This window comes from Theropithecus gelada, chromosome 1 (genome assembly GCF_003255815.1).
Source record: "Theropithecus gelada isolate Dixy chromosome 1, Tgel_1.0, whole genome shotgun sequence".
Classification (NCBI taxonomy): Eukaryota; Metazoa; Chordata; class Mammalia; order Primates; family Cercopithecidae; genus Theropithecus; species Theropithecus gelada.
Window position 1 is genome coordinate 160169632 of NC_037668.1, and position 141971 is coordinate 160311602.

At 48.0% G+C, this 141971-nt stretch overlaps 3 protein-coding genes across 9 annotated transcripts in view; all 3 read left to right on the forward strand.

The window, feature by feature from the left end:
- Nucleotides 1–9084: 9084 nt before the first annotated feature.
- LEMD1 (LEM domain containing 1) lies at nt 9085–73536 on the forward strand. 5 transcript variants are annotated; one of them, XM_025396801.1, is made up of 6 exons: nt 36882–36978; nt 38390–38509; nt 39617–39739; nt 42970–43034; nt 70258–70334; nt 73059–73536. In XM_025396801.1, the coding sequence occupies exons 2-6, from the start codon at nt 38428–38430 to the stop codon at nt 73255–73257; spliced, it is 546 nt and encodes a 181-aa protein (XP_025252586.1). In that variant the 5' UTR covers nt 36882–36978; nt 38390–38427; the 3' UTR covers nt 73258–73536. The 5 variants fall into 5 exon arrangements, with proteins under 5 accessions (XP_025252612.1, XP_025252586.1, XP_025252595.1 ...); XM_025396810.1 differs by lacking the exon at nt 39617–39739; XM_025396827.1 differs by lacking the exons at nt 36882–36978; nt 42970–43034; nt 70258–70334 and adding an exon at nt 9085–9142.
- Nucleotides 73537–98456: 24920 nt separating this feature from the next.
- Nucleotides 98457–119175, forward strand: KLHDC8A (kelch domain containing 8A). 3 transcript variants are annotated; one of them, XM_025390527.1, is made up of 9 exons: nt 98457–98559; nt 98963–98998; nt 106513–106727; nt 111027–111363; nt 111704–112268; nt 115462–115626; nt 115856–116071; nt 116670–116771; nt 117675–119175. In XM_025390527.1, exons 5-9 carry the CDS (start codon nt 111893–111895, stop codon nt 117866–117868), a joined length of 1053 nt encoding a protein of 350 aa, XP_025246312.1. In that variant the 5' UTR covers nt 98457–98559; nt 98963–98998; nt 106513–106727; nt 111027–111363; nt 111704–111892; the 3' UTR covers nt 117869–119175. The 3 variants fall into 3 exon arrangements, with proteins under 3 accessions (XP_025246312.1, XP_025246328.1, XP_025246319.1); XM_025390543.1 differs by lacking the exon at nt 111027–111363; XM_025390534.1 differs by lacking the exons at nt 106513–106727; nt 111027–111363.
- Nucleotides 119176–133089: 13914 nt separating this feature from the next.
- Nucleotides 133090–141971, forward strand: part of NUAK2 (NUAK family kinase 2) — a 20274-nt gene continuing 11392 nt past the window's right edge. The window contains exon 1 of the mRNA XM_025369801.1: nt 133090–133483. Coding sequence (XP_025225586.1) covers nt 133121–133483 — 363 coding nt within the window. The 5' untranslated portion in view covers nt 133090–133120. The remainder of the gene's footprint in view (nt 133484–141971) is intronic.

A 141971-nucleotide genomic window follows, 5' to 3' on the forward strand; every position in this document is an offset into this window, starting at 1 on the left:
TGGGAGGCTAGCAAATAACTGAAGTCTAGTAGAGAAAAGGCAGGGAGCCAAACAATTCTGCTGGCCAATGAATTTGTTCATGGTACTAAGCAAGCCACTGCCTCTTTCTGACTCTGTTTCCCTATCTGTCCGATGGAGATAAACTTAACCCTCAGGGCTCTTGTGAGACTCTAGGGATAGTAAATGTATAGGAAAGCATACAATCCCAGAACATGTAAAGGAGTCTAGCCAGTGCTATTGATAGCTTCCCCCAGTTGAAGGCCAATGGTCACTAAATGAGGAGGTAAACAGAGTGGTGCAGGCCACTGGGGAGTGACAGGTTGAAACAGGGATGTCGTCATCTATGTTCTTTATTTTGGAAGGTTGTCTTCAGCAGGAACAAAGTTGGCCCAGTTGCAACCATCAGACACTAGAAGTTAAAGGGGGCTGCAGTGTGGGGTTGGGCTCAGAAAGAGCAACACACAGCTGAGCCTCTTTCAAAACATTAGTCTTTGGAACCTGCACCTGCAAATACTACTCTGGGCAGCTCTCTAGTTCCCGCGGGTCCTTCCCAGGCCCACCTGTGTTCCTTCTCTGCAAGTGGGACGATTCGCTGCCTTCTCATGAGCCAGTTACTAGCAGCTCAAGGGCCTCTCTACAGGTTCCTTCGGACCAGAACTCTTTCCTTGCCCCTCACCATCCCATCTTCACCCAGCTTTCATCCTTTAGATCTCATTCCTCAGAGAAGTCTTTCTGGGCTCCCCAGCGAAGAGTAAGAGTCCGCATTATTCACACTGCCCAAATGTCTCCTGATTAGCTCATATTGCACTAGTCAGTGTCCATCTTGTCCACCAGACTGTGCACTCCAGAGGACTGGGTACCACACGTATGTATACGCCCCTGTGTATACGCCCAATGCCTAGCACAGAGCCTGGCATGGAAGAAATGCTACATTATTATTGAATGAACGGCTGAAGTTACTCAATCCTGCCTCTTGGGTTCAAACCTGGCCTGTACCTTAGTTTAGCACCTCTCACACTGGGATAGCACCTCTGACTCCAGTATCTGTTGCTTTTTTAAAACATGATTGTCTCATCTGGATCTTCCTCTTTTGCATTCCTGGCACCCAGCCCGTATCATGGCAGGGGTGGTGGTCGTGGGGGGTGGAGGGGGATCCTGCATATTTCTTGCTAAATGAATGAATTCTTGGCAGGAAGCTGCTTTGAACCAGAAGGCATTTCCTTCCAGGCAGTTAATGAGCTGTCTGCCAAGGCGGGCCAAAGGAAGGTCCAGGAAATTAGTAACAAGATTGGACTGGAGTTGAGGGGGCTGGAGAGAGGAGAAAAGCAAAGATCCTTAGTGCCATCTCTTCTTTGTCATTGTGTGTGGGGCAGGACATGGGCCGTGGTCACTCAAGGGATCCTCTCGAGGGCTCTAAAAGCCCTCTCTGACTGAAGCGGGTTGGGCGCAGGTGACTGACCCCTGCTGCCCTCCCTCCCACTTCCGCCTCCTTGGGAAGGGGGTGTGGCGGGAGAAGAGGAAGGATACTGGGATCTTCGGCCTCTGGGCCTCTTTTTCCCTAGTATCTTCGTCCCCAAGACCCAAGCCAGAATTGGGAGGGGAAGGGGCTGAGGACGAGCCGGGTGGCGGGGGAGGGGCGGCGCGGCCAGCTGGCTGGTGTCCCCTGGTGTCTGGAGCCGAGGCCCCGGGCTCTCGGCCTCCACGAAGCGAGGCGAGCTGGAGCTGTGCGGTGAATGCAAAGAGCCGGGAGAGCTCCCAGCCCGGCGCCGCCGACGGCGTCCTCAGCCACAGCCCAATGAGAAGAGAGCAGATAATTTATTCTCTAATCCCGGTTCGGGTACCCGGCGCTGGCAAGTGGCGGGGGTAGGAGGGGTGGGTCTCCTCTTCCTCCGTCCCCCTCCCCCGCCCCTGCGGGCTCCCGGCCGCACACACACACATTTCCTGACAATTAGCGAACACACCTTGGCCGCGCGGCCTCAGGCGGCGGCGCCGCAGCTTTTGTCTCCCGCCCGCCAGGCTGCGAGGTGCGGGCGCCTAGGCGCGAAGTTGCAGCTCCGACGCGCTGCTCCGGAATGCCGGCCGCCCGCGGCCGTCGGGGGGGCGCGGAGGGCGGGGTGGGCCGGGCACGCCGGCCCTGGGGCTGGGGGGCTGCAAAAGAGAGAAGAGAGACAAAAGTAAGGCAGCGCTGGCCCCTCTTCCTTTGTTATAACCCTGAGTGTGTGCGGGCGTGAGCGCGCGCGGGAGTGTCTGTGTGCGCGAGGGTGTGCATATGTGTGTGTGCATGTGCGCGCATGTGTGTGCGCGCGTGTGTGCAAATGCCTGCATGTGTGTGCGGGTCGGGACCGACCGGGGGCGGCGGGACCCGAAGGCGCGAGGCTGCTTCACCCGATTGGGAGTTGAATCGCGTCCCGGTCTTTCTAGCTGTGCCCGGAACTCGGGCGTGCGGGCAGGTAGCCGTCCCGCTCTCGCCAGTTCCTCCGAGTACTGAGCTCGGAGTTTGTTCACAGGCTGAGCCCGTGCTGGGGGTGTCGCAGACTGGGCCCCGCCTGCAGGGGTTGGGGAGGAAGAAGCTCCGGCTGAGGGTCTGCCCCGACCGCAGAGGGCGCACGAGGGGGTCTCCCGGCACCGGCGCAGCGCCCATGCCGCCACGGGGGCCCCCTGAAGCCCGGGTGGAAGCTTGTGATAGGCGTTGCGAGCCCGGGAAGGCGCGAGGCTGTGGAGGTGGCTCATGGGGCCACGGAGGGAGTGGGGGGCGGCGAGACGGAGTCCGTCTAAATGCCAATTCCCTGAAGTTCAGCGCATCGGTTGTCATTTCCTATCTTAATGCATATTTATGCCGCGCCGAAATAGGCTTCATAATTAACTCCCGGAGTCATCCGCAGAGGTTAAAGGGACCCCGAAGATTTGTGCATTGATTGGGTACCTCGGCGGGGTGTGTGTGCGCGCGCGTGTGTGCGTGCGCCCTGTGTGAACCCATTGAGAAGAATAATTATTTTTCTCCACTGGAAGCTACAGCAGAGAATCGGACAAGGAGGGAAGAGAGAGATTGGTGAGGGGGAGAGAGAAAGAGAGAGAGAGAGAGACAAAGGAAGTGAGGGCGAGAGGAGCCGGCTTAGCATCTAAACTGTGAGTACTGAGCGAAAACAAATAGGCAGAAAGTGCTGCGAGTAGGCGACCCCTTGGCCGGGTTGGGGACCCGAGAACGGCTGAGGGGGACTTGCCTCCCTGCCCCGGGCTTGGCTGGGAGAAGAGGGGACCTTGAGGCATGGGCGGGATGCGGGTTCAGGCACTCACCTGAAAGCTGACCGGCGGCAGGCTGCGTCAACCGCCGCCCTAGGTCGACCAAAGAGGGAGCCCCCTCCCCGCCCCCATTGCCTTTGTTCCTTTTAAAGGATTTTGCCGATGGTGGGATTGGGGGGAGTGTGAGAGGGGCCTTGGCTCCGGAGGTAGCCGATCTTCCTGTCCCCGCTGAGTGAAACCCACTTGCAGTGCCTCCACTGTTTCCTTTATACCCCATGGTATGGAGTGGTATGAGGAAGGGGCTGTAAAGGGGATAGGGATCAGGGCTTTGTGACACCTGTGCATATGTTTGTCCGGTACCCTTGGAACAGAGGGCCCCAGGAGACCCCAGTTTGGGGCCTGGGAGAAGCCATGTCTGTGGGCAAAACCACCAACTCCAGTGTATGTGGAGGCAAACGGTCCCAGGCTTAGAGGGGACACCAGCTACTCCCCACAGACATCAGAGTCCTTCCTAGCCTTTGTGTCTGTGGGGTCTAGGTCTGGCGGGACCTGTTGGCCATAAGCCTGCCTCCCACCACCTCCCCATCCCTGGGACCCTTGCATACCTCAGAAGGGCTGGAGCTGGGAGCCCACCTGGAGGAGGAGCTCTGGCCGGGTGGGGGCCCAGGAAGGCAGCTAAATGAGGATAGCTGCCCTCTTTTCTGAGAAAGGGTCCATAACAGGGTGCCCCCCAGGGAACAAGAGCTGGCCAGCCCTGCCAGTACTGAGCTGGTCGGGAGAGGGCGTCTGGGGGCCCAAGGGAGAGCCCTCCCTTCCGACCAGCATTCCACAGCCTCTGTTTGGAAGTACTTGTATACTGCCTTCCTTTCCTTAACCCTCATTAACAAATTCTTCTTTTGGTCTGATTTAATCTTTCCTGGTTTTTTTTTTTTTTTTTTTTTTTTTTTTTTTTTTACATACCTTCATCTGCCAGTGAACAACTTTTCTCAACTTGAGCCTTAAAAGGGGCTAACTTTGGAGGAAAGTCAGCTCTTTTGAGGCTGGAATGGGAACCCCTGTTCAAAGAGCTCTGAATTGAGGGGAAACGGATTGTCCTCTAAGAAACCCCCTTCAGAGGTAATTTTGGTGGCTTTTGCCCTCCAGGAGGCCTGGGGCTGCAAACAACTTCTGTCTCTCAGTCACTCAATTCCAGCTTTCCATTGCCCCACTGGGGCTGCCACAGAGGCAGAAAAGAGGATCTCTCTCACACACACACACAAACACACACTCACACCAGGTAACACTTCCTCCAAGTGGCATTGGGCACTCTGTGAGACTCAGGGCCCCTCCCATTGCCCATACACCACCCCCACCCCACACACACACCCCCCACACAAAGAGAACACCCAGGAGTCTCAGAGCTGGGGACTACTGTCCTAAAGGCATGAAGAGGAAGGAGAGACCCTCAACTAGGGAGGATCCAGTTCAGTGTAACCCTGGAAGAGGTGACAAGAAGACTGGGTGGCGGGGGAAACCACAGTCCTGCTGACATGACTGCTCTGAATTGCAGTCATATGCAGGTGGGCCTGTCTTCCCACTGGACTGCCTGCCAGGCCTCAGTGAGTACTGTCTCCCGGTGCCTAGCACACTGCCCATCCCACTGTGTGTGCTCAGTGCATGTTTGATACATGAGTGGCTGTCCCTGAAGCCATTCTCCCCACCCTTCTTCTGTCTGCCTCCTCCTTCAAGAGGTACTCCACAGGGGCTTGGGAGAGCCCAGCTCCATAGTTCTTTAGGCTGGGGCACCATCACCCCATGGGGGTTGAGGAGGGGCACGGAAGAAAACGGGTGGGGACAGGAATAGTGCTTGGGCAGACACTGAGACATTTCGATATTCATAAATTGCTTAGGTTGAAATGCATGTGAGTTTGCCAGTGACCCATTCTTATATTTTTCTTTTAACAGCTTTATTGGCTGAGAGGCAAAACCGTGGCCTGGGTCCTGGACTTGGGGAGGCTACATTCTCGTAACACAAGAACCTCCCTGTGTCCTCCCTCCCACAGCCCAACCTTGGAGCTTAGTGGAGATCAGATGCAGAGGCTGGGGGTACCCAGGCTGCAGAGACTCCCCCAGCTTCTGCCTGTGTTTGCTCTCCTGCCCCTGGGTCTCTTGCTATCTTCATTGCCTGGGACTACTGCCAGGTCTCCCGTCTCTCCCTTCCCTAAGAGCCCAGGGCTGCCAGGCTAGGACCTCCCTCTGTTTGCCTGGGAAGGCTCAGAACTGAGGCTCCTGGAACAACTAGAGAAAGCCCTTGGGGGAAAAAATTGTGCTTTCCTGCTCAGTGGAGCAGTGCCCACCCCACTTTACCTCAGGGAGTTGGGGGCTCCCAAGCTGTTAAATGAGAGGGAACCTGAGCTGTCTGTCCATGGTTTGGAGTAGAGATGGAACCTGGGAGCAGAGGGGACCGGAGTCATGGGGAAAGGCTACCTAGTGGCCTAAAAATAAGAAGGTCATCTTGTTCTCCGTAGCAAGCACACTGCTGGTCTAGTGCAGGTCTGGAGGACAATGTATGTGGCAGCCTGCTGGGTCCATCTTCATGAAACTAGCCTTCTCTTGTGTTGGTTCTGGGCCAGGGACTGAATGCACAGATCTGTCTGAACCACAACTCCAAATCTGCAGGCTTGTTTGGGGCAGATAGCAGAATCAGATCCCCTGAGTCTCTCTGAAGTTTCAGCAGTGCCTTCCCACCCCCATGTGAGTGGAATTCGATTTCCAGGCTTTCTCCCCACTCACACCCCACAACCTGTTCCAGCCCAGGGACTCTCTTCCCTGAGGGGACAGGCATGAAGGAGCTCCAAGCACACACCAGGCCTGAAATACAGGAGAGCTTAGATCTCTTGCTCTTGTTTCCAAGCTTCATCAGCCATCCATTCATTCATTCATTGAATGTATACCTATACCATTCAGCCAACATCTATCAAATAATCTGAAATGCTTCTGATTTAGTCTTTTTGGGTTGGAGTATATGTGGGGTGGTAAAGGCAAGTGGCTTAATACCCTGGTTCCCTTCCACCATGGGCAAAGGCAGGTCTGCTGAGCTCTAAGTCCCTGCAAAGGGTACGTAAGTCTATGAAAGGCTCTGAGAGGACGAGTCAGCTCCAATGTAGACTCATGAAATTTTGGAGTTGTTGGGACCTTAGGTTTTATCTATCTAACTTACTTCCAGGTGCAAGGATCCCTTCTACATTAGCTTACCATTTATTAAGCAGCTTCTGTGTGCCAGGCAGTGGGTCTGAGAAGTGGCTGTGTTCCCTGTGTTTGATGATCTCCAGTGACAGGAAGCCCACTGGCTCCTGTTGGAACAGTCCTACTTCTTTCCTTTCTTGGACTGATCCCAGTTTGCTTCCCTGGCCCTTCCCTCTGTGTCTTTCTCTGCTGTGGAGGGGTAATGGTTCACTCTTCTTGCAAAGGAGTTCTCCTCCTGGCTTAGCCTCAACCAGAGCCATCTCCAACCAGTGCCCTGATGTGGGCTGAGGTCCAGGGTGACTGTGTGCCCTTGAAGGAAATGGTGGGACTGGGGGCTCCCTAAAAAGGGAGTTGCTGCACCCTGCTCCCTAGTGAAATAGGCTTTAGTTTTCATGCTGGACCTGGCTTCTGCAGCTTGTGCTAAGATTAAGGGACTCCTAGAGAGGAGGGGAGGGCACACCCACCAGCCAATCAGACCAGGGACACCTGAGGTCTTCTTCCCAGCCCTCCCTCCACCTCTTCCCCCAGGCCCCCTCATCTCTCCCTGCTGCCTCCGGTTCTGCCTGCATTCCACCTCTGCCTGCACTTTCTCTTTGTCAGCATTCTTCTTTTCTGGCTCTCTGCTTTTCTCTTTCTCTCAGGCTTCTCCTCCCCTCTCCTGTAAGAGCAAAAAATGTCTATCCAGGCAAGTTGTAGCCTCCATCAACCTCAGTTTTCTCATCTACCAAATGGGAATAATAATAAATATTTGTGTTACTGAAAGATGATCATTAAGGGGGACCTAGATGCATGACACAGTTTTCACTTAAAAAAAAAAAAGTTTCTTTTCCCCTTCTCTCCTTTTTTCTCCTGTTGAGTTTCTTCTACATTTCCATCTACTATCACCTCTGTCCTCTTATTCACAATTTATCTCAGTGTCTATCTCTGTGTCTCTCAGTTCCATCTCCCCCTCGATCCTGTTTTGTCTCCCACCTCTTTTTATTCCCTCCTGGTTACCCCCCTGCCCACTCCCCCCAACTCCTGCCACAGGCAGCAGGGCCCAGGCTGTGCTGACAGCAAGGGCAGGCTGGCAGGGCGGGTGGCTGTCTCCACTTCTCTTTAGAGGCCCAAGAATGTGTGGAGTCATGAGGGACAATGGGAGCCTGCGGCAGGAAGAATGGGGCCTCTGTTGGGGCAGAAGTTTCCCAAATCCAGCTGAATGGGAGTACCTGAGGGCCAGGGAGGGGTGGAAACTCCTGAAGTGGAGAGGAGGCCACAGGTGGTAGGTGTGGGGGATGGGCAGGGCTCTAGAGTTGGCCACCATGGGAATTGTTAGCATCTGTTGGCATTTCTGGGGAGAACTCAGACCTCAAAGGTGACTGCCTCTCTCCCTGGAGTGGCCAAGGAGGAAAGGGATCCTGGGGGATAGAACCAGGGGAAGCAAAAGAGAAAATGTTCCAGTGGCCGTGTAAGGTGGCCCTTATACACAGGGGATGTCCCTTGGGCCCCTTGGGCTGCTGGGCCCCAGTTCTCACCACCAGCAAGCTGCAGAAAGGTTGTGGTGGGCACAGAGGAGACAGGAATCGTGGGCATGGCCCCAGCTTGAGGAGGGGGAGTCCTTGGGGTTCTTGCCCAGCAGCGGCCTTTCACTGCCCAGGTTCTTGGATTGGAGGAAGGAGGGTTTCCTCGGGAAAGGAGGTGAGGCTTGACCTGCTTCTTCTTCCTCCATATTCCAAGTGAGGTTCAGTCCGGCCTGAGACATGATGGCTGTCCCCACCTCCATCCCCAGCCCAGTCCCTCTGGCCCAGACACCTTAGAGAGAGATGCCCCGCTTCCAGAACTTACTTGGAGCTTGTCAGATGGGCTGGGATTGGTAGGCAGGCCAGGGGCTGAGCCCTTCATGTGCCTAGGGATAGGCAGCTGGGATTGGCAGGCTATCGCTAGGAATCCGAGCAAAGGACTGGGTGAGGGTGGGTGGAGGGGGCCAGGCTCGGGCAGGTCTGAGAAAGGAAATGGAAGGACAGACAAGTGCTGACCTTGTCCTCCCAGGGCAGGGGAGTGGTAGGAGCAGAATAGGGGTATGGGTGAGAAGAGGAACCAGGGCTGCGGAGAAGGGGAGGGGGCCAGGCAGGAGAGGGGGCCTGCAGGGAGCCATCTCAGGTCTCCTGCCAAAAATTAAACTATAAAAAGGCCGGAGGGGAGTGGCAGGGGAAGGAAGGAGAGAAAGGAGATGGGGAGGGAGGGAGGGACCAAACAGCCCCTCCGCACCAATGGCCCGGCAGGGGGACGTGAGTAATACATGGCTGGTTCAGAGGGAGTGAGATCAAAAGCCAGAGATACAAGAGGTTTGTGCTTCACCGACCAGACAGCCAGAGGCTCAATGAGACCTTTGTTACTCAGGCCCAAGTCAGGGTTGAAGGAATACCTGACCGCCCCGCCTGCCCAGCCCGCCCCCACCCCCACCGTCCTCAGGGCTGGGGAAGGGGCGGGTCACAAGTGAGTCAAGTTGAGTTGGGTACAGCTCAGCCCAGGCCGGTGGTGGGCGGGCAGGGGGAGGGAGGAGGCCTGCCCTCACTGGGGCGTGGAGCTTCTCGGGGGTGAGTGGAGGAGTGAGTGGCTGCCTGGAAGGCAGGAAGTGGCTCTGCGGGGAATTGTGAGGCGGACTGCGAGGGAAAGGGGGCCTTGTTGAGTCCGCCAGGTGAGCAGCCCCTGGGACCCCCAGCCCCTGGCCCAGCATCCCCTGGGAGGGAGCTGAGGGCATTCTGCCTAGAGTCCATGGCTTTATGCAGGGCCTGGGTCTGGGGTTCTGGGGTCCCATGAGAAAGGATGGAAAGGAGAACCAGAGGGGGTTGGGGCTGGAGTGGATGACCCAAAGTTCAGGTGGGAGGCTGCAGGATGCCTAGTTATTTGGCCCTTAAGGTTGGGCATGGCTGGAGTGTGTGGAGGGGCGTGCTGTGCCGTGCTGTGCTGTGCTGTTGTTGGGGAATGCAGGATTCCTGTCCAGTGAAAGCAGGTTGCTTCAACCAGGGTCGTGCAGAGAGCCAGCAAGTGTGGCCCTGGGGCTGAGGGTACAGTTGGGGTGGGAGTGGCAGCTACTGCCTGGCAGAGGTAGGGCCTGATCTGGGCCTGAGGCCTCTTACCATCTTCTTGGGGACCCCTGGGAGAGGTCTGAGGCCCCTGGGGCTTTCCTGAGCCTGGGCTAGCAGGAGCCCTAGAGGCCCACTTCTCTGAGGCTGATGCCTGCAGCTGACCCGTCACAGGGGAGGGGCTGGGAAAATGGTACTTGTGATTAGAACACATCTTTTCCAGGGCCCTGAAACCTTGGTTCCCCTCAACTCAGCTCTTCAGTCCATTCCTGGAGATGTCTGTGCTAACCCCCATGTCCTGCCAATGAGAGCGGCAGGGCACTGCGCACCCCTCCCGCAGCCTTGTCAGGGATGGCTCCAGAGTGAGCTGCCCTCAGCGTGGGGAGGTTTCAGCTGCAGCCCTCTTTCTGCCTCCAACCGGGTCTGGAGACGGAGATCTCACTGTCCTCTGAACTATGCAAGAATGGGTGTTGTCGGTAACCACCCAGACTGGTCTGGGTAGGGTGGCCCAGCCGCCACCCCTGGGGGCACTCAAGAAACCTATTTACCCCTCTAAACAAAGGGCAGGTCCTCATCACTGCCCTCCTTTACCCAGACCCTCCTTTGCCCACTGTGCTTCCAGTGGTTGGACTAGAAAGAGTTAAGCTTTGCAAGGAGGGAGGCTAACTTGGGGCCCCCCTGTCCTGGGTACTGGCAGCAGCACAGCCTTGAAAAGATCCGGCCTTATTCTCTAGGGGAGGGGTAGTTAAGGACCCTGGGCAGGGGGCTGAAAGCTAATTAAGGGAATTTGAGGAGGTCCTTTATGGCCAGGAAGCCACCCCTCCTCATACCCTGGAGTGAGGACCATTGTGTGAGTCCTTTGTAGGGCAAGAACTGGAAACTCATTACTGGGATGGCTTTAGTGCAGGTGGTAGAGGATGGTGAGAGAATTTAACCTGGGGGGCCTCATCCTGGAGGGAGGCAGTGTGGGTGGGTCTGGTGTGGGGGGTGCTGAGAAGAGGAGTGAGGGCTTCTCAGGTGCCTCAGCTTCTCACCTCCCTGTGAGATTCCTGCCGCTGGACCCCTCCACTCTGCTGTGGCCTATGGCTTTTCATTCCTATGTGATTGCTGTCCCAAACTCATGTAGGGCTAAAAGCCATGGGCTACAGTGAGGGGCGAGCTCCTTCTCCTGCAGCAACTGCACCTCCCACGGGACCAGGTTCGGAGCCAGCCACCAAGGGGCACCAGAAGGAGGCTCTGCTTGGGGGTGGGGCATCACGGGATCTGGTAACCTGGGATCGGGGCTAGGCCGTGTGACCTTGGCCCAGTCACTTCCCTTCTGGCCCTGTTTCCTCACTCTGGAATGAAGAGACTGGGCCAGTGATTCCAGAGGGAGATTCCCTCTGAGGAAGGAAGGAGACCTTCAGGGTGTGCTGAGCTTTCTGAGTCGGTTCCTTCCCCCTTGCCAAGTTACTGAGGCCTGGCTCATGGCCAGAGATTTGGGGGCTGGAATCAAGGGCCTCAGGCCATGAAGACTTGGGCCTGTGCTTGTGCCTCACTCCTTCACGCCTTTCTCCGAGGTCAGCTTGGAATCTGCAGCCTTTTTTCTGTGTAAGGAGACCTCTGGGCTCTTTCTGAGGCTGAAATGGGAACACTCCATGCTGGCCACGAGGGAAGAGGAGGTTTCTGCAGAGTGAAACTAGGAAGGCAGGCGCTCCCCCCTGGGCGGCAGGCTGGATTCCAGGGCCCCTCGCTCCTGGTGTGCTACTGTCTCCAGGAGCTGCCCCCTCCTGCAGTGTGTGAAGGGCACCAGCCCTCCCTGCCCCGGTCCTGCTTGTCACTCTGCTTGCCTGGCTCCTCCCTATGCCTGTCTCCACTCCCACATTCCTTCCCCTGCCCCCTTTTAAATCGGCCTGACTTTATCCCTACCATCCTGGAAGATTCCAACAGGTGGCTGTGGTAGAAGAGGAAGCATCCTTGTGTCCCGCCTTCTACCCCCTGTTCCAGTCCCCAGTCTGTCTAAGACAGACCACTGAAGAATTACAGAAAGCACTAGATTTGGTATTGACAATCAGAAGGCAAGTTTCTTATAATATCTCAGAGCCCTTAATTTCACCAACCAACATTTACTGGGTACCTACTATGTACCCCATGATTCTAACCACCTTATCTGCACTAACCCATTTCATCCTCCAGACAGTCCTGTCTACTATTAGCCTATTTTACTTATAGGAAGTCTGAGGCACAGGGAGCTAAGAAATTGGCCCAAGTTCATATGGATAGGAAGGAGCAGAACTGGGACTTGAACCCACATGGTCTGGTGCCAAAACCCATGCTCTTAGCACATCATGCTGCATATTGGGAGAGCCAACACCAGTGCATGGGAAAGTACTCTGAAAACCGGGGAGTGCTGTACCCACACGGGAGGTTGTTCTCACGAGGTCTCTATTGGAGGTCTCTATTGGATGCACGTCCACAAATTGGCCCCATGGCCCAACACCAATCACCCTTTGTCCATCACTGGTTTTCCTTTTCCCACAGGAGGTTGCGGGGCGGTGGGGGGGGAGGGGGGGCGGGGATCAGAACAATAGGAGAAGCAAAGAGAAATCCCAAGCCAGCTGGGTTTTTGCTGGGGCTGATCCAGGCTACTTCCCCTCCTGCCCCAGCTTAGATGGTGAAAGGAACAAGGCATGAGAATTGGCCAGGGTTTCTTACTTGCCCTCTGGGTTCTCTCACCCAGAGTTCAGAGATGGCTGGCACCTTCCTCCACCTCCCTCATTGTCCAGCTGCCCTGGGCCCACAGTGAGCCTATCCTATTCCCTACCCTGCTCTGAGGCTGTCCAGGCACCTGATTTGCTTTCCCTTAACTCCTGATCTCCTAACTGGAAAGCCAGGTTAGAGCCACGCTCGCTTCCTGCCCCCTGCAACTGGGTCCCTCCCAGGAATCCTGTTGTTCAGTTTGCTGGGGTAGTCCCCAGCACTGGGCTGGGCTTGGGAGGAAGGGTACAGATGAGCCATTCCAGAGATTAAACCTCTGTGAAGCTCTAGCAAGGCAAGGCACTTTGTAGGGATGGCTGAGTAAATGTTTGTTGAATGAAGTGTGAACTGGGAGAAAAGAGGTAAGTTGCCACCAGCAGGGGCATAGAGCAAGCTCACAGCTCAGCAACTCACCCAAGACAGTCCTTGCTTTGCTGGGGCTGGGCCTGGATTGCTTCTGGGGTTACAAAGGTGGATCTCCATTCTATTCTTTGTCTTCTGTGGCTACTGCCCATGGGACAGGCCCGGAGAAGATATGCAATTGTATATTTCACATAATTGTTCAACTGCATTGAATAAGCAAGTTGCCCTCATGCCCCTTCTCCGTGGAGGATTCACAGATCAGAGGGCTGTGTATGTCCTGTCCCCTACCTGCAGATGGCTGAAACTTTATTCCTAGCAATCTTTTTTACAGTCCTCAGATATACCCAGCATAAGGCCTCCCTTGCGAGAGTGGGCCCGTGTTTAACAACACTGAATTCAGATGACTCTCTCTTATTGTATTTGTTCCATTTTTAGTGGAAATAGAGTTTGACTGCTAAGCCCTACTCCTTCCTAAATATAAAGACTATTGGGGGGAAAAAAGTCTCTGTCCCCAGCTTTCAAAAGTTTGACACTAAAGTCAGACCTTTCGGGTTCATTCTGGCGCTGACAGTCTGGTCCACCGGTTCCCAGCTGCTGTTGTCTGTCATGTTGCCCACTCTTAGGGTGGGCCAGCCTCTGCCCAGTCAGGCTGGAAAACCCTGGGTGCAGGCCACAAAGACATTTCAGGACTATTGCTGTTCTGACCTCTCCAGCTCCCGAGAATCTCAGAACCACTGAGAATGCCTGGCTGCCCTTGCAGTCTGGAAAAGTGGAGGGAGCTTTCTCCATAGGTGGGCAAGCAAGATACAAGGAGGGCTGGCCCGGCAAGCTAGGGTCTGTGGCCTCTGAAGGCCATTGGAGGCAGAGGTCTTGGCCTGTGATTCCAGAGAGCTTGGTGAACCAGAGGCTGGAGCTCAGGCTCAAGCAGGCCAAGAAGGAGTTAACCTCCAAGGAGAATGCGGGTTTCTCCCAGACTGGAGGCCTGTGCCCAGTTTTGCTGCTGCCAACTCCAGGAAGAAGTCCTGGGATCTGTAGTTTGTGCCACTACCCACCCCTGGCCTGCCTGTTTATCAACACGGTCTTGTAGACTACAGTTCCCAGAAACCTGCAGAGGCTAGGCTTTGGGGGAAGGGGTGGGATAGGAGGCTCCGTGGCGGCCAGAGGGAGAGGGAGAGGGAGGAGGTGGGGAGAGAAAACCCAATTCACCCCCTTCCTTTTTAATTCTTTCTCCTGGTGTGTCTGCTCCACCACCCGAGCTAATCCCCCAAATCCGGTCTCCTAAGCCGCAGCTGCTTCCCTTCGCAGTGATGAATGGCTCAGGGAGGGAAGGTGAATTCATATTTTAATTACTGAGGCGCGGTGCTAAGGGAGCCGGGGAGGGGGCGGAGGGCTCAGCTTTGTTCTAGAGGCGCCGAGGGCACACCCTCCTTACTGGGTCACTTCTCTTTTGCCCTTTACCTGGGGTGGGGGGTGGCGGGGAGTGAGGGTGGCAGTTGCCTTGCTGAGAGTGCCTCTGCTCTCTGCCTTGGGAGATGAAGGGATGGGTCGTGGGGGGCGCAATATCCCTCTTCTTGTTTATCAGAGAATTCCTGGCATGTCCCAACACTTTTAAATAGCTTCCTAGCCTTCCACCCCCGCTGCCGCCCACTTTGATGAAGGACATTGCCAAAATTCGAGACACCTAGGAGTTTGTGGTCTGCAAGCCTGGGGCCCTGGATTTCTTTTTATCTTACTTTCTGGCCTGCTCTGAGTCTCCTCTTTCTCTTGGTTCTTCCACATGTTCATACTGCCTCTGACTCACTGCCCCATTTTTGCCAGAGGTGCAAGGGTTGGAGGACCCTGGGAGAGTATCTGGCACAGAGAGATGTGGGGGTCAGGCCAAGGGAAGGGATCAGCAGGGAGGCCGAGGAACCTCCTAGTGGTGGGGGACGATGGATTGGCATCTCTTCTGCTTGGCTCCCACAAAGCTGGCTGGGCAGAGCATCGTCTATGCCCCCAGACCGTAAACCATCTTGGACCTGAGCTGGGAAAAAGCCAGAGAGGAGGATGGGGAAGAAGCCAGGGCCAACAGCTTGCAGTCAGATGCAGCCAACTGTGTGATAGCAGGAGGTTTGTCCAGTGTCCACCCCGCCTCTCTGTCCTATTCTGGGCTTCTGGGGGCTGTTTTTCCATTCCTTAGTCCCTCCTGGACTATGGGCATGGAAAAGGAGCGGGAGGGTGGGAGGGGAGTTCCCATGATGAGCTCTGATGAGTGGGGAATGGACCCAGGCACTAGTCCAGACTCCTCCCCCTCAAATAGATGCAGCAAAGGGACCTGACTTCAGGGAGCCTCTAGCTGGTACTGGAGCCCTCTGCCAAGGGTGAAGGGGTAAAGACAGGGAAGAGAGTCGACAGGACCCCTGCCCGGGGAGAGCAGAGAGGAGCAGAGACCACAGCCTGGCAGAGGGACTCCCCAGGTACCTGCTGCTGGGGATTCTGAGGGAGGAGTGGGGTTCACAGCGGGCAGGGACACTGAAGTGGGTTGGAATTCTCTGCCCCATGTCCCCCCACTTCAGGGGCCAGCCCAGCAATCTGCCTGCTGCAGACAGAGCCCAGACAGCCTCCCGGGCTTGGAGTTGTGCACCTTACAGTGAGGACCCTTTTAGAGACCCTGTTAGAGAAAAGGAAGGATAACCAGAGCACTTTAGAGCAAAGACCTAAGCAGAATAACCAGGCCCCGTTTATTATACTTTCTGCTCTTAGATACAAGGACCCAGGAATCCCACTGAGGCAGGCAGCCAGCCCTCGAACACCTCTCGGGAGCCAAGCTGCAGCCCCTAGCCCAGCTCCTGGCCAGCTTCGTTAGCTCTCCTTTCCTCTGATGTGTAGGTTCTGGTTCCTGTGACTTCACACCCTATCCTTCCCTACAGTGACAAGCAGAGCAAAAAAGCCAGGATTTTCTTAAATTCCCCAAAGGACCCAGGGGAGGAACGGGTCACTTAAGGGGGTATATTTTGCTGTTTTTAAGAAAGAACAGTCATTGAAAAGGAAGTGAGGTGAAAAGGGAAGGGGATCGATGCACCCTGAGGCCAGAGACCCTAAGCTGCACCTTGACCTGTTTGTGGGGCTGCTACATGCCTGGCTTGTTTTAGTTGTGAGTTCCTTCCCAGATCAGCCTTGTTGTGCCTGTCAGTTTCTCCCCATGTATTTTTCAATAATCATGGGAATGCTTTGTTGATCGTACCCTTGACTTACACCCCCAGCAAGAGAAGTGCACACATGACAATAACTGATTACAAGGGAATCCACCTGCCCACCCTCCCTTCTTCCTGATCAAATTAGGATTCCACCCCCTTAGGTTTGGGGTCTTAGTGTTAAACCTTGCCTGATCTCCTGGTACACACTGAAATGAGGTAATGAAGGCCCAGAGAGATGTAGTCACTTGCTTAGGATGACACAGCATGTTAGCATCAGAGCCAGGAATAGAACCCAGGCCACCTAAGTCCCAGATTGGATCCCTGTCTCTCTCTAGGTTTGTCACAGGAGGGATCCAGAGATAGCTGCAGTGGATAGATCTAGAAATATAGTAGTTGTGTCTCGGCTCTATATATATCCTGGAGGTTGCTCTCTGCTAACTATATATACTCTGCCAGAGTGGGTGTGTAAATGATGCTGGAAGTCGGGTTATTAAATAACCAGCCTACCTACCCATGCTGACTCAAGCTGGGCCTCCTGCCCATCCAGCTGGCCAGTGGAAATGCATTGCACCTATTAATTACAGCTAATAGCTGTATTACTGGGATGCTGAGAGACTGAGGCAGGGGAGAATCTTGACAGGACTTGGCTCCACCGGGCACCGTGCTTGGTGTGGGCCTCAGCTTTGTCTGGAGAAACACGAAGGAAGTTTTTCCAAAAGGGCAAGGTTGGCCAGACCGGTGGAACTGTCCAGAGAGCCACCACCTGGGCCATGCCACATTCCTCAAAGGCAGTGAAACCACTTTGCACATGTGCCTTGCTAGGGTAGCCCAGGACATCCTATGCAATCTCTATTGCTTGAGGGGCTGGAGAAGGGAGGCGCCTCATGCTTCTCTATTCCTAACCCCTCCAGCATAGCCCTGTGCCTCCCTCCTTCCCCGCAGCACTTGGGCTTCACTCACCTGCTTGTCCTCATGTTCTTCCTGGAGAGAGGAGTGATTCAGACCAGGCCCGGGCCTGACCTCCATGCAGGGCGCTTTCCTTCCTTTGTTCTCAGCTTCTCCGCTTGAGTGGCTTGAATGCACTTCTGCTCCCTTTCCATAGGCCCAGGGGCAGAGGAAGGGCAGAGGGGTGAACTGGAAAAATCTGCAGGTGGCTAAGGCTAGGGAAACCTAAATGAGCCTTTGTAGAAAGGGATACTCTTGCAGACTGAAGCTGAGCTCCCGAAGCTCCCTCTCTTCCCCAGCCAGACTGCCACAGATACCAGAGCGGCCCCTGGCTCCTGCTGAGGGCCTGGTTAGCCAGAGGTGGGGGACGACATGTCCAGCTGGGGCAGATCCAGCCTCAGCCTCTACCTCAGACTTATGTGCCAGGGAAGAACCATGTCTTTACCCTTTTGCATCTACTTCTCAACCCCTTTGCCCAGCATAGGTGCTAAATAAAAGAGCCTGTTGGCTAAAAGAACCCTCTTTGCTGTCTGTTCTCTGCATGGTGAGGATGGGATTTGCATTGCTCTGAGCAGTCAAAGGAAGGGCATGATCGCTCCCTATAGGCTTTCCTAGGGTGTCAGACAACTTGGGGTTGTTAAGCAAGGGAGGAATCTGACTCGGTCCCAGGTGTCAAAGTAAAGCTACACTGGATGAAGGGGTCTGCATTTGGATGGAGGAGGGCCTGTCGTGTGCGACCTGCAGAAGCGAGTGAAAGCCCCCAGCTGGAACCTGTGTAAGGTGGCACAAGCCAGAGTCTATTTTAAGCCAGCTTGCTTCCTGTTCCCCAACCAGGTGTATGGTGATGAGGTGAGGCAGAGCGGGTGGGAGGGGAAAAAAGGAGGCAGCAGCTGGGCTTTCTCTTTCCTACCTTGGACTCACCCAGTCTCCAATGTGAGGAATGACATCAGCTCCACACAGATCAGGAAACACTGAGGTTTCAAAGAGCTGTTGTTTGGAGGCCTGACTCCTCCCCCAGCCGGTGTGAGAGACCTAGCGGGCCGCCTCAGGGAGTGGCAATGACTGGGCCAGACCCAGAGGGTTCTGGGAGCATTAACCCCAGCTTGCTTCTCTCTTCCTGCCTTTCTCCTGCCCCATCTCCCTCCCCTCCCTTTCCCTGCAGATCTCTGGTGAGTGTTCTCCCAGCCTGGTGTAGGGCATGCCCCAGTTCACTTTCGCCTGCTTCTGTGGTCTCCATGGCTTCTGCAAAATGAAGAGGAAGAAGGAGGAAGTTCACAGAGAGCGGGAGACGGCGGTGTGAGCAGAACCAGGGCCCCTCCATCAAGCCCCCAGCAGGTCCCCGGCCTGATGGTGCCCGCTTCTGGCTGGGGCTTGGAGCAGGAAACCGTGTGTGTATCTTAAGTCTTGATTTAGCCAGTGCTCTTCTCAGCCTGACTCTCACCAGAGGGCATCAGCCTCCTCTGTGCTTCTCATCCTTCTCATGCCCACCACACCCATTAGCTTCCAATTCTCAGACCTCCTTGGAGAGAGGCCCCAGCCACACAAGGGGGAACCCCAGGACCTGCCGCATGCCTTCCAGAGACTAAGCAGCCCCAGGGAGGCCGAGGGGCGAAACTTCTTTCCTGCCCTGAGAGCTTCGGGGGACTCTTCTCAGGGTAACCGCATGAGGGATGTGCTGCCTTGGGCTAGGAGAGCTGTTGCTAAATAGGAAACTGGCTGCTTTAGCAGAGAACCTCCAGCAGCCCTGACCCTGGAGAAGGCCTCTGGGGCGGAAGTGTGAGACTCTCCTGCGGTTGCAGGAAGCGGGGCATGAGTCCTTTTCCAGCCCCCTCCCAGCATCCTTCTGGGCCAGGTGGGGCCAAGCCTGAGGTGGTCATCCCAGTGAGGAGGAGGGCAGAGGTGGCCGGCGGCCCCGCGGTTCCCTCTGTTCTTGCTCTCTGGAAAGCAGTGTTTCCTCCAGCCCTGGCCATGACGCACCCATGTTCATGATGCCGGCGCCTCCTTGCCAGTGGCACAGATGTGGGGAGGCCTGTTCCCCAGGTCCTGACTCCCCTCCTCAGGGACTGTCTTGCGGTGGCCAGACCGAGGGACCCCTTTCCTGCACTGAGCCGTGCCCTCGCTCGATTCTCCTGTCTCCCCTGCCTTTTTCTTCTCTCCTCAGAAGCCATAGAGGGGACCGCGTTTGTATGTGGTGCCTTCAGGGGAAACTCTTGGGGTGGGGGACCTCTAGGACTTTCCTTGACTTTTTCCCTTATCTCCCACGCCCATCAACCTTCCAGCTTCAGTCTCTGCCCTTACCCCCAGCCCATTTCCAGGAGGTAGGAAGCAAAAGAAAAAAACATTTCCTTCCCTCTTTCCTTCTTCCTTCCTTCCTCTCTCCCCCCATTTTGGTATAACTTAGCCTTTTGTCTTTAATCCTGGAGTTCTCCAGGGCTAGAAGACATGCAGACAGGAATGCCAGCGGCAGAGACGCTTCAGGCAGATTCTGTAAGCCTGTTCTCCCGCATCAGGGAACAGCTCAGCCAAGGAGCAAAGTCAGATCCCCTCTAGCTCCCCAGGGACAGAATAACCCTTCTGACAGGTAAACAGGTGACCTGGGTAGACAAGTCAAGGCCTCAAGATAGGAGAGTCTGGGCTCCCCTTTCCTTAGAACGTGGGCCTCTCTGGGCAACCAGGGAGGGCAAAAGGCTTCCTCGGCTGGTTCGCCCAGAACCTGGGAGAAGCAAGGGCACATTCTATGCTGGCAGCCTCTGCCTGCCCAGCTCATACCCACACTCAGGGCCCTTTCCTGGGCTTTGGGCAGATTTGGTGGGATCCAGGTTCTCTTTATGAGGCTTGAGCACAGCTTGAGCTCCTCCTCCCATCCTCCATCCCCTTCCTTTGCCCCTACCTCCCAGCCCCCGCCTTCTACAATCTGTTATTTCCTTTTATATCCAAAGAATTATAAACAGAAGTCCTTCCCTCAAGGGAACAACAAGATTCAGCAATAAAAGCCAGTGGGTCACAAAGGACAGGAGAAAAGCTCCCTGGTTATTTGTCCTCTTGGATAGTAGAGGCCTTGGGTGAGAAAAAGAGATGGGCAGAAAAGTTAGCTTGATACAGAGGCCGGAGAGCCGCCTGGAGGGCATGTGTGTCCCTAGCGGTCACCTGCGAGGCTGCAGTCCTAGAGAAGTCACTTCTGTGGCAGAGGATGAAACTGTATCCCCGGAGACTCAGAGGTATTGGGTGTTATGTCCCGACCACACGGGCTCATCAGGAGGAAAGGTCAGGAAAGCGGAGACAGTGCGTCCTGGGGAGTGGGTGGCTGAGGAGAGCTTTCCCCAGGTGTGCCTCTCAGACCTTGGCAGGGATTGCAGCTGCAGGGGCCTGGCAGGGAGCCCATCCAGAGAACCTCTTCCCCCGGGAGAACTCCCTTGGCTCCAGAGGGATACTAGATATCTTGAACCCTGGCTTTGGGAACACGGGTGGGGTCCCAAGGTCAAAATGTTCTGGGTGGAGGTCCAGTTGTCCTCTGCCACCAAGCTGGCAGTCCCTTCTTCACCCAGATCTGAGGTGGGGGCCAGCACTGCAGCTGGAATGGGTCTGAGTAGGAGGTAGCAGCTTCTAGCCAGGCACACCCCAACCCCACATTCTGTTGTCCCTCGGTTTCCTTCTCAGGGAAATGGGGACTTTGCTCCTTTTAGCATCTCCGGAAGCAGTCTGGAGACCTGTGCCCTCCTCTAGGCCCTTGAATGAGCCCAGGGAATAGGGAAAGACCAAAGCAGCTCCAGCATTCACAGACCCTGCACCCTGGGCCTCTGACTTCAGGCCAGGCTTCTGCTCCTTCTGGGGTGGGCCTGGCTGCCCTGCCTTCCCATCCTCTCTCCATGGTTCTGTCCCAGAGACTTCACCTTGAGGTGGGGGCCCTGAGCCCTTGGGGTGAGGGAGGGGCACATGGGTTGATGATTCTGTGGAGGAGATCGGGCCTCTTGTTCTTGCTGTGTGGCACTTATTCCTCCTTGCAGACAGGTGGGGGCGTCAGTTTTCCCCATCTGTAAAGCGAGGACTTCCCATGGCCATTTTCCCTCTTGGGCTTCAGGCTGTTGAATGGAAGATCAAGAAGTGTGAAGGGTGCTTGGGGTCCCTGTGACTTGAGTGTTGCCTAGGACCCTGGCCCCCAGGACCCAAGGGGCTTCTTGTCTCAGGTTGAAACCTTTTTATTAGAATGTCATTTCCTTCTCTGCTCCCAGGGAAGGGCTTCTTGAATGTAGCATATCGGTTCATAGAAATATATAGGGAGATTGTTACTTTTAGAAAAAAAGAGCAATAATTAACTAACTGAAATACACATGAAGTGTTAGAGTGAGGCGCAAGGAGCACTGAGCTGGGAGCCAGGTCTCCTGGCTTCTAGCCCTGCTTGGAAACTAATGACCATGTGACCTTAGACTAGTCATGTCTTATTTCTGAGACTCAGGTTCCTCAACTGTAAATAGGGGATTACATGAATTTCCTCTTAAGTCTCCTTTGGAGTCCAGGGCTCTGTGAGTCTGGGAGGTTGAGCCTCAGTGGGGCATAGGGTTGTGGAACCAGAGGGTCGCAGGTTTCCTCTGCCCTCACAGATGCACTCTGTGCAGACAACAGACATGTGGGGAGAGTGGGTGGAAGTGGTACGGTGGCTCTGAGAAGTGAGAGGGGGAGCGAGAGGGAAAGGCAAGTCACCCAGAGCTTCTGCTAGTATCTTCCTCTAGCCAGGGCCCAGGGCTCCCTGCAGTTCTGCCTCTCTTCCCTCCTACAGCCAGGCCCAAAGGGAGTAAGTCAGTTGGCCTGGACTCTGACTCCAGGTCCTGTCTAGGCCATCACAGGCGCCACTCTTAGGTACACTCTCACTTTCTCTCTGTCACATACACACACCATCACCACCACCACCACAACCACCTGCAGATAGATGCTCAAGTGATTCTAGAAGAGATCTCAAGGACTGGCGCCCTGCTCCAGTTTTGTAACCCATGGGCTTCCCTTTGCACAGCTCCTCATGTGCCCATCTCCATGCTGATCAAACTACCCCACCTCATTCCTTGCCTTCTGCAAAGGGAAGAGCCTCAGGCTAGAGTTTGTCCTGTCTACAGACTGAATGTGCATTTTGCCCAGTGGCTGGGGATGTGCTGGTGGAATGTGCTGGTGATCATTTCTGGATGGAGAGCCACAGCCCCACAGTGTTCTGCCATGACTGACTCCTGACCTTGGCAAATTGCCTCCTCTCTCCCAGCCTCCTCCATAACAGGTGGCAATGAGTCCCATTTCCTCCCTACCTCACAGGAAGGCACGCATGATAAAGGGCACACTTATCAGATGTGCCCAGATGTGGCTGGAACTTTTGGAGACAGATACTTGGTTCACAATTGCAAAGGTGGACTTTTGCCAGAGAAGAAACTCTCTGGGCTGCTGAGTTCAGTGGGCTCCTTGCAGACTGGTCCAGGAGGTCTGGTGTTCCTCCTGAAGGTGGCTGCTGTGCCCAGCAGGCGATCAAGCTGACAATACCACAAGAACCAAGAAACAGAATCTGTTCCCAAGGAATGAACGTTCTATCTCTCTGACCCAAAAGCAAGAGCAAGAGAGAGCCGTCACCATCATCACCCTGCTCCCAACACAAACACAGCCCCTCAAGTCCATATTGCTGACAAGAGTGTCTGGCTCGTCAGGGTGAATCCTCTGGACCCCCAGGCCATCCCTGGAGTGGTCAGTGCACACTGTGTCGGGGTTGTTGTGGCCAGTCCGCCTGGGTTCCCTTCTCTGAATTTCCACGGGATAGGAACTATAGGATCATGAAGAAGAAATAGGAACCTTGACTCTTCACAGAGGAGCCCAGGAGGTCAGGACCATCCACCAGGAGGGTGAGTGGTAGCTGCCCAGGGCATCCCTGGAGGAAGTCGTCATACTGAGGAAGAAACTGCAAAAGCCAAGAGCTCCTAGACCTGGGCAGCTCAGGAGCTGGCAGAAACCCCTCAAGTCTGGAGTTCAAGGGTTTTCCTCGTGGGCTGCCGGTCTGTCTCTTTCCCTTCTGGGGCAGCCGTCTCTCCTCCTTCAGCTTATTCCCGTGTTCCATCCGAGGGGCGGGAGGAAGGCAGGAGGGGGAGATGGCAGGACCCAGACAGATCCTCAGGACTCTCCCTGCCTCTGTTGCCATGGCAACACTGCTATTTTTATCCCGTTGTTCATGATGCTCAAAGCTCTAACTTTCTCTGTTCCAGAGAGGCCAGGCTGGCTTCTGCCCTCATCCTTCAATACAGCATCTTCTCCCAGAGGCCTGAGGATGGGAAAGAGTGATGGAGAAAAGGGGAGCCCCTTAGGTCACCCCTCAGCCAGAGGGAACTGTTTAACAGGGGTTTGTCTCTGCCCTTTTGAGCCTTTGGTTTTCTACCTGGCTTAGGCACCCAGGTTTATGTTTTCTAGATCAAAACTCCCCATGGTCTCCCTGAGAGACTGCTCCAGAGAAAAAAGAGCTGCCAATCAGGATGGATTTTTCCTACACACGTATGACGCTGCGGACACTTCCCTTCTTGGGAAAATCAAACTTCATTCTGAAGAATGTCCTGTTGGTCGTATAAGCCAACCCCTGCCCTCCTAAAAGGGGATAGAGAATTAAATTTGGTTAATTAGCTATCAGATTCACTGGGGAATTGCAACTAGTACTTCCCTTTCTTCTGTCCCTCCACCAAAAAACTGGAACAAACGGCTTCATGTCTTTGTCCAGTCTTTCTGCCTAAAGCAAAATAGCATACATTCTCCAGGCTGAAAAGTAGGTTCCTCTCCACACCTACTCAAGATGGCCACATTTCAATCCAGGCTCTTGAAGACAGAGTCTAATGAAAGGATTTCTCTTCCTTCTCTGTTTGTTCCCTCTGGCCCAGCTTCTAGTCCTCTCCTTATGTCCCCACCTCCATGGCAGTGGCAGGAGACCCCTGAGAGGCAATGGTGCTAACGTTCCCCATCTATATACCCCTATGTCGTTTATCAAGATTTGAACCCAGCACCTGGGTGGCTGTGTTGGGCGGATACATTTCACATCCTCAAGACCACAACCCTGGTGACAGGTCTGGATTAATTCTGTAAACTGGGAATCTATATCATGCTGAACTCCCGCACTGAGGTTCTATCTTGGCTGAACTGACTCATGGATGGTTAAGTTTCCTGGGGTGGCTGGGACCCATTTACTAAGCCTCTAATTGGTTTCATTTTGGCTCAAGTTGCATGGTTTCCCGAATCTATGCACCTGGAGTAAGCACTTTTCTGGTTGCCACTGAAAAGCATGCCGGCAAACGCTGCTCTGTTAATTGCTGTAATAAACAGACTTTATTATATCCCTTTGCAGTAAATGTATTATGTTGTCAGGGTAGAAGGGGCATCCATGTTTATTTCACACTGTAATACACTGCAGCAGCAGAAGCTAAACATTTGTTTCCATCAAATCTGCTGAGAGGAGGGATAATGGAGACTTGGGGGAAGAGTCAGGAGTATGGACATAAAGTGAGGTGTTGGGGCCAAGAAGGAGGCTTTGGGAGACACCCCAGGTCCCCTGGAACTCCGTGAGCCTCACTTGTGCTATCTCTAACTGAGGGAAGCCAGGCCTCGTGCCTCTTACCATCTCAGAAATAATAGTGCCAGCTAGAGTGGGTGGGTGTGGGGAACAGGGAAGGTGGTTTAGGACTACAATGTGATCACATAGTCTTAAGGTGCTTTTAAGAAAGAGAAAGGGCCAGGCGCAGTGGCTTATGCCTGTGAAGCCAAGGTAGGAGGATCACTTGAGCTCAGGAGTTAAGACCAGCCTGGGCAACATAGCCAGACTTCGTCTCTACTAAATATATATATATATAATTAGCCAGGCATGGTAGCATTCACCTGTAGTCCCAGCTACTTGGGAGGCTGAGGTGGGAGGATCCCTTGAGCCTGGGAAGAGATCTTGCCAGCATTCCAGCCTGGGCAACAGAGCAAGACCCTGTCTCAAAAGAAAAGAAAAGAAAAAAAGACAGACAGAAAGAGAAAGAAAGAAAAAAAGAAAGAGAGAAAGAAAGGAAAGGAAGGAAGGAAGGAAAGGAGGGAGGGAGGGAAGGAGGGAGGGAGGGAGGGAGGAAGGAAGGAAAGAATCCTTAGTTGGGCTTCTCAGAACTGAAGACTGTGTTAACAGAATTTTCAGACTTACAAAAGAGAGAAAGATGCTGTAAGATGGCATAACATTAAGAACAAGAATTATATCATGTATGTGATTATATATCCATAAAGCTGTTTGAAAAAGAATTATTGTGTCATAACTCCACTTGGATTGGGGGAACAGATATTCCAACGATCTCTGAAGCAGGAAGCCCTGAGAGAGGGCAGAGAGATCAGGCCATCAAGTCTAACCCCAAAGCCAGTCTCCTGTAAGGCAAGAAGTGATTTGGGGCAGGACAAGATTCAAGTATCACATACGCAGCTGTTGTTTAGAGCTGTGGAATGACTGCTCCTGAGAGGGCTGGCTGCCTCTTCTGCAGGCTCAGCCACCATTATGCATAGCACAAAGCGCTCACTAAGTGTTTGTTAAGCAGTCTGGGGCAGATATGACCCCAAGCCTTTCCATCTTCAGGAATTCGCCGAGGTACCTGCCACAGCCCCTCTGCTGTCTGCACCCCAGCCTTCACCCTCTTGCGTGGGGAAATGTATGCCATGCACTGCTGTTGACTGAATCTGTTCTATCAATATTGAGTCCTGGCTCTATGCAAAGCTCTGCAGGAGGGGCTGAAGGAGAAATGTAGGAAAGTCAGACATTGCTCCAACCCTGGAGAAACTCACAATTTCTTTTTCCACCCCCCCGAGACAGAGTCTCGCTCTGTTGCCCAGGCTGGAGTGCAGTGGTGCGACCTCAGCTCACTGCAACCTCTGCCTATTGGGTTCAAGTCATTCTCCTGCCTCAGCCCCCTGAGTGGCTGGGATTACAGGTGTGTGCCACCATGCCTGGCTAATTTTTGTATTTTTAGTAGAGACGGGGTTTCACCATGTTGGTCAGGCTGGTCTCGAACACCTGACCTTGTGATCTCAAAGTGCCTCCCAAAGTGCTGAGATTACAGGTGTGAGTCACCACGCCCAGCCAATTTAATAATAATTTAGAAAACAATGTGGCAAGTCTCAAAAATGTCTCAGTTAAAGTACAAGCAAAGTGCTCCAGGGCTTCAGAGGCCTGAGAGAACACAACTGTAGAGTAGGGAAGAATCAGAGAAGGCATCACAGAAGAGGTGGAATTTTTTTATTTTTTGAGGCAGGGTCTTGCTGTGTTGCCCAGGCTGGAGTGCAGTGGCACAATCATGGCTCACTGCAGCCTCAACCTCCCAGGCTCAAGCGATCTTCTCACCTCAGCTTCCTGAGCAGCTGGGACTACAAGCACGCACCACTATGCCCAGCTAGTTATTTGTAGTTTTTGGTAGAGGCAGGGTCTCACTATGTTGCCCAGGCTGGTCTCGAACTTCTAAGTTGAAGCTCTCGTCCTTCCTTGGCTTTCCAAAGTGCTCGGATAACAGGCAAGAGCCACTGTGCCTGGCCGAGGTGGAATTTCCCAGGGACCCTTCTCTCTTCTTTGCTGGCATCTACAGACTTCTGCCCATGGCTATACGTACGCACGGACACAGTTAGCAATGACTCTGACGGCAGGTATGATAGGAAGCCTCTTCTGTCACAGGTGAGACATATTGTTCCCAAATTCCTCTCCTCTCCAAAGTCTGACATCTGAAATTTCATGAGTGCTTCCTCTCTTTGACTTCAGGTTTTGATCCCTTGGGGTTTGTAATCCAGAAGGGAAGCAAACACTGGTCAGTTTTCAGGCACTTGTCCCACAGCATCAGTGATTACCTCAGATTTCCTCTTGGAGCAGGTTTTGTTAGGATGAGGGGAAAGAGCGTGAGAGCAGTGCACACCTGGCCAAGGAGGGCGAGGCCCCACCCGGTGGGAGACCAGGAGCACAGAAAGGAGGAGTGGCTGGGGGCTCTCTGAACTTCCCCATCTCATTGCACTACCTGGCCAGGCCATGCATGTCTACACACACTTATGCTTGTCCACTCTTCAGCCTTCCTCCCTCCTTTTCTCTTCCTCTTCCTTTCTCTAACTCTTCTCCTGCTACCTTTTCCCTACCCTTCTTCCAAAGAGGCAGTGAGAACCTCAAAGACATCACATGGGGTCTGTCACGCCCCACCACATTGCCTGGGGCCAGAAGATTGGGAAGGCTGGCAATCCTAAAGCTTCTGTGTTGGCCAGGCATGGTGGCTTACACCTGTAATCCCAGCACTTTGGGAGGCTGAGGTGGGTGGACCATGAGGTCAAGAGATCAAGACCATCCTGACCAACATGGTGAAACCCCGTCTCTACCAAAAATACAAAAATTAGCTGGGCTTGATGACGCGCAGTTGTAGTCCCAGCTACTCTGGAGGCTAAGGCAGGAGAATCGCTTGAACCCGGGAGGCGGAGGTTACAGTGAGCCAAGATCACACCACTGCACTCCAGCCTGGCAATAGAGCGAGACTCAGTCTCAAAAAAAAAAAAAAAAAAGCTTCTGTGTTGTTGTCCCGGCTTTGCTCCAGCTAAAATGTGTTTTGGTGACCAGACAGATATGCAGCTTTTTCTGTCTGGACCTCAGTTTCCCCTACTTGTAGAGTGGGTGGAACTCTGCCTCCACCACCCTTCCACTCAATTGGCTATGGAGGGAAGAGCACAAGACTTGTCTTTACTATCTGTGGCAGCCTACAGAAGTCACTCAGTCTCCCTAGACTTCTGTTTTTCATATGGAAAATGTAGATAATAATAGCCACAAGTTTTTGCAGGGGTCAAGTCAGACAGCCTGTGCTCAGGTGCTCACCTAGCTCCCAGCCTGGCACAAAGCAGGTGTTCAATATGAGTTAACTGAAAGGTTCGTTGAAAAAATTAGGAATCGCAAGTGTGCGTGTTGCACGTGTCACATGTTCCACTGCATCTAGCACGGTGTTGGGTACGAAGTAGCCATTCGGTCAATATCCACAGGTCAAACTGAACTGAAAACAGGGTGTGGAGAGGTCAGGAATGATTAAATTAGCTCACTTGTGTGTTGGCTAACGTCTCCTTTTTCAAGTAATAAACAATAAATAGTGTGTAAATCTGCTTATCCCCAAAAGGCGTGTGACGTGTGCGGTGAAAGTGAGCTGGGGTCCTCTTTCCCACCCCCAAGCTCGCTGGGCGCTCTAGGACGAGTCTCTTCCTCCTGCTGCATTTTGGGGAGCATCCTGCAGACGGCGCTCTCCCATCATCTCAGCCTCAGCCGAACTGGGCTGGGGTAGGGAGCGAGGGGTGAGGGGAAGTGTGAAGGAAAAACAGCCCCACGCGTCACTCACATATTTACATCTGAACTGTCAAAATAGTTATTTTTAAGTCGAGTTCCGTCTGCTGCGGGTTTAAAACTGAGCGGTGCGGAGGCGGGGACGCCCTGCTGCGGAGGGAAGGCGGCGGGCACGGCGGCCTGAGTGCGCGTGCGCAGTGCGCCTCGCCGGCTGCCTCGGGGGTCCCTCGGCCGAGTGGGAAGCTCCTGGGCCAATGTGGGCGCGGAGGTGTGCATGTGGAAGACCGGCTCTTCCTTTGGCCACTTTGCACCTAGCTGAGGAGCTGCGTAAACTGTTGGCGTCCGCATGGTCTGCCATTCCTGGTTCTCCACGGTGATGAGCGGCTTTCTCCTGAATCATAGGAAGCACGCATCCCATTCCAGGAGGGAGATCTGCCCTGTTTTTACCTCCTCTGACTTTGGTTGTCTACTCCTACCCCACTCTCCCACCCCGTCCCTGACAACCCTCCGTCTGAAAGTTCTCCATAGCCTCCCTCTATACTTCCTGGTTACAACTGGGGCCCATGCCCATCTCTAAAACAAGACTTCATGGGCTCCATTCAGATCCGGGTCTGATTTGAGGATGCTCCTCCCGCCCAGCACAGCCCTTCCTAAGAGGGAAGGAGCTGGGGGCTTCTACGGGAGCTGGTCCACACTTGGGCGGGCCTGAAGCTGAGGGCCCTCGGGTGTGCAAGCAGCAGAGAGAATGACTTGGCCTTCTATGTGGCAAGAATTCATTTTTCTCTGCAAAGTGAGGAGCCTGCTGGTTTGACACTCAGGATGGTTCTTTCTCGCTCTCTCGATTGCTCTCTCAGGGGCAGTGAGATTTGAGACAGACGCTGGCTGGCCCTGTTGCCATTAATATGTGTCCCAGCCCTGTCCAATGTCTGCTCTGTAATGAGTAGTGTTTCGGAATGTCACCTCTGTTAATGGGGAAGCGGCACCTGTGCACAGCCGGAACCACCTCTCTGTCTTCATTAGGCAGTCCTCGGCCTGGCTGCCGGCTGCCCTCGCTGGGTGACAGATGATGGGGATGAGGAGTGAAAGCAGCAGCCTCCTGCTGTCCAGGATTCATTCCCAGACAATGACCCCAAATGCCTGTCCCTGCTTCCCCCACCCCCCAACATCAAAATAGGCAGCCAAGAAAAATGCCCTTCTCGGGCAAGATGTGGCAAGGACAGATAATAGCTAAAAAGCATGCTAAGGAGAGTAGAGGAGTCATTTCCAGAAACAGAGACCTGCGCTAGCCATTGTGATCTCTGGTTTAGATTGCATTTGGGGGTCTCTTCCTCCCCCCACCCCAGCTATCTCCACAGGCCTCTTCTTTTTTGCCTCTTCTAATAAATCTGTCCACCATGCAAAAGTCACAGTGTGAGGGCATAATGGTTGTTCTAATTCCAGATTTCCCTCTAGCCCAGACCTGCATATTGCCTCCCAGCAAAATCCTGATCCTTTTAAATCTCAGCCCTCATATCTGCCTGACACAATGCAGCATCGAAATGAGCCAAGCCACAAAAGGTCCTGAGACATTGACAGGGCTTCAGAGGACCCCTACCATCATGATAAGGTCAGTCTTTGAAACACCACCAGCATGGATATCATATTCCTCTGGTTCAGTTCAACGTACCCACCCTCCCCACAAGGCTGTGTTAAAATAGTTGCAGCATCTCCTTCATCTCCTCCGCTGCCCAAGCAAATTAAACTGGACCAGAAGTGTCCTTCCATACTCTCTAGGTCACTGGAGGTTGAGGTGGGTTGGGGCCACCTGTGGAGGGTAGGGGATGGTGGTGATGATCACTTGGAATTGCCTGAGGCAACTGTCTGATCCAGAAGCTGCATGGATAGCTGGTTACTTGACTGGGGCTGGTGGTGGAAGTGGCTTCCTGTTGCCAGGCCCTCACTTTGAAAGGCTCTGAGGGAGCCATGTGGAGATCTGGACTTTTCCCATGACCTCTCTTCCCTGTCTCAGGGAAGGGCACCTCTGTCTACTGAGATATTCAAGCCAGAAATCTGACTCATTCCTGACACTCTCCACTCTCCACCCCATTCTCAATCGGTCACCAAATTCTCAAATCCTGTTGGCTCTCCCTCCTAAATCTCCCTCAAATCTATTTCTCTTCATCCCCACCTAGTTACTTAGTCCAAGCCAGCATCTTTTCTCACCTTGCTCTCCAGTCTACCACCCTCTCTCTCATGCTATGCCAGCCTCCCTGACTTTCTTGCCATTCCAGGAACACACACATGGTCCTCCCTGACTATCTAGTCTAAATCAAAGTGCTTTCCTCCCAAGCCCTTCCCTGTCACATCAGTCTGTCTCGTTATCACATTCTGAAAGGTTCTTGTTCACTCCATTTGCTTGTTTGTCTGCTTTTCCCTCCTAGGACATAAGCTCCAGGAGGGCAGGAACCTCATTTGCTTTATTTAACCTTGTATTCACAGCACTAAGAATAGTGCAAGGCATGTGGTAGGGTTCAGGAAATATTTGTTGAATGAATGAAGGAATGGTTTGCTGCAACCTAACGATACTCCTGTACCCAGTCCTGCACCCTTCCTCTCATCCCCTCCATAGCACCTCGAGGGCTCTTTCTCAAAGATAACTGTCATGGCATCACTCCCCAGCTCCAAGCTTTTGGTAACAGGATTGGCAAAATGTTGACAACAGTTGAAGCAGGGTGAGGAATATATGTGGGTTTCATTATGCTTTGACTTTACTTGCTTGTAATTGACTTATGTTTGTTTTAAATGTTTTAAAACTATGGAAACAAAAAACCACCATAAAACCTTCAATGGCTCCCACTGTCCTTAAGATAAAGCCTAAGAGCTCCTTATCCTGCTTCCTAGGCCCTTGGCTGTCTGGCCCTCTGCCAGTCTTCCAGCCTCACCCATTGCCAGTCACCCAATTGCCTTCCACACTCGGGATCCTCAGGAAACATCCACACTTCTCGTTAGTACCAGGAACTGTTACAATGCTCTGGGACAGTTGTTTGTTTCCATTTCATGAGTATGGAATTGACTAGACAACTGTATGGCTGCTAGAAGGCCTTGTCAATTTGGAGAGCCTCCTGTAGGTACAGTCTATGTATCGGCCATGAGGGTTTCCATCTCAGCCTCATTCCTTCTCCATTTTATGCTGCTACTTTTTCTGTCTTCTTTTGCTTCCACTTTTATTATCTTTCTGTGACTGTCTTCAGATCCCTGCTGGTACAGAGTCTCCTTTAAGCCATGGGAATTATACGCTCCTGGATTTTAAGGACAGGAATGGATGTCCCACAATGTCCTTGCCATCTTGGTTTGTGTGGTCTCCTCTTTCATGACATTGCTTCTTACCATGTGTACTGCAGTGGAAGCCCATTCCCTTGAGTGGGCACTCTGTCTCTCTCTCTCTGTCTCTGTCTCTCTCAAATGTTCTTTTGAGAAAAAGCAGATCCCGACTGGCCTTTATTATGAGAAGCTGCTTTCAGTTTCCCTGAGTTTCCAGGTAAAGGGGTGAGCTATGGTATCAAATCATGAGTGATGTCCCCTTGTTAGCAAGAATCCCAGTGCAGGACCCCAGAGCCATTTTGTCATACTGGAACCTTACTCACAGTTCACACTTGTGAGCACTTACTGTGAGCACTTACAGAAAACAGTGTTTTTAGCTCCTGAGATGTGTTAACTCAGTCCTTAAAAATTCTGGAAGGAATGTAGTGTTATGACTACATTTCCATTTCACAGATGTGAAAGCCAGGGTCCAGCTAGTAAGTGACACAAATAGAGGCAGTGATACAAAAATCCAGAATACAACCAGAGGCAGTATGACCCTGGAGTCTGTTCTCCTAACCACTCTGAAATTGCCTCTCAAGGTCCCCTGGGGCTTCCTGAGCTCCTGGTTAGTGACTCCCGTAATCGAAAGCCTCCCAGCATCTCCTCCACTACTGTTCATTATTCACAGACACTGGGGTGAGGGACCCACTTGGTCTCCCTCCCTGGCTTCTTTCTCCCATCCTGCCCTGCCTTGCTAGATTATTCTTCTTGACAGCCCTGAACACCCTCCTTCAGAGGCCTCCAGGGTGGCAACCCATCGTCAGCTGCAGAGGGCCCCAGACCTGAAGGATCCTGGAACCTGAAGGGATCTGTGGGCCTAAACACCCTCAGGGAAATCCTGGAGCTGTCTGCAAGCTAGTTCCACCATATCCATCCACTTAGCTAAAACACATCCTTTGCTGAAGCCAGCCTGGTCTCATCCCCGCTTCTACCCCCAAGCCTTGTTCATGATATGCCTTTGCCTACAATGCCCATCCTTCTGCTTCCTGCCAATCCAGACCTTACCTGTTCTTTAGGTCCCACTCTGAGTTCTACCTCCTCCAGGAAGCTTTCCCTGAACAACACCACCCCCAACCAGGGGAGATTTTTCCCTATTTCTGACCTTCTTCGGCATTTATGGCCACCACTGTATTGGTATTTGATTATGAACTTTCACTTCTTACCTTTGCTCATGTGTGTTTCTGGTTGGTTTCTCCATCTAGAATGTAATCCATTTGAAGAACTGCATCTTATATGTTTATCTATCCCTGTGGGTTGTCCAAAATTTCTTGCATGTGGTTTATGTATCATAAATCTCTGTATGCAGGACTCACAGGATACCAGGAAAGGGGCCCCCAAGCTCTTGATTTACCGGCATCAAAGGTCTGATTTGCCTTCATGACAGGACAGGAGGCTAGGACCATTTAGGTTTTAAGCAGCAGCTCAGAAAATAGGGCAGATGGATACCTTCCTAACTTTGTATAGCAGGGGAAGTGTTCCTTTAAGTGTACTCTTCATGGGAGTCCAGTGTGTAAAGCAGGTGAGGGTGGAGTCATTCTGGCTCCCCTGGAGTGGAGCTGCTCTGTGTCCCCCACCCCTCCATGGCAGCTCCAGGCACTGCGGAGGAGACCTTGGGACTGGAGTATCATAGTTCCAAAAATTGCTAGGAAAAATCACGTCTTGCTCCAGATTAAAAGAATTTATTAATTTGGATTATGGAAAGGAGAAATTATATGCACTCATTTTATTAAAAGCATTTTTGCTATTATGTTTATAGAATGGCAATTAGGCAGCATTTTCCCCTTTGTTATACACACTTGTTGGTTTTTTTCCCTCCATCAACCTTGTTCATGCCTCATGCTTTTGAAGGGAAGATGCTTCTGCCAGAACCTTCAGTGCATTTGAGTAAAGGTTCTGTTTACTCTTTAATTTACCCCATTACACCAGCATCTCCTTGAGAGTGGAGTCTACTGGGCTTTATTCGTTTCCTCATCTGCAGCCTTGCAGGGTGCCTGGTATGTAGTAGGTGCTCAGTAACTGAACTCCCAAGGGGTTTGAATCTTTAATTATACAGCCACCTCTCAACAAGCTAGACCCGGCTCATGAGCTCTGCGGATGATCCATGGTGAATTTTAATGTGGCGTTGGCATCCTCCTGCTGCTCAGCTTAAGCCTGAGCCACTTCCCCGTCCTCCCCCTCCCCACCTCCCCGCTTCCCCTGCCCAGCTGGCATGGGCTCAGAGAATATTAGTTAATTTTAATATTAGCCTAGGAAAGATTAATTAGGAAAGCAAATTTGCTCTAAAAGGTGTAATTAATTCCGAAGCCAAACAGAAGAGAGTTACGGATTATCTGCATTGCTGCTGCCTTCAAGTAGTGTGGATAATCAAGGGTTGACTAGACAAGTGCAGAATAATTTTTAAAGTGTCAGTGCTGTGTAGACCAAACTCCATATGGTTCCTTATGTAAGCAGGCTCATGCCTGAGACAAAAGATTTGTACTGAGATGGTGCCTATGCAAGTGAAGTGAAGAGGAAACACATAATCAGCCATCCTGTTGTGGCTATTCTGCCTTCTAAATCATTCATGAATCGTGTATCTTCCTCTCTAGTCCTCCCCCAAATGGCATCATCTCTTTTCTAGACTGTTGTAGTAACCTCCAAGGAGTCCTGTAGCCTCCAGACTGTTCCTTACCAATTCATCCTCCACTCAATATCAAACTAGGTGTAATTATACCATGAGCTACTTATAAACCTCTACATGTGCCCAGAGGTGAAGGCAGAGCCCTTAGCATGGCACACCAGATCCTTCACAAATTGGAAGGATCCACCTATTCAACCTGGCTCATTTCTCATCTCGCCTACCACGTCCTAGAATGTCTGTCCCCAGCCCCTTGTTTATAGGGAAAACTGTTGCTCGTCCTGGAAGTCTCAGCTTCAACGTACCTTTGGACCCTTACGGTTCAGATTCTGGGCTCCTGCAGCATTCCTTTAACACTTTATCTTATTTTTTGTAGCTATTTGTTTCCTTTTCTCTTTAAGGAAACTGTGAGCTCCTTGAAAGAGGGGCTATAGCTTTTGCATCTTTGTATTCTCCTCTACCTCTCCTTGATTTAGGCCAAGCATAACCCCTATCCCACAGGAGATGATCAATAAATAATTTTTGAAAGAAATTGATCAGCTAATGATTTCAACAATGATGCCAACCAGATCAGCTCAGTGAAACCCAAACTTCTCCCTTTTCCCTGCAGTCAGTAGTAAATTCGGCCTGAAATGTCTGGGGAAATGCCTCCGCTTTCCACTTCCTTTTGCCTGCATAGTGGAGGCTCAGAGGCAGGTGGCTTCAGGAGGAAAGTTATCTGAGAATGGTGAGTGATGCGGGCTTTAGACTGACAGCTGCTGATCTTTGCTTTAGTTGATTTCTCCTTTTGCAAATGGTATTGGCAATTGAAACTGCAAATCTACTATCTTCTCCCCTATGTAAATTGCATTTACATTTAAATTGTGCATTCTTCCAAAGAATGGGGTTAGTAAATAACTCGAAGATTAAATTTGAGGAGAGGAAATTGTGCCCCACGTCAAACCTGAGACTGAAGTGACATCTGGCTTTTACTATTTCCGTTATTTCAGTTTAATAACAGCATGTGGCATTAAGGGAAGAGAAATTGGATCTACATTTTAATGAAAGGAGGAAGCTCTCAGGGTTTAGATACCTTATCATGTTGAATACGTAGTCAATTGGCAATTAAAACTTGCTTCCCTCAAGAAATGGAATAAAATATCTTTGCAGCCATGGGGAGAGTGAAAAACAAAAAACAAGCTAATGCTCAGGACTGCACAGATAAAACTGAGGGAGATGGTGTGCTGCAAACAATTAAACCAAATATTTCAGGATAGCACAGAGTACAGGAATTCATAAATGGAATAATGCTGACAATAGAATCATAACTATGCTGGTGGATTTTCAAGAGAATAATTTCAAGCAGAATAGTTTGCACATGATATAGGGTTCAACCCATAGATGTTGATTGAAGTCATCTGATTTAATCCTTTTCAACTTAGCTTGTTTTAAACCCCAGAGATTTAACCAAGAAAATATTCTAGAAATGTCTGTTTCATCCCAATAGTCAAACTGTTTAAATGGAAGCAGTTCCACCTGCTGGCTGCTTTTTTGTTGAAAGCAATTCTGGGAAATGTAAACAAAATGCTTGTGCATCCTAATAACCCAAGCCTATCATTTATTTGCTTTGATGGAAACAAATGTGTCAATTTTCAAAGTCTTTGTTTGGTGAATGCAATGTTTGGATGTTGGTAAATGTTTGCATTACATGTTTGTTTGAAAACTGATGCTCTATTCAGAAACTGTGGAGCCATAGCCCTCGGAGCCACAGCCTGGGAGACTCAATAGCTTTCATAACCATCCACCCAAAGACGTTCAGCTCTTTCCCAGAATCTGGAAAGGACTGCAACTATAGACTCCCATGGGCAAGTGTAAATGAGATGAAGCCTCCTGAGGAAGATACTGGATGTGGGAACTTTCTGGGGCTAGGGCTCATGAGTAGAATAATGGAAAACATTTATATAATGCTTTCTATGTGCCAAGTACTTTATATGTATTATAACTCATTGAATAACATAGCCCTTTGAAACAGGTACCATTTTTATTATCCCCCGTTATGGACAAAGAAGAGGAGACACAGTGAAATTAGTAACTTACCTGATGTGAGGTCACCCAGTTGGGAAATGACAGAACTGGGATTTGACTCTAAGCAGCCTGGCTCCCCTGTCCTCTTCACCCCTTTCAGATCATTCCCTCTATCCCTGCAATTTAATGAAGGCATTGCTTTTTCTCACAGTTACATTTTGTCTTGCACACGTCTTTAAAATCTAAGCAGTCTTTCTTGAAAGATGCAGATTAATAGTCTCACAGATCTTTCCTTAAACAAAATAAGGCAACACCAAGTAGGTTTTTGCAATGTAGATGATAATATCTGTCTCAGCTGTCTTATAAAAGTGTCCAGAGGATGAAATGAGATGATATGAAAATGCTTTGAAAAGGGCAAATCCATCAAACTTCTGCAATGTATTATTATTTATCTGCCCTCCATCCTGATTTCTTGTTTTCTTAAATGAATAATCCTTAACAAATTAATATAGGTTTCTTCCACTTTCCTATTTTCCCTGGAGTATATGGTCAAATTGCCCAACTACTAATATGGGCCTTTTAATGGGTGGTCTAGACACTTGAGTTTGTTTGATTTCTCCTTTCTCTTCCTGGTTTCTTGATACCATTTGGTTTGGTAGCAGCTCCTTACTTACTGTGCATAATGATAACTTCTCCGCATCTCTTGACATTTTATCATGGCAGTGTGCCTATGAAGTCGACCAGTACCTCCTTCTGTTTGAACTTAGGTTCAATTAATCATCTGATTTGCACATCAATCTGTTGCTATGGGGGTTACTGATGTCACACTGTCAGTATTATGATTACCGTAATATCTAACAGGCAAAAAGGGACTGGTTGCTAGTGGAAACCTCAGGGTGAAACTCATCCAGCTTTAGTAACCAACTCGATTGCATAGACTTTAGATAACCATGTGAAGGGGTAAGTGAATTAATCATCCAGTTGGATTCCATTTGAATATTTTTCTTCCATATGTGTGTTCCCTCTAGGCAATTGTCTAGCGTCACTTGAAATTGATGAGGGCTCTATTGGAGGTTATTTTTGGGAAGCTGGTGAAACAACAGACAGCTGTTCTCAGGAACAAATGTCACAGGATCTGCCGAAGCTAGCTTCCAGTAAAAAGGAAAGAAAAAAAAATCTGAGGTGCTGAGGTGCATTGTCCTTTTTCTTCCTAGCATTAGTTTGTTTCCCACTGGACTAAAAGTGTTAAGTCAGTTTCCCAAACACACAGAAAAGGAGGAAACTAACATTTACTAGGTACCTACTATGTGTGCTAGAATGTGACTCTCTTTAAAGCATTGCTTTAAAGTAGAGAACTGTCAAACTAGGTATTCCAGAACAACCTATTTTATATCAATTCATGACTTTTTCTAGCTTGTATACGGTGTTCTTCCTAATTGGACATTGACTGATCACCAACAAAAGCAAAGTCATTATTTAAAATTGGTCTAGATCCTCCTACGCTGAATAATTATCTTGCTGTTGTTTTCACTGCAGTATTAAGCCTTGAAACATGATAGAAATGTGGTACAATAAACTCCAAAATTAAAAAATCTCTGTTAAAAGGTTTGACAAATGGGTCTGTCTTTTTGCGGATTTTGTTACGTAGGTAGAAGGGTCAACTCTGGGAGATCAAGGAATCAACTGGATAAAACTGATTGAACTTGAGGTTGTGCAGATTTGGAAAGCCGTATCAAGATTTGCATAAATCTATATGAATCAATTTGTGTGCCAGAGAGTGAATAGCTGACTTTTTTTTCAAATGCCAATTCAGCAATTACTAAGTCTGCTGGCGGTTAATTAAAAACTACCATCTTGTTATGTTCAGAGTTAAATTACAAGTGTGAAAGCTGCTACTGTTTGCAATAACTGAATGCTCTGTACTCTCTGTCCTGTCATCAAAAGGAGGGCAGGGATAAATAACTTTTATTTAACTCAAAAAAAAAAAAAAAAAAAACCTCTCAGCTCTTTCATATTTAATTAAGTTCTTATCTTCTCAGAGCTTAAGTTTTACTCAGAGTTCCTGAGCAGTAATGGAAATATCTGTTTATTTTGTCCAGAAGATTTTTCTCATATTCATTGAACAGAACAGTTATAAATAATTGAGCCCTAAAGACACTGGGGAAAATGACACCCATCCAAAGTTTTACAATGGAGGCAACTAATCCCAGCAAGGATTTATGGCAGAAGTAGAAAGTGCTGATTTTTGCTTTATTGCCTGTGCACCTAGGAGGTTGGGGAGATAGGGTTATAAACACTTACGTGGATTGGTAACATTTTAGTACTTATTTGTAAGGTTGTCTTAATGCATTTAGTGTTTTGCTATTTCAAGGATTCTACCATCAGAAAAGAGGCCAAACTTCTGTCACCATGGTGGATGTGAAGTGTCTGAGTGACTGTAAATTGCAGAACCAACTTGAGAAACTTGGATTTTCACCTGGCCCAATACTACGTACGTACAGTATGCAGCAAATATTAGAGACTTGTCATTTATGGTTTATAAACAACTTACAATAGAAGGAACATACGCAATAAAACCATTAAAATAGAAATAGGAACATAGAGAAAACAGAAAACCACAAGAGGGAAGAGGCAATAAATATACCCAAATCCTATTTACAGATTAGGATTGGGTGTTTGTCTTACTGCAACCTCTGCCTCCCAGATTCAAGGGATTCTCCTGCCTTAGCCTCCCAAGCAGCTGGGATTACAGGCATACACCACCACATCGAGCTAATGATTTTGTATTTTGCAGAGACAGGATTTCACCATGTTGGTCAGGCTTGTCTTGAACTTCTGACCTCAAGTAATCCACCTGCCTTGGCCTCCCAAAGTGCTGGAATTACAGGTGTGAGCCACCACACCCAGCCCATAGATTGGATGTTTTTCATCAGTGAAAAACCAGTTACTCTTTATTATGTGGTTCAATTTTTTTGTTTTGTTTTTAGTATGTAGACCTTGTTAACTATTTATTTATTATCTATATTCCCCATAGATAGGATGCACAGCCTTGTCTGTCTTCTCAGATGTGTCCAATGCCTGACTCTGTGGTTAATCCATACAGGTATCACCTAAGTGTTTGTGGAAACGAAGGAAGGAGTTGAACAGCTGTGAGTCTACCTCGTTTAAAAAGCCATAATTGGGCAGGGCGCAGTGGCTCATACCTACAATCTCAGCACTGGGAGGCCGAGGCGGGTGGATCACTTGAGGTCAGGAGTTCAAGACCAGCCTGGCCAACATAGCAAAACCTGTCTCTACTAAAAATACAAAAATTAGCCGAGTGTAGTGGCGCACAACTGTGGTCCCAGCTGCTGGAGGGGCTGAGGCAGGAGAATCGCTTGAATCTGGGAGGCAGAGGCTTCAGTGAGCTGAGATCATGCTACTGCACTCCAGCTTGGGAGGCAGAGTGAGACCTTGTCTCAAAAAAAAAAAAAGCCATAATTAACCAATAATGTAAGGGATAAGAATAAAAATCTGAATTATGAAATACCTTGAACCCAGTAGGCTCGTATAAAAAAAAACCAGAACAATTTAATTTGTTCTCCAAATTCTTCCTCAGCTTCCACCAGAAAGTTGTATGAAAAAAAGTTAGTACAATTGTTGGTCTCACCTCCCTGTGCACCACCTGTGATGAATGGACCCAGAGAGCTGGACGGAGCTCAGGACAGTGATGACAGCGAAGGTACTGTCATAAGCTGTACTGCTAGATAGCAACTTTGCACTTGTTAATACCTTGTCCAGCATGATTTATGCAGGTTTAAACGGTGTGCAGCCTGACCCGTAAAATAGCCACGTGGCCTCTTTGCACAGAGAGTCTGGAAAATAGGCCCCTGGGCTGTAAAAGGAATCTGTAACTTCATATCTGTATTCACGCCAGTGACTTGACTGGGTGGCAAGTTGGGGGAATGACTGCTCAACGTGCATGTCCTTTTACTAACTAGAGCCAAATGTGTGGTGATGCCTTAAAATCAGAAATTCCTACAGGTAAATTTTGGGCCTCCTTTGAGGTCTCAACCTCTGCTTTCCTTCAGTTGATAAATCTGACCATTATTTTGGGGGGATTAAATGATTTTATGCCTATTAAGAAGGATGAACCACAGTGATGGCTCCCACCTACATGTAATCCTAGCACTTTGGGAAGCCAAGGCGGGTGGAGCACCTGAGGTCAGGAGTTCGAGACCAGCCTGGCCAACATGGTGAAACCTCATCTCTACTAAAAATACAAAAATTAGCTGGTCGTGGTGGCACACACCTTTAATCCCAGCTACCTGGGAGGCTGAGGCAGGAGAATCACTTGAACCAGGGAGGCGGAGGTTGCAGTGAGCCAAGAACATACCACTGTACTCCAGCCCAGTGGACATAGCAAGACTCCGTCAAAAAAAAAAAGATGAATCAGATTGTACCTCCCTGAAACCCCTCCTATGCTGACTGCCCTCCTGATTTATATGACAACTGACAGCAGCTGGTCTCTTTCAGGTCACAGAATGTGTAGGGAACAGGGGTCTCCAGGATCTCTGGGCTTTGCTGACAGTGGCCTCTGCTCTGGGTACACCATTCTCCTGCAGTGGTTTCTAGCTTCAGGCATCTCAGGGGAAGGGCTTGGAGATTCCCACAGTACATTCCAAGGCGTTTCCATTCAACAAATATTTATCAGGAGTTCTCTATAAGCCACAGTAAAATAACAGGAACTACCATTTATTGAAGGCCACCAGTGCAACCTGGGCCAAATGCCCATCGTCCCATTTAACTCTCACAGCACTTGGCAGAAGCTCAGAGAGGCCAAGTGACTGGCCCAGCATCACTGAGCTCAGAAGCAGCCCCAGAAGATAAGCATGCATTAGCATGGGCCATGCAGAGCAGGACCAATCTGTCTTCATCACCATTCTGTGTCCAGCTCCTGGAACAGTTCCAGGCACATACCGGAACTCAGTGTATGTTTGTTGGATGAAAGAAAGTGAGAGAACTGAGATTTGTACCCAGTCTGGCTCTCCAAATGTTGCTCTTTCCACTCCATACCCTACATTTTTCTCATAATTTCTATTGTAAGGATGAACACATTACATTTTTTTTTATCGTGTCTGATCTACAAAAAAAGGACAGTATCATATAGTTCAAATTAAAAACTGGATAAACCATGCAAGTGCCTGGGGCCCTCTGAAAAATCCCCTTATCCCGACATTGGAGGTGGCACAGATACTGAAAGCTTTCCCCAGGGGTTAACACTGCTGGCCTCACTTGAAAAGGATGGCAAGGTTTAGGGATAAACTTCACTGGCCCTTGAGCAGGCAGTTAGCATGGGGGTACCTCAGGGAAAGTGGCTACCCGAGGCCTCTCCTGGTTGTAGATTGTGTTCAGAGTCCTGTCCCAGATCCAAGCCTGCTTCTGTTTCCTGCCCTGGGGAGGGGCTCAAGAGACCAAACCAGCACTCTGGTGAAAAGCAGTGCCAGGTTTAAGATCTCAAAACAGCTCACGACTGCCCAGGACTTCAGGTTAAAGCTATAAAACCAAGCTGTTGTGGTCTCAGTCCCCGCTATCCTGGGTCCCAGCATGTAGCCCTCCACAGAATTGCGTTGATGCTAGGGCTAGGAGAGAATTGGTCCTTCCGTTTGTAAGGTTTGCCACTGCTTTAGATTGTGCCTCCCTGATCTAAGCCAGCTACGGGCCATCAGGTCGAGGTGGAAGTGCTGATTCAGTCCTACCTTTGTAATGCAATTCTGTGGTTGCCACACGTAGCAAACCCAGTTCGCCAAATTAGGTTTGAACCAGATATTTGAATTTGTTCGTTGGAAAAGTCTCATAGCCACTGGTACCATTAGAGTGGAGGAGTTGTAATGAACTGGAGTGGGGCATCCTATGGACTCAGCCTTCTCCTTTCATGGAAACACCTAGTCCTGGAATGGGCTTGTAGTGGGGGTGGAGATGCAGGGAGCCCTAGACCTGAGGCTGAGCATGAGGTCATCCAAACAATCAGTGGGTTTGATTTTTCTCATTTTCACTCATTGACTGTCTTGTCGGTGGGCAGACATAACTTTAATTATCTAACTGCTTTCAAACTTTCCAATTTTTTTTTTTTTTTTTTTTTTGAGACAGAGTCTGTCTTCCAGGCTGGAGTGCAGTGGCATGATCTTGGCTCACTGCAAGCTCCGCCTCCAGGGTTCACGCCATTCTCCTGCCTCAGCCTCCTGAGTACCTGGGACTACAGGCGCCCACCACGCCCGGCTAATTTTTTGTGTTTTTAGTATAGATGGGGTTTCACTGTGTTAGCCAGGATGGTCTTGATCTCCTGACCTCGTGATCCGCCCGCCTTGGCCTCCCAAAGTGCTGGGATTACAGGCGTGAGCCACTGCGCCCAGCCCAAACTTTCCAAATATTTTTGACTTGGAGAGCTCATTTAAAATGGATGTGTAACTCCACTATTCCTTCAGGTTTATCAAAATGCTTCTTTGCAGGCTAATTAACAACATCCTTTTCTGTCCCCAGCAGTTCCCCCGATTTTAAAGGCTTTTAGCACAAGTCTGGCCTTGCCTTCCCTGGGTGCCTTTTTGGATCCAGAAGGAGAAAATCCTCCCTTCCTATCTTGGCATTCCGGAATGCATGGGGCTTACAGCTGGTTCAAAGGGACAATGACTAGACTGCAAACAGCCACCCAGATGAGCAGCCAGCTTGTATATTTCTCTCGGAGGCATGCAAATATGACAGGCCTTATTCCCAGAGGAAGGCCTAAGTCTGTTTCACGAAGGCTGCTGTAGCTCAGAAGAAATGTTCTTTTCCATCAAAAGGGCCACGTGAATTTTCGTCCCCTTGCAAAAATGTCCTCTGATTGAGAGAATTCACCCTGATGATTGACGTTTATTCTGTTTGCTAGCTCAAATGTTCTCATGGCCTATTTTCCTTTTGTTTCCCATAATGCAGAGCTTAATATCATTTTGCAAGGAAATATCATACTCTCAACAGAAAAAAGCAAGAAACTCAAAAAAGTATGTACCATTCTAATGCCTGAATACTTAATACCCATATATCAAAAACAGGAAGTAGCTCTGTTCATCTGTATTAAGAAAGGGGATAGCAAGTTACTACATTCTGTTATAGTGGTAAAATCCTAGTTTAAAGAGGATCATTTTAATGCAGGTTTCTGTATGATGAAATGATTTCCATGATCTAGCAGAGGACCCAGAATGACAGGGTCCCTCCTGCCCCTTCTTGAAAAAGCCACCATTCTGCTTCCCCCAGCTGTCACCCCCCCACTCCCCATTTTCACTATCTGTTGTCTACGTTCACATATAGCACTGAGCTCGGTTCTGGGCCCACAGCAAACATAGATTAAATGTGAGTTTCCATCCCGTTCGCTTTTCTAGCCCCTGAGATCTGGCTTCTACCCCCAGCACCATATTGAAGCACACAGCCAAGTGTGTGAGGGTTACAGGTTTTGGGGTGACACCTAACTGGCTTAGGATTTCTGCCCTCCGCTTCCTGGAAGCGTGACTTTGGGGAAGTCAGTGAACAGATCTAAGCCTCCTAGCACAGTTTAACAGCAGTGCCTACCTCACAGGGTGGATGTGAAGTGAAAGGCAGGTAAAGCTCTGAGCATCAAACACAGCCCATCATTAGTGCTCAGTAATGAACTCCAAGGTGCCAACTCTAGTGACTTTTTCTGTGTTTTGACCTCTGACCCTTTTTATTTGGAGATGGCTGCCTTCTTAGATTTCAGAATTCTGCCACTCCTTGGTTCTTGGTTCTGTATCCCTGTTTCTGTTCTGACTTTTTGTCTTCCTCTTGGCCCCTGATGTGCCTGTGCCTGACACCTCCTCCTTCAGCCTCTGCTCTGTGTCATTCACTCACCCACTCACCCCCTCTTTGTGGCCCCAACACACGCTTCTCTCCTGAGGCACAGGTCTGCATATCCAACTGCCTACTGGGAAGCGCCTCCCTTTTCCTTCTCTTTCCCTTCCTTCCTCACTTCTTCCTGTGTTCATTTGACAAATGGTTACCTAACATCATGAACATTTTGTGGGTTACACAGACGTGTTCACACTTCTCCCCATGGTTATCCCCCTGTACCTCAGGCTCAGGATGTCCAGGACTGACCAAGCACATTTCAGGCCACCCTGAACCTGCATCTATGGCCTGGGTTTATCCTGATGGTTCCAGCATCTCCCCACTGTCCAGGCTCAAAGCCTTGGAGTCATTGGACCGCCCCCTCCCTGCAGCTCTTCACATACAAAGAGCTGCCAAGTCTTAGGGATTTGAATGATTTTAAAAAATTCATCCCTTCTCTGTCTTCTTCCTACTGCTATCCTAGCTTGCAACCACATTATTTATTTATTTACTTTAGAGACAGGGTCTCATTCTGTCACCCAGGCTGGAGTGCAGTGGCACCATGATAGCTCACTGTAATCTCGCACTCCTGGGCTCAAGCAATACTCCTCCCTCAGCCTCCCAAGTAGCTAGAACTACAGGTACACTCCACCACACCTGGGTAACTAAAAAACAATTCTGGCCGGGCATGGTGGCTTACCCCTGTAATCCCAGCACTTTAGGAGGCCAAGGTGGGAGGATTGCCTGAGCTCAAGAGTTCAAGACTCAGCCTGGGCAACCTAGGGAGACCATGTCTCTACAAAATTTTTAAAAACCCCAAAAAACTGGCTGGGTGTGGTGGTACGTGCCTGTGGTGCCAGCTACTTGGGGGACTGAAGTGGGAGGACTGCTTGAGCCTGGGAGGTTGAGGCTGCAGTGAGCCATGCATGATCACACCACTGCACTCCAGCCTGGGCAACAGCATGAGACCCCATCTCAAAAAAACTTCTTCTCTTTTTTGTGTGTGTGTGTAGAAACTCACACTGTGTAGGATCTCACACTGTCGCCCAGACTGGTCTCGAACTCCTGGCCTCTAGTGATCCTCTTGCCTTGGCCTCTCAAAGCACTGGAATTACAGGCATGAACCACCTTGCCCAGCCTCCGTATTATTACTTTATTTGAACAATTGCAAAATCCTCCTATGTTTGCCTCTAACTTTTCCCAATTCCAGTTCAGATCTACAAGCAGAGATTTAATCATGCCACTGGCTTGCCCAGAGACTTTCAAAACAAGATGCAAACTTGCTATACACCATGAATCAACTCTAGTATCTCCTGTAACCTAATCTCGCTCATCATCCAACCCAACAAATGCTCACCTTGTTTCTGCACCTCTCACACTGTCTTCCCATGAACCGTTACTTCAACTGTTCTTTATGCCTGAAATTCTTTTCACTCTTCTCACCCCCTACCGCATTTTTCTTCCTGTTAAAACCCTGTGATCTTTTAAGGACTATCTCAATGGCCACTTCTGTGAGTCCTTTTAAAATGGCATTAAAGTGGGCGGATCACTTGAGGCCAGGAGTTCGAGACCTGTCTGGCCAACATGGCGAAACTCTGTCTCTACTAAAAATACAAAAAAAGTATCTGGGCATGGTGGCATGTGCCTGTAGTCCCAGCTACTCAGGAGGCTAAGGCACAAGAATCACTTGAACTCGGGAAGCAGAGGTTGCAGCGAGCCAAGATTGTGCCACTGCACTTCAGCCTGGGTGACAGAGTGAGAGGAGACTCTCAAAAAAAGAAAAAAAAAAACAAAAAAACAAAAGGCATCTTATCCCGGGCAACGTAGTAACACCTCATATCTACAAAAAAAAAAAAAAAAATTAGCTGGGCATGGTGACACACACATGTGATCCCAGCTATTCAGGAAGCTGAGATAGGAGGCTGGCTTGAGCCCCAGAGTCTGAGACCAGCCTGGGAAAGATGGTGAGACCTCATCTCTACAAACATTGTAAAAATTAACTGGACATAGTGATGCACACCTGTGGTCCCAGCTACTCGGGAGGCTGAGGTAGGAGAATCTCTTGAGGCTTAGGATGTCAAGGCTGCAGTAAGCCGTGATGACGCCACTGCACTCTAGCCTGAGTGACAGAGCGAGACCCTGTCTCAAAAAAGTAATACAAATAAAAATAAAAAAATAAAATGGTATTTTATCCTCATTTAGTGGCTATCACAGGGTCTTGCACATAGTAGGAACTCAAAGCTCACCTCACCAAATCTACCAAACAGTTCCAACTACAAAAAGGTTAGTTTGCAAATATGGTCTAGTATTTAAACTAGTTACTAAGTTTAAATAAATGAAAAGAAACCTTCAAGTAAACATTGCCACATATGCTATAGCTTCAGCTTCCCATTTAAACATAATTCAAATGTGATTAAGTAATTCTGATATCATACCAAATTTTCTGAAAGTATTTTTTAACTTCCAAATACCTCATTAAAGGAATCCTTTCCATTCGGTAAACCTCGGTTCTGCAGAAAACCCTTTAATATAGTTCCTGCAAAGTTGCTACAGCAGTAAAAGCAACCTGAGTATTGAAAATGCATCAGGTAGGACCAGTGGCCTTCAGTCTCCGCTTTACATAAACCTGAAGTAAAACCACATCGATATTTTGAATTGGCAATAGAATTAAATAGGAAGTTTGTGATGGCCTAAAATGTTTTGATTTGAAGGATTTATATAAGCCATTTTCATTCTCAAAAGGGCCTCAAGACATCTGTTCATCCTTAAATTTGAAAGTAAATGTAAATAAGCATTCGCATTTCCATGTAAAAGGTGGTAGAAGGTGTGTTTATTGAGGCACTTGTCTAATACTGTAGACTTTAATTACTTAAGAGCATTTGTTTGTACCTAACAGACTTCTGAGTGCCTAGCTAGGTAGTATTTGCATTTCTTTGAAATACCACATTTTCCTCTCATTTTTAGTTGGTTTCTAGTGGAATACAAGCCACTTAGAGATTTGGAATATGCAATTTCTGGACTCTGTTTAACACTGTATGTGTCTGCTTTATCATGTCACATATGCAGCCCATTGGATTTGGTCGTTAAAGCCACTCATTAAGCCAGGTCAAAATTTTTTTTAATTGGGGATTTTTTCATCAGAAAGACACTAGACGCAGCTTATGCTACCAATAACGGAGTTGGACATTAAGTCAGTATGTGTAACTCAGTCTCTAAGTGCCCTTCTACCAAAGAGAGGAAAATGGGATTTGGAGTTGGTTGGTAGGGAGGCAGAGTAATCTACAATGTCAGGCTACATAAGGTAGGCTTTGAGTAAGGTGGCCGTATAATTGATCATCTCTACCAGTATACTTTTGAAAAGGGACACTAACCTGAAGGGATGCTGGAACATCAGGAGTAAACTGGGACTATCTGGGGCAAATGGAGGCAAATGGGGACATACGGTCCTGGGTTTGGGAGCAGTTCCAAGGGTGGAAGTGTTTATATCTGTGCCCCATCTTCAGAGGGCTGCTGCATCCAACAACCAGAGGGCAGCTGGCCCTGGGAGGTGGGTACTCCTGAGCCCTCCTGGGCCACCTGGGTGTTTCTTTACCCTCTCCCATGCTCATCCCTGCCGGAATCTCGGTTTACTCTGTTCTGCCAGCCTGCATGCCCTCTTCTCATCTTCCCACCCATCCTGCACATTCTGCAGGTCTGGGCCCAAGAATCAATCTTTCTTTTCCTTCCTTCCTTCCTTCCTTCCTTCCTTCCTTCCTTCCTTCCTTCCTTCCTTCCTTCCTTCCTTCCCTCCCTCCCTCCCTCCCTTTTCTTTCTTTCTTTCTTTCTTTCTTTCTTTCTTTCTTTCTTTCTTTCTTTCTTTCTTTCTTTCTTTCTTCCTTCCTTCCTTTCTTTCCCTCCCTCCCTTCTTTGTCTTTCTTTTCTTTTTTTCTTTCTTTCTCTTTCTTCTTTCTTTTTCCTTCTTTCCTTTCTTTCCCTCCCTGCCTCCCTCCTTCCTTTCTTTTTTCTCTTTCATTTTCCTTCTTTCCTTTCTTTCCCTCCCTGCCTTCCTGCCTTCCTTCTTTCCTTCCTTCTTTCCTTTCCTTCCTCTCTCCCTCCCTCCTTCTTTTCTTCTTTCTTTCTCTCTCTTTCTTCCTTTCTTTTCCTTCCTTTCTCTTTTCCTTCCTTCCTTCCTTCCTTCTTTCCTTCCTTCTTTCGTTCCTTCCCTCCTTCCTTCCTTCCTTCCTTTCTTTTCTTTCTTTTCTTTCTTTCTTTCTTTCCTTTCTCACAGAGTCTCATTCAGTTGCCCAGGCTGGAGTACAGCGGCATCATAACTCAGTGCAGCCTTGACTTCCTGAGCTCAAGTTAACCTCTGGCCTCAGCCTCCCAAGTAACTGGGACTACAGGCACGGGGCACCATGCCCCACTACTTTTTCATTCAGCCTCCACCCCACCCTCTGCCCAGGAGCTTTTGCTGCAGGCTGTAAAATGTTGAAGATGAAAACCCACGCTTTGACTCCTCTGCATCGAATTCTATGCCAGGCATCTGGGGGCAGGGTGGGGCAGGGGAGTTACTCAGTCCCTGTTGGCTGAACTGAAAGGAGCTTTCCTTTACTGATGTTGATGATCTCTCTCTTTCTGACTTCCTATTATGTACCATATACTTTGTCGCTTAGATGTACCTTGATGTAGTCTCTTGAGAGATGATGCTTAGGTCATTGTGAATGGATGACCATTCAGGGAATGGTTGCAACAGTTTCCACCCCTGGGTCTCAGCCTATGAGTCAACAACTATTGAGTACAGGATATTGTGCTAGATTTTCTTGAGGAAGAAAATAAGTAGGGAAAAGGCATAGATCCGATCATGAAGAAACTTGAAAATGAGCTCTGGACACAAAGAATATGTGTATCAAAAATAACAAAGAATATGTGTAACACAAATATGGACTCTGCTGGGTATAGTGGCTCATGCTTGTAATCTCAGCGCTTTGGGAGGCTGAGGCAGGAGGATCACTTGAGCCCAGGAGTGCAAGACCAGTTTGGGCAACATGACAAGAACCCATCTCTACAAGAAAAATAAAAATAAATGAACTGGGGGCCGGGTGCAGTGGCTCACGCCTGTAATCCCAGCACCTTGGGAGGCCGAGGCAGGCAGATCACCTGAAGTCAGGAGTTTGAGACCAACCATGGCCAACATGGAGAAACCCCATCTCTACTAAAAACACAAAAAATTAGCTGGGCGTGGTGGTGCATGCCTGTAATCCTAGCTACTCCGGAGGCTGAGGCAGGAGAATCACTTGAACCTGGGAGGCAGAGGTTGCAGTCAGCCGAGATCGTGCCATTGCACTCCAGCCTGGGCAACAAAAGTGAAACTCTGTCTCAAAAATAAATAAATAAATAAATTTAATTAATTAATTAACTGGTCATAGTGGCATGCAAGCCAAGCTACTCAGGAGGCTGAGGCAGGAGGATTACTTGAGCTTAGGAGGTTGAGGCTGCAGTGATCCAAGTTCATGCCACTGTACTCCAGTCTGGACAGCAGAGTGAGGCCTTCTCTTAAAAAAAAAAAAAAAAATTAAAAAGACTATAGAGCCAGACTGCCTGGGTTCAAATTTCAGCTCTACTACTAACTTGGACAAGACACTCAACCTCTCTATGTCTTAGTTTCCTCATCTATAAATAAGCTTAAGAACAGTCTCAACCTCACAGTGTTGTGAAGATTGAAATATGCAAAACAGAGTAGTATATGTATATGTGATATGAAATATGCAAAGCGGAATAGTATATGTATATGTAATAAGAGGCAAGTGGCCGGGCGCGGTGGCTCACGCCTGTAATCCCAGCACTTTGGGAGGCCGAGAAGGGTGGATCACCTGAGGTCGGCAGTTCAAGACCAGCCTGACCAACATGGAGAAACCCCGTCTCTACTAAAAATACAAAATTAGCCAGGCATGGTGGCACATGCCTGTAATCCCAGCTACTCGGGAGGCTGAGGCACGAGAATCACTTGAACCCGGGAGGCGGAGGTTGCGGTGAGCTGAGATCGCGCCACTGCACTCCAGCCTGGGCAAAAAAGAGCGAAACTCTCTCTCAAAAAAAAAAAAAAAAAAAAGAGGCAAGTACAAATAAGAGCTATTATTATCATTAACATTATTGTTACATAAAAAGCATGTTATTTAATTACCTGTAGTACAAAAAAATATACTTAGTGAAAAATAACACCGGAAAATGAATCTTCAGTATTGAACTTCTAAGTGCCACAGAATGTGATTTATCGAGTGCCTACAGATATATTTATAGAAGTAAATATACAGATATAAAATTAAAGATTACTTTCTGTAAGCCCTGCGTGTTGAATGAAGCAGACTGAACTTTAAAAAAACAATCATATGCTGGCCAGGCTTGGTGGCTTATGCCTGTAATCCCAGCACTTTGAGAGGCTGAGATGGGTGAACTACTTGAGCCCAGAAGTTGGAGACCATCCCGGGCAACATGGTGAAACTCTGTCTCTACTAAAAATACAAAAAATTGGCCCGGCATGGTGGCACACACCTGTGGTCCCAGTTACTTGGGAGGCTGAGGAAGGAGAATCACCTGAACCCAGGATCTCAGATCATACCACTTGCACTCCTGCCTGGGTGACAGAGGCCTTGGTTTTTGTTGTTGTTGTCTGTTTGTTTAAGTCATTATGCCCTCCCAGTATTTGAGACTCCTCTTTCTTAATCTTATACTTAAATTTAGCTGAGCTTGATGGCTCGCACCTTTAATCTCAGCACTTTGGGAGGCCAAGGAGGGAGGATCACTTGAGCCCAGGAGTTCGAGACTAGCCTGGGCAACATGGTAAAACCCCATCTCTACAATAATTACAAAAAAATTAGCTGGGCATAGTGGTGTGCACCTGTGGTCCTAGCTACTCGGGAGGCCGAGGTGAAAGGATGGCTTGAGCCCAGCTCGAGGCTGCAGTGAGCAGTGATGGCACCAATGCACTCCAGCTTGGGTGACAGAGTGAGATCCTGTCTCCAAAAAAAAAAAAAAGAAAGAAAGAGAAAGAAAGAAAGAAAGAAAGAAAGAGAGAGAGAGAGAGAGAGAGAGAAAGAAAGAAAGAAAGAAAGAAAGAAAGAAAGAAAGAAAGAAAGAAAGAAAGAAAGAAAGAAAGAAAGAAAGAAAGAAAGAAAGAGAAAGGCCGGGCGCGGTGGCTCAAGCCTGTAATCCCAGCACTTTGGGAGGCCGAGACGGGCGGATCACGAGGTCAGGAGATCAAGACCATCCTGGGTAACACGGTGAAACCCCGTCTCTACTAAAAAAAAAACTAGCCGGGCGACGTGGCGGGCGCCTGTAGTCCCAGCTACTCGGGAGGCTGAGGCAGGAGAATGGCGTAAACCCGGGAGGCGGAGCTTTCAGTGAGCTGAGATCCGGCCACTGCACTCCAGCCTGGGTGGCAGAGGCAGACTCTGTCTCAAAAAAAAAAAAAAAAAAAAAAATTTTTTTAATTAGCTGGGCTGGTGGCCTGTGTCTGTTGACTCAGCTACTCTGGAGGTTGAGGCTTGAGCCCAGGAGGAGGTCCAGGCTGCAGTGAGCAGTNAAAGAAAGAAAGAAAGAAAGAAAAAGAAAAAGTTATTAAATCTTTCTCCACACCTCTCGAAATATTTTCAAACTTACAGAAAGTTGCAGGAATAGTACAAAGAGCACCCACATTCCTTCCGCTCAGGTTCCTCAGTTGGTACCTCGTATCACGTTTGAGGAGTGTGTGTGTGTGTGTGTGTGTACCCTACCATTTTCTCTTTCTGAATGATTTGAGAGCAAATTGCAGATATGAAGCCCCTGGGCTCCCCAGTAAGTATTCTGCCCACCAAAGGACACTCTACTACATAACCACCATATGACCCTCCAGATAAGGAAATCCACACTGATTCAATGCTTCCAGCCAGTACTGAGACCCCATGCAAGTTTCACCAACTGTCCCAATGATGTCTTTTCGCTTTTTCATCCACAACCACTCCAGGAACACATGCTCCCTTTAGTTGTCGTCTATTCCTTCTCCTTCGATCTGGAGCCATGGTGCCTCAATCTTTCCCTGTCATTTCTGCCCTTGACAGTTTTCAAGAGTACAGGCCTTTCATTCTGTAGGGTTACTAGGAAATCTCTCTACCCACAGAACACTTCTGATGCAAATGTGTGGGTTTTTTTTCTCATGACAACCAGTTCTCCAACTCTCCAGACACTAGTCAGGTGTCCAACAATTCAGTAGAATTCTGACACTATAGACCTGGAGTTAGTGTCAGATCCCACAGGTTAAGGGCCTCAGTCTCACAAGACGGCCCCCACTTAAAATGCCAATCTCAAGTCCTGGGTCTCCCATACTTCTAATTGACTCGCTAAAAATCAAAGGTTCCCACAACACCTTGGATTTGCTAATTTGCTAGAACAGCTTACAGAACTCAGGAGTGCTCTTTCCTTACTAGTGTATTTTAAAGGATATAGCTCAGAAACAGCCAATGGGAGAGATGCAGGGGGCAAGGTCTAGGTCAAGAGACGCAGAGCTTCCATGCTTTCTCTGGGCGCACTGCCCTCTAAGTACCTTAATGCGTTCACCAACTCAGAAACTCTCTAAACTCTGTCTTTTAGGAGTTTTATGGAGGTCCTGTTACTTAGGTATGATTGACTAAATCATTGGCTATCGGTGATTAATTCAACCTTCAGCTCCCCTCCTCTACCTGGAGGTCAAGGGGTGGGGCTCCAAGTTCAAATTTTTTTTTTTTTTTTTTTTTTTTGGGGGTTTTTCTTTCTCCCCCGCACAAGCACAAAGGTGTGATGTCAGCTCACTACAACCTCCCCATCCCAGGTTCAACCAGTTCTCCTGCCTCAGCCTCCCAAGTAGCTGGGATTACAGGCACATGCCACCACACCCAGCTAATTTTTGTATTTTTAGTAGAAACAGGGTTTCATCATGTTGGCCAGGCTGGTCTTGAACTGCTGACCTCGTGATCCACCTGCCTCAGCCTCCCAAAGTGCTGGGATTACAGGTCTAAGCCACCGTGCCCAGCCCCAAGTTCAAATCTTCTAATCACATGGTTGGCCTTTCTGATGACCAGACCCCATTCTGAAGCTATCTAAGGGTCTTTGGGCACCAGTCAACTCATCAGCATATAAAATAGATAACTCCTGTAGCTCCAGAGATTCCAAGGGTCCTTAGAAGTTCTTGTGTCAGGAACCTGGGACTGAGACAAAAATAGTATAATAAAAGGTGCTTCTATCACACCTATCACTGAGGAAATTACAAGGATTTCAGGAGCTCTGTGCCAGGAGAGGGGACAGAAGACCAGGTGTATGTTTCTTATTGTATCACAACATCACAAGGGTGAACCTCAAATTGGATTTGTCTGATTTTTCCTTTTGACTAGTATTAGAAGCCATGCGTTCTTGGCCGGAATTCTTTAGAAATGGCGCTGTGCTCTTCTCATTACATCGCCACGGGACAAACAATGTCACTGTGTCCCACTGATAATAATGTTAATCTTAATTACCTGGAAAAGTTGATGTTTGTCAGGTTTCTTGGCCACGCACAGTGGCTCATGCCTGTAATCCCAACACTTTGGGAGGCCAAGGCAGGTGGATTGCTTGAGCTCAGGAATTCAATAGTGGACAACATAGTGAAACCTCTTCTCTACAAAAAAACACAAAAAATTAGCTGGGCATGGTGGCACGTGCCTGTAGTCCCAGCTACCTGGGAGACTGAGGTGGAAGGATGGCTTGAGCCTGGGAGATTGAGCCTGCAGTGAACCAAGATTGCGCCCCTGCACTCCAGTGTGGGTTGACAAAGCGACCCTGTGTCAAAATGAAACAAAATAAAAACGCTCAAACATTATTTTTGCCTTTGTAATTGAACAGCATTCTGTGGGGAGATATTTTGAAATGGCACCAACATACTGTTCCTCATGGACCCTCACTCGTTAGCCTTAGCATCTGTAGAACCCTCTGCCTGAATCAGCTTCCACTGTGGTGATGGCCTATTGAGATTTTCTATTTCTATCAGTCCTTCTGCATTTGTTAGTTGGCATTCTACTGTAAGAAGCGTTTTCCTTTCTCCCTATTCATTCAATAACTCACTCACTCACTCACTCATTCATTCATGTAAGTATGAATTCATTGATTTCTTTTTGTCCAATGCGTTGTATCCATTGACATCACTATTTTCATACTCAAAATTTCCCAGCTTTGGCTAGTAGGATCCCCTTCAAGATAGATACTGGGTCCTTTTGACATGTCCTCATCATTATTTGAGCGCTTCCTTGGTTTCTGGCACAAAAAGATGCTTCAGACTCATCTAGTACTTTTCCTGCCCCAGGAGCCTTGATTCCTTTCACAAGATGGTGTTTGGAAGCCGAGATCTAGGCCTTCAGTGAGCACCTTCCTACTGGGTATCATTGCTTCTAGGCCCTTTTCAGTGGACAGAGCTAGAAAATAAATGTATGTCTCTGTGTACATACACATACATACATCTCTATTTTTATGTAAGTATACATAAAATCAAAAACTATGAGTTTCTATTTATCTCCAATTGCAATCTAACAATCCAATGTTCTTTCTAATCATTTACTTTTATAAAATCACTTCTCTGACAGTGATTCCATTATCCTCTGATTATAGATTCCATTAGCCTCACTGTATTTACATTTTCACTCAGTTTTCTAATTTTTTTTTTTAGATGGAGTCTCGCTCCGTTGCCCAGGCTGGAGTGCAGTGGTGTAATCTCAGCTCACTGCAATCTCCGCCTCCTGGATTCAAGCAATTCTCCTGCCTCTGTCTCCTGAGTAGCTGGAACTACAGGTGCACACCACCACACTTAGCTAATTTTTATATTTTTAGTAGAGATGGGGTTTCACCATGTTGGCCAGACTGGTCTTGAACTCCTGACCTCAGGTGATCCACCTGCCTCGGCCTCCCAAAGTGTTGGGATTACAGGTGTGAGTCACCACACTCAGCCTCAATTTTCTAATTTTCTCAGTGTAACTAATCACCCAGTTACAATAACCACTTCCTTCTCTTTATCACCGGTAACTGCCTCCTTGACCATGGAACATACCAACACCTCCTTGCAGCCCCCACTACAAGAGGGCCCTCTTCCTTCCCCTCACTGTCCCTCTTCCTTGCGCCAGGGCACACTAACGTGTCCATGCTGGTCCCCCTACCCCTCCCAGTGCTCTAATTCTTCTACTACCAGGCAGGCAGAAACCCTCCACAACCTCGCTACTCCATTTCTTGGCCTCCAACACCTCTGCATCCATGTCCCTTCTGCCTCCTTTCTCCATGTGCAGAGCATACTGACACCCCAGGGGATGATAAAGAAGGGAAGGAAAACTGCATGTCTCATTTTTACTTCCAAATTTTAAGTTTATTTCAATGTGTTTCTGCCAAAACTTTAATGGGATTTTAACTCTCTGTGCCTCAATTTCTATTGTTGCTCATGAGATACCTTGTAAGCCTACATTAGCCTGTGCAGGGCCCACCCCAAAGGCTGCCACAAGCAGGCTTAGTGTATCATGGGAATATGTATTAAAGAACTACAATTAAGTAGTGTGTGATTCAAGTAGTATATACAGGTTTTAGAAGACCTGATGTTAAACAGCTCTCTAATAGTTTCTTAATTAATTGAAAAACATCCTTATTCCCAATAGTAGTTGTATATTAAAATTGGGTCAAAGTGAAAAGAAAATTACATAGTTTCTTAACTACTTAATAAGCCCTTTCTTCTTACCTCTGATGTGTGCTAAGGGGGCTGGTAAATGCCATCTTTACAAGGAATTTAATTTAACATTCTTTCTGTAAAAATATTGACCTCCTGGTAGATATGATCAATATATCTTGATCTTATTGATTAAATGTTGATTTCTTTTCTGTGTAATAGAACCCAGTTTTTGAAATTCAAGAGCGGCAAGAGGAAATAGTGGAAATAAACCCTGAATATAATGATTTCAAGATGATAATAAAGGTAAACTTATTTATTTCATAAACCTGAATTATGAGCAGTGTTGTTCTCCTGTAGAAAAAAATATGGATTTGTTTAGAAAACTCAACTTTCTTTTCTTTTTCATCTAAGAATATACCCATATTTAGCTAAATTATACTTTGCTTTGTGAGTATGGATCTATGTCTTCATTTTAGGAAGAGGAGTTTCCTGTTGTACCTCCCATATGAGCACCCCTGAGTTATTTTTAATCTCTTGAGACTTGTCAAGGCTTCATAAGCACTAGGCGTTATTCATTACAATTCTTGAGTCCAGGAATGATTTATTATAATTTTTTTTCTTGAGATAGGGTCTCACTTTGTCACCCAGATTGAAGTGCATTGGTGTGATCACAGCTCACTGTAGCATCGACCTCCTGGGCTCAGACTTCTGAGCAGCTAAGACTACAGGTGTGTGCCATCACACCCTGCTAATTTTAAAAATTTTTTTGGAGATCTTGCTGTGTTGCCCAGGCTAGTCTTGAACTCCTGGGCTCAAGGGACCCTCCTGCCTTGGCCTCCCAAAGCACTGAGATTACAGGTGTGAGCCATTGTGCCCAGCCTGTAGATAATTATGCATCATGGAATTTCGTATTTGAAAGGCATCTTGGAGGAGGCTATGTGATTTATCTTACAGATGAGGAAACAGGCAGAAAGGGAATATGACTTGCCCAAGACCACATAGAGGATTAGAGGAAAATTGGAAATAGAAACTAGTGTCCTAATTTCCATTCTGTTGCCCTCTCCGTTATATCAAAAGGCCACAGGGGAGGAAAAACGACCAGGCACCTGAGTGATGAAATAGCTCCCCTCAGTGTCCTTTCCGTGGTATTACAGAAGGACTCGGGACATCTGTTTTCCCATGGAAGCAAAGGCTGGTCTTTTTGATGATTGCTGCGTAGCGAGAGTCTATGGGAGGCACTTCTTGGTGACCTTTCCAATCGCAAACTAAAACCGTGACACAGAAATCAGCACAGTTAGAAATGGGCTGACGAGGCCGGGCGCGGTGGCTCAAGCCTGTAATCCCAGCACTTTGGGAGGCCGAGACAGGCGGATCACTAGGTCAGGAGATCGAGACCATCCTGGCTAACACGGTGAAACCCCGTCTCTACTAAAAAATACAAAAAACTAGCCGGGCGAGGTGGCGGACGCCTGTAGTCCCAGCTACTCGTGAGGCTGAGGCAGGAGAATGGCGTAAACCCGGGAGGGGGAGCTTGCAGTGAGCTGAGATCCGGCCACTGCACTCCAGCCTGGGCGACAGAGCGAGACTCCGTCTCAAAAAAAAAAAAAAAGAAATGGGCTGACATATGCAGATTGGTAGCTGGAATTAGCCCAAGTGGGAAGGAAAAAACTGTGTCTGAAAATCTTTTAAAATAAAATACATTATGCATATGAAAAAGAATAAAGAATTACGTAATGAGAAGTTGGATTCCCATCCCAAAGATTAAAAAAATAAATCATTGCTGAATCAGTTGAAGCCCCCAGTGTATCCCTCTTGGGACATCTTCCTGTTCCCTCATGGCAACCACTAACCTGAATTTTCTACTTATTCTTCTTTCTCTTTTCTTCATAGTATTCACAAACTTTAGTTTAGTTTTTCATGATTTTGTATTTTATTTAAACGATATTATAGTGCAAGTTTTCTTCTGCAGCTTCCCTTACCATTTAGCATCATGCTGTGAGCTTACATGGTCATTACTGGTAGCTTCAGTTCATTTATTTTCACTGCTATATAGAATTATTGGAGAAGTATTTTTATTCATTCCCTATTTGTTGGACATTTTGATTGTTTTCAGATTTTCGTAACACAAACAATGCTGTTACAAACTTTGTGGTACAGGACCCAGTGTGTATATGTGTAAGAATTTTTTTTCTGATTGCGTAAATGTACCTACAAGTAGGACTGCTGAATGGAAGGGGTCTACACATGTTCAACTTAAGAGATTATATTAAATTGCTCTACAACATGGTTGCACCATTTTTTGCTTCCCCCAGCAATATTTAAGAACTCCAGGAGCTGGGCATGGTGGCTAATGCCTATTATCCCAGCACTTTGAGAGTCCAAGGTGGGAGAAGTTCAAGTAAGGAGTTCAAGACCAGCCTGGGCAACATAACAAGACCCTGTCTCTAAAAATAAAATTTAAGAAAAAAATTAGCTGAGCAGTCCTCGCTTCTCAGGAGACCGAAGCAGAAGGATGGCTTGAGCCTGGGAGTTCAAGGCTACAATGAGCTTTGATCCTGCCACTACATTCCAGCCTGGGTGACAGAGCAAGATCCTGTCTTAAAAAAGAAAAAAAATGCTTCATCGTTCTAAATCTTCTTCAGAATTGAGCGTTGCCAGATTTATTTTTCTCAATGTGGTGGGTGTAAGATGGTATTTTATTATTGTAATTTGTATGTATTTTATTATTAATAAGTTTGGGCATCTTTTCACAATTATTGGTCATTTGTGTTTTCTCATCTGTGAAATGCCTATTCATGTCTTTTGCCCATTTTTTATTAGGTTGTTTATCTTTTTCTTGTTAATTTATAGGAGCTCCTTATATATTGTGGTTACCAATCTTTTGTTAGCTATATGTGTAGCATGTATCTTCTAGTAGTTTTGACTTGTCTTTTTACTCTGTCTTGGTGCCTTTTAAAAATTAAATGTGCTTATATTTGTAGTTTTTATTTTGAAGTAATTTCTTTTTTTTTCTTTTTTTTTCTTTTTTGAGACAGAATTTCCCTCTTGTTGCCCAGGCTGGATTGCAATGGCATGAACTCGGCTCACTGCAACCTCCGTCTCCCGGGTTCAAGCAATTCTCCTGCCTCAGCCTCCTGAGAGCTGGGATTATAGGCGTGCGCCCCCAAACCTAGCTAATTTTGTATTTTTAGTAGAGATGGGGTTTCTCCATGTTGGTTAGGCTAGTCTTGAACTCCCGACCTCAGTTTATCTGCCCGCCTCGGCCTCCCAAAGTGCTGGGATTATAGGCGTGAGCCACCATGCCCAGCCTATTTTGAAATAATTTCAAACCATGTAAGAAGAATTGTTACATGGCCATATTGAATCTAACCATACCCAAATTCACCAATTATTAAGATTTTTCCATCTGTGTTTTACAATTTTATCTATCTTTTTTCCTTGACCTATTTGAGATCAAACTGCAGACATCATGTTTTTTTTTACCTCTGCCAAAATTTCAGTATGTATTTCCTAGAATAAAGACATTATATCACTTCTATAATCACGGTACAATGACAAGAATCAAAATTTTTAAAAATTGAGATGAAATTTACACAACATAAAATTAGCTATTTTAAAGTGCACAATTTAAGGCTGGGCATAATGGCTCATACCTGTAATCCCAGCACTTTGGGAGGCCAAGGCAGGCAGATCATCTGAGGCCAGGAGTTCGAGACCAGCTTGGCCAACATGGTGAAACCCTGTCTCTACTAAAAATATAAAAATTATCTGGGCATGGTGGTGCATGCCTGTAATCCCAGCTACTTGGGAGGCTGAGGCATGAGAATCACTTGAACCCAGGAGGTGGAGGTTGCGGTGAGCCAAGATTGCGCCAATTCACTCCAGCTTTGGCAACAAGAGGGAACCTCTGTCTCAAAAAAAAAAATTAAATAAATAAATAAATAATATAGTTCACAATCCAGTGGCATTTAGTACATTCAAACTGCTGTGAAACCACCACCTCTATTTTAGTTCCAAAACATTTTTGTCACCCTAAAATAAAACCAATACCCATTAAGCAGTTACTCCCCAGTCACTCCACCCCACCCCACCCCACCCCTGCAGCAGCTATCAATCTGCTGCTTTAATGGATTTACTTCTTCTGGAGATTTCACATAAATGGAATTGTTCAATGTGTGATGTTTTGTGTTTCGCTTCTTTTGCTTAGTAAAAGGTTTTTGAGGTTCATCCATGTGTCCATGTATTTGCATCAGCACTTCATTCCTTTTTATGGCTGAATTATATTACATTATATGTAAAAACCACAATTTGTTTATTCATTTATCCACTGATGGACATTTGGGTTGTTTCTACCCTTTGGCTATTGCGAACAGTGCCACTATGAACATTCATGTTCAAGTATTTGAGTACCTGATTTCCATTTTTTTTGGCTAGGTACCTAGGAGTGGAATTGCTGGGTCATATAATAATTCTATGTCTGACTTTCGGAGAAAGTGCCAAACTGTGTTCTGCAGCGACTGGGCCATTTTACGTTACCACTAGCAATGTATGAGGGTTGCAATTTCTACATCCTTGCCAACACTTGCTATTTTCCTTTTTTTTTTTTTTAAGACAGAGTCTTGCTCTGTCACCCAGGCTGGAGTGCAGTGGCACGATCTCGGCTTGCTGCAACCTCTGCCTCTTGGGTTCAAGCGATTCTCCTGCCTCAGCTGGGATTACAGGTGCCTGTCACCATGCCCGGCTAATTTTTGTATTTTTAGTACAGATGGTGTTTCACCATGTTGGCCAGGCTGGTCTCGAACTCCTAACCTGAAGTGATCCACCCACCTCGGCCTCCCAAAGTGCTGGGATTACAGGTGTGAGCCACTGTTCCCAGCCTTTTTTTTTTTAATAGCCATTCTACTGGGTATCAAGTGGTATCTCATTGTAGTTTTGATTTGCATTTCCCTAATGACTAATGATGTCATTATCTTATTATATCATTATATCAAGATATGTCATTATCTTATTATAAGGAAGTTTATGTGCTTATTGGCCACTTCTATATCTTCTTTGGAGAAATGTCTGTTTAAGTCGTTTGCCCATCTTTAGACTGGGTTTTCTTTTTCTTTTTGAGTTGTAAGAATTCTTTATATATTCTAAATAATAGACTCCAGATATATGATGTGCAAGTTTTTTTTCTATACATTGAAGTCTATACATTGTCTTTTTAACTATGCTCGCGGTGGCGGGTGCCTGTAGTCTCAGTTACTCCGGAGGCTGAAGCAGGAGAATGGAGTGAACCCGGGAGGCGGAGCTTGCAGTGAGCGGAGATCGCGCCACTGCACTCCAGCCTGGGGACACAGCCAGACTCAGTCTCAAAAAACAAACAAACAAACAAAAAAACTATGTTGCCCAGGCTAGTTTCAAACTCCTGGGCTCAAGGGGTCCACCTGCCTGAGCCTCCTCAATAGCTGGGACTATTGGCATGCACCACCATGCCTGGCTACTTTCTTGATAATGTCCTTTATTACACAAAAGTTTTCTGAAGTTTGATTATGACGTGTCCTGGCATGGATTTCTTTAGGTTTATCTGATTTGGGTTCATGCAGCTTCTTGATCTGTGGATTTATGTCTTTTGCCAAATTTGGGACATTTTCAGTCATTATTTCTTCAAAAAAAATTTTAGCCCCACCTCATTCTTCTCTCTTTTAGGGACTCTGATGACACAAATGTTAGGTCTTTCATTACAGTCTCATAAGACCCTGAGACACTGTTTATTGTTTTCTGTTTTCTGTCTGTCATTCAGTTTGGGTGATTTATATTGTTCTATCTTCAAATTCATTGCTTCTTTTCTCTGTCTTCTCTATTCTGCTGTTGAGCCCATATTTTGGTTGTATTTTTTTCAGTTATATATATATTTTTAAGGCAGAATTTCACTCTGTCACCCAGGCTGGAGTACAGTGGCACGATCATAGTTCACTGTAACCTCAAACTCCTGGGCTCAAATGATCCTCCTGCTTCAGCCTCCCGAGTAGCTGGGACTACAGACACATACCATCATGCCTGGCAATTTTTTTTTATCTTTTATTTTTAGAGATGGGATCTTGCTTTGCTGTGCAGGCTGTCAGTTCTAAAATTTGCACTTGGTTCTTCTTTATATATTCTACTTCTCTGCAAAGAGTTTATATTTTTTCATTTATTTCAAACATGTTCATATTGTTCATTGAAACATTTTATGATGGCTGCTTTAAAATCTTGGTGAGATGGCCGGGCGCGGTGGCTCAAGCCTGTAATCCCAGCACTTTGGGAGGCCGAGACGGGCGGATCACTAGGTTAGGAGATCGAGACCATCCTGGCTAACACGGTGAAACCCCGTCTCTACTAAAAAATACAAAAAACTAGCCGGGCGAGGTGGTGGGCGCCTGTAGTCCCAGCTACTCCGGAGGCTGAGGCAGGAGAATGGCCGTAAACCCGGGAGGCGGAGCTTGCAGTGAGCTGAGATCCAGCCACTGCACCCCAGCCTGGGCGACAGAGCCAGACTCCGTCTCAAAAAAAAAAAAAAAAAAATCTTGGTGAGATAATTCCAACGTTTGTGTCACCTTGGTGTCAGTGTCTATCATTGTCTCCCCTCACAAGACTCTGGCTGGTTTTTGTTTTTGTTTTTTGTGTTTTTTGAGACGGAGTCTCGCTCTGTCACCCAGGCTGGAGTGCAGTGGTGTGATCTTGGCTCACTTCAACCTCCACCTCCCAGGTTCAAGCAATCCTCCTGCCTCAGCCTCCTGAGTAGCTGGGATTACAGGTGCCCACCACCATGCCTGGCTAATTTTTTTTTTTTTTTTTTTTTTTTCCAGTAGAGACGAGGTTTCACCATGTTGACCAGGCTGGTCTCAAACTCCACCTGCCTTGGCCTCCCAAAGTGCTGGAATTACAGGCATGAGCCACCACGCCTGGCCTTCTGGGTGGCTTTTAAATCTTGTTTTAGCAGACCTTCTCTGACTGTACGTTGGTGGGAAAAGAGGGGCACTGCCTCTTTACTGCCAGGTGGAGGTAAAAGTCCAGGCTCCCACTGGGGACACCTTTGGGTGTGTGTGGAGGCGGGGGATGCCTCCTTACTACTGGGTTGCTGGGAGGGCCTCCCATGTGGCCTCCATTGACACCACCCAGGTGGGGAGCAGGAGGGTTTGCCACATGGGGGTGAAAGTCCAGGCTTCTTATGCACCTTGGCTGGCGGGGGTGGAGTGGGCTGTTGGGCTGCCACAAGGAAGTTTATGTCAAAAAGTTTTTTGTCTTACTAGGCTGCCTTTTTCCTTGTCTTTTGGCTTTTCCGGGAGCTTTTTTTTCACCTGCATCCCTTGGTGTTTCCAGGTTGTCAGCCCCTCCAGCTTCCAGTCCAGGATATATAAGGTAAAAAGAAAACCACGGGAACTCACCACCTTGTCTTCCCTGAGTCTCAAGCTCCCTGGCCCATCGACCTTCTCTCTATATCTTCCGGAGTCTTCATAGGCTTGTTTTAGGTATAAGATCCAGGGGGATTGGCTGGACTTAGCGGAATAAATTGGAAGAAGTACATCTACCCCAATTTGTTCCCAATACCGTTTTCCAATGGTCCATTTTTTTTCTTCTGAGCTGCAATGTCAGCTCTTGTCATATATCAAGTTTCCATATAGACATCGGTATTTTTTAGTGGATTATTTATTTATTTACTTTAAAATTTTAGATTCAGGGGGTACATGCGCAGGTTTGTTACACAGGTATATTGTGCTGAGAGTTGGGCTTCTGATGATCCCATCGCCCAGGTAGTAAACATAGTACCCAATACTATGTTTTCAACCCTTGCCTTCCTTGCTCCCCCTTTCGGAATCCCCTGCTTATTTCCATCTTTGTGTTTCTGTGTATTTAAATGGGTATTTTAATGTCTTTACATTTATTGAAATTTCCTTTAATGTCCTTCAGTAAGATTGTATAATTTTCTTAGTAAAGGACATGCTAATCTTTTGTTAGCTTTATTAGTAGATAGGCTTTCAATTTTTGCTTCATTGGGAATAGGACCTCTTTTAAAGCATGTTTTAAATTGTTGCTGGTGTATAGAAATGAAGTTGATCTCTGCATATTGATTTTACAACAATAAACTTTTTGCAATTATAATACTTTTTCTGCAGATTATTTTGTAGCCTGGTTTGAATATCTTTAATTTCTTTTTGTTTTACTGTGCTGGCTAAGACTTTTCATTATACTAGTGTCGGAGAATGACGACAGTGGACATTCTTTCCTTTGTCCTGATTTTAAAGGAAATACATCTAATATTTTACCTTTGAGTATGACTTATGGTGTAGGTTTTTGAAGATGTCTTTTGTCAAGTTAAGGAAGTTCCTATTCCTGGTTTACTAAAAGTTTTTTTTTTTGTTGTTTTTGTTTTTGAGACAGATTATAGCGCTGTCACCCAGGCTGGAGTACAGTGGTGTGGTCTCGGCTCACTGCAACCTCCACCTCCCGGGTTCAAGCGATTCTCCCGCCCCAGCCTCCCAAGTAGCTGGGATTACAGGTGCACACCACCATACCCGGCTAATTTTTGTATTTTTAGTAGAGGTGGAGTTTCACCATGTTGGCCAGGCTGGTCTTGAACTCCCAATCTCAAGTGATCCACCCGCCTCAGCCTCCCAAAGTTTTGGGATTACAGGCGTGAGCCACCTCCCCTGGTTGCCAGAAGATTTTTTAAAATTCGAGAATGGAGATGATCATAAGGTTTTTAACCTTTCTTTTGTTAATGTGGTACAGATAATTTTTAAAGCCTTTTAACTAATTCAAAATCATTACTTGGGTTAAGAGAACACAATGCTTTAAATAAAGGCTTTATCAAATCAGGATTCAGGTAAAAACAATGAAGTAAAAGTCTGCTATGATTATAGATCTTTTACTAACTTAATAATTTTTTTTTTTTTTTTTTTGAGACGGAGTCTCGCTCTGTAGCCCAGGCTGGAGTGCAGTGGCCGGATCTCAGCTCACTGCAAGCTCCGCCTCCCGGGTTTACGCCATTCTCCTGCCTCAGCCTTCCCGAGTAGCTGGGACTACAAGCGCCCGCCACCGCGCCCGGCTAGTTTTTTGTATTTTTTTTTTTTAGTAGAGACGGGGTTTCACCATGTTAGCCAGGATGGTCTCGATCTCCTGACCTCGTGATCCGCCCGTCTCGGCCTCCCAAAGTGCTGGGATTACAGGCTTGAGCCACCGCGCCCGGCCTTACTAACTTAATAATTTTTAGTCAGTAAGAGGATTTGGAGTTAACTCAATTTTAAAGATCTGTAAGTCAAAAGGAGGTTTTTCTTTTTTTCTGCCTGTAAGCAGGTCATAATTTCCGCTTTGCTATGTCATTTGTAAAAGTGTCCAATTCTACATATAGGCCTTTAAGAAATAATTGCATTATTGAATTAGAGCAATTGGAGAATGTATTATGTTTCAGTTTGGACAGAATGCCATCCCCAAGCTTCAGGGACATCCCTGCCTTCTGACTTCTCCAAGTCCAGCGGTAAGGAGTATTGGGAAAATAAGAGAAATAAAGGGTAGGAAACTGGGCTCTCAGCACCCTTTTCTTGACTTCCCTTAATTGTAGGTGTCAGCCCGTGAAATTTTGGCCAGCTTCAAGCCTACATGGTAAATATGTGTCTTGTGGAAATGCAAACAAACTTGTATTTCTTTATGGACGGTTAGTGATGGCTTTAGTCAAGATAGATTATTTTTTAAAAAAACAAATGTAGGCTGGGCACGGTGGCTCATGCCCTTAATCCCAGCACTTTGGGAGGCTGAGGCGGGCGGATCACTTAAGGTCAGGAGTTCAAGACCAGCCTGGCCAACATAGTGAATCCCCATCTCTACTAAAAATACAAAAATTAGCCAGGCATGGTGGCGTGTGCCTGTAATCTCAGCTACTTAGGAGGCTGAGGCAGGAGAATTGCTTGAACCTGGGTGGAGGTTGCAGTGAGCCGAGATTGTGCCACTGCACTCCAGCCTAGGTGATAGAGCAAGACTCCATCTCAAAAAAAAAAAAAAAAAAAAAAAAAAACTTTTTGATGATTTTAATGAGAATACAAAATGATTATTGTTCTTTCTGGCTCTGGATGTTAGCCCAGTGTTTTGTTGTTAACTATAATGTGATACAATATGACATAAAATATCATATGCAATATTATTTCAGATTGACTATGATATACCTAAGTAGGCCAGAATTAGCACAAAATAGTCCACCTGGAAAAAAAACCTTTATGAAAACGCCAGTTCATCTGAAATAATTAAGAATGGAACTACTGGCTAAAAATGTTACTTCCATAGGAAATTAATGATTTTGATAATGTATTAATTAATGAACAGTTTTTAAAAACATGTTTTGACATATTTTCAATGATGAGTTCTTCTATAATAATATAAATATATATATATATATATATATATTTTTTTTTTTTTTTGAGACGGAGTCTTGCTCTGTCGCCCAGGCTGGAGTGCAGTGGCGCAATCTCGGCTCACTGCAAGCTCCGCCTCCCGGGTTCACGCCATTCTCCTGCCTCAGCCTCCCGAGTAGCTGGGACTACAGGCGCCCGCCACTGCGCCCAGCTCATTTTTTCTATTTTTTTTTTTTAGTAGAGACGGGGTTTCACCATGGTCTCGATCTCCTGACCTTGTGATCCGCCCGCCTCGGCCTCCCAAAGTGCAGGGATTATAGGCGTGAGCCACCGCGCCCGGCCAATATAAATATATTTTTTAAAGCATTGGAGCCAGAATATCTGGGTTTAAATTATAGCTATGCCTTTTATGAATTGTGTTATCTAGGGCAAACAATTTAGCTCCCTAAGCCTCTACTTCCTCTTCTGTAAAATGGTGACTGTAATAATTACGTCCTAGAGTTGTTAGAAAGATTAAGTGAATTGGCCGAGCGCAGTGGCTTACACTTGTAATCCCAACACTTTGGGAGGCCGAGGCAGGTAGATCACAAGGTCAGGAGATCAAGGCCATCCTGGTGAAACCCCGTCTCTACTAAAAATACAAAAAAAAATTATCGGGGTGTTGTGGCTCACGCCTGTAATCCCAGCTACTCAGGAGTCTGAGGCAGGAGAATCACTTGAACTGGGGAGGCGGAGATTGCAGTGAGCCGAGATCACGCTACTGCACTCCATCCTGGCAACAGAGCAAGATTCTGTCACACAAAAAAAAGAAAGAAAGAAAGAAAGAAAGATTAAGTAAATTGAAGTATGTGAAATGCCCAAGATAATAGATGTCAGAACATGGTATTTCTAATTCCCTCCACTATCATGCTGCAGTACCATGTGGTGATTATGGGCAGGGACTGTGGGGCTCCACTGCCTCACAAGCTGTGTGAGTGTGGGAAAGCTACTTAAACGCTCTATGCCTCAGGGCTCTCATCTGTAAAATGGGCATAATAAAAGCACCTTTCTCATAGGGTGGTTTTGACAATGAATTTAGTTTATTGATATAAAATGCTTAGAATGGTGCCTGGTGCGCAGGGAATGCCATGTACGTGGCAGCTAGTGTTGTACTGAGACAGTCACAGTTTGTTGTATTGGCATATCTCTGACTTACTACTTTTATAACTAACTACAGCTGTGGCCAGCAATATGCTTCAGGCCTTGGGAGTGTGGTGGAATTTTCGGACTTGAATGCCAAGGGTATAGCGAAGAGGGTGGAAAAGCAGAGGGGGCCACGTATTCCCCAGCTCTGGGCTCCGAATGCTTTGCTAAAACAGCCATCTTTGCAGATTCTAGCTCTGGGCCTAAGGAGAAGAGAGCAAAGATATTATGTGTCTCCTGGGTGCCATTTACCCTCACTGAGCCACTGCTTTAATAAACACCAATAGTTTTTAGCTCCACTGTAAATGTTGTTTATAGTGAAGATCATATTATAACAGTGTTAATGGAATTTTTTAGAAGATGAAATATAAATCAACTATAAACGCACCACTTGATGCAAAAACTGATTTTATTTTTTCAATTTACCTCTAGTTTTTGTTTACATGCATATCTAGTATATGTTTACACAGTAGACATCACTGTTTATGTACAATTATACCCTGTTTATTAATACTAATCGATAACAGTTTTCCCTGTTATATGGTCTTTATAATAGTAATTATTGATAGCTGCACAATCAGGTAGATAGGCCATAATTACTCCATTTTTGAAAATGACAATGTCCACCTTCTACATACTGCAGGAGAACTTTACATATGATTGATAGCAAAGAAAACAAATTGTAAAAGAAAAGGAAATCAAAGGCCTAAATCTCCTTATGGCACAAGGGGAGTATTTGATTGCTTAGGAGCTGTAAAATTCTATCATTTGATTTTGCAATGCATTTCTACCCCAAATGCTTTATTTCATGTATGTATTTTTAAATTTAAGAGAATTAAAAAGAAGTTGCATGTGATGGGTATGTGGAGGTTCATTATACTATTGTCTATTTTTGTATATGTTTAAAATTTTCCATAAGTAAAAAGCTTAAAAAAGAATCTGCTTATAAATGATTTTTCCAATACCCTTGGAAATAGCTTGAAATATCTCTTGATGAACATGCCAACACTAGCCCACATGGCACCTTTGTGGGAAATTTCAAAGTATGTCTTCCTCAAGAGCTTTTGCTTCCCTGTTCCTGGAAGGGTATGTGGTAAGGGTATGTAAATCTACAGTGTCTACATGGGAAAAGGTGCTCCTTGCATGTGGCTCTCTTGCACGGCACACAACTTCCCACATATGCAAGAGTTTTGCTTGGGTATCACTAAACCACTGTTGAGAACGTGTTTAAGAAGGGGGCACAGGGAGTACAGGGGAAGCGGAGGAGGCTGTAGCTGTTCCATCATTGGTGACCTGTACTGGGTAGAGGGTGACTAGCAGTGCGTGATGCTACAGCAAGCCATGCCCTCCCCAACCTACCCTGGGCTGGGACCCTTGGGCCTGCCATAGGTCATAGTCCACACTCACTGGAGGGGTCCACTTTATGGTTGTGTGCTGACCACATCCTTGCTAAGACCCAGGCTCTCCTTTCTCCTGGTAGCTCCGTGATGAACACAAATGCCCCTCTTCTGTCGGACCCTCCAAACACTCCAGTCCAGGCTACCTTGGGATTGAGGTCATTACTCTCCTCTTGACCTTCCTTGTGCTTGTGGTTCTGTCCTGGTCTCGGTCAGTTCTTTCCCTGTCTGACGCTAGTCCCAGCTCCTTCTCCCACTCCTGGGAATTCTCCAGTTCCTGACTCACTGCAGCCTACAGGCTCTAACAGCACGGCAGGTGTCAGAAGGCGCCTCTTATGTTCAAGGGTCCTGGGCTTCCAGCAGGGGAGTAGATGGCAAGTTACCAGTAGCCCCAAATGTTAGATGCTGTGGCTTGATTAAAGAGAAATAGGAGACAGCTCCACGAGATCCAACAGATGGTCTGATTAGGGAAGAAGGAAGCCAGTGCAGAACACTTACAAAATAGCCATGCTTGGTAGTGAGCTGTTTTGGACAGGGACGGTTTGGCAAGTCCTTCTGAAATCTTCACAGCTGGCGTCAGGCCTGGCACTGAGCAGCATGCAACAAATGTTTGTTAGATGAATAAATAAAACATAAGGGCTGGGCACAATGGCTCACATCTGTAATCCCAGCACTTTGGGAGGCTGAGGCGGGTAGATTGCTTGAGTCCAAGAGTTCGAGACCAGCCTACCCAACAGGACAAAACCCTGTCTCTACTAAAAATATTACACAAAAATTAGCCAGGTGTGGTGGAGTGTGCCTGTAATCTCTGCTACTCAGAAGGCTGAGGCAGGAGAATTGCTTGAACCCAGGAGGCAGAGGTTACAGTGAGCCAAGATCGTGCCACTGCACTCCAGCCTGGGTGACTCTGTCTCCAAAAACAAACAAACAAACAAAACACTACAGTATAAAATGTATATATTAGGGCTGAAGAAATATAGCATAGAAGAGTGATCTAAGTGGATGAGAGTAATAAAGATTTCCTACAGGGGGAAATTATTTTTAGAAACTGAAGGGTAGAGAGAAGTCTAGTGCAGTGGTCTAAGCACTGATAATAATACTGTGTAGCCTCTAGCAAGTTACTTAACCTTTCTGTCTCAGACTCATTTCCAAAACAGAATAGTGCTTACTAGATAGGGGTGGAGTGTTCCCTCGCAGGTGGCGCTCACTGGAAGGCCTCAGTGAGTTAATGGGTAAATGGAGCTTAGTGCTTGATCAATAGAATTAGCAACATCATCTGATATCCCATCTTCACATTCCTGAGAGTCCTCTACAATTGCTCCTAATTCTTTTACAAAGTAACATTTCATTTTCCTAAATTATTTTCTAGTCCTTGTTCATAGTCAACTTGTTTTGTTAAAATTACTTTATTCTTTGTAGAAAATGATGCATGCTCATAAAAAAAGAGCTCCAAGCAGTAAAGTACAAATAAAGAAGCAAAATAGAGTTGATATTTAAGAACAGAGTGCTGTTCTCATCACGTGGCCCTAGTCCCTTGTATGTGTATTGTTCTCATGCGAGTCACTGAAGCAAAATATTACTCCATGGAACCTGGATGTTTTTGCTAATTCTTGAATAAAGACAAACAAGTTTGTATTATAAAGTATCAAACTACTTTATCTAGACTTTTTCTAAATAAGAAAACTGAACTGACTTTTTCTAGAATAAAAACTGAGGTTATTTGTACAAGACATTGGAAACAAATTCCTCTTCACATTTTCTTTCTGTTTATCAGTGGCCTGAGGCTTCCACCACTAAACCCAAAGCTGTAGATACCTATTGCTTGGATTATAAGCTTTCCAAGGGAAGAAGGTAATGATGTTTTTTAGCATATGTGGAAATTGATATTGCATCCTGCAACTCTGGAAAAACTCATTGTTCAGATTTATGTGAAGGGTTTAGCCTGAAAATAATCTGTTGAGAAAGGAGAAAGATTTGTAATATCCAACAATTTCAAAGCCAAAGTTTCTAGTTCATTGCTCATATTTAGAGATAAGAAAGTAGGCCCAGGAGAACTGGGAGGACAGGGCAAAAGTCACAGTGGACTAAGATCACAACCCAAGTCTCCTGACATGTAGCCATTTGGAAACATTTCTTTCTATTTGCGTCCTGGAAGATGGACAAGAGGCAAAAAAAATATATATATATATTTAAAAGGATATAAGGGCGGGCGCGGTGGCTCTTGCCTGTAATCCCAGTAGGTTAGGGGGTTGAGGCAGGTGGACTGCCTGAGGTCAGGAGATCGAGACCAGTCTGGCCAACATGGTGAAACCCCATCTGTACCAAAAATACAAAAAAATTAGCCAGACGTGGTGGCATGCACCTGTAATCCCAGCTACTTGGGAGGTTGAGGCAAGGGAATTGCTTGAACCAGGGGGGCGGAGGTTGCTGTGAGCCGAGATGGTGCCACTGCACTCCAGCCTGGGTAACAGAGCGAGACTCCACCTCAAAAAAATAAATAAAAAAATAGAAAGGATATAAATATACGGTTAAATAGGAGAAATAAGACCTAGGGTTCAATAGGTCAGTAGAGGGGCTTTAGTTAACAATAATCCATTGAACACTTCAAAATAGCTAGAAGAGAATAATTTAAACATTCCTAGCATAAAAAGAAGATAAATATTTAAGGTGGTGGATATCCCAGTTGCCCTGATTTGATCTTTACACATTATATGAAGGTATCAGAATAGTACATGTTGGCTAGGCACGGTGGCTCATGCCTGTAATCCCAGCACTTTGGGAGGCTGAGGTAGAAGGATCACTTGAGGCCAGGAGTTTCAGATCAGCCTAAGCAAAATAGTGAGACCCTGTCTTTACAGAAAAATTTAAAAATTAGCCAGGCATGGTGGTATGTGGCTACAGTCCCAGTTACCTGGGAGGCTGATGCAGAAGGATTAGTTGAGCCCAGGAGTTCAAGGCTGCAATGCAGTGAGCATTCCAGCCTGGGCGACAGAGTTAGACCCTGTCTCAAAAAATATATATGTAATATAAAATTACATATACCCCAAAATATGTAAATCTATTATGTATCAATTTTTAAAAAGGAATAAAAAGAGTAGGTAGTTCAACTAAAAGCTCAAGACAGGCAATTGTATTAGTCAGAAAGTAAAGCTTTCTGGAGAGTTTCCTAACTTCTGAATAAACTTCAGAAGGTTTTGCAGAATTAGACTAGTGGAAACATAAGGCTCATGCTAAAAAATTTCAGAAAGTGCTCTTGCCCTTTTAAGTGCAAAATAAGCAGATTGCAAAGGCGCTTTTCATCTCCACCCTGAAAGGTGGTGTTTGTACCTAAGAAGGGAGGAATGAGAGGGCCTGAGTACTGAGGCTTCCCATCCACTTATACAATTTCCCAGTGGGGACCTGGGGATCTGAAAGGCCTGTGCTAAGTCAGGCTTTATGCCGGCATTGAGAAGTGCTACACAAGTGGGCAGAAACAATGAAGAAATGCTTTGTGGGATTAGAGAGACCTCACATCCCCCAATACGCTGTTAATATCACTTGTTGAAATTAGAGACTGGGCACAGTGGCTCAAGCCATAATCCCAGCACTTTGGGAGGCTGAGGTGGGAGGATCCCTTGAGCCCAGGAGTTCGAGACCAGCCTGGGCAACATGGTGAGACCGCATCTCTACAAAAAAAAATTATTTTTTAATTTTTTTGGAAGCAGGGTCTCATTCTGTTACCCAGGCTGGAGTGCAGTGGCACAGTCATAGCTCATTGCAGCCTCGAACTCCTGGGCTCGACTGATTCTCCCATCTCAGCCTCCATGCCCAGCTAATTTTTTTTTTTTTCAGATGGAGTTTCACTCTTGTTGTCCAGGCTGGAGTGCAGTGGCACAGTCTCAGCTCACCGCAACATCTGCCTCCTGGGTTCCAGTGAGTCTCCTGCCTCAGCCTCCTGCGTAGCTGGGATTATAGCCGTGCGCCACCACACCTGGCTAATTTTCGTGTTTTTAGTAGAGTCGGGGTTTCACCATGTTGGCCAAGCTGGTCTCGAACTCCTGACCTCGTGATTCACCCGCCTTGGCCTCCCAAAATTCTGGGATTACAGGCGTGAGGGACCGCGCCCAGCTCGTTCTCAGCTAACTTTTATATTTTTTGTAGAGACAGGATTTCAAACTCCGGGGCTCAAGCAGTCTGCCTGCCTTGGCCTCCCAAAGTGCTGGAATTACAGGCGTGAACCACTGCACCTGGCCTACAATTTTTTTTTTTTAATTAGCTGGGTGTGGTGGCATGTACCTGTGGTCCAAGCTACTCAAGAGGCTGAGGTGAGAGGATGTCTTGAGCCCAGGAGGTTGAGGCTGCAGTGAGCTGTGATTGTACCACTGCACTCCAGCCTGACAACAGAATAAGACCCTGTCTCAATAAAAAAAGAAAAAAAAAAAAAAAAGAAGAAGAAACTAGCATAGGTTTTTAGTGAGGAGAGGCTATCTCTAAATCCGCACCATGACTGCACCCTTGGGCTTCAAGACATACTTTAAGGGGGTGCTCAGGTACACCGGAGCTGTCCAATCCTAAGAGCCGCTGATGTTTTCACAGGTGGGCTGCAAAAGCACCAAGCACCAGAATCACATATGGGACTATCACCAAAAAGAGAGGCTACTGCGCGAAAGACCAGACTATTGAGAGCTGGAAAGAAGAAGGTTTCCCAATGGGCTTGAAGCTTGCTGTGCTTGGTATTTTCATCATCGTGGTGTTTGTCTACATAACTGTGGAAAATAAGTCGCTGTTTGGTTAAGTAATTTAGGAGCAAAGCAATACTCCAAGCAAGGCCTCCTGCTTCAGGAAAGAACCAAAAAAGTACCCTGAAGGGCAAGCCTAGCCCGCAGCCCTCCCTTGCAGGGAGCCTTCCCTTGCACTGTGCTGCTCTCACAGATTGGTATCTGGGCTCAGCCAGGTGGAAGGAACCAATGGGAGAACGAGGCACCTGTGTTAAGGGCACGATGGTTAGGAAATCCCCCAAGTCATGTCAGCTCTCATTAAAGGTGCTTTCATATTTGAGCAGGTGTCAAACAAGGAAACTGTCTGACATTTTTCTTTCTAACTCTGGTGACAAGCCATAGGTCGCATTTTATTCACTCTTCCAATTGTATAGCCAACTCTGGGAAATAGCTAATTTACAGCAGAGAAATGTGTCTAGTTTAGCAAACACAAAGAAATGTCCAACACCATGGAAACAATTTAGAAGAGGATAGCATTTTTGCCTTTGAAACTTAGCAAGGTTCTAAAAAATTACTATCTGACAAAGAAATGTAATAACTATGGCCTCAGGGACCAGGCAGACCTGTGTAGGCACCCGGCTCCTCTCTTTATCGGCCCTGTGACCTTGGGTGAGTTAGTTGTCCTCCCTGATTTTCAGTTTCAACTTTCAAGGGTAGAATAGGCCTCTTAGGGTGATTAAGAATTTGAGGAAATAATGTGCGTAATGTACTTAGTGTGGTCCACACCTGACTTGTAGCAAGTACTCAATAAATGCTTAAGCAATGTTACACTTTGGCACAATATTGGAGGAGCTAATTCTAGGTACAAAAAAGCACCAGAGGCTGGGCATGGTGGCTCAAGCCTGTAATCCCAGCACTTTGGGAGGCCGAGGTGGGTGGATCACTTGAGGTCGAGAGTTCGAGACCGGCCTGGCCAACATGGTAAAACCCTGCCTCTACTAAAAATACAAAAAATTAGCTGGGCATGGTGGCACACGCCTGTAGTCCCAGCTACTCGGAGGCTGAGGCAGGAGAATCACTTGAACCCAGGAGGCAGAGGTTGCAGTGAGCAGAGATCGTGCCACTGCACTTCAGCCTGGGCAACAGCCTAGGCTCGTGATCCACCCGCCTCAGCCTCCCAAAGTTCTGGGATTACAGCATGAGCCACCATGCCCAGCCTGAAAATGCTTATTTAAAAAAAATTTTTTTTAATAGCTTTATTGTGGAATTGCTTGAGTCCAGGAGTTCAAGGATGCAGTGAGCTGTGATCACACTACTTAACTCCAGCCTGGGCCCTGTCTCTTAAAACATATGTATATATAGAGAGATAAATAATTTATATGCCATACAATTCACCTACTGAGAGTTACAATTCGATTATTTTTAGTATATTCATAGAGTTATGCAATCATTCCCACAATAAATTTTAGAATATTTTCATCATTCCAAAAAGAAATCCTTAAGGTGCTTATTTTAATGGTAAACAAAAAAGGACACAAATTTGTTGTACCATATTATCACAACTGCACAACAGTGGAAGAAAATATGTCAAAATGTTAAGAGTACTTTGGTGACTGGGGCTCTAATTTTTCCCCCATTTCTACTTTTTAAATATTTTTAAAGATTTCTGTAAGCAGTGTATATCAGTTTGCTAATGAGAGAATATAAACATTAATTTTTAAAAATTGCATTCTGTCTGGATGTGGTGGCACATGCTTGTAATCCCAGCACTTTGGGAGGCTGAGGTGGGAGGATCGCTTGAGGCCAGGGGTTTGAGACCAGCTGGGACAACATAGCAAGACCCTGCCTATAAAACAAAAAAAAGAAGAAGAAATTTTTGAAAAACTGCATACTGTATTACAGTTTGAATGCAAAGATCATAAAACTCTAGTAAGGCTGGCTTAAACAGGGATCTATTTTTATCTCATAAAAAGAAGTCTAGGGCCGGGTGCTGTGGCTCACACCTGTAATTCCAGCACTTGGGGAGGCCTAGGTGGGCGGATCACCTGAGGTCAGAAGTTCGAGACCAGCCTGACCAACATGGAGAAACTGCGTCTCTACTAAAAATACAAAATTAGCCAGGTATAGTGGCGCATGCCTGTAATCCCAGCTACTCAGGAGGCTGAGGCAGGAGAATCGCTTGAACCTGAGAGGTGGAGTTTGCAGTGAGCCGAGATCAGGCCATCGCGCTCCAACCTGGGCAACAAGAGTGAAACTCGGTCTCAGAAAAAACAAAAAAGTCTAGAGTTTAAGATGTTCAGTATTGTTTAAAATGACCAAAAATGTAATATAATGCTGATTCAAACAAACCAAGTGCAGAAAAAATTATGATCAAGGAGATGTGAAACTGACCCGATTTTTGGTGGTATTCAGAGAGGTTTGTTTTGACCGAGCTGCAGCAGCTGTCTGACTCCCAGGGGAAAAAGCGAAAGGCTAAGAGAATCCCAGACACTGGCCTGGCACCTTGGAACTGCTGAAATTCCATGAAGAATCCAGATAATGGCCATCACATTATCATTTAAGGCAGGACACAAGGACTAACCATGTCTCTTCCCCAGCTCTACGTATTTCATCCTGAGCAGCAAGGGAGGCTGAGAAAGTGGGCATTGGAGCCTTAGCAGCCTCTGTGTCAGACAGACAAGGGAGAAGAGGATTGGTCATAGGAGTAAGCAGAGCCAACCTACAGTGGTGGTCACATGCACTTAAAAAGGAAAACTTATGTTGTGTTGTTTTGTTTGTTTGTTTTGAAACAGGGTCTCACTCTATTACCCAGACTGGAGTGTGGTGGATCACCGCAACCTCCACCTCCCCGGCTTACGAACCTCCCACCTCAGCCTCCAGAGTAGCCGGGACTACAGGCCCGTGCCACCACACCTGGCTAATTTTTTTTTTGTATTTTTTATAGAGATGGGGTTTCACCATGTTGCCCAGGCTGGTTCAGAACTCCTGGGCTCATGTGATCCTCCCAAAGTGCTGGGTTTACAGGTGTGAGCCACCGCGCTCCACCGAAACTTCTGTTCTTAATAAAACCAAATGTTATAAAAAATAAAACTCCTAGAAAGTTGGCTGGGCGCAGTGGCTCAAGCCTGTAATCCCAGCACTTTGGGAGGCCGAGTCGGGGGGATCACAAGGTCAGGAGATTGAGACCATCCTGGCTAACCCGGTGAAACCCTGTCTCTACTAAAAAATACAAAAAACTAGCCGGGAGAGGTGGCAGGCGCCTGTAGTCCTAGCTACTTGGGAGGCTGAGGCAGGAGAATGGCGTAAACCCGGGAGGCGGAGCTTGCAGTGAGCTGAGATCCGGCCACTGCACTCCAGCCTGGGCGACAGAGCGAGACTCTGCCACACACAAAAAAAATAATAATAAGTTTCCTCCATTATTTTCAGCTTTTCCTAGTTCTTTTATGTTAGGATTCTGGAATCAGTTTAAAGAGACTGCACAAGACAATTACTTTTGTGTCTGACCATTCAAGGTGTGAGTCCCCAACCAGCAGTATCAGCATCTCAGGCTCGGTCCCAACTACTGAGCCAGAATCTGCATTTCAACAGGATCCCAGGTGATTCCTACCCAAATTAAAGTTTGGGAAGCATTGTGGTGGCGCATCCCTATCAGATGCTGTGATATAGTGATATAATAAAAAATTTATATTTTGTCTCTGCCCTGGTTCCTGGCACACAGTTCCTAAAACCTTGGAATCTCCTGGGTGGTAAGAGTGTCTTTTGTATGCTATTTGAGATGACTGGTGACTGGGGGCCACTAGATAGCTTCAGAATGGGGACAGGTCACCAGAAAGACCAAGGCAGGATTCTAGAGTTAGAACTTTCAGTCCCATCCCCCCAGCCTCCAGGAAAGGGAGATGAACTGAAGGTTAAGTTGGTCATGAATGGCCAATGATTTGATCACTCATGCCTCCATAATGAAGCCTCCATAAAAACCCAAAAGGACTGGGTTCAGAAGCTGGTTCTGGGTAGCTGAACCTATGGAGATGCCTGGGGGGTGGAGTGCTGGAGAGAGCACAGAGCTCCGCGCCCCTTCCCATGTGCTTCACCCTGTGTGTCTCTTCCATCTGACTGCTCATCTGTACCCTTTATTATTAAACCAATACATGTAAGGAAAGTGTTTCCCTTAGTTTTGTGAACCACCCTAGCAAATTAATCTAACCCAAGGAGAGAGTCCTAGGAACCTTGATTTATAGCCGGTTGGTCAGAAGCACAGGTCACAATGTAGGGTTCATAACTGGCATTGGAGGTAGAGGGCAGTCTTCTGAGACTGAGCCCTGAACCTGTGGGATCTGATGCTGTGCCCAGGCAGACAGCGTTGGAATTGAGTTGAATTAAATTATAAGGCATTCAGTTGGTGTCTGATGGATAATTTGGTGTCAGAATTGCTTGGTATGTGGGGAAAAAACCCATACATCTGGTGTCAGAAGTGTTGTGGTGGGTGGGAGTAGGGAAAAAACACTTTGGTTGGCCGGGCATGGTAGCTCACACCTATAATCCCAACACTTTGGGAGGCTGAGGTGGGCAGATCGCTTGAGCTCAGGAGTTTGAGACCAGCCTAAGCAACATGGCAAAACCCTGTCTCTATAAAAAATACAAAAATTAGCCATGTGTGGTGGTGCATGCCTGTAGCCTCAGCTACTTGGCTGACTGAGGTGGGAGGATCGTTGAACCCTGGAGGTTGAGGATATAGTGAGCCATGGTTTCAATACTACACTCCAGCCTGGGTGACAAAGTGAGACCCTGTCTCAAAAAAACAAAACAACAACAACAACAAAAACCCAAAACAAATAAACAACAACAACAACAAAAAACCTTTGTTTTTTTCCTATCTCTAATAGATCCATATATAGGAGGAGTCTCTAAAACTCAGGTCAGAGGACCAGTGAGTTAAGTCTATCAGGAACCTAAGTGCAATGGGGGACACGTTCCCTCTTGGAGAAAAACTTGTCTTAAAAGAAAAGACTCAAGGCATACAAGTTTGGTCCCAGGCAATGTGTCACCATCCGTTCAACAATCGATTAGCACCTCTTGTTCCCTTGCAATAAAATGACAAATAAAACCAGTCAGGCGTGGTGACTCACATCTGTAATCCCAGCGCTTTGGTAGGCAGAAGTGGGAGGATCACTTGAGGTCGAGAGTTGAAGACCAACCTAAGCAACATAGCAAGACTCTGTCTCTATGAAAAGAAGGAAGGAAGGAAGGAAGGAAGGAAGGGAGAGAGGAAGGAAGGAAGGAAGGAAGGAAGGGAGAGAGGAAGGAAGGAAGGAAGGAAGGAAGGAAGGAAGGAAGGAAGGGAGAGAGGAAGGAAGGAAGGAGAAAAAGAAAGAAAGAAAGAGAGAGGAAGAAAGAAAGAAAGAAAGAAAGAGAGAGAGAGAGAGAAAGGAAGGAAGGAAGGAAGATTAGCTCTCAGGAGTCTGAGCCCAGAGGATCACTTGGGCCCAGGAGTGAGCTATTATTGTGCCACTGCACTCCCCCTGGGTGACAGAGCAAGACCCTGTCTCTAAAAAAAAATTTTTTAAATCAGTATAAGATATAGTTCCTGCTCTCAAGGAACACACAGTCTGACAGGAGAGCTGAAAAGTCAACAGACATTATGGTGTTAAGTGATATCCTTTTGATGGTGGCATAGGGTACCCTGGAAGCACAAAAGAGCAACCTTCTCTGATATTGGGAGTAGACAGGGGTAGCTTCCTAGAAAAAATGGTATCACAGCTGAAGCCAGAAGGATGGGTAGGACTCAGTCCAAATAAGGGAAAAGTGGGCAAGGCTAAAGGAAAAGTCTGCCAGGCGAGGGAGCAGTATTTACAAAGACTAGCATGTGAGAGACAGCGTGGCAGGTTTAGGGAGACACAAGAGAGTGAAGAGAGTGGGGAGAGATGCGGCTGGAAAAGAAGATGGGATTCAGATCATGGAGGTTCTTGGGACCATAGGAAGGAAAATATGGTCTTTGTTAAAGTTTGAACTTTAATGGAAGTCAATGCATAAGAAAAGGAACTCTTCTAAGGACTAATAGTGTCTGTCTCCCTGATTGTCTTTCATGTCAGTTGCCACAGCCTCCTGCCTGAGAGCTGGAGAGGCAGGCTTCTAAGGAGGGGCCAAACCAAGGAGCTGTGTGCTGAATTCCTTGAGGGACTTGGGACAGAGGAGAGGCAGGTCAGTTTGCAGTGTATTTGCAGCAATAGATGTGGGCAACCCAATGTGGGTGCCTTTGACACGGGCAGTGAATGGGGCAATGCTACTGGAGCAAAAGCAGCAGAGAAGGAATGAGGAGCTGCTGGCCGGTGGCTGAGATAGCTTTGTGGGACTCCCAGGGATAACAGAATTGTGGCTGCAATTGCCCAGTGCAAATAGGGCAGGGGAATTGGGGGTGAAGAGGAACAGTTGAAACCTCTCTGCTTAGAAAACTCTAAGCGTGCACTTGCCCTGTTTTGTGAGTATTTGTGATGTGACCCAAGTGTTTCCCCATCCTCTTTTTTTTTTTTTTTTTGAGACAGAGTCTCACTGTCACTCAGGCTGGAGTGCGGTGGCATGATCTCAGCTCACTGCAACCTCCGCTTCCTGGGTTCAAGTGATTCTCCTGCCTCAGCCTCCCAAGTAGCTGGGATTACAGGCACGCACCGCCACACCCAGCTGATTTTTGTATTTTTAGTAGATATGTGGTTTCACCATGTTGCCCTGGCTGGTCTTGAACTCCTGACCTCAGGTGATCCACCTGACTCGGCCTCCCAAAGTGCTGGGATTACAGGTGTGAGCCACTGCACCCAGCCCATGATCTTCTTTTTAAGGCTCACCTTTCCCTGGTAATTTGGGGAAAACAGGTCCAGGGAATGGGGCTGACTGACATCCCAGGATCACTGCTGACCTCCGCAGAGAGCTGATGCAGGCCAGACCAATTCTCCCATTGCTGCCCTGTCCCTACATTCTCCACAATACAGTGACACAGGCTGTGTTACATGTAACAGGCTTTTCTGACATTTTAGATGGAAGTGAAAGTGTATATGAAGTTGAAATGTGGGGAGGGAAGAACCTTAACACCGAATGCTAAATGAATCATTCCCAGAATCCTAGGAAAATAAAAAGTGCTAACCCCGTCAAAAGTGCATTGAAGCGGCTAGCTTTGCTTCCTGCTTCAGGATTCATCCTTTTCCAAGGGCCTCACCTTTAACCCTTCAGAGTGATTCTCCACCCTGAGACCCCTGTACAAGGCACAGTCATATCTCCCTCCCAGCGGCTTACAATGATTCAGATGTAGTTCTGGTCTCAGATGCAATCCTGCCTGAATCTATATAAAGAAAGAGAAAAATCTCCCTCACTCCAAAACAGCATAATATGCCAAGATTTCTCCTGCTTCCAACGTGTGGAGTGTATTTGTTTGTTTTCAAATCGTATGCTTCGTTCTGTTTCTGCAATTTCTAGAGCACACCTGGGGACCTGATACATAAAAAACTGGCTTTACCTCAGTGCCTTCTCCAACAGCAGAGTCATTGACCCACCCCCATCCCACCTTCAGCTATACAAGGACCCATGACCTTGAGATTTTCTTGACCCTGGGCCAAATCAAATTCTAAGGCAGGGCTCTCTCCCCCACTAGTCTCAGCAATAGGAAGAGAATCAGTCTAGAGATTGATTTCTTCTTGTCAAGAGCAAACTCCCAGCCAGCGAGGTGTTTTATTTTTTCAGTTTCAATGACTCGTCTGCCTCCCCTACAAATCTTGGAGCTCCCTGGGTCGAGGACTGTATCTTAATCATCTCTGGATCTCCTCTCGAAGTGATGTCTGTGCTACCTCCAGAAAGAGCCCATTTCCATTTTGAGCAGTTTCCAACTCAAATAGACATTTGAAACCACAAAACCAATACCCCAGATTTTGCCTCCTGTTTATCCCTGTGACAAGAAGTCCCTAAAATGAGCAAACTGCTGTTGAAAGGCATTCCCAATCAACCTCATTATGTAGTGTTTAGCCTTCTAACACACTATCATTCCCAGGGCATCGAAGTGCCCATTCCTATAAATGTCGCTGTTTACAGCAGGGTCAGTCCTGCCACCCAGCAAAGGTGTTCTCCATCCCATGGCCAAACAGTGAAGTGGTGCCCTGGCTGGAGAAACAGGATTGAGCTAATTGCATGTCACACAGACACACTGGATTTCACCAGCTTGTGTTCTACAGATGGGGCAATGAGGCCAATTCTATCGCATGCATGCTGTTTAAATCTCTACCCAGTCAGTATTCAGGCTGGCAGATGGAAGAAATTCTTAAAGGCTCTACTTCTGTTCTTCGACATTCAAAGAAATACTGTGCTACCACCTCTTAAAAATAATTGGTTAAGTACCAAGTTATTTTCATTCCCACAGTCATAAATAAAGAAGTGCTAGACCACAATGTTTATATCTATAGTAGTTGATAATCTTACATGCAAGAAAAATGATTGTTGATGTTTAGGAGGTTGCTTTTCTTGCTTTTTTTCCTCCCTTCCTTTCCTCCCCTACCCCTACCTCCCAGCCAAGAAAAGTCTTGTTGATTAGAGTAACGAGAAGGGACTGATTTGGAAGTAAAATTAAACTTGACTCTTTCCTGAAGCAAGAACGTAATCTCAAGACTAAAATAAGAAAGTGCCTAACTAACTTGGCATTTTATTCTGAGGAAGATTCCCGATAGAAACTTGGATGGAAGAAAATGAAAGGGAAGCCAATTAGCCTGTGTTAAGCAATGCTAACTTTTAACAAGCTTGCTCAAGAAGAAATGAACCTGTTAAGAGGGTCATCCAGGGCTTCCTTGCCGCCTCGGTGCACAGCCCAATCATGCTTCCTTCTTGTTCATTTTGACAAAGCAGGGGAGTGAGAAGCAAGAAAAAAAAATATGCGGAGGTGTTGCAGCAACTTGCTAATCAGCACTGCTACAGGATCGCCAGCATTTACAGGACCGCATTCACTGAGAAATGATGGCTCCTATGAATGCTCTCGTGTGTGGGCGTCACCTAAACACAACCCTGCCTAATGAATCAATCTCTGGAGAGCCAGAGGGGGCTATTCTAGGTACTGCAGATGTGGATGAGGATGGCTCTCCTCATTTCCTGGCAACAGGAGAGTGGTGTGACAACTCCAATTCCTAGAGAGCCGTTGGCAAAATCCTCTTTGGGTTCAAGGGTTAGCTAAAGATATGTGGAGGGGAAATGATGAGTTTATCTTTTTTGTTAATTTATTGTTACTGGACTTTTTAAAATTTGGCTCTTAGAAGGAGAATGGGTTATTAGTGTTCATTACTGTTCTGATTAGGAGGAAGCTCTTTTTTCCTTCCCAGATTAATGTCGGGTAACCCTTCAAATTGGCAAACAGAGAAGGGCAACTCTACAACGTGTATGAACAAGGATGGCTTTGCTGCTGTGAAGAACACATTGCCCTCACTTGCATTACTAGAAAAGAAAGGTGAGATCTGGCCTAAGAAGGGCTGAGGCAGAATTTTAAAAATAAATATTCATTCACTCCAAGAAAAGTAACAGGCAAGGCAAGGGTTAAAAAGAAAAGAAGCAAATTTTCCTCTGCTTAGCAGCTCACTTCAAGGACAGTTATAAGATAACGCTGTGCTGTCCGAAAAGCCAAGGCCAAAGGAATGGGCTCCAGACACCCACTCCTCCCTCCAGAGCAAGGTTGAAAGGGAAAAAAAAAAAAAGAGAGAAAGACAAATTCCTTTCCTGTTACTCCTTTCCCTGGCTTCTTAAGCATAACTGTTTTACAAATGTCTGTACTTAGCAGTTCTTGTTTTAATTTGGACTCAGCTACAAGGCCACCAGCTATGCAAGGCCACAAGTTATGCCCTATATGATTAACTGCCTTTGTTTTGCTTTTGTAAGCCCGCTTATGAAAACCCTGCTCTGTCTTTGTTCAATGCTCAGCTTTTTGGATGTGAATCCACTGAGCCGGTGCATACCTTAAAATAAATATCCTCCTGTTCTGCCATATCAATCTCTCCGTTCCTCAGTTTACCTCAACAGGGCAACGTTGGGGAGAGTGTCCTGAGCAGGAGATCCAGGATCCAATCCTACCTCTGCCCTGGCAGGCTCCCTCGGGGCCTCAGCTTCTTCATCTGAAAAATGAGCACCAGAATGATCTGAGCCAGAAACTATGCAACGGGGAAACTTAAAGACATTATGCTAAGTGACATAAGCCAGTCAGAAAAGGACAGATATTATATGATTCCATTTACATGAGCTACCTAGAGTAGTCGGATTCACAGAGATAGAAAGCAGAATGGTGTTGCCAGGGGCTGGAGACTGTGGAGAATGGGGAGTTACTGTTTAATGGGTACAGAATATCCATTTTGGAGAATGAAAAAGGTTCTGAGATGGACGGTGGTGATGGTCGCACAGCAGCATGGATGTGCTTAGTGCCACTGAACTGTACCCTTAAAATGGTTACAAGGGTAAATTTTGTTATGTATATTTTACCACTATTTTTTTGAGATGGAGTTTCGCTCTTGTTGCCCAGGCTGGAGTGCAATGGCATGATCTCAGCTCACCGCAACCTCTGCCTCCCGGGTTCAAGCCATTCTCCTGCCTCAGCCTCCTGAGTAGCTGGGATTACAGGCATGCACCACCACACCCGGCTAATTTTGTATTTTTAGTAGAGATGGGGTTTCTCCATGTTGGTTAGGCTGGTCTCAAACTCCTGACCTCAGATGATCCTCCTGCCTCAGCCTCCCAAAGTGCTGGGATTACAGGCATGAGCCACTGTGCCTGGGCCTTTCACAATATATATTATAAAATAAACTAAGCAACTATCCACAACATTCACTCAAAGTATCAGGAGTCTCAAATTCAAGCACCCATGGGGGTCAGGCCATTTGTATGACCGAGCCCATGGTCTTGCCTAGCGTACAGAGGGGATAGTAGCTCCCAGCCCAGCCAAGCCATGCCATGCAGGAATGTGATTAGACTTTTCAAGAGGAAGGGAAAAGTCTGAGTATTTATGTGAAATGTCTTAATTATTTAAATTGGCAACTAATTCAAAATTTTAAAAAGCAACAAACTGTGGGCAAACAAAATAAATCTGCAGGTGAGGTTCTGTTTTCTACCTCTCTGTAGGTAACCAGTCTGTATAATCTACTTTTCGTTTCTTCTTCTTTTGCCAGCATTCCCACCCCACACATCTCCCTTAATAACAGGTCCTGGCCAAGACAAACTATCTGGATAAGTCCATTGATGTTCTACATTGTGTTCCTATGGGAGCCCAGCCAGAATATGCCAGCATAGGCAGGGCACACCCACCTGCAACCAGGCAGGTGCAATGGCATCAACACTGCCATCGTTCTAGCAGAGCCTATCAGAGATCTGGGGTACACGTGTGCATTTTCTAGCCCCAAACTCACTTTTACCTCAAGAATTCCACTAATTCTTATCATTATTTTCTTAGTTTTCTCAATGGAGACCTAGTGAAATAGTTCTCACCTCCTCTCCCATCACATCACCCTCTATGTCTTTGATCTCTTAATTTCTGGTGTAAAACCAGCTTCCTTACTACATCTGATGTCCACACTCACTACCATATTCAGAAGTCAGATGAGGCTGGGTGCAGCTGTAATCTCAGCACTTTGGAAGGCCGAGGTGGGCGGATCACTTGAGGTCAGGAGTTTGAGACCAGCCTAGCCAACGTGGTGAAACCCCATTTCTACCAAAAAAACACAAAAGTTAGCCAGGTGTGGTGGCACATGCTTGTAATCCCAGCTACTTGGGAGGCTGAGACAGAAGAATTACTTGAACCCAGGAGGTAGAGGTTGCAGTGAACCGAGATTGTGCCACTGCACTCCAGCCTGGGCGACAGAGCAAGGCCCTATCTCAAAAAAAAAAAAAAAAGAAAAAGAAAGAAGTCAGATGATATCATGCATCTTTCTTGATTTTTGACAAATGTGGAAGATACATCCCAATGTGTAAGCTTCTAGAGTACAAAGGTTTTATACTTCATGGGAGTAGTAGCAGCCATGCAGATTCTAGAGGTCGCCTGTACTGTATTTCACTTATAAGCCTGATACTGCAACTTGGCAAAAGAACATAGGCAGCATTCCACATTTGCTAGCAGCTTCATTTAAAGGTGGGACGTTGCTTGCAAAAGTAGGCCATTTGGAGAGGTGTGGGGAATATATCACCAATCATCTGCCAGTTCTATGCCTGCTTATACCAAATCTGGTAGCAAAAAGGAGAAACTTGAGCATTTCCTTAGGCTAGACTTTCTACAATTAATTCTCGGTGACAGCGCAGATGTCTCTTGCTTGTAAGAAGCCATCAAAAGGTTCTTTTGGATGTGCTATGTTCTCCCTAAGTGGGGAAGCAGAAGTACTGCTTAGATAAACAGATCTGCATTCTCAGGAAATTCTGCTCTGCTGGCTATGGGAAGGCTGTAGGCTGTTTTCAGTGAGTCTTTCTGCCCAACCACCCATGTGGTTCAGTGTGGCCCTATGCCCAGCGACGCCTCTTTCGATCAGCACTTTTCCCCAGACTACTACAGTTTACCTGTTTGAGAGCCATGACAATTTTTCTCCTGTTTATCATTCTGCTGACAAGTATAGAGAGCCTACTATGTGCTGGGCACTGTGCTAGGAGCTGGGATATAACAATAAGTAAGACACTCTCCCCTCCCTCAAGAAGCTCACCAAATAGTGGGGGAAGCAGAGCCATAAACAGATGATTATAACCTGGCCTGACTGTTTGGATGGATGCAGTTTTGGTGCTCTGCCCAGATCCCCTTCCCTGGCTCAGCACACCCACTTCTGTGGCATGGGGGTTGGCTGCTGACAGCTCATGGGTGCCCCTCTCCTCCTGAGAGTTGCCCTCAGATGATGGGTGCTGCCTCTCCTACTCCCTTATACTCACCCACTCCCTTATATCCTTTGGCAGCCCACAGCCAAAGGATGGACTGATGTGGAAAAACAAAAGGTCAGCCCTGGGCACAGTGGCTCATGCCTATAATCTCAGCACTTTCAGAGGCCAAGGCAGGAGGATCACTTGAGGCCAGGAGTTTGAGACTAGCCTGGGCAACCTAGGGAGACCTCATCTCTACAAAAAATAAACAAAATCAGCCAGGCGTGGTGGTGCACACCTGTAGTCCCAGCTCCTCAAGAGGCTGAGGTGGGAGGATTGCTTGAGCCCAGGAAGTTGAGGCTGCAGTAAGTCAAGATTGTGCCACTGTACTCCAGCCTGGGTGACAGAGTGAGACCCTGATTTTTACAAGGAGGAGCACTGGTCAAGCGCGGTGGCTCATGTCTGTAATCCCATCACTTTGGGAGGCCGAGGCGGGTGGATTATCTAAGGTCAGGAGTTTAAGACCAGCTTGGCCAACATGGTGAAACCCTGTCTCTACCACAAATACAAAAATTAGCTGGGCATGGTGGCAGATGCCTGTAATCCCAGCTACTTTGGCGGCTGAGGCAAGAAAATCGCTTGAGTCCAGGAGGCGGACGTTGCAGTGAGCCACGATGGCGCCATTGCACTCCAGACTGGACAACAGAGCGAGACTCTGTCTCCAATAAATAAATAAATAATAAATAAATAAGGGAGCATTAAGGTGGGGAGAGGATAATTCTGCAATATTATTTATGCCCCAGAAGACCCCACCCATCCACTGTGAATCCGGACAGGGCTAGACTTTACCTGGGACCACAGATCTGTTTGGCTCCCTCCCCTTATGCGCTTTCAGACCCTTATAGATCTTTCTGGAGAGACTACTGCAATAAATCATATGCCTGGATCCCTGTCTGAGGCTCTGCTTCTACAAAACCCTACACATGACAGTCTTATGGGGACAATATTTGGTGGAAATCTTCCTGAAATTTATACCTTTCTTTGAGGATATTGAATTAGATGATATTCCTACTAACTCTTTTTTTTTTTTTTTTTTTTTTTGAGACGGAGTCTCGCTCTGCCGCCCAGGCTGGAGTGCAGTGGCCGGATCTCAGCTCACTGCAAGCTCCACCTCCTGGGTTCACGCCATTCTCCTGCCTCAGCCTCCCGAGTAGCTGGGACTACAGGCGCCCGCCATCTCGCCCGGCTAGTTTTTTGTACTTTTTAGTAGAGACGGGGTTTCACCGTGTTCGCCAGGATGGTCTCGATCTCCTGACCTCGTGATCCACCCGTCTCGGCCTCCCAAAGTGCTGGGATTACAGGCTTGAGCTACCGCGCCCAGCTTTTTTTTTTTTTTTTTTTGAGACAAGTTCTAGCTCTGTCACCCAGGCTGGAGTGCCATGCACGATCATGGCTCACTGCAGCCTCGACCTCCCAGACCCAAGCAATCCACCCACCTCAGCTTCCTGGAGTAGCTAGGACTACAGACATGTACCAACACACCCGGGTAATTTTTAAATTTTGTGTAAAGCTGGGTTCTCCTTATGTGCCCAGCCTGGTCGTAAACCCCTGGCTTCAAGTGATCCTCCCTCTTTGGACTCCAAGTATTGGAATTACAGGCATGAATCACCTTGCCCAGTCCTTGCCACCTCTCAGGTGTTTTTGAAGTTATAACCATGAGCATCATTTCAGGGATAGAGTGGAAAGGGAGACAGACCTGGGTTCGAATTCTGACCCCACACCTAGCAGCTGAGGGCCCTTGCTGAGCTACAGGTCTTTCAACTGGAGTGGAGGAGTGACATCAATCTCATAGGGTGGTTGTGAGGACTAAAGGACATAGTCCATCCTGAAGCACTCAGTACAGCACCTAGCAATAACTCTTACTGTAATTATTACAAATATTATTTTACAACCATATTAAAATAGGGATGTCTTCAGGGGACTACAGAGGCCTGTAAGACATTTGCCTCTACACTAGCCGGTCCCAGGCTGTTGTGTTTCTGAGTTGTTGGTTTTGTGTTTTTTCCCCTCCTTCCAGGCTGTCAGCCATCTCAAACAGTTTTTCCCTGCATGTGAATTTTCTGACTCTAATCTGTTACTGGTTGGAGAAATCCTCTAACCAGACTTAGGAGAATCGATTGGGTTTTTATTGTCATTATTGTCTCTTGGCCTAGTCTGACTTGTCACGTGGTAAGTTGCAGACGTGTAGCTTTCAACTGGATTGTGAGCTCTTAGGGCATGAGGACGATGTCTTAATTATCTATCAATCTCTTTAATGCCCAGCCCAGGGCCAGCAGATAATAGAGATCAATACAGGATATTTGGGATACGTTTAAAAATATAATTTTAATAAGAATTAAAAATGAAATGGGCCGGGTGCAGTGGCTCACACCTGTAATCCCAGCACTTTGGGAGGCAGATGCCAGAGGATCGCATGAGCCCAGGAGTTTGAGACCAGCCTGGGCAACATGATGAGACCCTATCTCTACCAACAAATCAAATAAAAGAATTATCCAGGCATGGTGGCTTATCCGGTAGACCTAGCTATTCACGTGCCACTGAACTCCAGCTAAGGTGACAGAGACCCTGCCCCACCCCTTCAAAAGAAAAACAGAAAGAAATTCGAGAGACTCAAAATGAGGGCCTAAATGTTTGCTGCATGAGTCAAAGTTCATAAATTTTAGTTCTGGATGGTTGAGGCTTCTGGGTAACTTATTTTGAGATCAAAAATAGGTATGAATACATATGTGGGGTCAGGTCTGGTGGCTCATGCCTGTAATCCCAGCACTTTGGGAGGCTGAGGCGGGTGGATTACCTGAGGTCAGGAGTTCCAGACCAGCCTGGCCAACATGGTAAAACCCCGTCTCTACCAAAAATACAAAAAATTAGCTGGGCATGGTGGCTTGTGCCTATAGTCCCAGATACTTGGGAGGCTGAGATGTGAGAAGAGCTTGAATCCGGGAGGCAGAGGTTGCAGTGAGCTGAGATCTACCACTGTACTCTAGCCTGGGTGACAGAATGAGACTCCGTCTCAAACAAAACAAAACAAAACAAAACAAATAGGTGGATACTGAAAGGAAAAAGGGAGGATGGATTTTATATTTTGATTTGTGTTAACATGAAGACTAAAACTCAGAATATTAAAATTCTTTTCTTTTCCATGATCCCCACAATGGGCAGAGTGTCTTAATATTGTGGTTTTTGAAAACAATAGAGGACCCCAGAGGAAAAGCCACGTGGGTGTTTGTCTCCTGTAGCTCCTAATCATACTCCCGTCATTCTCCTTTGATGTCTTTCTTGTCTATTTCCTGAAATGACACTGATTCTCCCAGCCTGTTTTGGAGCTTAGCCATCCTTTGCTCCTGGAGGACCAGACAGGAGCCAGAGGAAAGAGCACTAGGATGCTTAATCAGCTGTTTTTACTGTTCAGGCCACCAGGCAGAGGTGAGAGTAGAGCTGGTCCCTCTGAGATCAAATTCCAGAAACTGCTGCAGTGGTACATTTTGTTCACACAACAATTAAACTGGTTAAACAATCGCCTGACCCCGGGATTGCTGGCTTGGAGCCCGGGGTTTGGGTTTCTTATCTAACAGGAGCTTACGACAGGAGAGTAGGCTAGGATGCCTTAGGCCTGGTAAGGGAACATTTTCCTTCTTTATCTTAAAGGCCCAGCATCTCACAGGTGAATATGATCTGGCCAAAGCTAAGTGGAATCGGGGCACCTCCTCGGAGTCCTTCACGGTGCAGGTTTGGACTAAAGGCTTGGAATCATTTCTGCACAAATTCTCCTAAGTGAATGGTTCTCAACCTGGCTGCCCATCAGAATCTTCTGGGGACCTTTTAATGCTCTCTGATACCCAGGCTGCAGCTCTGACCAATTAGATCAGCATCTCTGGGAGAGGGACACAGACATCAGTGTGCCTCAACGAAGACAACTTTAGAGAAGGTTAAACATTTTCAAATGAGTTTTGCTCAGACAAGAGGTGAGAGTGTGACTTTAAGATTCTTCCTCATTGGTAAATCAGGCCAAGAATTACTGGGGCCTGGTAGTGTAGTAAAAGGAGAAGCTTCTATATGGAATCAGACTCAGGGGCCTGAGGGTCTGGTGCTGCCACTTAATACCTCTATGATTTTGGAAAACTACCTCTAGGCTTCCACTTTCTTATCTATATAAAATGGGGGGACCAGGCATGGCTTACACCTGTAATCCCAACATTTTGGGAGGCCAAGGCAGGAGGATCACTTGAGCCAGGAGTTCGAGGTCAGCCTGGGCAACATAGTAAGACTCTATCCCAAAAAAAGTTGTTTTATTTTTAAATAGCTGGGCATGGTGGTGCATGCCTGTAGTCCCAGCTACTGGGGAGGCTGAGGCAGGAGGATCACTTGAGCCCAGGTGGTCAAGCCTGCATGAACTGAGATCATGCCACTACACTTCAGCCTGGACAACAGAGTGAGATTCTCAAAAACTAAATAAATAAAATGTGGATTAAAATATATCCCTTGCAGCCGGGCGTGGTGGCTCACACCTGTAATCCCAGCTACTCGGGAGGCTGAGGCAGAGGTTACAGTGAGCCGAGATCGTGCCACTGCAATTCAGCCTGGCAACAGAGACTCCACCTCAAAAAAAAAAAAAAAAAAACCATATATATATATATTTTATATATATATATATATAAAATACATATGTGGCTCACACCTTTAATCCCAGCACTTTGGGAGGCCGAGGCGGGTGGATCATTTGAGGTCAGGAGTTCAAGACCAGCCTGACCAACATGGTGAAACCCCATCTCTACTAAAAATACAAAAATTAGCCAGGTATGGTGGCACATGCCTGTAATCCCAGCTACTCAGGAGGCTGAGGCAGGAGAATCCCTTGAATCTGGGAAGCAGAGGTTGCAGTGAGCCAAGATCACACCACTGCACTCCAGCCTGGCCTTGGCAACAGAGTGAGACTCCGCCTCAAAAAAAAAAGTAACTAGTCAAATAATAATAATAATATGGGCCAAGCGCAGTGGCTCATGTCTGTAATCCCAGTACTTTGGGAGGCCGAGGTGAGTGGATCACTTGAGGTCAGGAGTTGAAGACCAGCCTGGCCAACATGGTGAAACTGCATCTCTATTAAAAATACAAAATTAAGCAGGGTATGGTGGCTCATGTTTGTAATCCCAGCACTTTGGGAGGCCGAGACGGGCGGATCACGAGGTCAGGAGATTGAGACCATTCTGGCTAACATGGTGAAACCCCGTCTCTACTAAAAATACAAAAAATTCACCAGGCTTGGTGGGGGGTGCCTGTAGTCCCAGCTACTCGGGAGGCTGAGGCAGGAGAATGGTGTAAACCCAGGAGGTGGAGCTTGCAGTGAGCCAAGATCACGCCACTGCACTCCAGCCTGGGCAACAGAGTGAGACTCCGTCTCAAAAAAAAAAAAATGAACCTGGTGTGGTGGCCTACACCTGTAATCCCAGCTACTTGGGAGGCTGAGGCAGGAGAATCGCTTGAACCCAGGAGGCAGAAGTTGCAATAAGCCGAGATCGCGCCATTGTACTTCAGCCTGGGCAACAAGAACAAAACTCTGTCTCAAAAAATAATAATAATATGCAGTTATTACCTCAGTAGTTATTACTAATGCAGGTGATACTTTCTTATCTAGATTCAGGCTCCTCTGGTTGTTTGTCTTCTCTTTACTTGTAAGCCTTTCCTCATTTAAGTTGGACAAGAGGATTAATAAAAGAAATTTAAACCGTGAAAGTTGCTACTTAAGCTTTTTTTACATTATTTTCCAGTCGAACTAGTTAACAGATCTTTTCATATGTTTACAGGCAGCTGTGCTTTCACAGCATAACTTGTATCTGTAAATACAAGTATTTAATTTTTACGGTTCACATTTAGATGATGGAAAATAAACATATGTGGAAGCTATGAAAATTGTGACAGAACTTTTTCCTACTGCTCTGGTCCTGATTATACTATCTTTTAGTCAATCACATATCTACCTAAGATATCTTCTTAGAATTCCATTCAAAGGATGTGAAGTTAATATAAATACTCCCTACTGAGTTTGGCTATCAAAGCCAGAATTGGTTTAACTCTGGGTGTCTTCTAGTTTTGGTTTTTAATTCTGAGGATTGTGTTTTGACAACTGAGAGGTCTATTTTTTGGCTTTGAAATGATATGTGGGATTGCACAGCTGTCACTTCCCTAAATGTATCTGTAGCCCCATGAAGTTTTCAGGGAATACCCTCGTGTAACTTATGGTGCTAGAATTAAGGATGGTCTGTGGTCACACACTAAAGTTGCTAGTCATCCAACCTTCCTAGTATGAGTCACATTAATTAAAAGCTTATTATAGGCTAGGTGCTCTGGCTCACGCCTGTCATCTCAGCACTTTAGGAGGCTAAGGTGGGAGGATCACTGGAGCCCAGGAGATTGAGACCAGCCTAGGTAATATATATATAAAAAAATAAAGCTTATATGCCTGGAACTGTGCTAAGTATTTTACACACATTATTTCATTTAATCCTCTCAACAATCCTGTGAAATAGGTACTATAAAAATCCGATTTTACAGATGAAGAAACTGAGACTCAGAAAGTTGATTTATTCAGGGTTAAGCAGAGAACCAGGATATGAACCCATATCTATCTAATGCTCAAGACTTTGCTCTTTAAAAAGAAAAACAGCTTTATTGAGATGTAATTCACACGCCATATAACTCAACCGTTTCAAGTGTACAATTCAATGGCTTTTGCCAAATGGATTTGTGCAACCCTCACCACAATCAATTTTAGAACATTTTATCAGCCCTGAAAGAAATCCTATCAACTGATGAACAGATAAATAAAATATGGAATAGTTAGGCAATGAAATATTGTTAGGTGAAAAAGAAATAAAGTACTGATACATGCTACAACGTATCTATTTTTTCCTTTAGTTGCTTGTGCTTTGGTATCATATCTGAGAAACCACTGCCTAATCCAAGGTCATTAAGATTTATGCTTATGTTTTTGCCTGAGAGTTGTATAGTTTTAGCTCTTATATTTAGGTCTTTGAAGCTCTTTCTCGAAACCCCTATGCTTTACTGTTTTGTGTGTTCATAAAAACACAAATACAGCGATAACCCATGGATGAGAGAGAAGCACGAAACGCCTGAGTAATTGGAATTTGGGGTTATCTCTGGATTTTAATGATCTGTTTTTCTCCTGCTCCGACTATGCTTGTAATTAAGAGTCAAATCACTTGATCATGTCCTGAATATATTCTAAAATCTTGCTTTGCAAAAACATCATACATTCCCATTTCCATGACCCTAATTTAGGTCCTCATCTTCTCACCAGTAGGCTATTTTGATAATCTTCTAAGTAGGCCAAGTTCTTCTCTGATGAAATGCACCGCCCTTTATTGAAATCAATTGCTTGTTAATTTATTCAGTCATAAGCTTCACTAGGACAGGAACTATTCATTTCTTTTTCACCATCGTGCCCTTGTGTCTGGCACATAGTAGGTGCCCCACAAATAATCACAAAGGAAGACTGTGTGGTCTCCTTATCACAAAACTCTTCTGGACTAAACACTGTTTATGCTGCTGTCAGATTAATATTCCAAACACTGCTCTGATCATTTCACTTCTTGGCTCAAAAACTTTCAAGGACTCTCTACTGCCTTCTGAGAAGCTTTGCCTTTTTTTTTTCTTTCTTTCTTTTTTTTTTTTTAAGAGACATGGTCTTATTCTATCACCCAGGTTAGAATGCAATGATGTGTGATCATAGCTCACTGCAGCCTTGAACTCCTGGGCTCAAGTGATCCTCCTGCCTCAGGCTCCTGAGCAGCTAGGACTACGAGCACATATAACTGTGCCTGGCTAATTTTTTTTTTGGTAGAGATTGGGGGCTGGGGGTGTTGCAGGCGTCTCTCTATGTTGCCCAGGCTTGTCTCGAACTCCTGGCTTCAACCATTTTCCTGCCTCAGTCTCCCAAGTAGCTGGGATTACAGGTGTCAGTCACCGTGCCTGGTCGTCTAACATGACATCCATGCAAGGGCTACCATTCCCAGTTCCTTTCAGAACTCACAAGGCAACTTTGGAGTTGGGCAGGCTGCAGGAGACTCCAGGTATGAGAGTGGTCATTTGCTGTTGTCGTGAGGTTGCCAGATTCAGGAAATAAAAATGTTGGGCCAGGCGTGGTGGCTCATGCCTGGAATTCCAGCACTTTGGAAGGCTGAGGTGGGAGGTTCAGTCGAGTCCAGGAGTTCCAGACCAGCCTGGGCAACAAAGTGAGATCCCAATCCTACCAAAAACAAAAAGAAATTTCTAGGAATAGTAGACAGTGGGTAAAAAATAAGATACTCACTTAAATCTGATTTTCAAACAACAAATCATTTTTTGGTGTATCCTAAATATTCAAATTTAACTGGGCAATCTCATGTTGTATCTGGCAGCCCTACAGTTAGTCTCAGCCACACTCCAGTCTGCAACATGGATCCACTGTATCTGCTTGGAATGTCCGCCTCCCTCTCAATTTGGCCCAAATCTGACACCTCTTCGAAGGTCCCACTCAAAGACACTTCTCTCACAAGGTCTTCTCTGGCATCCTCTGATAGTTATGATTACTTCTTCCTCGCCACTCCCAAAGCACAACGAACAGACCCATCATGTGTCCCATAGCACATGCTTCCTTCCACTCTGCAGAGGTGAGCCCTGTGTCTTCACCCCGCCTGAGCCTGGAAGCTTCCTGAGCACCAGACCAAGGTGCTCTGCCAGCTCATGCTGCGTACTCAGAAGGTGCCATTAGCTGGTTGTTCAATGAATACGTAAGACTCGATTGTCCTGAATCAGAACTACTTTCTATTTTTATTTTCAGAGTGGACTTTTCTCCCTAAATTCTAGGATCAGTGGCACATGGGCATCACAGGCAAATTATATGGCTTCTAAGAGACTGAATCTGAAATCTTCCAATTTAGGAGAAAGGAAGGAAATGTGAATCTTTTTCTTCTCTGAACAAGGAAATGAGAATTTGTTTAAAAAAAAAAAAAGATTGAGCATTGACAATTACTGATTACAAAATAAAGTAATATTATAGTTTTAAATGAAAACATCTCCATGTGAACAAACTTTGCTTTGTATTTTAGCATCTGTTTGAGTAGGTTTGTACTGCAAAGCAGAAAAATGAAATCTCCCAGGCACCATTTGCCAAGGGATTTGCTCCCCTTCTTTGTCTGTTCGGATTAATCTGAGAGTGGCTGAGAGCTGCCCATTTTATCTCTGGGTTGAGGCAAAAGGGAGAAGTGTTTTCCAAAATAGCCCATGAGATGGCTGGACTCCCTCAGACAGAATTTGGGGGAGGACAAAGGAACCATGTGGGCATTTTATGTAGAGTATCTGGACCGGGTGCCCTGTCATTTGGAAGGCATCTGTTCCTGCCATTTGCACATCTTCCGGTAATCCTCCATTGATCGCCACCCCGCGTTCCTTCCTGCCCACTTGTGCCGGCCCTCCCCGCAGTGTCCTCTGACGTGAGGCCCTTCTTTCACTGCTCTAATTCAATGGCTTCTAATTGGATGCTCTGCCTGGCTAATGGCTTCTACCCAACTGCAGGGCTGACATTTACTTATTTGATTTCCACCCCTCCCTCTGCTCTCTGGCCTCCTTTGTGAGCAGAGCTTAAATTAGGCAGGATTTTAGATCCAGCACCTTTTTGTATTTCGGTGTGGGCCTCTTGTTTTTTGAGTGGGGAGGGGTGGCTGAGTAGAGAAGAGCCTTGGAAATACACACTGAGCTGATCAATCCTGACCCCTGCAGATAAACCCAGCTTTGTGACTTATCTCTGTCCCAGAATCCCAGCTGCCTCTGGCTGCTTTCTTTGTTTGCTTTTTAACCTGGACCCCAGCCTGCTAATTTCGGCTGGAACAAACTTTATTGTGTCACTGAATATCAGACCAATGCCAAAAGAGTTGTTGCTTGTTTTCATCATTGGAAAGGTTCTGGGCTAAATGTTAGATCTCTTCATCTCCAGGGTTTGACATTCAAGAGTTGTAATGTAGGGCTACAATCATCTTAGTGATTATCTTAGTTATCACAATCTGAACTCATCCTCCTTTCTCCCCTGTCCCTAGATATAAACATTTCTGGAGAGATGAGAGTCATGATCCTGAAAGGATTTCATCTTTGAAGGCTCTTCATCATCATCTTTGCATTTGCCTGTTTTTCAATCTTGTAACCCCAAACAGAACAGAAGAGCCATCGTCCATCCATATTTGCTTAGAATGGATATTTACAAATTGAGTTTAAATTGTTCTCAGATGTGAATTATCTTATTTATTTATTTATAGACTTCACCCCATAGAACAAACAGAGACAAACGGCAAGTTTCCCTTTGGTTTAGGACCACTTGGCAGCATGACTCCAATCTCCACTATCACCCAAGCAGCTATGGTTCAGGCAAGCTGTTAGCTTGAGGTCTATAGTCTATCTCTAAGGATTACCTTTACTTGATTCTTAATTACATACTATTCTCCATCCTCCCAGTCCCTTCACACACACACACACACACACACACACACACGCACACACACACGCACACACACACACAATTCCTCTTTAATTAGGTTGTAGCAGTCTCTTCCATGTATATCTAACTCAGTTCATTGTGGGCTGTTCTGATGGATAGCTGTCTGCCCTGGCCAACACTTCATTAGGAGTGATACCCTGCAGCCAATGGTCCCCAGGTCGCCTTGTTCAGGAACCAAAGTGCAGCCCAGCAGGGAGTCTAGGAGACAAAGGGATAATTGTGGTGGAGAAGTAATAGTGATGAAAAGGCTTCCAGAACAGATGTAGGAAGCACCCTGCAGTGCAGTTCACTTTCTTATACCAGGCTATGAAATTAGGAGAGTGTTAATAAAGGCAACTCAGTTACCCAGGTGTTGCCTCTGCAGCTGAGAGACTGATATTCAAGCCTCAGGAAATAGCCAGAATATCTGAGTCTCAATAGGTGGCCCGTTACCTACAAAATCAATATGGCCTCTTGCCTATGCAATCCTCCTTTTTACTTTTTTTTTGAGACAGGGTCTTACTCTGTCACCCAGCTGGCATGTAGTGGCGTGTTCTCAGTTCACTGCAGCCTCAACTTCCTCAGGCTCAAATGATCCTCCCACTTCAGCCTCCCAAGTAGCTGGGACCAAGGTACACACCACCATACCTGGCTAATTTTTGTATTTCCTGTAGAGGTGGGGTTTTGCCATGTTGCCCAGACTAGTCTCAAGTGATCCTCCCACCTTGGCCTCCCAAAGTGCTGGGATTATGGGCATGAGCTACTGCGCCCAGCAATTCTCTATTTTACTTCTTACTTCTAACATTCACTTTCTCTTTCCTCTCTTCCTGAAAAGATGGCTAGGGAAGAAGAAGGGAATAAATATTTCCTATGTTCTAGATTCTCATGGCTGCTTTACCTGGTGATATAAACCTATATTTTTAAAAATTGAGGTATAAATTACACACAATAAAACCCACAGTTTGATGGGTTTTGACAAATGTATACACCCCTATAACCACCACTCTATCAGTTATAACGGCATGATTCATCCTCACATTTAATCTCTATGAGAGATTGGTGTCACTGGCTCAATTTTATAGCTGAGGAAAGGGAGGATCAGAAAGATTAACAACAATAGCAATAATAACGGCAAATACTATGAGCCAGGCACCGTTCTAAGCACGTTACACATATTACCTCATTTATTCCTCTCTACAACCCCATTGGTCCCATTTTACAGATGAAGAAACCCCAAGGTCACACAGCTAAAGAGTTAGAGCAGGATTTCCGATGCTCAGATTACCTTATTTCCCTTACAGTACTTCCAGAGAATGTTTTTTAAGTTCCCTCATTAGATTTTCTTTTATCCCAGAGAGAAAAATCCCCCCAAACAGAACTAAAGGCCATCGGAAGGAAAGCCACATGTCCCATATCTATGCTAGCACCCCCTCCATCCCCGGCTTTCTTTAAACTATGGGCAGTCAGCTTTAACATCATAGATAGAAAAGGTTAGGCTTGAAGAAAAGCCTTGTTTTGCTACCCACTAAACACAGGGATTTTCATCTAAGAAAGTCCTTCAAGCCATCTGCCCAAGCAAAGTGATCAAATTGCGCTGAGGTTCAGCTTGACCTGGTAAAACACGTTGCTTTGTGGAACGAGTTTCGAGTTTCGCTTTGCCAGCGGTGCTGAGCATTTCCTCGGGAATTTCGCACCCATGCTGGACCACTGATGCCTCCTCTGTGTATGGAAAGGCAAAGGTATGGCGTGGCTTTTTGGGACCTTCATATAAAAAGGTCAACCCACTTCTCTGCTTTTTACCCACAGCCCCACCCCAGAGGAGGGAAAAATCTGCAATTGTTGGATTAGGGCTGAGGTGCATATTTGCCCTTTGCATAACTGGCAGCATTGCAAAGGACAGCCCCTTTCTCTCTTCCCTCCATTCTCTCCCATCTGGCAGAGGAGTCCGGCTCCCTAAATCTTCTTTTTGTTGGTTAGTTTCCATGGTAGTTATTGTCTGTGTGTGTGAGCGTGTCCGCCCCCTCACCCGCTCTCTTTGTAGCTGAGACTGGGTGGAGGGAGAGGCACGGAGACACTGGGGCTCTGATGAGCTGGCTAAGGCCCTCTCAGTAGGGGGGTCACGCCTCCTGGAACTCAGGGACCCCAAGTTTCTGTGCATTCAGGGCGGGGCTGGCCTCATGCCCTGTGCATAGAGGCCTGGCTGCATCCCAGTCGATCAGCCAGAGGCAGCAGCAGTGGACTCATCAATTGTGGAGGAAGCCCTGGGGACCCTGGGGACCTTGCCGACTCTATTCCCAGTCTGCTCCTAGGACAAGCCTCAAAGCCAACACCTGCTCGACCCTCTCCAGGCCCCTCCCCTTCTTTGTCTTTTGCAGATGATCGCCGGGTGTCCTCCTTTTCCCCCTAGTCAGGTAAGTTTTATTTCAATCCATCTATGCAGAGTGATGTCTTGGCATTCTGAGTGCCTGGTGGTGGGGAGATAGGCAGTGGTGTCCGTGAGAGGAGGGCTGCCCAGGTCAGACAGGCTGGCATGGGGGTCAGGAGGGGCAAGGGTCTTCAAGGGCTTTTTCTCCTCAGCTGGGCCTCTCTGGCTTTGAAGTTAAAGGTTTCTTCCCACCTGGTCTTAACTCGGCTAATTAACTCCAAAGATTGCTGTCCAGGGCACAGACTGACCAACATACAGCCAACCTCCAGAACTTCTGGCTTCTGATCCGAATTCGGCTCAACTTTATGGAATATCAAACAGAAAACCAAATATTGCATATTCTCACTTACAAATGTGGGAGGTAAACCCTGTACGCAGATGGACATCAAGATGGGAACAATAGACGCTGGGGACTCAAAAAGGAGGGAGGGAGGGGGACAAGGGCTGAAAAACTTCCTATTAGGTTACTATGTTCACTATCCAGGTGACGGGATCAATAGAAACCCAAACCGCAGCATCACAAAATACACCCTTGTGACAAACCTGCACACATGTCCCCTGCAACTAAAATTAAGATTTTTAAAACTTATGGAATATCTACTAAGTACACACACATTGCTACACTTGGCTCTGAAGGGACTGCGCTTTGACGACCATGGCACATAACATGGTTCCTGCCTTCCATTGCTTACCACCTGGTAAGAAAGAATATCTACATAGATAGGTATGGGGATTCTGGGGCCAGACAAGCTGGAATTCACATCCCTGTTCTGGTTGTGTGACCTTGGACAAGTCATTTAACTTCTCTCAATTTCAGTTTTCACCTTTGTAAAATGACAATAATAATAGTGCCTACTTTATAGGCTAAATTATACACACACACAACTCACACACACATAAAACTCTGATCAGTTCATGGCACATACTGAGCACCATATACTTGTTAATGATTATTATTGTTATTATTATTGGCTTTTTATGTGGTTCAAATTATACAAAATCTGTAAAGAATGTAGTGTGGTGTTGAGAATAATGGGTGGTGGTTATTATCATGCTAACACAGTTACAGAGGAAGTTCTATAGAAAAGGGGAAAATGACTCTTGCCTGCAGGGATCATGCAAGGCCTGGAGGAGGCGGCATTCGGGCCAAGCCCTGAAGGATGAATAGGATGTCAACAAGCAGGACGGAGCATATGAAGCAGAAAGCACAAAGCCAGGCATGGAGGCAGGAAATGAAAGGCCTATTGGGCATCAGGCAATAGAGTGGTTTGGCTGGAGCCCAGACATTAAGCCTGGCTGAGAGGCTGGACTGGACTTTGGGCTCCCAGCATCTTGAGGACAAGGGCCAAGATTAGGGTGTGACACTGTGAACACTGGAATAACCAGCCCAGCACCAGGATGAGGGGGAGTGATACACTTCATAGAGAGCCAGGCTCAGAGCCTGAGACCAGCATTCAGGTCCTGGCTGAGCTTCAGATTGAACTGGGTGCTCTGAGGCTAATCGCTTCACCTCTCTGAGTTTGTTTGTCACCTGTGAAATCGGGAGGTAAAATACCAAGTGCAATTCTTCAGGAGAAAGGAGAATTTGTGTGTCATCTGCATGGTCCTGGGAAAAATCCAAAGGAATCAATCATTTAACAAAGAGACTTATGTAAATTATCAAGTGCAATGCCTGACTCACTATAGTAGTTGAATGAATGATCTCGCCAATCATGATTAATTGCCTTATTCATCCATTCATTCATTCATTCACTCATTCATTCAGCAAATATTTCTTGGGTCCCCACTGAATGCCAGGCATTAGTTTTGCTGATGGGAAAGAGTGGTGAATACAACAGATATGCACCTGCCTTGAGACACTTATAAGCAACTGAGCAAACTGGCAACCTGAGGACTTCTGGGTGCTCCCACCCTACCCCCAGCAGCTTCCATCCCACTGGCCATCTTCTATTTTCTCTCAAAGATTACTGCTTTCGGATATTTATTTTTAGCAGATTTTAGGCTCCCAAGACATCTCCCGCATAGGTCTTGAGAACATCTCCTGTCTGCCCTCTGCTGGTGGGGGATTGTAAGCACTTTGCAATAAACAGCTCAATATTCATGACACATCAATACCAAGCGTTTCTGCTGCTGTCCATCACCCCTGAGATGAACTGAAGTGCTTTAATTTTTAAAGAGGAATGAATTTGTAATTAGTACTTTAACGTTACACCAGAGTCATTCAAGAGGTTTTCTATTTAAATGCAAATTTAATCTTCCCAAAGGAAAGCTAAAAGGTGATGAAAATAGATAGCAAAGGTTGAGGAAGAAGGCAAGAAAAGGGAGATGGCGCTGACGTGGAGCCGTCACTGTTGTTGACTTGCCTGTGGCCCATGCTCAGGACCAGGCTCTGAGGTGGAGGGAGCTGAGGTGGGGCCTGGGTCCCTAAAGCCTAAGTTCCAACTGCCCTGCCTGTTCATGGGGGCAGCCCAAACCAGCAGCCATTTGGGTGGGTCCTCGCTGGACTGCTGGTGGTCATCTTAGAATCTGGTGGCCTGGAGAGGATATGGGCTGTGGGGTTACGCAGATCTGAGTTTGAATCCAGGATCCTGTTCTGCCTAACTCTAATAGCTTTGGCGAATTTCCTAATCTTCCCCATTCCTTCATTATGTAAACAGACCTCTTAGTGCTTGTTTCTCTCAAGGTTGTTGTAGAGATTATGTGATAAACAGAGAAAATGTCCTTGGTATACAGGAAGGGCCCTCAAAATGTTCATTTCCTTTATTGCCACTAGATATTGCCTTGTCAACTTAACATGCCACGGTGGTGCGAAGTATGTTCAAGAATAAGGTGGCAAGCTGGGAGTGGTGCGTGTCTATAGTCCCAGCTACTCAGGAGGCTGAGGCAGGAGGATCGACTGGGCCCAGGAGCCTGCAGTGAGCCATGATGGTGCCACTGCACTCCAGCCTGGGCGACAGAGACCCTGTATCATGCAAACAAGAAAACAAAAAACGAAAAGAATAAGGTGGCATTCCCCTTGTTCCCTTAAAACAGCCTGAGGTCCGGGGGAGGGCACAAACATTTTCTGTAAAGGGTCAGATAGTAAATATTTTACGCTTTGCGGGCCATGAGCTCTCTGTTGCAACTACTCCACTCTGCTGTCGTAGTGGGAAAGCCGCCATAGACAACACGTAAATGAATGAGTGTGGCTGTGTTCCAATATAACTTTATTTATAGATGCTGAAATGTGAATTTCATATCACTTTCATGTATCCCAAAATATTTTTCTTTTGATTTTTTTTCCCCAATCATTTAAAAATGTAAAAATCGTTCTTAGATTTCAGGCCACACAGAAACAGGCAGCAGGCCAGGGTTGGCCCTCATCATAGTTTGCTGTCTCCTGCACTGAGGTAGAACCTGTGATTTAGCGGGGACTTGTATCAAGGAATCTCTCAGAACATAACTTCCAAGACTGAGACCAAAGCAGGGAGATGTCATCCAAGGAAGAAAATAGTCCTTTCTGGGCCAGGACTAGGGAGGAACAAAGGACACACGGGATCCCTAGTGGTTCCTCGTGGAGGCAGTTGTTAGGTCTGGGTGTGAATAGAAGTGTCACTCTGTTTCTTGCCTAGCGATGTGCGGGGATGGACTGGCGGTTCCTGGGTGCTAAGCAGGCAGCCACATTCTCCTGGTGACAGACTATAGGAGGATGCTCAAGGGCCAAGGCCCTGCCACTCCCTCCTTCACTGGGAGAGAAATGCAGGCTCCCTGGGGCTCCTTAGAGATCCTCAGGTACACACCCACCAGCCCCGGGAATGCCGAGTGATAAGGACAGGCAGATCCTTTGATTCACCCAAACCTTGGCCTGGTTCTCATCTTTCCGGACTCTCATGGCTTCTTAGACACACATACACACAAGGCACTCGCAGCCAGCCCATCACGGGTCCCCCGCCTCTCCTGTCTCCAGCACAGAGAGCACAGGTCAGCATGCCAGATGGCAACCTTGCTGCTGCGGCAGATTGCCGTCTCCCTAGGGAGCGGGGGTGAAAGCAAAGCACTGGATGATTCCTGTGCTCCAGTCCCCACCCCCTCCTCTCCAGTGTGCCTCTGCCTGGTCCTTTCTCTGGGGACAAGGGGGGTGTGTGTGTGTGTGTGTGTGTGTGTGTGTGTGTGTGAAGTGCCAGAGGAGAAGGGGAGAGGTGAAGAGAAAGCAAAAGCCACTCCCTACCTCTGTACAGGTCCTGCCCCAGTGACCAGGCACTTCCTTCCATCTGGAGAGTGAGCAGGACCTCCCTCTCTGGCACCCAGGGAGGCTGGTGGGCTCTTAGAGGTGAGTAGAGGCATGGGACGGACAACAAGGCTGCCCCAAGGCCTGGTGAGAGAGGCAAAGAGGCCTGGGACCTTTCAGGGTGACTGATCTCACTTCCCAGCTCTTTGGAGGGCCCAGGCAGAGTGTCATGCCAGCCTAAACAGCCTAAACTGTGAACCTCGTCATCCCCTTCTCAGCCCCATAAAGGGCCCAGAGTCTTGGATCCCGCTGGATGTCAGGGTCAGACAAAATTTGGAGTTAGGAGGGAGGCAAGGAAAGAGAGGCGGGAGGTGGGCCATGAGAAAGCCTTTTTGAGACAGAGTTTCGCTCTTATTGCCCAGGCTGGAGTGCAATGGCACCATCTCGGCTCACTGCAACCTCCAACTCCCGGGTTCAAGCAATTCTCCTGCCTCAGCCTTCTGAGTAGCTGGGATTACAGGCATGCGCCACCATCCCTGGCTAATTTTTGTATTTTTAGTAGAGACGGGGTTTCTCCATGTTGATCAGGCTGGTCTCAAACCCCCGACCTCAGGTGATCCGCCCACCTCGGCCTCCCAAAGTGTTGGGATTACAGGCATGAGCCACCGCGCCCAGCCGAGAAAGTCTCGTCTTAAAGTGAGCAGTGATGATCAAATAAAAGTCCAATATATGCTATGTACCAAGTGAGGAAGCTCTACGTGGAAACAAGAGGAATCTTCCGGGAGTGACCCCTTCTCTCCTGGGTGGGGACAAGACAACAAATGAGCTTTTGTCCTCCAGATAAGGCAGTTTTGCTAGGAAGAGGATGAGCGAGCAGGCCAGCCTTTTGTTTAGCCTTTTGTTTCTAGCAGGCCCTACCTCTAGGCTTACAGAGCTCCATGGGCTGGACTGTGGGTCTGCGGCCCTGCTCATTCAGAGCCTGCCAGCAAGAGAGCCAGCTCCCAGTGCCTCAGCACACACACACACATGCACGCACACACACATACACATGCGTGCATACACACACATGCACACCTAGGCATGCACACCATCGTGACAGGCAGGCTGGCCCAGCTGCCAATCAATCTTCCTTGCTGATTTCCCAACTGGAAGCAGTAGGGCTGGTGTGTAAATCATTCAGAGCCCTCTCTCAGCTCTGCCAGGACATGGAGCTCTTTTTAATTAAGAAGAATGGAGGATGCTGCTGACTTTGGAAATGGCAATATTAACTTACTAATGGGCATTTAAAGAGCCGCGTCTGAGTGGTCTGCTGCAGCCTTCCCCAGCCTATAGCCTCTTCTCCTCTGCAGAGCTGCCTCCATAAAGGCTCTGCTGTCCTCCTCATGAGAAGGGGTGAAGATTAGGCCCCCTAAGGGCCCCAGCCTGATGACCTGGGACAAATGGGCGCATTTTCACTTTTAGAGAAAGAGCCAGGTCAGGATGACCTGAGCCCTTGCATCCTCTGCAACCCTTGCATACTCTCCTGGAAGCAGGCACCCCAGAAAGGTCAGAACCCAACAGGAAGCATGATAAGGCATCCAGGTGGGTGCCCAGCGTCTACAGGGAGCCAGCCCATTTGCCACAGCTGCAGCTGTCACAAGGCACTCCCTTGTCCTGGGCTGATTGGAGAGAAAGGAGGGTGGTGGTAGCAAGAGAGAGTGGCCAGGGGAAGCCCTGATAAAGTCCTCACTGGTGACCGGACCTGGGGTAGCTGGCAGCGCTTGTGAGAGCTGGTGGGGCCAGACCTCCGCGATTGTATCACCTGGCAGAATGTGAGGATGTTCGTTCTAGAATCTGCTGCTTTGTCACTATGGCTAAATGCTTCTTTCTCTAGGGCTTCCCAGCCTGTAAAGCACCACAGGAGTACAGAACACTACAGCTGGGAGGGACCCCAGCTGCTCTCTTCTTCACCTTCCTTCCTTCTAATTTGACAGGTACCAGAATGGATATGACTTGCCCATAGTTGCACAGGCTGGTTACAACAAAACGTAGGCTGGAGGTCATAGCCTACATTGTAACACGATGTAGCAGAGGTCTTCTGACTGTCCTATGTCTTTCTAGTATGCACCGGGTGGCAATAGAGGAGGAGGTGGCTCCGTGGCCTCTCACCTCACCTCATGCTGGTGTTTCAAGTTTCTGACACTGCTGGTCAGGAAATTCTTCCTTGTTTATAACTCAAATCCTCAGGCTTTATTGTAAGCCCCATTTCCTCTTACGACTTCCTCAATAAGCACAGGGAAGTAGCGGAGGTCTTTGAGAAGCATCCCTTCCCGCACGCAGTAAACAGCAGAGGAGTGTGCGGTTTCCCAACCCTTTCTTCTCTACCTTGTGCAACTCCTGAGTCTGAAAACGAAGATGACCCCCTCCCTTCACCCCTCATCCCATATCTGGGGTCCACTTTCCAATGTCCCAATTTTACCTAAGTAGGCAGGAAGGTGCTTACAGATGAACAGATGCATTCTTTAACGGATACCCACTAAGCCTCTCTAGGTTCCAGGCACCAGCTAAGCACTGGAGCGGGAGGGAGCAGGGCGGATAGCTGAAGGAATGTGGCTGATTCAACTCTCCAATCAAGGCTGCGTGGTCAGGAAGGGAACTTGAATAGCTAAGGCCATTCTGCAGGACTCCAGCCCTCCACCTGCAGGGCAGCAGTGCCACGTGATCACATACAGATCCTGGTTCTGACTGCTGGCAACTGTGTCATGCCATCTCCCATCAAGTCCACGTGAGCTCTAAATCCTTCCTCTGGGCTGATGTTGGGACTGGTGGGGAGGAGGCCCTAATGAGGCTTCTCTATGCTGGGGGAGGAACTACCCTTTCCTTGGTCTGCTGGCAGCCTCAGTCCTAATTGGATGAGTCAGCCTCACTCCCCACTCCCTGAATAAGGACCACGCTTCTGGTAAGGAATGAGAAGGTGATTAGCTAAAGGAAGGGCACAGCTGTTCTCCAGATTAGAATGCAATTTAGGTTGCAGCAGATGAGATTTCAGCTAGCTAGGAGAAAAGATATCCGGTCTAAGACACAGGCCCAGAAGTGATTGGCTACAGGAGGGTGTGGGCCCTGGTAGGGCTGCCTATCTTGTGAAACTGGCACCTGCTTTGGGGGACACACTACCCTGAAAGTCAGAGGTACAGAAACTTGCCATCGCAAAGGGAAGAAAGACACTAGTCTTTATGAGGTACCTACCACATGCCCAGGAACTATGCCTGGCACCTCCTTCTAGAAAGTAGATTTTCTTATTCCCTTTTTCACAGATGAGGACACTCAGATTCAAGGACGTAAGTGACTTGTGCATAGTCACACAGCTAGGAGGTGGCTGCACCAGGATTCAGATCCAGCCTGCCTGATGATGACCACATGGTCTGTGGGGTGCTGCAGAAAGAAAACTGCATAAAGAAGGTGATCCTGGCCTCGGGGAGTTCCTGGTGTGCGCCTCCAGCCAGCGTGGTTCCCTGCAGAGGGCACTCCGGTACAAAGTATTTCTAGGGAGGGCTAAGGAGCAGCTAATCACTAAACAACTCCTCTTTCCTCCTATCCCCCCAAAATGTTCCCTACACTTGGAATTCCACCAGACCTTGAAACCCTTCCCACAGTTACTGCATCCATGAATCTGCCTGGTTTATTGGGAGGGAACTGTCCACCACAACACCCCCAATTTCCCCTTAAGGTACCGCAGTTTGGTGAAGACAGGATCCTGCTGAATGCCTACCAGACAACAGAGACTGAGTAAAACTGTGCATTTCATTGTATGTAAATTAGACCTTAACAAATCCAAGACTTACTGAGCCTGCCAAGGTGGTGCATGCCTGTAATCCCTGCTACTCAGGAGGCTGAGGCAAGAAGATGACTTGACCTCAGGAGTTCAAATCCAGCTTGGGCAATATCGCAAGACCCCATCTTTTTTTTTAAAAAAAAAAAAACAAACCAAAACCCAAAATGTACTGAGTGACTTTTTCTGGGGCCGAGCATCCCCAAGTTTGATTGATGCATCAATATCTATAATAAAGACTCCACAGCACCAAAGGCCTAATCTTTAGAGGCTTTTATGACTTTCCCCCCTCCCCTGCTAATTCCCCAACCTCCCACCCTACTTTGTGACCAAGGCAAAAAATCTAACACTTTTTTTTTTTTTTAAAGAGAGACAGGGTCTTGCTGTGTCACCCAAGCTGGAGTGCAGTGGGACAATCTTGGTTCACTGAAGCCTCTACTTCCTGGGCTCAAGTGATCCTCCCACCTCAGCCTCCCTAGTAGCTAGGATTACGTGCCACAAAGCTCGGATAACTTTTATTTTTTATAGAGACAGGGTCTCGCTATGTTTTTGAGGCTGGTCTCGAACTCCTGGGGTCATATAGTCACATGCCTCAGCCTCCCCAAGTGCTGGGATTACAGGCATGAGCCACCTCATCCAGCCTAAAAACTCAAACCCCTTTTAAGGCAAAAGAGAAACCCTGGCTCAATGTTATGCAAGATTTTAGAGCAAGAAGGATTTAGATTTGACATGAGGAAGAACTTCCTGACCAGCAAAATGGTTACACACTAGAATAGGGTGGGGAGGGATCAAAGGAGTCACTGGACACTCTCCCTCTGCTTGGCACTCCTTAAGGCCCCATCTTGGTGCACTCAGCCCAGGCAGTGGAAACCACAGGTGACTCAGGGAATCTTAAGTGGCAGTTGCTAGGTTACAAGCTTCCTCGATGTGCACTCAGTGTAAGGACTAAAGGATGTTACCTGGCGGAGAGGAAGAGAGATGGGGGAGATGGAGAGAAGCCAGGACTTCCAGAACAAGCAATTAGGTCATGGTCTGGAAGACATCCTGTTCTTAGTACTTTTCCAAGGGTCTGAGTCCCTAGATCCCACGGTCTGCATAAAAGATGGTGCCTGTAGGATATGAGCCTTAGTTTAGAATGGGGGCCTATTCTAAGGCTGGATTCCAGCACTTCCTTACCTGCACTGCCTGGCACAAACAGTATGGGCAGCTGCTGAAATATCCTTGGGAGCCTAGGCTCCTTTCTTCACCACGGTGGAATAAAGACCAGAAGCCAAGTGGAGAGTAGACCTGCTTGGTTTCATTCATAAGGCACAATTCTTTCATTTGTGATTTAATTGTGATAAAGTGAAGGAGTACTGGATTTGGAATTCATACCTTGGACCCACCCTGAATGGCCTGCATGGTCCTAAGTAAGTCACTTCATCTCATTAAGGCTCAAATTCCTCATCTGTCAAAAGTGGATACCGATACCTACCTGGCAACCCCTCCCAGGGCTGTTTTAAGATTACGAGAAAATGGACATGCAAGGGCTTAGATGATCTCAACAGGTGACACAAATATAACATACAGCGTGGAACTCTGTCTGCTTATTAAGCTGCCCCAGCTGGGGTGGTGAGGGCTCATTTAAGAAGCCTGGCCTCACTGCTTTGGTAGAAGGCTCAGTGGGCAAAAGAGGCTGAGGATGGACTCCAACAAGCCCTTTTGAGGAAGGTCTATGGCTTTAAATCTTTCCGATCACCCGTTCTGATTTTGTGAAGACAGTTCAAGCTGAGGTAAATGTCCGTTCCCTATTTCTCCAGGCAATTAGAGACTCCTAGGACGAAAGGGAAATGTTCAGTGTTTCCGTGAAATTTCATTAATTCACACCCCATGCTTTTGGAATTTATGAGTTCTGATTGAATAGGGAAAACAGACACAGCCTTCCTCTGTGAAGGTTCTAGAGGTGTTTACTTTGTAAGCACAGAGAATTCAAACTAAAAAACGTGGAATTTTTAAGCCAAGAACTCAAAGTAGTAAAATGGGCCCATTGGATGGAGTGCAATGGTACAATCTCAGCTTGCTGAAACCTCTGCCTCCCGGGTTCAAGTGATTCTCCTGCCTCTGCCTCCTGAGTAGTTGGGATCACAGGTATGCGTCACTGCACCCAGTTAATTTTGTATTTTTAGTAGAGACGAGATTTCACCATGTTGGCCAGGCTGGTCTCGAATTCCTGACCTCAGGTGATCCACCTGCCTCAGCAACCCAAAGTGCTAGGATTACAGGCATGAGCCACCAAACCCCACCTCGATTGTATAATTTTGAGGGTGGAAGGTTTGTTTTGGTTTTTGTTTTTTTGTTTTTTTTTTTTTTTTTGAGACAGAGTCTTGCTCTGTCACCCAGGCTGGAGTGCAGTGGCGCAGTATTGGCTCACTGCAATCTCTGCTTCCCAGGTTCAGGTGAACCTCCTACCTCAGTCTCCCAAGTAGTTGGGACTACAGGCGCATGCCACCATGCCTGGCTAATTTTTTTGTATTCTTAGTAGAGATGGGGTTTCACCATGCTGGCCAGGCTGGTCTGAAACTCCTGACCTCAAGTGATCTGCTTGCCTGGGCCTCCCAAAGTGCCTGGATTACAGGTATGAGCTACCTCACCTGGCCGGAACTATTGTATCTTGACTGATCAATTTCAAAACCCTGGTTGATATATACTGTACTATATAGTTGATATATACTGTACTATAGTTTTGTAAGATGTTGCCATTGGGAGAAACTGGGTAAAGGGTATTTTTTCTTACAGCTGCATGTGAATCTAAAATTTTCTCAAAATTAAAACTGCAGTTTAAAAAATATATAGATATGGATCTATCAAAAAATATATAGATATAGATCTATCTATCTATCTATCTATCTATCTGTATAAGAAACTGAGACTTAGGCCGGGCGCGGTGGCTCAAGCCTGTAATCCCAGCACTTTGGGAGGCCGAGACGGGCAGATCACGAGGTCAGGAGATCGAGACCATCCTGGCTAACACGGTGAAACCCCGTCTCTACTAAAAAATACAAAAAAACTAGCCGGGCGAGGTGGCGGGCGCCTGTAGTCCCAGCTACTCGGGAGGCTGAGGCAGGAGAATGGCGTGAACCCGGGAGGCGGAGCTTGCAGTGAGCTGAGATCTGGCCACTGCACTCCAGCGTGGGTGACAGAGCAAGACTCCGTCTCAAAAAAAAAAAAAAAAAAGAAACTGAGACTTAGAGTAGTTAAACAAGTTTCAGAGGCAAGATTCAAACCCAGGTCTCCAGCCTCCCAAGCCTGGGTCTTTCAAGACTTGGCTACATTTGAGAGAACCAGGTAGGAGGAAGATCCCATCGGCCTTGCAGTCCACCAGACCAGGTGGTTCTCTGGCCTCATGGGCACCTTTGTTACTGGGGGCTACTGTCCTGTAAAGGGTATTACAGGGTGGCTTGCAAGGATTGTTTGTCAAGCTCTGTGGGTTGGTGCCGGGGATGGAGATTTGATCATCATGTTTCCCCTTCCTAAAGCTTGTGAACGGTGATGGTGGCGGTGGTGGGTTGTGCATGTGTGTGGCAGATGGAAAAACTGCCTGTGTGTGTTTGTCTATGTTGGTGTCTCTGGCTGTGTCCACATGTCTGTCTGTGCATCGTTGGTCAGTGTCTCTGTGGATGTGTCTATTTCGGGGGGGAGGGTGATGTGTAAGTTACGCATCTATGTGCAAGTGGGTGTATATGTTATATTTGAAAGTACCTGTGCCAGGTCTGCGTGCATCGCACCCACATAAGTTGTTTCCATGAGGTTAAACTATATGATAATACCTCCCCCCAAGCAAAGCTGGCTATTGAGTCAGCCTGTCACGAACTGCGTCTGTGTACTGTAGATAAACTGGGTAATTGGACTCTCTGCCTCTTCATCCAAAACAAACACAAAAGCCCGCCCCCCCACCGGAGGGAGTCTGTGCCCGTCATCTGTGTGCTTGGTTCTAGTGCCCTGCTTTCCTTGACCCTGTAGACAAGGTGAGCGCTTCCCCGGGGGCCCGGGCGGCGGGGCTTCTGTAAAGAGGTCACAGCACGCTGTGTCCCGGGACGCACGCGGATTCCTGCACAGGTGTGGTGGCTGCGGATGGGGACCGAGCGGAGCGGGCTCGCCGGCTTCCTCCCCGGCGGCGGCTCCGCTTCTCCTTCCTGCTGTTCACTTCATCTCCTCATCTGCATGTGTGACAGCGGCGCGCGGACTGGGGAAGGACAGAGCGCCCTCTCCCCGGCTCCCGTGCAGCCGGGCGGGGGCTCCGGGCTCCCCGGTGATGCGTCGTCTGCGCCTCGCCGCCGCGCTCCCGGGGCCTGGCAGCGTAAGTGATGCGGGGGCGGGGGCGCCGAGACTGCGGGGAGGGGGCGCGGGGGAAGAGAGGCGTAGACGCCGAGAGACGCTAACTCCTTCCTCCGCCCGGGGACTGCCCGGCGCCCGGAACCCCTGAAAGCCCCGGCCCGTGGCGCGCTCCGGCAGTGTCCGAGCAGCGGGTGGGGAGGGGGCGGGGACCAATCGGTGCAGGGCGTGGTGCCGCCGCCGGGGGGCGCCCTCCGCCGCCGCGTCTTCCCGGTGAAGTTGACCAGGGGCTGCCGAGCCCGCCTGGTGCCTGCTGGAGGGCGCGTGGCCCCGGCTGCCCTTGATTCGCCGCGTTCCTCCCGCAGGGCCAGGCGTGGACGCCGCCGGACCGCTGAGACTCGGAGCACAGTGAAGTACTGGCCGGCGTCTGGCTGGGGCTGGCGCTCGAGAGCCCGATGGAGGTGGCCAGAGGGGCCGTGGGAGCCGGCGCCGAGTAGCCGGTGGACCCCCGCGCTCGCACCTCTCCCGGCGCCCGGGCGCTCCCCGAGGCTGCCATGGAGGTGCCTAACGTCAAGGACTTTCAGTGGAAGCGCCTGGCGCCACTGCCCAGCCGCCGGGTCTACTGCTCCCTGCTGGAGACCGGGGGCCAGGTCTATGCCATCGGGGGATGTGACGACAACGGCGTCCCCATGGACTGCTTCGAGGTCTACTCCCCCGAGGCTGACCAGTGGACCGCCTTGCCCCCGCTGCCCACAGCCCGGGCGGGGGTGGCCGTCACCGCCCTGGGGAAGCGGATCATGGTGATTGGGGGCGTGGGCACCAATCAGTTGCCCCTGAAGGTCGTGGAGATGTACAACATCGATGAGGGCAAGTGGAAGAAGAGGAGCATGCTGCGTGAGGCCGCCATGGGCATTTCTGTCACGGCCAAAGGCAAGTGGGGCCAGGGCTGAGGGCGGCCAGAGAGAAGGAAGTGGGGGGCCACGAGGGAAACACGCCTTTGCTGTGGGCTGTGGAGTTTAGTGCCATGTTTCTGCAGACCGCATGCGTTCAGCAGAATGCCTGCACCTCCCGCCGCCACACCCCAGCCCCTGAAACCTGCCTTGCAGGTGCCACCACCCCCAGACACCTATTTGGGGTCCTGACAATGCTCACTCCATCCTTGTAGCGTCACCAGGCCCCACTGAGAGGGCTTTGGGACCTGATTCCAGGGGCCTCTTCCACCTTCAACCTCCCCCTCTGCCTCCCAGTCTCAGAGATGCTTAATGGAGACCAGAATGTTCTTGGGGGTTGTGCTCCTGAAACGTCTTGCCCATTTCACTAAGTCCTCAGTGCATGCATGTCCTCACTACATGGTTTTGTGATTCCCATTTTCCTTTCTCAAAGCACCTCATTTCATTCTTTTCACGCCTAGTACAGCCCAGAACCTAGAACTCTGAAAGCTCTTTTGCTAAAACACAAAGGGTTTTGTGGGAGATGGTTCAATGGGAATGAGGAGACACCAAGGTCAGACACACCTGAGCAGCAGAGGCTTGCAGTGGGGTGCAACCTTCCCTCCCTCTCCTTTTCCTCCCTCCCTCTCCTTTTCCTCCCTTCCTCTTCTGCTAAACCATACTAGCTGCATGTCAAATCTACTGTAGATTGGGAACCAGTATTTCTTGAGCACCTGCTCTGTCCCTGGCACAGTGCCAGGCTCAAGGAAGGAAGGAAAGAGGCAGAAGATCTGTTCCCTGCCTTCAGGAGCCTGGATCTGACCAATGAAGGTGACCAGAGAGAAACTCCTGTGCAGAATCCCCCATGGCAGCACAGCCAGTGGGGCTTCTGTGACCTCCCAGTAAGAAGGATGGAAGGCCTGGAGGCCCACAGAGAGCCAGGGAGGGAAAAAGTACATCTACATCCCAGGCCTCGATAAGTGGTCTTGAAAGATTAAGAACTAACGTTCATTGAATCCTTACCATTGGTGCTTTGTATACATTAACCCCTTTGATTCTCACAACCTATCCAATGAGGTAAGTGCTGGTATTACTCTGATTTTAGAGAGAAGCAGTGTAAGGCCCAAAGAGTTAGTTAAACCACTGGTCTGAGGTGACACAGATAGTGATGATTGAATCTGTGCTCTTACTATGGCACTGAATGAGTTCGAGAGTTAGTTTAATAAGCATTTACATGCCTGTGTGCCAGGCATTGTGCCAGATGCTGGGGCTATAGATTTAACAGATTCTCAAGGGCCTACAATCTATTGAAAGAAACAAAGATTATTCAGTAACATGTGGCAATTAGGGTGATGGAATAGGGTGACAGAAGTGCCATCATTCAGGAGGCACTGAGCCGGTGCTGTCGACCCAGCCTTGTAGTTCAGGGACACCCAGATGGTTCTGAAACGATGAGTAAGAATTGGGCACAAAAATAGTAGTGAGGAGTGGATGGGAGGATTCCCAGGAGGAGGTGTTTCAAGTAACACAGGATGGGATGGGTGGAGCTTGTGTAAGGTGAATTCCTCATTAGCAGGCACCATCTTCCAGCCTCAGGCTAGGGTTGGCATTTTTTTTTTCCAGTAAGACTGGAAAGTAGGAGGAAATAGTACTCATCCCTACAATCACCTTAAGAATAAAGGCCTCCTGGAGCCAGAAGCAGTGAGGACTGGCTGCTGGCAGACAGAATCCCAGGCAGGGGTGGCTCCCTGAGAAAGAGAGGCTCAGGAGGTCCTGGGGTGAGAACCAGGGAAACACAGATGCCTTGCCCATCCTCTCTGGTGTAGTGAAGTCCTTTGAAAGACCACCCACAGTCATGAGTAGTAGAGAATGAGAGGAGACTCACTTCTCAAAGTACCCCAGCTCACTTCCTAGGCACGGTTTCTTAAAGGGGCCAGCACTCTCTCCAAAGCTTCACCCTCATTCACCCCTAGCCCTATCTCATTTAGTCGAAGTGACTCCTGGATCCCACAAGTCTCCCAATGTGTGAAGGAAGATGGTATTCCCTCATGGGGCTGGCAGACACAGAGAGACCAGCAGCAGTCCAGTGTCCCATAGGCCAGTGACAGCATGACTCATCTTATTTCTAAAGGCCCCTGCCATATCTAAAAAATTCCAGTTTGTGAATGCCTGGGGAAAGGGCATCAGAAGAATATCTCTACTCGTTGAGGCCAGGCGTGGTGGCTCATGCCTGTAATCTCCACACTTTGGGAGGCCAAGGTGGGCGGATCACCTGAGGTAAGGAGTTCGAGACCAGCCTGGCCAACACGGTGAAACCCCATCTCTACTAAAAATACAAAAAAAAGTAACCAGGTGTGGTGGCAGGCATCTGTAATCCCAGCTACTCTGGAGGCTGAGGCAGGAGAATCGCTTGAACCTGAGAGGCAGAGGTTGCAGTGAGCTGAGATCATGCCATTGCACTCCAGCCTGGGTGACAAGACAAGACTCTCTCTCAAAAAAAAAGAATACCTGTCCTCTTTGGCTTCCCCTCTGGCTGCCCAGGGAGGAGGACAGTGAAGGGGACAAGACCTGCAAAGGGTTTTCCAGGCCTAGACTTCATACAGTGTTTCAGGCTTAGCCAAAGGGCTGGACACTAAGGAAGACTAAGGCATGTAGTCATACCATGGCTTCAAAACACCCAGGCAGCTGGGCGCAGTGGTTCACACCTGCAATCCCAGCACTTTGGAAGGTTGAGGCAAGAGGATTGCTTGAGCCCCAGAGTTTGAGACCAGCCTAGGCAACATGGCAAAACCCTGTCTCTACAAAAAATACAAAAATTAGCCGGGTATGGTGGCATGGACCTGTAGTACATGCCACCATAGCTACTTGGGAGGCTGAGGTGGGAAGATCTCTTGAGCTCAGGAGGTCAAGGTTGCAGTGAACTGTAATTATGGATTATGCCGCACTCCAGCTTGGATGACAGAATGAGATCATATCTAAATTAAAAAACAAACAAACAAAAACAGGCTCTCAGGCTCAGCTGTAGCAGGGACTTCTTTGAATGGTGCTATCAACCACACTGATACAAATATGACTCACTCTGGCTGAGCAGTGGTTGAAAGCTTGGCCTGGCCATGGGAGGCAATGGATGCTGGTGGGCCCATCTTGATGTACCTGTGAGCTAAGCCAGGGGCATGTATGGCCTTTCGTCTTAGATTACCGAGTATATGCAGCAGGCGGGATGGGCCTGGACCTACGTCCACACAGCCACCTCCAGCACTATGACATGCTCAAGGACATGTGGGTGTCGCTAGCACCCATGCCCACCCCGAGATATGCTGCCACCTCCTTCCTCCGAGGCTCCAAGATCTACGTGCTGGGTAAGGATGGGTTACTGTTCTATACCTGCCCTCCTTCCTTCCCTTGGCTCAGTTCCCATGGGAAGCAGTGCCTGTGTGCTGAGCATCTCGTCGGTACTGGGGATAATCACACTGCCCAGCCCACTGGGAGCTTCCTGTATGAATAACTGTCAAAAGGGGAAACCTTTTCGCTGTCCCTGTCCTCAGGGACAACCCTTCTGCCCAACCTCTATCCTGCTCTGGCCCCCAGGGGGACGACAGTCCAAGTACGCAGTCAACGCTTTTGAGGTCTTTGACATCGAGACTCGCTCCTGGACCAAGTTTCCCAACATTCCCTGTAAGCGGGCCTTCTCCAGCTTTGTGACCCTGGACAGCCACTTGTACAGCCTAGGAGGCCTGCGGCAAGGTCGCCTCTACCGGCAGCCCAAGTTCCTGCGGACGATGGACGTGTTTGACATGGAACAGGGTGAGCTGGTCACCTTCCCCAGGAAGCTCTGGCTGCCCACTGCACTTCTGGCTGGCTCCCCATCCCTTACACCCATTCCAGCCATCTTCCAGGGCCGTTTACCCAGCTGAGCAAGCTTCTCGGAAGTCTCAGCACCCCTCTCCACTCAGGGCTACTCTTGGAATCAAATTCCTTCATTGCTATAGTTCCCCTTTTTGCTTGGTTGATTTTTTTCAAAGCCCCTTTTCTACCTATATTGTCTTTTCTTACAATATTCACAGAGGACCAGGTCAGAGAGGGATTTTTCTTACTTTTTACTGATGGAGAAACAGAAGGATCCTGACTCCTACCCTCACTGCCTCTATTAGCCTCCTAAGCAAAAGTCAAGGTGATTCATTGTAGGGGATGATGATGCCTTACAGAGCAGCAAGCATGGGAGAGGGGGAAGCCGCAGAGAATTTCAAACAGCAGGAGGAACTGTGTACTCCCCAAGCATAAAGGATAAATAGAGTGAAGACACTGCCCAGGGTGAAAGCTATTTGGGCCACAATCTGTATTTGGTGGGAGTGGTCTGTATCTCATTCTCTCTATATAACCCACCATTATCCATGGCCTATAGGGGGATGGCTGAAGATGGAACGATCGTTCTTCCTCAAGAAGCGGCGGGCAGACTTTGTGGCTGGCTCTCTGAGTGGACGGGTCATAGTGGCTGGGGGACTTGGTAAGGATGGCGCTTTCAGGCTGGAATTTATTGTGGTTCTGGTGCTCGGTGGATCCTTGGCACTTTGCATATGCAGGAAAGGGTACTGGCTCCTTGCAGACCACCTGCCTACCACTTTACTCCAAAAAATTCAAAGCACTCCCTTTCTTCCAGCTTGGATATTACCTATCCACTATGGGCCCCAGGTGTGGCTCTTTCACACGGGGCAAACTGTGACGCAGAGAGAATAAGGGACACCCATAGCCGTGCAGCACAGGCTTGCTGAGCACAGATCCCTAAACGGGCATGACTGGAGACAAAATGTGGAGGGGATTCGCCTTGGTCTTCCTCTGACCAATCTCTTCTCCTTGGATACCCAGCCCAATCATGGAACAGGAAAGCAATCTGATTAAATAAGTTCAACAGATGAATCTTGGATTTGATATATTAACTCTGCCAGAGATTACTGGTATTTTGAAGGAGGGACTCTAAAGTGAGAAGTCCCCCATCATCAAGGAAGAGAGGTCCAGGCAGCAGGGCTTCCAGGTACCCGAAGTCTACTTAGTGTGGACAAACTCCCACTTTACTCATGCATGAAGGAACCGTATGAGCTAGACCATGTCGGTAGCTTTTTTAAGAAAGGGCAGCAGTGAGGCAGTAGTGTGCTAGAAAGCTCTGGTGAAAAGCAATGGGTAGGGAAAGAAAGCTTACTCTTAAAGAGACAGAAAGGAAGAAGGTAGGAGGGACAAAGTGGCTGCTTGACAAAAGCCACTGGCTTAGTAAAGGGAGTAATCCTGTAGCCAAGGAAGTTGACCTTACCTGGCTTCTGCTTGTGGGTGCCCAAGGGAGGAAGATGGGGTGACTGTGGGGCGTGGATTGGCGGTTGGACTCCTTTGTAAGGTCTGATTCCCTTGACACTTTCAGGGAATCAACCCACTGTCCTGGAGACGGCGGAAGCATTCCACCCAGGGAAGAACAAATGGGAGATCCTCCCTGCCATGCCCACACCCCGCTGTGCCTGCTCCAGCATAGTCGTCAAGAACTGCCTCCTCGCCGTGGGAGGTGTCAACCAGGGTCTGAGTGATGCAGTGGAGGCCCTGTGTGTCTCTGACTCCTAGCTGTCTCTGGGTCCAGTACCTTTGCCCTGGACCATATTACTTCACTCTTGACATGAGGAATGATCTTGTCCAAGCAGTCAGGGCTGCTTCCCAGAATGTCAGCTCCTGTTAGCAGCCAGTGGAGTCTGGCCTTGGGGCTCTAAGTGACCTCTCTATAGCTCCAAATCCTACCAATCTCAGAAAACTGTAAGAGGCACAGATGACTCAACCAGCTGCAGAGCTGACTCTGAAGAGAGTCTCCACTTACTGCACAGGCACAGAAAGGCACAGGAATATTTCCTACCTCTCCCTCCTGTGAGTCCCACCTCCCCCCACCCCCATCTCCAGGAGGCAGGTAGAGCAGTTCTGACAGAGAGGATAAACTGCTGTTGCTGTCTTTCCCCAGCTCTAAACTAGTTTTAAGTTTGCTTAGGATGAAAAATGGAGAATGATTGGGGGTTCCAAACCCCTTTCTCCTCCCTTGGTTTATATCTCTTCACCATTTGGTGGTCAACTGTGGGCCTACCCTGGACCTCATCTACTCAGCGAGAATTGGACATGAAGCTAGAGGCAGCTGCCTTGGAAGGGAAGTCAGGCTCACTTGGACAGCCCAGGCCATGGCAGGAAGAATCCCTTCCTCTTGGGGTCCTTGCTGGGCATGTGATGATGGAGAAGGAGCAGTCTCCCAGCCATGGGTCTGCTCCCCACATCTCTCCTAATTCCACTTCACCTTCTTCCACCCCCTCCCCACCAGAGGCCTAGCCCTTTTGTCACCGAAGGCCCCCAGAGGGTTTCTGTGTGAAACCTTCTCATTTACACTGTGGCATCAAAATCCACAAAAGATGGATTAATTGCACTCTGGTTAATAGCAGCAGCACAATGATTAAAATCTATATTCCTAACTTCTCTAGCACCCTGGTGTGGGGGTGGGGCGGAAGGGTGTCTTGAGGGGCAGGGAGGACCCCATAAAACAATTCCTCTGGCATTCTCAGGCTAAGGAGGGCCCCCAGTGACCACCTGTTCTTGCCTGTCCCCTCTGAAGAGCTCTGCCTTCTCACAGCCACCACCAGTTACCCCACTCCCAGGAAAACAGCACATATTCTTCTTCTCCTGCCTTGAGACTGCATGTTAATCTTCCATTCAGAACTCATCAGCAGCTCAGTCCTTCTTATGTCTAGTCTCAGTTCATTCAGCCAAAGCTCATTTTTGTCCTATCCAAAGTAGAAAGGGTTCTTTTAAAAAACTCGAAGAATGTGCCTCCTCTTAGCATCTGTTTCTGACTCTCAGTTATTTTTAAAATAAATGATGAATAAAATGCCTGCCCTGAAGGGTTCTGGAGGAGTCAGGTATCACTCATCAGGTGATAGTGTAATTCATTCCTCCAGGAGGCAGGAACAGAGGAGGATCACCTATCTGGATCTGAGGGGTCTAGGGAGCCTCCTGGAGGGAGGGAGTGTGACACCTTCAGTTCAATCTTCAAGGACAAGTGGAACCTGGGTCTTTACAGGATACGGATTTTTTTCCCCGTCCCTTTCTCTTGGTACTTGGACTTTTTCCTTACTTCTGTCCAAGAAGGGCACTGCCACCTGCTGGCCCAGCATTTCCCTTCCCCTCCCCCGGCTGGGAGGCCTCCGGTAGCCGCTGCTGCCCCCTAGTGGGGAGACTGCAGAGAGGCCTCCCCTGCTGTTTCTGGATCCCTATGAGTTGAGCCCCTGAAGTAATTGATAGAAACAGGAGCTGGAGGAGCTGCAGATACTATAAGGGATGATGGAACTGTGCGTTAGGGGATGCTCTTCCAAAGGCATCCTGTCTCCTCAATCCCCTACCCAAGAAAGGTGTTTAGCAACAGGGGTGCCTCCACCCCTTCCAAGAGAAACCCAAGCCTTATGGGAGGGGGCATTTCCAGGCACACAAAGTGGTCCCATATGCATGGATACGGCTGAGCTTTTTTTTGAGGCAGGATCTTGCTCTATTGTCCAGGCTGGAGTGCAGTGGTGCGACCAGGGTTCACTGCACCCTCCAGCCGGGCTCAAGCAATCCTCCCACCCCAGCCTCCCAAGTAACTGGCCCTAGACTCAAGTGATCCTCCTGCCTTGGCCTCCCAAAGTGCTAGATTACAACCCTCAGCCACCATTCCCAGACAGTGAACCATTTTTAAATGGTCAGACAGAACCTTGGGAGTACAGAGAGCTCTAAAAGGTTGAATTAGCCGCTGGAATCTGTGAGGGTAACTCAGGGCTGGAGCTGGTATCTGCTAAGGACTCACCCCTTGGAAGTCCATTCTGGAAAGACTTTAGGGGTGCCTCACTGAGGAATGAGGGAAATACTGAATGTCTGTTAAGCCATGTGATCCTGTACCTCATGGTGCTACAGGGGCAGCACAGGATCTGGGGTAAGATGGCCTGGCCCAGGCCTCGCTCCCCCACCCCCATAGGCTTTCCTGTTCCCTTTCCACCGTGGGAAGGCTCCTCACCTTTCCTGTCTTCATTTCCCAATATACACAACAGCAATCATAATGCTGTCTCACAGGTGGTGAGGCACTTCCTTCAATCCTCAGATCAACTCCATAAGGTAGGTAGTATCCTCCCATTTTACAGGTAAGAAAACTGGGACTCTAGGGTCACAAGCTCGTAAGTGACTGAACCAGGTCTGATTCCAAAACTTGTGACCACAGCACTTCATAGCCTCACATGAAATAGCACAGGAAAGGAAAGAAAATCAACTGTGCTATACTATGTAGGAAGTTGAAAATATCTCAAAATCTAGAAGGATGGAGACTGTTTCTTAAGGAATGAGTGTGAGTATTAGCAAGGAATGGGTGAGAGGGGCTTCCTAATGTGAAATGGGCATAGATTATTCCTAAATGTATACCCCCAGGAAAGTTTCCTTCTAACTTTTTCATTCCATTATTTAACATTTAACACCTATTCTGTGCCTGGCATGGTGCTGGATTCCTGCCCTAGAGCAGTTACAGTCTTGGGAGGAAGACAGGGGACCATGGCTGCCATTACTGTTTGATCAGTGTCAGCCTTTGCTATTGCAACTCAGAGGCACCCCACTCACGGTGGTTGCAGATAGCTGAGATGAATTGAAGAGTTCAGTGCAGGTTTCCAGGAAATAAATCTCAAACTGCACTTTAAAAGAAGAGGGAGGCCAGATGCGGGGGCTCACGCATGTAATCCCAGCACTTTGGGAGGCCGAGGCGGGCAGATCACCTGAGGTCGGGAGTTCGAGACCAACCTGACCAACATGGAGAAGCCCTATCTCTACTAAAAATACAAAAATTAGCCAGGCGTGGTGGTGCATGCCTGTAATCCCAGCTACTTGGGAGGCTGAGGCAGGAGAATCACTTAAACCCAGGAAGTGGAGATTGCAGTGAGCTGAGATCGCGCCATTGCACTCCAGCCTGGGCAATAAGAAACTCCGTCTCGGCCGGGCGCGGTGGCTCAAGCCTGTAATCCCAGCACTTTGGGAGGCCGAGACGGGTGGATCACGAGGTCAGGAGATCGAGACCATCCTGGCTAACACGGTGAAACCCGTCTCCACTAAAAAATACAAAAAACTAGCCGGGCGAAGTGGCGGGCGCCTGTAGTCCCAGCTACTCGGGAGGCTGAGGCGGGAGAATGGCATGAACCTGGGAGGCGGAGCTTGCAGTGAGCTGAGATCTGGCCACGGCACTCCAGCCTGGGCGACAGAGCAAGACTCCGTCTCAAAAAAAAAAAATAAAATTAATACATAACATTATATAATTATTAATATATTGTTATATATTATGTTATATATTATGATATATTCTGTATTATGTTATATATATTATGTTANAAAAAAAAAAAAAAAAAGAAAGAAAGAAAGAAAGAAAAAGAAAGAAAGAAAAGAAAGAAAAAAGAAAGAAGAGGAAGACCAGCCAGGCAGAGGAGGATGAGCACTGGCTTTGCAGCAAGAAAGATGGCTTCAAATCATGATTGTCATGTACTAATTGATCTTGGGTACATTACATAACCTCTCTGAGTCCCAGTTTTCTTATTTGTAAAATGTGCAAAATAAGGCCTCACTTATGAGGCTAAGAGCTACCTGCTATATGTAAAGTGATGTATGTGTGTTCAGTGAGTAGCTGCATTATTATTTCACTGTTGTTGAAGGAGAGGTAGAGGTGTTCTCAAGCCCACTGAGGGAAAGGGTTTGGCTTATTTGGGGGAAAACATGTAGTGGAGAATGTAGAGGGGGGATATGGGAAGATGGGGCTCAAAATGCAGTCAGGCAGACCAAGAAAGGCCTTACTACATGCCTTGTTAAGGAGTCTGGAGTTTATGCATGTGGGCAGTTAGAAGTAAATTAAGAGTTTTAAGTATAAGAGCAGTGTGATCAGAACTGTACCTCTCTAGCATGGGATATTCCAAGTTCTTTTCTAAGGAATAGAAAGTAAGTGAAATCACTAAGGCATCATCTAAGATCAGAAGGAACGGCTGGGCATGGTTGCTCACGCTTGTAATACTAGCACTTTGGGAGGCCAAGGCAGGTGGATCACCTGAGGTCAGGAGTTTGAGACCAGCCTGGCCAACCTCGCCTGGTGAAACCTTGTCTCTACTAAAAAATACAAAAAAAAATTAGCCGGGCATGGTAGCCGGCGTCTGTAGTCCCAGCTACTCAAGAGGCTGAGGCAGTAGAATCACTTGAACCTGGGAAGCAGAGGTTGCAGTGAGCTGAGATCGTGCCCCTGCACTCCAGCCTGGGTGACAAGAGTGAAACTCCATCTCAAACAAAAAAAAAATCAGAAGGAACCCCAGCTGCGGTTGGAGTCCTAGGACAATATGCAGACCAAGCTTTTTAGGCCTTGTCTTGCGGAAGGCTTATCTACTGGGCAATCAGAGAGGGCCAGGAGGCTGCAGAACTGCAGGAGAGTGGACTAGTCCACGCCCTCCATCACTTCCCTTTCCCCAGGATTGTTTTCTAACAATCTCTTGCATTTGCACTGGACTTTATGACTTGCAAAGCTCCTGCATGGGAGGTAGGGTACAGTTAGCCTTTTCCAAGCCCCATTTTACAGAAGAAGAAACTGAGAACTGGGAACCGTGTGACTAACCTAGGTGGCACAGCTAATAAGTGATAGGAATGAAAATCTAACCCAGCTCGGCGTACAGCGTCCCTCTCCCCTCACCTGCTGCTGTCTCTAAGCTTTATGGTAAGGGGAATAGCAAGGGAGGTCAGTGTATCCATCCATGCCGCCATGTGACCTACAGACCATGCCCAAAGCTTTGAGCCAAAGGCCTCCAGCTTGAGAAAGAACTCAAGTTGTAGTTTGAGTGAGATCAAACATGAGTGAGGGCAGGAGCTTCATGTCAGGATAAAACACCTGCAGAAGTACAACACAAGGCAGGATCCAGGCAAGCACTGACGAGGAGGGCACACAGAAGGACCCAGGCAAGCTGGGCAGATCAAAATGACAATATGTATTAGTTTCCTAGGGCTGCTCTAACAAAAACACCACAATTAGGTGACTTAAAACAGAAACGGATTGTGTCACAATTCTGGAGGCTAGAAGTCTCAAGCCAAGATGTCAGAAGAGCTGTGTTCTCTTGGAAGGCTCTCAGGGTGGGGGTGGGGGGGGCAGGAGTCTTCTGTGCTTCCTCCTAGCTCCTGGTGTTTGCTGGTAATCTTTGGTGTTGCTTGGCTTATGGCAGCATAACTCCAATCTCTGCCTCCATCTTCACATGACCTTATAAGGACAACAGTCATTGGATTAAGGCCTGTCCTAACCCAGTATGACCTCATTTGAACTCGACTATGTCTGCAAAGACCCTGTTTCCAAATAAAGTAACATTCACAGGTACTAGGGGTTAAAACTTCAATATATCTTTTGGGGGGTGTCATTCAACTCAAAACTCAATGTAATGGATCGATGAGCAATACGGGAAAAGCAAGAGCCCCCTAGGGACTGAGCACCTCTGGGAAGGCTGCCTACAGGAGCCCACTGTTGTAAGTGAGCCTGCAGGGAAGGGAGAGCTGAGGTGCCAAGCACACTGAGCAAAGGGGCCTTTTGGGGAGTGGTGTGAAAAGACTTCAAAAGGCACGTTGTAGTCTGTGCAAACCTTGAGTTGGGGAGTTAATGCGTCAAGAGGAAGGGTTTGGGGCAGGTCAGCCTAAGTGTGATGGAGCTGTTCTGGCTGTTCCTCTCAGACCTCACCGCTCTCTACCCTCAGGGCAAGTGGTGACAGAGGAGGGAGAGACAATCCCTGGGGGAAGGGGAAGGGCCAGTTAGCTGCAAAATGTCTTTAGAGTTTGGTGTTCCCTGGGGTATGATCCTTTTTATTTTAATGGTTTAATTGTGGGCTGTTTCCCAAATATTTCCAGTTCATTTTGAGCTCCCCAGGCAGGTACTTGGCTCAACGAAGGGGGAGAAGCCCTGTTCCTGACTCCACAAAGCAGAGCACCAAGAACCCACCATCGCAGCACAGAGGGCAAAGTGTACTTCTTTCCAAGAGTGAGCTCTTTGCGGATCCTGTGCAGCTGCTATTTCATACCAGATGAGCTTCCTGCAACTCCAGCCAGCACACTCTGGACCTGCCTGCCCCAACATACACAAACACACACACACACACTCTCCACACTCTCCCCCTTCTTTCTTACTCTCATGCCTGCACATTCACTCATGTCACACACATGCTCTCACACATCCCACAAATACACTCACACACACTTATCCCACAAACTGCCCACTCTTACACACTCACCTTATGTAAACACTCACATATTTACATTCACAGGATGATTCCTGCTCACACACACACCTCACATTCATGCTTCACACTCACCTTGTACTCTTACCCCTCAAATCCACACATGCCTTACACACTTATCCTCATTTGTAAACCTCAGATAACACACCTTACACTCTTACACGTTCATATACACATCCATATGCCCTTCCACACACATGTTCATGCACATACTTTTGCTCTTACACTCACACACTCACATTCCCAGACTCACATTCTGAGCAGGCATCCATGCCCGGAGTCCTTTAATTTGGGGGTGAGTGGCTGCAACGTTACCTAGGCCTCACCCCTCCCTCCAGAACCCCAAACTGCAGTTTGCCATCGTGGCTAGGGGAATCTTTTGCACCCTTCTAAAGATGGTGAGGTGTTTTACAGGTAAGGAAATGGAGACCCAAGAAGTCCTGTGACTTCCACAAGAGCTCCTGAGCGCCATGAAGCAGGGAACCCGGTCTTCCTCACTTACCCTCACATGCTTAGCTTCCTGTGCCTGGCACAGAACCAGCACTTGATATACCTGTGTTGAGTAAATGACTGGATGGCTCCCTGAGGGGAAGAACTGGGAAAGATCCTAGTGAGGAAGTCCCAGTTCCTAATTTAGCCAAACTGGACTCTCCTGGCTCTTGAGACAGTTTCTTTTTTTCATGCATAATCCCTCAGCCACTGCCCCGCTCCACAAAGGAAACAGATGACTAGGAGGGTCCATGGGATGAGAGCTGGAGGCCAGAGACTCATCTGAACACTTGGTGCCTGAAGTGACATTTTGGAGTTGATGGGTTTCCAGGTGGTTGGGGAGAAATCTATCCTCCTCCCTTTAGCGTGCCTGCAGCATGGACAGTGGGACAAGAAGGAGCTCCAGGCTGCCAGCTGCTGGCCTTCTGCTCTGCTTGGTTTCTCACTGGGCTGTCGGGGCTCCTCCCCTGCTCAGCCTTGGAAGGGAGCACATGGCTGTGCCAGCAGGGCTGGGAACCCCCATGGCCCCATGCACTGTCTTACGGTGGCCCATCCTGCCTTCCTTACCTGGAGGATGACAGAGGACTTTGGGGCACTCTGCCTGCCATTCAACAGACAATGGGCCTTAGTCCTAATCACAGCCTAGCAATTCATAGTCTCAACACTAAACATTTGTAAGGGAATAGTAATTTACAAATCCCTTTCCCAGGCTCCCCTGTTCCAGATCTGATGGGCCCATCTGTAGAAACAGACTGGACTGGAGCTTCCCTTCCAACTTCATCTTACTCCACCCCAAACCTTCGCTCCCAGTGCCTCGGGGCAGCCAGTTCAACCCTGGGTGGCAGGTGACCTCGTTATCTTCACTCCTCTCTCCCTCACACAGCCACTAGCTTAGTCCAGACCGTCACCATCCCTTGTGAGGACAGTTTCAGTAGCCTCCCAACTCCATCCCCTACCTTCAGGCTCCCCACCAGACCCCCTCCACATGGCTGCTAGACTCCTCTGCTCTTGTCTACAGATCTGACCATATCCTTGTGGAGCGTAAGCAGCCTTCTTCTAAGGATCCTCATGAAGTCCCACCCTTCCCACCTCCCCTTCTTACCTCTGCCCAGTGCTCCCTGAATGCGTCCAGCTGTTCCTTGACTCCCTGTCCCCTCTGCCCAGAATGCCCCCTTAATGGTGTACCTGGCGAATCCAAGCCACTGTCTCCCCACCCCACCTCATCCCCATGCACACAAAACTTTTAAGGTACTTCTCAGGAGTGTAATGATATTATTAACTCTTACAGGCCCAGGGCATCACACAGAGTGCCTGGCATGCGATATCTAATTATGTAGCAAACAACTGAGTTGAATAAAAGCCAGAAATCAAAGAGCCCAGAGGCAGCACCAGCGTTGAGGGAATCTTTAGGGTGCTCCCTTTCCCTCTGAGTTCCTCTATGGCCTGCAACTGACACAAGGAACCAGATCCAGGAAATAAGCAATATTTCGACTCCCCCTGCTCAGGGATTGAGTTGCCTCTCCCCTTGACTGTGGGCACTCTCAGGGGTCCTAGGTCAGACCTGAGCTTTTCATGAGTTGTGGGTGAGAACCAGCTGATTAACCCAGTCTGGTAGTAATAGCCCCTCAGTACCAGATTGTGCTAGTGTTATTTGGGGCCAAGAGAAATGCTGGCTCTTGCCTTTCCTTACCAAGGGCCAGGAGCTGGTGACCCAGCTAAAGAATGTGCTTTGCTTGGGGTTTACATTCCAGGATCGGCTTGGGAGGCCAAGGGCTCAGGTTGCCAGTGGGAGCCAGGCACAGGGCAGGGGGATGGCAATGGACAGACCTTTCTCCCACCTCCCTCCTGGGCACACTTTCCATGCCCTGCCCTGCCTGGTCATTCCGAGTGGAGGCAGGGCCAGGAGGAAGACCTTCAGCCCCTTCATAGGGAGCAGCATTTAAATGGAGTGTGAAGTGACCTAGTATCCACTGCCATAAACCCCTACCTGCTGGGGAGCCTTTAACAGCTTACAAAGTATCTCCAAGTTTGGGGTCTTCTTTGAACAATTAGGAACTAAGGGCTGGGAGACTGAGTCACCTGTCCCAGGTCATGTGGCCAGCAAGCAGCAGAGTTGGGTGTAGCACCTCATCTCCTGACTTCCATTCCCAGGCTCATTGTACCTCCTGCCACATCTATATCAACAGCCTCTGTACCCCAACATCTAACCAGAAGCCCTGACTTCACAGGGTCAGTGACGAATCAATAAAATAGTGAGTGTGAAAGGGTGGACTGTAAAGATGGGGGGTTATTTTTCTTTACTCATCCTTTACTCACAAAGGATCTCAGGTGACTACAATGTAATAGAGTAAGTTAGTAGAAAGTACTTGAAGACCCATGGAAGAATCCCATGAAAATTTTCCCCAGTCACTGGCATAGCTTCCCCCTCTCCACTCCCCAGCACCAACACTTCCCAACTCCACAGCAATGGAAGTGATACATCTTCCGTGACTGGGAAAAGGACACAGGAGTGAAGGGCAGAAAAAGAGAAAAATCTCTAGTTTTGCTACTAACGATGGGGTAAGGAGACCCTTTCTAAAACAGTGACTGGAAGCTCTAGACTTTATTTGTTTATTGAGATAGAGTTTCACTCTTGTTGCCCAGGCTGGAGTGCAATGGTGCGGTCTCGGCTCACTGCAACCTCTGCCTCCCAGGTTCAAGCAATTCTCCTGCCTCAGCCTCCCAAGTAGCTGGGATTACAGGTGCCTGGCTAATTTTTGGTTTTTTAGCAGAGACGGGGTTTCACCATGTTGGCCAGGCTGGTCTCGAACTCCTGACCTCAGGTGAGCCGCCCACCTTGGCCTCCCAAAGTGCTGGGATTACAGGTGTGAGTCACCGCGCCTGGTGCCTCCAGACTTTAAATCTATACATATATCCACCCACTCCACCTCCCAACTCTCAGAACAACTTCCTTCAGGTGTTCAAATCTAGCACTAAGAGTTGTTAAGAGGTCCTTTTCTTTTCTCTCTCAGGTCGTCAGCTCCTTCCTCCTCCCTTAACCCAAAGCTCCAGCCCTGGGCTGTTTCAATGACTGCTTCCTAGCTCTGAGCTTATCTTAACTGTCTTCTGTCCCAAATCAGATCAGCTAGCGCTCAGGGCACTCTGATAACCCCTCGCTGTCACACACACTAGGCGGGCATACACACTCTTGTGTCTCTGCCAAAATTGGGGGAGGGAACTTGGGAGGACCAGAGCCCAGCAAAGCCCCAGGCAGACTGATGGGAAACCATCAATCTGATGACTTCACTTCTAATTTCATCCCACAGCAAACCCAGGAGGTAGTCATTTCAGATGAGGAAACTATGACACAGAGCAGTTTAGTGTACTTGAGACTCTGGGCAAGTCAGGAATCCTCTCTAAGCCAAAGTACGGTGGCTAAGAGTGCTGTTTCTGGGGCCAGATTGGACCCCAGGCAATCTGGCTTCACCACTTGACAGCTCTGTGACCCTGCATAGGCCCTTAATTGCTCTGTGTCTTACTTTCCTCACATCCAATGGGGATATCATAGGCTAGTCCCTACTTCATACAGTTGTAGAAAGGGTTGAATTCATTAATACAGGAAATCTAGGGAACAGTGGCTGGCACACAGTATGTTAGCTGCATAAAAGAATAGTTCTTATTTACACATGAAGTGGTGGAGACAGGAGTTATAGTCACAGTCAGAGCAGAGCCTGAAGCCCAGGATGCCAGATTCTTGAGCCAAAAACATTATGCCAGCCTGGGGATGCGAGATGGAATGGGGCTCCTAAATGTCCAGTACTGAGGGAATCCGTTACCAGGTGGCAAAAGAAAGCGAGTGGCTGAGATTTCTAATTTGTCCCTGCTTAGATATTGCGGAGAAGTTACAGCAGATTTGAAACGAAACCGAGAGTTGGTTTATCCAAATCTCCTTTTACAGATAAGGAACCACCCCTAAAAGACAAAGTCCTTGGCTGCAGCGTGGCATGGGTTGGTGGTGGAAGTGGAACTGGACCCCGGCACACCTGCCTCCTGTCTGTCTGCGTGTGCTCTCCCTCCCACTCCAGGCGGGAGACAGGGCAAGCTCTTTGGCCTGGGGAGAAGAGCTAGCTTCTTCTTCAGTCACATCCCCTCCCAGGCCTGGTCTGTGAATAACATTCGGTTTCTCTGGGTAATTGAGAGCTTGAGGGCTGTCTTCAGTGTTTGCGGCACAAAATTCTCCAAACTTCCGGCAGGACGTACTAGAATTTAGAATTTAGAACCAGGGCTGGCTTAATAAATGTTAGATATTTTTATAGCTGTTATTACAATTACTCAGTCCATATTTGTTGAATGAATGAATGAATGAATGAATGAATGAATGAACAAATGAGTGGCTTACTGGAGGAACAAATGGCCTAAACCGACTTCTGCTTGTGGTCACAGCTTTGGGCATCCCATAAAACATGCTAGGCTTAGTTTGGTCAGAAGAGGGCAGCTTTGAGCTAGGCTTCCCAATTTGCCAGCGACTGACAGGATTTGCATCCCTCTCTTGGCGGGGAGGTGAGGAATACTACAGGCTGTAATTCATCCTCAGGGCTCAAGACTCATCTTACAGGTTATCTGAGATCTGCCTTACGTGCTCCCAACCCTCACCTGACCCCCAAGCATGGCCTTGGTGCCTCTCACCTGTGCTCCTGCCTGCACCCTGCTCCCACCAGGACACATCATAGCAGTCCACACTCTGAGCTGCTTTCAAATCCCCTTTTACCAGTCTGGACCCACCCTTACTCCCCTACAGACACACACACAGATTGTGAAGTGTTCAAGGACAAGGACAGACATTTGTTCCCACTTGTTTTCCCAGCACGGCACATAGTAGATCCAATAAACAGCTTTCTCCCATGACCCCCTCAGACATGGATCAGCCATGGGACTTGGGGCTGGGGGGTAGGTGTTTCCCTTCCAGGAGTCAACAGTGGGGCAGGCAGGATTGAGAGTAGCTTAGCTCAGCCCAGATATCTCAGCACATCCACACATCCGACCACATGACCCAGGAATTCCCCAAGACTGCTGGTGGCAGAGTCCCTGACCAACACGGATTCCCTGTCAGGCACTCTCGCTCTCCCACCAACCAGACCTCCTTTAAGGAATTTGAGATCTGAGTTTCAGCAGCTTAGATCATTTCCGAGTCACATGCTGTTCTGGCTCTGTGTCTTCCTTGCCTGCCTGCTGTGATCTTTGGTCACCCATGTTTCCTTACCTAGATGGGAATTCAGACTGTAGTCAAAGGAAGCTGGAGCAGGGGTGAGAAGGTCCAAGAAGAGGTTGCAGATGACTCCCCGCCGACCATGGCCAGATAGCTGGTAATGGAGTGGGCCCAATCACATGTAGGTGTTTTTAGTTTCGTCTTTGGATTCCATCGCACATCCATTCCTTCAGTTCATAAGCATCCATGGAGCACCTTTTGTGTGCCTTGTAGCACACTGGGTGTTGTACTGGAAAAAGTTACAGGAGTGTAGCTAGATTAAGCCTTAAAATAAGTATTAGGCTCATCTGTGTAATTCTTTCATCTTATGAAGAAATGTTGATTCAGCTGGCCAATTGCCCCTTGTCCTTCAGGTCTCAACTTAAAAAGCTCTGGCTTTAGGAACCTGCCCCTGACCAGCCTCCTCCCACCTGGGGTATATATCTTAAAGGTAATCTGAGCTGGGCACAGTGGCTCATGTCTGTAATCCCAACACTTTGGGAGGCCGAGGAGGGCAGATCACCTGAGGTCAGGAGTTTGAGACCAGCCTGACCAACATGGAGAAACTCCGTCTCTACTAAAAATACAAAATTAGCTGGGCGTGGTGGCGCATGCCTCTAATCCCAGCTACTCAGGAGGCTGAGGCAGAAGAATTGCTTTAACCCAGGAGGCGGAGGTTGTGGTGAGCTGAGATCACATCATAGCACTCCAGCCTGGGCAACAAAAGCAAAAAAAAATAACAAAAAAAAAAAAAAAAAAAAAAAAAAAAAAAAAAAAAAAAGGCAATCTGTTCTTCTTCCATCATGGACCCTTCTCCCTCTGTCCAGGATTTACTTGTTTATTTCTCACTAGACTGAGAACACTCCAAAGGCAGGGATCTTGTCACCATTGTATCCTCAGGCTCAGCACCTAGTGGGCACCAGTATTTGTAGAATGAAGTAATTAGTAGAAGGCCACAGAACTGGTTAGTGTCAGAGTCAGGACTCAAACTCAGGTCTCCCAACACTAGGCCCTGTGCTTGCGTTACCCATGCTTCCTTTACAGAATCGTAATCGTCTGGATGAGCCCCCAGGAACAGAAGCAGATTTCAGAGAGGAAAGGAAATAGCAAATCAGGGCAACTATCTCTGGGCCTCATCCTATTTGCACAGATAACCAAAAGGGGAGGCTGGTGGAGGGAGGAATGCCAAACCGGCCACCACCTCCTGTGGCCCTCCAAATTTGGGACAGATACATTGGTTTCCTGTGTAAGATGGATCCTCTCCAGTCACAAAGGAGATAAAGAGCTCCACGGAGGGATGGAGACATCCGTAACTCACACTAGAAAAAAAATCAAAGGATCAGTGGAAGTAGAAAAGTGGGCAGCCACTGGGGGTGAGTCCTTCTCCATCCTCAGCACACCCTGGATACACAGGGGAGGCACTATCCTCCTGAAGGCCTGAGGGGAAGGCTGGCTCCCCAGCATAGCTGGAATCCATCCAGGGCCCTAAACTGGCTGGCAGAAGGGGTTTCCCTCAGGGAAGAGGATCCAGGTCTATTGTCCTCCATTCTCTTCCTTGAGGACCAGGGTCTAAATCCTGCCACTTTGTTACCAGTTGTGTGGCCTTGGGCAGAATAATACTCATTTCACGGGATTAGGTTATCAAGATGGCCAAAGGGGAAATGTTCCCTCTCCCCCATTTAAAGCAAGAAGGAAAACCTATGGCCATTCTCATTCCACTCTAAATGAGCACTCAGAGTGGAGATTCTGGACCTAGCAACTCCAGGCCTCAAAAACCAAGTCAAACCTCATAACCTACCACCAATGCTCCTGGCACCAAAAGCACAAGAAAACCTTGGGTGGAGCAACTATTTTCAGATTTAGGGACACAGGTTAGATAGCTGGCATGTAAAAATTTTAAATAAATACATGTCCCTTTGGGTTCTCTCCACCTCCGGCCAACACATCACAAATAAATTCCACCAAGTGGTTGAGGGAATCTACTCAACCTCAGAAGCCCTCTTTTTTTTTTTTTTTGAGACAGAGCCTCACTTTGTTGCCCAGGCTGGAGTGCAGTCGCGCCATCTCAGCTCACTGCAACCTCTGCCTCCTGGGTTCAAGCGATTCTTCTGCCTCAGCCTCCCGAGTAGCTGGGATTACAGGCGTGCACCACCATGCCCGGCTTTTTGTATCTTTAGTGGAGACGGAATTTCGTCATGTTGGCCAGGCTGGTCTTGAACACCTGGACCTCAGGTGATTTGCCTAAGAAGCCCTCTTTGAGGAAGAAGAAAGACGTTTCCAGGCCATTGGATTCCAATATCCAAGTAAGGTTGATCTCACTGAAGACAAGTGAACTCGAACCATAGAACAGCTCTGCACTAACCCTTCCACTAGGCTGGATTCTGCCTTGTCCTATCCCAGCTCCCTTTCTCCTTTATGGACTTAATGAAGTGGTCAAGCAATTATAGATTTTGGCTTGGGACAAGCAAATTACTCAGGATGAAGAAATACTTTGGTGACCTCTGAGCCAACTGAGAACACAGTACAATAAAACAACAGGGCATTAACCAGGACCAAGCGCCACTCAGAGGCAAGTGCAGCTTCAAGGGCCCTCAGAGTAAGGTTCTGGGCCTCAGGCAGCCTCCGCTAGAATCCCCTAGTCCCCATTCCTGGTGGGCGGGGCTCCATTGACACCTTTCCCGGCCGCGCCTACGGGGAGGAGGCGGGGCCTGGAACTCCGGAGAGCCAATGTGGACGGCCGTGGTCACGCGCCGCCGCCGAGCAGGCCAATGGGCGCCGGGGGGCGTGTCCAGGGCCTCGGACTCAGGGCGTTTATAACTACTTGGAATGCTGCGCTTTACTGCGCGCTGTGGTACTGCTGTGGCTCCCCGTCCGGGTGCGGGACCTGTGCCCCGCGCTTCAGCCCTCCCGGCACAGCCTATTGATTCCCCTGCCGCCCTCGCTCACCTCCTGCTCGCCATGGAGTCGCTGGTTTTCGCGCGGCGCTCCGGCCTCACTCCCTCGGCCGCAGAGCTCACCCGGCCGCTGGCGGAAGGGCTGATCAAGTCGCCCAAGCCCCTGATGAAGAAGCAGGCGGTGAAGCGGCACCACCACAAGCACAACCTGCGGCACCGCTACGAGTTCCTGGAGACCCTGGGCAAAGGCACCTACGGGAAGGTGAAGAAGGCGCGGGAGAGCTCGGGGCGCCTGGTGAGTGCGGCTCCCTCTCGCGGCGCGGGGCGGGCTCGGGCTTGGCCGCCGGCGGGGAGCGGAGGAGGGCGGGCGGGGGCTCGCTCGTTGCTCGGCGGAGAGGCCAACGTGATCTTTACCGCGCTGAGCTTGCGTGGCTACCGCGTGTTGTCCCTGGCAGATGTGTCGGTCCGTGATTGCAGGGACAGTGGTCGCAAAGTTGCGAACCCCAGCCAGCAACACCACACTGCTGTGATGATTGTCAAATAAAAGGGAGGCTATGGATAGTTGGCGCGGAAAGACGAATCGTGTCGTGTCCTGGGATAAGATTAGTTGAATTTTGCTGGGAACAGACTGTTCAATAGAGTACAATGGGAAGAGGAAGTAGAAGGCACCCCATCTTAATAGGTATTTGGTAAATATGTGTGTGGTTGAATGAATGGATGAGGTGTGGAGTTCCCCAACTCCAAGAATCTGGCAGCCCAGCGCACTGGAGCTCTGGCACAGCGGGTGGATTTTGACATTTAGGTCCTTTCCAGCTCTAAAATTTAGTTGAAGTTTCATTATGATGAGTTTTTGATTCTGGAAAATGTGAAACCACGTCCACTGTACCAGAGACACCTTTCGGTTTGGGGGCCTTTTCAAGAACACGCCCTGTTACTTTGGTGCGAGTGTAGTAGTTTAGCAATCTGTGTGACCTTGGGCAATTTCCTTCATCTCTGTACTTTGTTTCCCCTTTTGCAGAACTGTAGAAAACACAGCCTGCCTCATAAGCTGCTGTGAGGATTGAATAAGATCGAAATATGAACTATATTGCTCCTGATACATAGAACTTGCAGTGAGAACTTCTGGCAGGCCAGCCCAGAAAGGATGGCAAATTTGTCAAAAGTTAGTTAGCAGTGGTTAACTGGTTCTCAAACTTGAGTTTAAAGTACATAAGAATCACCTGGGATGTTTGTTTAAAATACTTACATTCTCTGGTTCCACACCCAGAGTAGTTAATTCTGAAGGGCTAGGATAGGGCCATATAATGTATATTTTAACCAACCTTTTAGAGCAGGTGGTTTAGGCATTATTATGTTTTGCCAAATCCAGTTGGGTGCTGGTTGTGAGGGTGTGTGTGTGTGTGCGTGTGTGTGTGTGTATGGTTTGCCCTGTTGGCTACATCAGCAGTTACTTCCCCAGATTGTGTTTGCTTTTGCAGCCAGTAGCTGGTTTGAAATTCAAGAAGTCATTTCACTGGTGAAGGAGAGTGGATGTTGGAGAAAGGGATAGAGTATGGCCCCATCAATAGCACCGAGTATGTTTTTCCTGCTATTGCCTGGCACAGTCCCCAGTTGCCTGCTGCCAGGTTACAGCTATTGGGCAATCATGTACTTCCTGGCTTGCCTTTTCTTTCTTTTTCTACAAAGTCTGAAGGCCTGGTGAAGCTCCAGGCTTGAAGCTGTTGGACCCAGGCTTTTTCAGGGGCTTAGCTGGAAAATAACTGCTGGTGGCTTGTGCTTCATGCCTCTTGGGGGTGGGGAGACTGGGTCGTGGGGACTGGGGTGGCCCAGAAACTGAAAACCTGAGATTGAAGTTCAGAGATCCCATCAGGCTCTTGACCCAGGTCACTGTGGGGTGTGTGTGTGGGTGTGTGTGTGGGTGTGTGTGTGGACATGCGTGAGAGAGAGAGAATAAGAGAGAGATCTCATTTGATTCCAGAATGAGATAAACTAGCTTTCAGTTTTCAAACCTCAGTGGATTTAGACAGGGATTCCAGCTCTTATTACATCAGAAGATACTCCCTGGCCTCATGCCTCTTGCTCTATGTAGGAAGCCAAGATCAGTAGGCATGGGACCTGCTGTGAACCTCCCTGATCCATAGACCACCCAGTTCTGCAGCTGGGAACTTGCTCAGTGTCTCCTTCCTTCTTGGAGAGCGGCTGCCTGCTGTGCTAATGGTTTCTCAGTTCTGGAGCATTGCCTCTTCCCCACCCCACCCCACCCCTGCCTCTTGACTGTCCTCCGTGAATCGAGAGAGCCCTAGTATCTCAGGATACTTCAGTGGGGGAGAGGGGTGTGGGAGCTTGCCCAAGACCTCCCCCAGAATGAATTGAGATTGTTGATGGGAACTAGATTCAGAGGAAAGCCTGCTGGGTGACTTCTATCCCAATTTTCTCTCCACCTTTCTAGCATGCTTCCCGCTCCCAACCTGCCTAGATGGGATTTTCGGGGCCAGATGGGATTGGCAGAGGGGAAGGGCAGGTGGGCGGAACTAATGGAACTAACTAGGAGGGCATCAAAGGAAAAACAAATATTTGCTCTGGCTCTTCAGTACATTCCTGATATCCAAATGACATTTCCTCCTGGGACTCTCCCAGCTCCCCTGGCCACCCCTCCCCCTAAAGAGAAAAACACATGCTGGGGTCTCTGAAATGGAGTCCACCAAAGCCTTTGGATGATCTGCATGGAAGTCTTACCTTCAAGGTGCACCATGAGGGGCATGAGTCCAAGTGGATGGTGCTCTGGAGCGAGAGTGCTTCTGTCTTTTTCATGTGTTGGAGTGCAGTGCAGGATTTGAAAATGCTTGAAAATGACTGAGGTGGTCTGATTCCTTCACTGACAGAGTAGCTGAGGCCCGCACAGGGGAAGTGACTTATCCTGTAGCTGGTGAGTGGCATGCCTGCAACTTGGTCTCCTGGATGACCAAGTACTGAGTCCTAGACTGGGAGTTGGCCTTGAGATGAGCCCGGGCTTGCTTCAGTGTGCTTTGTTATTCCAAAAGTTAGCTCCCGCTGCCTTTCCCAGCGCTCCAGGCTGTGCTTCAGGTGGGAAGAGTCACTGGGAACCAACCCCCACCCTCACGTACAATGACTGTGTTGAAGGATTCAGGGTGGGTGAACTATACTGTATTCCTGGGTTTCAAACCTTGTTGGGGATGCTGCCTAGCTGAGAGTCAAGGCTGCGAGCATCCAAATCGTGGCTCCATTGCTTACCAGCTGTGCAACCTCTCTGTACCTCAGTTTCCTTATCTGTAAAGTGGGGGTGATGATCATTCCTACCTAGTGGGATTCTCTTAGGATTAAGTAAGACAGCATATGTAAAGTGCATAGCACAGTATCTGACACACACAGTGTTGTTATCCCAGCAGGGCTGGCTTTGATGAAGTCCTACCCTTCCCTTTCCTGGGAAATCCCTGTGTCCTGGAGGTCTGTCCTACCCTAAGAAAGAGTAAGGATTGTGCTGGGCTTCCCTAAGCCAAACCACTTTGGTTGCTGCTTTGTTCAAAGTCCTCGTTTCTCCTTCGGCCCCAGCTCCAGAGGACTCCTGCCTGGCTGGCTGCCAAGGGCTTGCTTGGCGGGACACTGCCCTCCCTGCTCCCTCTGCACCTGCCCGCTCAGTAGCAGGGAGGGAGGCTGCAGGCCACTCTTGTCCTTGAGCCCCAGCCAAACCACACAAGAAGGCTGGGCAGGGAAGCTCTTTGCCCAGCAACCTGGTAGAGGGGGCTGGAGGATGGCAAGGAGGGGGCAGCACAGTATGGGGAGGTGGCTCAGGCTCCCTTTGGAGCCTATTCCTGATCCCTGCCTAGCTCTCTGGCTGGTGTGGTGGGATGGTAAGCCACCCCTAGGCCCATCCCCACTCTGCCCAGCCTGGGCCAGCCCAGCCCAACCTCTCCTCTGTTATCTAAATGGGTCATCCTCCAGCTCCTTGCCCTGCCTCCCAGACAGCAGCTGCTCCACTAAACACCAGAGAGGAATCAGGGATCTTGGCTCCAGCTCCAGGTGATAACTGTGACCAGAGATGCCCAGCTTGCACCTTCTCTCCCTCCACCTGGAACCAGCATCTCTGGATCTTCTTTTCCTAAGACCTTTCTACCATCCTCTCCTGAATCCAGATCATTCCTGATCTGAGTCCCTGGGAGGGAGGCAGTGTTTACCAATTGAGCCACAGCACCTACCTCTCCAGGGTGTTGATAAAGGAGTGGGCATATTTGTATGTCTGTAAGTGGGATGGGGTGGCTGGGCGATACTGCACAGCCTGGCCTAGGGCAAGATATAGGGCATTCCCTTCTCCAGGGATGGGAGGCAGGCAGGGAATCTCCATGGCTGAGATGGAAGCTTCTCCAGGCACCATCTTTCCATCTTCCATCCTGATTGTGTCTTGATGGGTTGTGGAACCTTGAAAAATTCAGTGCGCCTTTCTGGGCTTCAGTGTGTGCTGTTTGCAAACTAGGACGAGGAATTAACCCTGCTGCCTTTTCCAATATTCAGGACCGCAGGGCAAGAAAACCACTGGGCATCCTGGCTAACACGGTGAAACCCCGTCTCTACTAAAAAATACAAAAAACTAGCCGGGCGAGGTGGCGGGTGCCTGTAGTCCCAGCTACTCGGGAGGCTGAGGCAGGAGAATGGCATAAACCCGGGAGGCGGAGCTTGCAGTGAGCTGAGATCCGGCCACTGTTCTCCAGCCTGGGCGACAGAGCGAGACTCCGTCTCAAAAAAAAAAAAAAAAAAAAAAAAAAGAAAACCACTGGGGCAGAATCAGAAATTACGCTCAAGCAGGCTACTGTGGCTGTAGTATGGGGCTCCTTATAATAATCCTTGGCTAGCACCTTCCTGGCATAGTAGCAGGTGGCCCGTTTCTGAAGAAGTTCGGCATAGAATTCTAGAGTTTGGAAGGGTGCGTAGAGATCCTGATGTGCAGATTCGTGAATGTCTCTTTCTGGTCTTTGCTCAAACCTTTCTTTCTGCCTGGAATGCCCCTGTTGTCCCTCCGTAGCCCACCTCCCTTGGCTTAGCAAACCTCACTCATCCTTCAAAATCGAAAGCAGTTTTCTCCCGGAGGTGGTTTTCCCTGCTCCTCCTGTAGGCAAAGGAAGTTCTTTCCAGTGCTCTTGGAGCCTCTCTGTGGGCAGGGACATCAACTGCCCCATTTATCACAATAGAATGGAGTTTATTTAATTGTTAGTCCTCCCACTGGACTGTGGGACTGTCCAATTTTTATCTGAATCCCTAACATCTATCACAGTGCCAGCCAGGCACATAGTAGGCACTCAGCAGATGATTGAAGAATAAATATCCTTTCATTTTTCAGATGAAGACATGAAAACCAGCCAGATGAGTTAACCAGACTTATTGTCTGGTCAAGTGACTTAAGAGTTGCATAGCTCGATAGGGACAAATAAGGACTGGATACCTGGGCTCTTGATGCCCTCTCCACTAACCAGATATTCAAGTTGACGTTATTATCATTGAATCTGGTTTTCCTTCCCCTTCTGAGTAGGGTGGCCATATAATGTACTGTCTAAACTTGGATACTTTGGAGAGTAAAAGGAGCAATGTTAGTAATTAGACCAGGACTATCTCAAGCATGTGGCCTTCCTGCCTCTGGGTGATTGGTTCAGCAATTGTTACCCTCTTTCCTTGGTTTTGGTCGTCTTATTTTTATTTTTATTTTTATTTTAAGACAGAGTCTCACTCTGTCACCCAGGCTGGAGTGCAGTGGTGCAATCTCAGCTCACTGCAACTTCCACCCCCCCGGGTTCAAGCAATTCTCGTGCCTCAGCCACCGAGTAGCTGAGATTACAGCAATGCATCACCAGGCCCAGCTAATTTTTGTATTTTTAGTAGAGATAGGGTTTCACCATATTGGCCACGCTGGTCTCGAACTTCTGGCCTCAAGTGATTTGCCCGCCTCAGTCTCCCAAAGTGCTGAGATTATAGGCATGAGCCACTGCGCCCAGCCTAATCAACATATTTTTATTCTAGAGAATATTGCCCGGCTATCTTGCAGATGAGAACAAAGGTCCGGAAAAATTAGTCCTTATAACCAAGTGAACTCCACCCGTGACTAGGAAGAAGAGGAGAAAATCTTATCTGAGCACTGCTCCCATCAGTCAAAGATCAGCAGCCCAGTGACTTAACTAGTAAATATTTGTGATTTATGTTCACCAGTAACAACTGTTGGACGCTTTCTGTATGCTGAGCTCTGTCCAGGCCTGAGCAGTTGCTGTAATTTACTTTGACAGGCCAGCCAACAGATAGCTAGAGCCCTCTCCTGTGGGGCCAGGATAGGCTGGAGAGTAGTGGCCCAACCACACCAGGGCAGTGATGCATGGCTCTTCTTGTCTGCCACCTGCTTGGGGACTGATGGAGGCCTGATGACATAACTTGTTTGCTTCCTGGAAAGTGCCAGCCGTACTGTGATCTGCTGGGACCTAATATGGATACCTGGTGGGTCCCTAAGCTACCCCCTGATACCAGAGCACAAACTTGCAGGAGGCTGGAACTGTTCAATGAGGATTAACAATTCTGATGTAGAAACATGGGCTTCTGGAGTTGAAAGAGATGGATCTTGGGGTTCAACTTGTGCACCCTCCCCTATGCAGAGACTCCTCCTAGCCCCACTAAGACCCCTTTCTCCCTTTTTTGGAACCTCATTTATTTTAGGCCTTGTCATCTTTAGAGTTCTGCCCCCTAAGCCTGTGATGATTTAGTTCACTATTGTCTCTGCGAGTACACAACTGAACATCCAAGATGTGCCTATGCGTACATCTTTTTTTTTTTTTTTTTTTTTTTTGAGACTGAGTCTGGCTCTGTCGCCCAGGCTGGAGTGCGGTGGCCGGATCTCAGCTCACTGCAAGCTCCGCCTCCCGGGTTCACGCCATTCTCCTGCCTCAGCCTCCCGAGTAGCTGGGACCACAGGCGCCCGCCACTTCGCCCGGCTAGTTTTTTGTATTTTTTAGTAGAGACGGGGTTTCGCCGTGTTAGCCAGGATGGTCTCGATCTCCTGACCTCGTGATCCGCCCGTCTCGGCCTCCCAAAGTGCTGGGATTACAGGCTTGAGCCACCGCGCCCGGCTATGCGTACATCTTAAGTTCTGAAATAGTTTTGATTATCTAGATATGGGATTTGTGTTTCTATATGATTGATCGTTTTCTCTTTATGGACCTTTATCTCCGAAGAGCTCATAGAACTTTATCCATTGTTTTATTTTAAACAAAGAATTTTAGTGAGAAAATAACTCGTCCATAAAATCTCCCCTTCAGGGAGAGGAAAAAGGGTATGGAGGCGAGAGGTGTGTGGGAATGAGCCAAGTTGTATCCAGGAAAGAGAGGTGCCTCCTAGTTGAAGGAGAATTCAAGCCCTTTCTACGCCTACCCTGGCCCCCTGCCCAATTCCAAGCCCAGGTTTTTGTTTTTGTTTTTTTGTTTAGCTCACTAGGGAGAGATGTATGGTTTGGAGCAGAAGGGGGACAACCCCATCGCATCCCCTGCAGCTGCAGCATGGGCCTCTCCAGCATCCTGGGGAGGAGGCTCCATGGTGACCATCCCTCCCACCTGCCATTGTCCTCCCTGCCTTGCTCAGGGAGGGCCTGAGAGCAGGGCCTCCCCTCTTTCAAGGATGAAGCTAGAGGGGAGGAGCAGGGCGGAGGGCACGCCATCCCTGGCCCGTTGCCGGGGTGACCGGGCCAGGGCATTGTGAACAGCTCCTCTTACGGGATTAGGGCTGTTCCGCATTCTTGTCCGATGGAGAACGCAGGCCGGCAGGGCCTGCTGCCCCGGCAAGCCAGAAGCCATTGTCTGCCTCCAGAGCCCTGTGAAAGGGTGGATTAGAGGCTCCTCCCATCGAGTAGGGGTTTTCTTTTTTCTGTCTCCCTTTGAATCTTGAGGGGAGGCAAACCCTCCTGGGAAATTGAACGAGGAGCTGTTCACCACAGTCTAGGTCTTCAGATTTCTCACAACTTGCCTATCTCCCATAAGAGGAAGACTCGTATTTACCATTTGCGTCCTTGGGCAGCACTTGCCAGGAACTGGCTGGCCCTATGACACCCCACCCCCACCCTGCTCCCGCCCAGCCCTGCAGCCTCTGAGGGCCCCGTGGCATCTCTACAGCTCATTTCATAGACTCAGAGCAGGAAAGCCCCTCCGATCTCTTAGTTCAACCTGTTAGTTTCACAGAAAAAAAAAAAAAAAAGCCCGGGGCTCTTGAGAAGGGGTGGGACTCGCCCAGGGGGACAGTGACAGACTCCCCAGGCAGCGTCTCTCCCCAACTCTGCGCCTCAGGCCCTGCTCCCTGGTGTTTTCTGGGGTTTTCTCCAGGAGCTGCTGCTGAGGAGGGTGGAGCAGAGAGGGACCGAGACCCTCGTTGGCTCAGAGCTTTGCTAGCTGCACCTCAGTAGCCCTCTTTCCATTTCCTCCTGCCTCACTCCACCCTTCCGGAGCCCACCACACATACTGCCCAGAAGGCTTAGTCCTCCTGTGGTGTTTTTCTCTTGCTGGACTAAGGTAGCAAGCCCTGAGATAACAAGCCACTGTTGAGTTGTTTGTTTCTTGTCAGGGGAGGAACATTTCTTGTCTGAACTGAATAGACTGGTGTTTGGGGGCTTTTTTTTTTTTTTCATAATTTTGGGACCAATTTTTAAAAACGTGGTAAAACATACATAAGATAAAAGTTACCATTTTAAGTGTACTGGTAGTGTTAAATTTAACGTTGTTGTAAACCAATCTCCAGAATTCTTTTCATCT

Excerpts from the sequence above, each read along its gene's own strand:
- LEMD1 (XM_025396801.1), top strand. The coding sequence starts at position 38,428 with ATGGTGGATGTGAAGTGTCTGAGTGACTGTAAATTGCAGAACCAACTT. Across the intron at positions 39,740-42,969 it reads GGACAGTGATGACAGCGAAG|AGCTTAATATCATTTTGCAA; the intron begins GTACTGTCATAA and ends CCCATAATGCAG. Across the intron at positions 43,035-70,257 it reads AAAGCAAGAAACTCAAAAAA|TGGCCTGAGGCTTCCACCAC; the intron begins GTATGTACCATT and ends TCTGTTTATCAG.
- KLHDC8A (XM_025390527.1), top strand. The coding sequence starts at position 111,893 with ATGGAGGTGCCTAACGTCAAGGACTTTCAGTGGAAGCGCCTGGCGCCA. Across the intron at positions 115,627-115,855 it reads CTCCAAGATCTACGTGCTGG|GGGGACGACAGTCCAAGTAC; the intron begins GTAAGGATGGGT and ends TCTGGCCCCCAG. Across the intron at positions 116,772-117,674 it reads CATAGTGGCTGGGGGACTTG|GGAATCAACCCACTGTCCTG; the intron begins GTAAGGATGGCG and ends TGACACTTTCAG.